At 46.9% G+C, this 129,490-nt stretch overlaps 2 protein-coding genes and 1 pseudogene across 3 annotated transcripts; all 3 read right to left on the bottom strand.

The window, feature by feature from the left end:
- Window positions 1-73,160: 73,160 nt before the first annotated feature.
- IRF1 (interferon regulatory factor 1) lies at window positions 73,161-80,138 on the bottom strand. 2 transcript variants are annotated; one of them, XM_068979621.1, is made up of 10 exons: window positions 79,919-80,138; window positions 78,808-78,899; window positions 77,418-77,517; window positions 76,446-76,622; window positions 76,273-76,322; window positions 76,033-76,165; window positions 75,720-75,842; window positions 75,350-75,399; window positions 74,360-74,495; window positions 73,161-74,055 (listed from the first exon to the last, which is right to left on the bottom strand). In XM_068979621.1, the coding sequence occupies exons 2-10, from the start codon at window positions 78,892-78,894 to the stop codon at window positions 73,943-73,945; spliced, it is 969 nt and encodes a 322-aa protein (XP_068835722.1). In that variant the 5' UTR covers window positions 78,895-78,899; window positions 79,919-80,138; the 3' UTR covers window positions 73,161-73,942. The 2 variants fall into 2 exon arrangements, with proteins under 2 accessions (XP_068835722.1, XP_068835723.1); XM_068979622.1 differs by lacking the exon at window positions 74,360-74,495.
- Window positions 80,139-94,216: 14,078 nt separating this feature from the next.
- LOC138086214 (zinc finger protein 706 pseudogene) lies at window positions 94,217-94,742 on the bottom strand (annotated as a pseudogene).
- A 32,247-nt stretch (window positions 94,743-126,989) lies between these two features.
- Window positions 126,990-129,233, bottom strand: IL5 (interleukin 5). Its single transcript, XM_068981409.1, has 4 exons — window positions 129,102-129,233; window positions 128,863-128,895; window positions 127,196-127,324; window positions 126,990-127,088 (listed from the first exon to the last, which is right to left on the bottom strand). Exons 1-4 carry the CDS (start codon window positions 129,231-129,233, stop codon window positions 126,990-126,992), a joined length of 393 nt encoding a protein of 130 aa, XP_068837510.1.
- Between the last annotated feature and the right edge of the window lie 257 nt (window positions 129,234-129,490).

Here is a 129,490-nt window from a genome sequence, read left to right as displayed (position 1 = left end):
ACAGCCTCCCAGGCTCCTCCGTCCATGGGATTTTCCAGGCAAGAGTACTGGAGTGGGGTGCCATTGCCTTCTCCATCATGGAAGTGCCTACAGAATTATTTTTCAGATGTCAGTGGCTGATGCTGGACAGAGCTGTAGAGACTTCTGTCAAACTTTGTAGCAGGGGCATAATTACAGGGGCTAATTGTCAGGCTCAGTGTGAGGTGCCCTCCAAAAAGACTGCATTGTCCCCCTCCCCCTCTGTTCTACGTCAAGATAACACGGTTCAAACTTTGAAAACGATCGCTTTTCAGCTGACCATTAGAGAATGTCTATCAAGCATCCAGAAAAACAACTTGATCGCTGCCCTCACAGAACCCACCTAGAGCCTAATAGAAAATACCAAGTATTTTCTCCCGTATATCATTTAATTCCCACAACCCTGAGGTAGGTATGGTTTTTATCCCCATCCTAGAGGAGAATAAACTAAGGCTAAAAGGAATAAATATTTTGCTCCAAATCACACAGCCAAAAAGTGCCAGAATCTGTGCTTGATCGAACCTGGAATCTCTAAACCCTCGGATACTGATGGGCACCACTTAGGCCAGGGGGTCCAAACCTTAAACTTGCAGTTTCAGTTTTCCTTATCAAACGAAGCGTCCCTCATTTCACAAACATCACTGACTTTTCGTTCTCCGCTGACCCAGGATGAGGAGCCTGGTACCTCACGGTCAGGACCTGACTCGCAGCCTTGCTGGTGCCCCCAGCTCGGCCGAGGGACCAGTGCGCATGTCTGGGCTGGGGAGCGCCGGACCCCTGGGGTCTGCGAGCGAAACCCGCCCGTTCCCTCAGCGCCTCCCACGGGGACCCCTCAGTGACGTGCTCCCGGCCACAGAGGCCGGCACCCTCCTGCTCAGGCCAGAAACCCACGAAGTGCAGTCAGGTTTGGGGTCCGCCTGCAGCCGCGAGGCCCCGGCGGGCTCTGAAAGGAAAGGCAGACGAGGGAAGCAGCGCCAGGGGACCGAGGCGCCGCGGGCCGCGTAGCCGGGCGAGGGCACGCTGCGCCGCCGCGACGAGCGCCTTGGGCTGGCTTATCGGCGTCTCGGGGACGCGGCTCCAGCCGGAGCGCCGCCGGGACCGCCGTGCGCAGACCCGAGGCCTGGGCCCCCGCTTCTGGCTGCCGGCCCGCGCTCCGCGTTCTCCGCGCACTCGGGCCCGCCTCTCGGCCGTTTTCGCTTTCGCTTTCTTGCCGAGAGCGTTGAGGAAAATGAAAGTGGCAGTGTCCAGAGCCTGCGCGGCAGCCGTCGGGCGAGGGGCGCACCGTGCGGGGCGGCCAGCCTGGAGCGGGCGAGCCGGAGCCTCAGCCCGCACCCGGCGAGGTAAGCGCGGCCCCTTTCGCGGTCGCCTCGCGGGCTCCTCCTTGCGGACCGCGCGGGCGGGACGCCAGGCGGCCGCTGGACGCTGGCGGGCCGGCTGGGGGTTCCTGCCGCGGGGTTGGGAGGGCTTGAGATGCGGCACCACTGGGGCTTTCGGGGCGCTGGTCCTCCAGGCCGGGCTGGAAGACTTGGGCGAGCCTCGGACTAACGTGCCAAGGATCTGGGAGCCTGAGGTCGAGGTGGGACGGGTGCAAGCCAGGCCACCCCTCCCAGCACACATTCTCTTTTTTGTAAAATGCCGCCCCAACCCTCCCCCGTCCCGCCCCACCCCCACTCCCACAGAGTTTCGATAAAAATCAAAGTGGGAGGATGTACATAAAATGCTGAGAAGAGTGTCTCACCTGAGCCCAGCAGGGAGGAATTCATAGTTTACCCCTTCTTACCTATCAAACTCCTCTGTTTCCGCACGCGGCCCCAAAACTCGCTTGTTTAGCCAAGTTTTTCAGACCTGGTGCGCTTGCACGCACTTGGGATGCCCTCCAAGCGTGCCCTGAACCAGGAAGCTTGCGACTAGTCTCTTTTCGTCCTAGGTATGGAGAGGAGCTAGGCCAGGATGCCACCCACTTCCCAAGGCTCTGTCCAGGTGAAAAGAGGGGCTGACTCTGCAGGAGCCCCTATCCATGGCTGGCAGAAACGGTCAGGGATAGGGGCTGATAAGAGTTCCTCAGTGCACCCCAGACAAGGACGCTTTCTGTGCAGAGTCCGCCAGCAGAAGGGTGAAAGATGAACGCCCAGATCTTGTATGCCCGCTCAGAATTGGGCTCCTCCTCAAGGCTGCTGGGACAGTCTCTGCTTTTGGGTGCCCCCCATTCCCTGGCAAGAAAAAAAAAATATATGCAAAACCAGTTGTGTAGATGAGGGAAGACACTGAATGTTAGGAGTAATCTGCAGGCACTTGATTTCATTTGAGTGAAGATGGTTTCTGTAGGCAATACCAAGAACACCACCCCCATTTTAGTCAACTTTTGTCTAATCACATGTATCTGATCATAACACTCATTACTGAAAGAAAACTTGAATAACCTTAACTTTGAAAACAGCCTTAACCAAAGATGTAGGTCCTTCCTAGTTTTTAAAACATGGAGTTCCTCTTTTATACTCTGCTTCAGGATGGTGGTGAGAATTCACCACCTTTTAGAAAATACCACCTCTATCATGAGCCAGAAAATCAGATTCTTTGATTTGTGCGATGTACTTTCAACAAGCTGTTTCTTTTCTTCGGAATTTCATAATGTCTCTCTCTCCTCTCCCTCTCCTGTTAACTAAATTTAAGCTGTAATGCATGGTTCTCTCCCTTTCCTCTTCTGTCTGTGTGTGGAGAGGCAGGGGGTTGTAGTAGACACCATCCGCAGCATTTTCACCATGCCGGGTTCTTTTGTTGTATCACCATCTTCCATGATGGTGAAAACTGAATGACTCCACTAAAGATCAGGCAAGCCTCTGTCTTCCCCACTGCCTTCTTTCCTCCTGGCTTTATTACTCATTGGTTTAGCACGTGATGAACTTCATTACGTTTTCCAGAAAAAAATAATGCGTGGGATTTTATTTTCCGTAGGATGTCAGGACTTCAGAACTAAATTGCTCATACTCTGAAGTTAATGGCACACTATAATCCTTGGTCTGTTTAGAGTCATCTTGTTTTATTTTATTTCCTCCTTTTATCTTCCATTTCTCAGCGCCCTCCCTCCCATGCTTGCATACTTGGGCAGGCATGGTGACATATTTGTTCTTACATCTTTCCTTATATCCTCTCAGAAAATGTGTGTCTTTGAAAGGTATGTCATGTTTTGCTTTTGTTGTACTTATCTGAATAAAAGCCATCATGCTATCAATCTCATACTGTTTCTCTCTTTTCTTTGGCCACATTGTGTAGCTTGTGGGATTTTACTTCCCAAGGATCAAACACGGACCCTTGGCAGGGAGAACGAGGAGTCCCAACCACTGGGCAGCTCTAATTGCCTCATACTGTTTCTTTTTTCCCTCAGCATCATGTTTTTAAGTCAAACCATCTTGATATATGTGAGTCTAATTCATTAGTCCTGGCTGTTGTGCACTTTTCTATCAAGAGTGTACACCACACGTTCTTAAGCAGTCTCCTGGGAACAGATATTAGGTGATCTTCATCTCCTTGCTTCTACAAACAGTGCTGCACCAGAAAGCCATGTGTTCTCCAGCAAGAACTTCTCTGAGATAGATAGATGGGTTCAGTTCAGTTCAGTCGCCTAGTCATGTCTGACTCTTTGCGATCCCATGAATTGCAGCATGCCAGGCCTCCCTGTCCATCACCAACTCCCAGAGTTCACCCAAACTCATATCCATCGAGTCAGTGATGCCATCCAGCCATCTTATCCTCTGTCAATAGATGGGTAGATAGATTGCTAATTTTGGAATATGTGTATGATGTCATTTACTAAAAACTGCTGCTTTGTGCTGCAGAATGGCTTCATCAGTTTTCTCCCATCAGGAGTGCATGAAGGGTCCCTTTCCCATCATCTGCCAGCACTTACTATTATCTAATTTACTAATTTTTTTGTCAAACTAGTAGGTTAAAGCAGAACTCCATTTCTGTTTTAGTTGAGCATCACATCATATTGTTCTGCCATTTGTGAACTGCCTGTTTGTCTCCTTTTCTCTTCCTTTAGGTTTCTGATATTTTTCTGTCTGGTTTTCATTTTGATTCTTATATATTGGTATGCTCACTAAACTGTTAATCCTTCATGCAATGGCAGTGTTATAAATCATCTCCTAGTCTGGTCACCCATCTGTTAACTTCATTTTTGGTCTTCATTTATTATTATTATTAGCACCTTTATTAAGATATAATTTACATACCATAAAATCCACCCATTGAAAGGATACAGTTCAGTGGTTTATAATATATTTGCAGAGGGTGTATCTCCATAATCTAATTTTAGAACATTTATATTATTTCATTAGCAACCACTCTCCAGCAGCCCTTAATATTCCCCTCTCCAGCCCTAGGCAAGCATTAATCTACTTTCTGCCTCTATATACTTGCCTTTTTCAGGCATTTTGTATAAATGAGATTGTACAATATGTGGTTTGTTGTAACTGGTTTCGTATACTTAGAGTAATCTTTTGGAGGTTTAGCCACATTATAGCATGGATCAGTAGTTTGTTCCTTTTTACTGCCCAGTATATTCCATCCTGTGGCTATACTGCATTTTGTTTATCCATTCATCAGTTGATGGACATTTAGATTGTTTTTGCTTTCTGGCTATTACGAATAATGCTTCCATGAACACCCACGTACAAATTTTTGTGTAAGCATATATTTTAATTTCTCTTGGGTATATACCTATTAATAAAAGTGGAATTGCTGGATCACATGGTATTTCTGTGTTTAAACTTCCAGTTCATGCATGCAAAGTCACTTCAGTCGTGTCTGACTCTCTGTGACCCTATGGCCTATAGCCTGATGGGCTCTTCTGTCCATGGGATTCTCCAGGCAAGAGTACTGGAGTGGGCTGCCATGCTGCCATACTTTTCCAAAATAGCTACAACATTTTACATTCTTACCAGCAGTGCATGAGTGTTTCAATTTGTCTGCATTCTCACCAACACTTGTGTATATTTTTTATTATAGCCATCCTAGGAGGTGTAAATTTCTAGCTCATTGTGGTTTTAATTTGCACTTCCTGGATGACTAATGATATTGAGCATCTTTTAATGTGCTTATTAACCATTTGTATATCTTCTTTGGAGTAATGTCTGTTCATATCTGTTTGGAAAATTTGATTGTATTTTGTTACTGAGTTGTGTTGTTTATATATCATTTCTTTTTTCTTATAACATCTGAAATCATCAAGGTGTCTTTGGCTCCATTCTTTCCTTCCTTCATTTCATTCAGTGACTTGGAATTCTGTATCCTATTAGGAGCCCTAAGCATAGGTAAACATTTTCCTACAAAAGCTAAAAATTAATTAGAATCTCCAATTTCATCCCAAACGTAAGAAACATTTTAGCATGTTTTTAATTCTCTTCTCCCACAGGCACATGCATATCTGTGTGTCTGCCTGAGAATTATTGAAATAATCTGGAAGCTTCTTATTGTAATTTACTCTTCATGCTTCAAAATACATTTTTATTTTTATATTTTAGAAGTCTTTTCTTAAGAATCACATTAATTTGTAACATATTTGCAATTGCCTATCATACCAAGATAGGAAGCCTTGAACATATATTTATTTTAGAGTTTTGATTGACATACTGAAAATTTTTAGTGACTTGTGTCTCAAGAGTAGTGCCTCTCTGGGTCTCTCTATTTCTTAAAAGTTTTATGTGAATCCATGTTATTCTGATCCTCATTTGACCTTTGCCAGAACAAAAGCATTCTAAAATATTTGCAAATGCTTAAGTCACTTCCTCATATTTTACTGAGTTTACTTTAGCTTGGTTAAACCAAATGCAATATCAGTTTTGCAATATCACTAGCTGAAGGTTTATATAATTGCCTTCCCCCCAGCGTCAGAAACTGGCCAGAGGAATATGAAAATAGCTTTGAAAATTCAGCTGCTGAATATCTTACACTACAAAGCTTACCATTTTTGTTTATGACAGTATTTGAGGGTGGAGTAAATCAGGCACTCTAATGGTAAAACTAACTTGGATGGAGTTTATCAAAACCTTCTTAAAGTGTCCATATGTTTTTATCCCAGTGATTCTACTTTCAGCATGTATCCTAAAACATGCTTGCCTTTGGGCTTTTTTCAGGTGGTACGGGGTAATTCTAGGTGGGGTATATTTGCAGCATCACAGAACACTGACTCCCATGGTGAGAAAGTTATTCCTCAACTCCTTTCCAATCTTCTGATCAAGGGAAGGAGAAAAATCTCAGCTTGGTACTAGTATGTCTTTAACACAGTGTTAAGCCTTCCTAATCTCCCACTTGATATGAAAGGATGAGCAAAGGGATAGCAATATCAACTATATTTTCATGACACCATTGTGTTTTCCATTGTATTTATTCTTATGACTGTCTTCATTTATGACATTTAATGCTGGCTTTCCATTTACGGCAGTAAATAAGGTTTGCTTTTAAAACATTTATTTAAGGGTAGAAATGAGTTGATTTAAAGGGAAATGTTAAGTACAGTATATATGACATTTAATTATGGGAAAATAAGAATAGTGATGTATGGATGGCTGAAAGGTGTGAAACACGACCCTAAGAAATAATCTGAGCTTCAGACACAGATTTTAAGTGAGGAGGTTTTCTTATAGAATGGGCTGTTCCTCCCAGTCTGACTTCTGTTATCATGAAGTTAGAAACCAGTTAGTTGTCCAGCAATTAGGGATTAATTAAGAGATTTTGATACCATGGAAAAATAGTGATAGAATAGTGCCAACTATTAAAAGTATATTTAATGACATGGAAAAATTATATACTATTAGATAAAACAAAGCTGGTTGCAAAAGAAAAATATGCACAGTATCCTAATATTGTTAGAAAGTGTATGTTTGTATGTATGTCTGTGTGTGAGAATCTCAAAAATTATTGGAAGAAACATTTACAAATAAGTTACCTCTGAACCATTGGGACTACAGGAAATGTTTGTTTTTTCCACTAATAAACATGTCACTTTTGTCAACAGAAAAAACAGTTTATACAATAACTGTTTTAAAATTAACCCATTTGAATGTTCCCAGGACTGCCTGGTATTTGCCATCTGCAGGCACTCCTGCGTCTTTGTGTGTCTGCTCCAAGCATCCAGCCAGGTCTCTGTGGTCTGCAGAGCCGCAGCAGGTTGGCAAGACTTTCTTGTCACCACTGAGTGCCCTCCAAGGTACTTCTTCTTAGTGTGTCTATATTTATGCTTTTGGTGTAAAATAGAATATATCTAAAATTCCCTCTTCTCAATAGCCCTATTAGGTTGGGCCAAATTAGAATCCCACTTTCTTAGCGGGTCTGAATCATTAGCTAGGAATGGAGGAGATGGTGAGAGAGGGTCTCCTAGTTTCTCCTTTATTCTCTTTCTGTAACTTCTGCATCATTCTACTGACCATGAAATTTCTACGTGTTAGGTAAAACCATGTTTGTGTTTCACCTGGGTTTAAGATATGTGTATTTAAATTTTAGATGCCTCCTTTCCAGGATTACAAAATCTCTCTTAGGAAGAAAAAAAGGTTCACAGCAAGGCCTCATGCTTGGCTGGAACACTTGCTACTTTTTTCCTGGTAGAAATTCCTAGGTTGTTACTTCTTAGAGCATATTCCTGGAAGTTCCTGGACTTCTTTGTGGGAAAGGGGTTGGCAGGTCCCTGTCAAGTAAGCACATGGTGTCTGTGTCTGGAGGTGGTCTTACCCCCCTGTGCAAACTTCCTGCTTCTACAGAGGGTGCTGCCTAGGGTGAGCTGGGCAGGTCCTGAGCCTAAAGAAAGCCCACTTCAGCATTCCAGTAGTCTGGAACTTGACTGGCCAGTACCTCCCCTCCTGGGGTCCTTCTGCTCCTCTTCACCTCTCTGCCACTGCTGTGGTTCAGGCTCTCACATCTCTTGTCTGGGGGACACAGTGACCTCCAGCTGGTCCCTGCCTCCACTTCCCCTTACTTATAATCTGTGTTTTACAGAAGCCATTGTGTAGTAGTGTATTGTTGCTATAACAAATGAACACAAAATTAGTAGCTTTTAACAATCCAAATTTATTATGTTACCGCTGCAGTTTTCAGAAGTGCTCTTTTCCTTCTGGAGCTCCTGGAGGAGAATCATTCTGTTGACTTTTCCAGCTTCTGGAGGCTTCCTGCATTCCTTGGCTCATAGACCCTTCCTCCACCTCTAAAACTAACAAGTGTCTCTCACGCTGCAACACTCTGACACTCATCTTCTGAATCTTACTTTGCCTCCCTCTTACAGGGACACTTGTGATTACATGGGTCCACCTGAATAATCTCCCCATCTCGAGATCCTTAATCGCATCTCCAGTGCTCCTTTTGTCATTGGAAGGCAATATAGTCACAGCTTCCAGGAATTTAGATATTGACTTCTTTGGCGGGACCATTATTCAGTCTACCACACAATGTAATCGTTTAAAAACACACACATCCAACCATGTTACTCCTCTCTAAGGCCCTGGTGTGGTGCTCTCCTCAGAGGATAAGGACCTCCTGTGGCTGGAAGTGCCGTGCAAGGGCCACACCCCTCCTCCCCTCCTTCTGCTTCCCATCTACCCACTCTGCCTCTGGCCTGCGAGCTGTGATCCAGCCTTTGCACATGGTCTGCTTTCTACAAAGGATGCTTCTCCTTCTCCCACTCCATCCCAGGTTCCTGAGCTCCCTAAGATGCTCTCACTGGGACCCGTGCCGTTCTGCTATCATACCTACTACAGGCTAACATCTTCGCTTTTACTTAGGTGATCGTATGCTTCTCCCATGTGAGTAAGTAGCCCTTACAGTCAGGGGTCATGTCTATCTTCGTTCCATCAGTGCATCTCAGTACGGAGTCTGCTTGTGGCGAATGGTTAGGAAGCACCTGGAAATGAATGAATAAGCGAATGAATATTAGCAGCATGGTCATCACCCTCTATCCCCTTTACCCTGCTTTTTTCTTCTGTACAACATTTATCACCTCCTCTCTTGTGGCTTCCCTCCACCAGAATGGAAGCTCTGTGAGAGCAGGGACTTGTCTTTTGCGTTCATGCCGTTGTTCCCAGGTCCTAGAACAGCGTCTGCTCTATAACGGGCATTTGATAAATATTCAGGGGATGGATAATCTGGGGATGGTCAGAATCTGTCCCAGAGTTTTCTTATTTGACCCTTCTTTGAAATCAGGTATTACCAAGTTTTTCATTTTAGTTATTCAGCCTAACTCATCTATCAGGCAAATTGGCAGAGACCTCCTAAAACATTCACCCAATTTTTATGACGATTAAATGAGCTAATAAATTCATGGCATTCAGAGCAGTGTCTGGCACATGGTGAGCCTCGTATAAGGGTTTGCTGATGTTGTTAAGATGTACTTGAGCCCTTGGTTGTTTAGAATTTTTGCCATGTCTCAACTCTGTGGTGGGATCCCAGACGCAGAACTGAGTGAGTTCTTCTGTTTCTTGCACCTGGGCAGGACCCAGGTGTTTCAGCCCAAACAGGAGCACTTCAGGTGGGTGATTTGAACCATAACCTGTGTTTTTTTCTGTTTTGCCTGCAGATGGCGGTAGGCCCTGGACTTCCCTGCACTGCAGGCAATGATGAGGCTGGGCAGCAGAGAAAGGAGAAAATGGATTCCCTCCTCCTGTAGATAAGAATGCCAGCTACCAGCCATGGGTGAGCTTCCAGCTTGACCAGAGTTTTTCTCTTATTTCTTCCACGTTATTTGTTGTTGGTGTTATACAGGATTGGTGTAGACGATACTTGTTTGATTTTGAGGTCATTTGTTGATTTTTCCTAGTTTGTTTATAAAAACAAAAAAGCAATAGCAGTGAAACCGGAAATATTACTGGAATGTTTCTGAGGGAATGGAGGGCCAGGTGGTCATCCTCTGCACTGGGAGTGTGGTATCCCTTCACTTATGCTCCTTGGGCCTGTCCCTTTTGCCATCCTAGGAGATGGTACCCACCCAGGTAGTCCCTTTAATTCAAGTGTGTGGTAAGTTGGAAATACGAGGTGTTCTTTGCATGGACTTTGTGGTCCTTCTTGCAGTTGCTCACTGGGCAGACTGTTCCTGTGCTGCTGGAGAGACACCCATGGCCAGCAAGGCCCAGGGTTTCTTTCTACTCACCCTGACCGTGTTGCCCCCACAGAGGGCTTCTTCTCCTGATCTACCCCCAGTCCCGCATTGGGTAATTTCACAGCTCAAGTTTATCTGTCCTAAAACCACCATTAGCGTTGTAATCTGAGCAGTTTGAGTAGAGATTGTTTCTGTTCTGTTTTAACTCCATTTGTGAGATTTGTGCTCAGCGGGCAGTAATTCTAAGTTTTCTATCTGGTAATAAGAATACTTTCTGTCCTTAATGCTAAGGACAACTACACCACTTCTTGGCATTCTGATGGGGTCTAGCAAAGGCCTTCCTTGCTTTTCAGCATCTGCTAGGTATGGTGGTGTCCTTCCCTTAGCTACGACCCCTTTAGGGCCCTGCCCAGCAAGAATTCTGGGAGATCTTCCCTCTCAGTGTCACAAGTCTTTGCGAGGAACTTGATGTTCCCTCGACCTTCACCCCAATCTGTGCCAGCTTTGCCTCAAGCCTCTATGTGTTAGGCACTATGCCCCACGGTTTACATCTTTTTCAGTCTCCTTGCAAACTTGGTCAAATAAGTGATACAATTCATTTGTTTCAAATACGGAAGCCAAGACTCAGAGATTAGATTACTTTCAGAGCTAAAATGTAGCAAGGCAGAGTGGCAGCCCAAGGTCTTTGAAGCTCTTGCCTGTTATCAGAAACTTAGGCTGCGCCTTCCCTGATAGCTCAGTGATAAAGAATTCGCCTGCCAATGAAGCAGATGTGGGTTCTATCCCTGATCTGGGACGAGCCCATATGCAGCAGAGCAACTCAGCCCATGCACCACACTCCTGAGCCTGTGTGCCGCAGCTGCTGAAGCCCACGTGCCCTGGAGAGTAGCCCCTGCTCGCTGCAACTAGAGAAGAGCCCACACAGCACCGAAGACCCAGGACAGACCCCCCCAAAATAAATAAAATTATTCTTTTCTAAAGTTAGACTGGCCGCCTACAGGTAGAAGATGAATTATATTTGCATACACGTGTCTGTAATACACTTCTGTTTTCATATTTTATTTGACCTGAACTGTTGGCACACACTGGTAAAATCTGCCTTTATTACTGTTGGCCTTACGTGCATCATTATGTGTGCCAGTTGATGCAGGGTAGTTCAGTAGTTTATCTGAAGAACCTTAACCTCCATAAATTGGAAAGGTTTGATTTCAAGAATCTGAAGTCTTCCTCTGCACCTGGGAGATTTTGTGACCTGTCTGAGGAGGAACAAACTGACAAACTCCAAGCGTAAATCTGTCTCAGCCTAGTTCTAGTAAAACTGACACAACCTCAGTCTGAATTGTTGTCAAGATCAGCTGTTTTATAAACCAGGTCACTAATAAGTACCTGCTGATATCTGAATGTTTTAAAATATTACAGTTAAAACTGTGGTCAGTGAAAGAAAAGCTGTCCTTTTTCCCGTGGGACTGCTTTAGGGCACTTATTCTCAGGCCACTCAGGACACCCTTGAGGGCACATGAATTCTGGATGTTTCAAACTGATAGACTTGTACAGGAGTCTCAGAAATCACGGGCACTAGCTTGAGGTTGTGGAGTACTTTTTCTGTGTCCTCTTTTTAAAAAAAATTTTACTGAAGTATAGTTGATTTAAAATGTTGTGTTAGTTTCTTCTGTACAGCAAAATGGGTTATACATAGATATATCCAGTTATACATATCTATATTATTTTTCATCTTCTTTTCCATTTATGGTTTATCATGGGATATTGAATATAGTTTCCTGTGCTATATGGTAGGCCCTTGTTATTTGTATATTCTGTGTATATTAATAATCATTTGCATCTGCTAATCCCAACTCCCAGTCCTTCCCTCACCCGTGCCCTGCCCCCTTGGCAGCCACAGTCTGTTCCCTATATCTGTGAGTCTTTCTGCTCCATAGATATGTTCATTTGTGTTGTATTTTAGAGTCCGCATGTAAGTGATACTGTATATTATTTGTCCTTCTCTTTCTGACTTATTTCACTTAGTAGGATAATCTCTACGTTTATCCATGTTGTTGCAAACAGCATTATTTTATTCTTTATGACTAATACTCCATTGTATATACATGGTACATCTTCTTTGTCCATCCTAATGTCAATGGACAGTTACGTCGTTTTCATGTCTTGGCTATTGTGAATAGTGCTGCTATGAACATAGGGGTGCGTGTATTGTTTTGAATTACACTTTTGTCTGGATATATGCCAAGGAAAGGAATTGCTGGATCATGTGACAATTCTATTTTTAGTTTTTAGAGGAACCCGCATACTATTTTCCATAGTGTTTGCACTAATTTACATTCCCACCAACAGATCGGAGGGTTCCCTTTTCTCTACACCCTCTCCAGCATTTGTTATTTGTAGATATTTTTAATGATGGCCATTCTGACCAGTGTGAGATGGTACCTCATTGTAGTTTTGATTTATATTTGTCTAATAATTAGTGACGATGAGTATGCTTTCTTTGGAGAAATATCTATTTAGGTCTTTTGCCCACTTTTCAGTTGGGTTGTTTGGGGTTTTTTTGTTATTGAGTTGTATGAGTTGTTTGTATATTTTGTAAATTAAGCTGTTGTTGGTCATGTCATTTGCAAATATTTTCTTCCAGTCCGTAGGTCACCTTTTTGTTTTGTCTGTTATTTCCTTTGCTGTGCAAAAGCTTATGTTTGATTAGGATTCATGTGTTTATTTTTGCTTATTTCCATTGCCTTGGGAGACCGACCCAAGAAAACATTGGTATGATTTATGTCAGACAGTGTTTTGCCTGTGTTCTTTTCGAGGAATTTTATGGTGTGATGTCTTTTTTATGGTGTTGTGTCTTCTTTTTAAGAAACAGCTTTATTGAAATATATTTCTCATACTGTGCAATTCACCCATTTAAAATGTACAGTTCAGTGGTTTTTAGGATGTTCATGGAATTGTGCATTCATCACCAAAGTCAACTTAAAACGTTTTTCATTACCCCTAAAAAAAACTCTGTACCCCTAATTATTGCCTCCCCAGTCTCCCCACTTCCCCCAGCCCCTGAAAACCACTAATCTACTTTCTGTCCCTATAGATTAGCCTATCCTGGATCATATGAATAAAACCATACAGTATGGGGTCTTTTGTGTCTGGCTTCTTGCACTTTAGCTTGATGTTTTCAAGGTTCATCCACATTGTAGCATATGTCAGTATTCCATTCCTGTTCGTTGCCAAATAATATTCCATTGTATGGGGATACCACATTTTATTTATTCATTCATCATTTGATGGATGTTAGGGTTACTTCTGTTTTGCAACTATTACAAATAATACTGCAGTGAGCATTTTTGTGTACAGGTTTTGTGTGGACCGTGTTTTGTGACTCTGTAAGCTGTAGTGACCAAGTCCTGTTTTTAAAAATATGATAAAGGAAAAGAACTAAGTTGACATTGTTTGAAATTTAAAGGGGCAGTTTCTTCATGTCGATGTAGGATTGCATTCAAAAAGATTATCTAATGCCAGATTAAAATCAAAAGATATTAGATCTAATTCTTCTCTTGATACTCTAATATATCTCTTGAGTTTTCTAAGTGGTATCTTTTAATCTTCTTTAAAAAAACACAAGAAAGAAATATGCATTGGTCCTTAGGTCTTACTTGAAACAATGTAGAATTAGTTTACTTGAGGGGTTATGCAAGTACTTTTTTCCAGATGTATTTAGTAGATGAGTGGGGGAAGCGGAGGCATGGGCCCCAGAGAGGAGCAAGGCAGGAGGGAAATCTCAGCTCCCCCAGGGCCCACCCCTGTGGCCACAGGCGCTGGCCAGTCATTCTTAGTGTGCCTATTGCTTGCTCTCTGGGTGTTGTGCTTCACAGCTGAGTGCTTCTGTGTCCAGTTTCACTCTGCTTCTGACTCACAAAGCTCTGGTGTTGAGCTGTTGGTTTTTAGTAAAAGCAGGTGTTAGAAAGAATATGCTGAAGGGTGAATCAGCCCCTAAGGGTCTTTGATAGACATGGTCCTAAAAAACACTTCCTGTCTGTTTGTTGTGCATGTTTTGGGTTTTTTTTTTTGAACACCAGTTAACTGTTTTCAGTTTAACTGTGTTTTCCTTCCTGAAATCTTGAAGTGAGACTAGTCCTTGTGATTTATTCAATGCATTGTTTTCAGGGAGTTCTTTTACTTGTCAAGTCTGGGTTGGAGGTAGAAGTGGTTTTTTATTTTTATTTTTCCCCTTCCCTTGGGTAATAGAGGTAGTATTGGGGAGCATTTTAACTGAATTCTAACTTCAGATGAGTCAGCAAGAATTTTTATGTATTATTTAATGCCTGGTAGGGAGGAGACATCATAAGAGAAGAGACAGTTGCCCTCAAGGATCCCACATTCTGGTTGGAGAGTCAAAACTTTGTTCCTATCTGTTAACATGCAATACTTACACCAGTGAGTGCCCAGAAAAGCCCATGTTGGGGAGACTTCGTGCTGCCTGCCCCTGGGCTTAGGTTGACTCTGGTAGGAGAGAAGAAAGTGGGTGGTAGCCCCAAGTGCACAGATATGAGAAGGAGCGGCAGTGTCAGAAGGAGTCAGAGGGACCATACCTGGTACACTGGGCTGACCAGATTTTGGTAATAGTGGGATTTGATGATCAAGCCAGGGAGTTTGACTTAATATCACAAAGGGTAGGAAGTAAAGACTTTTGAACAGGAAGACAAGTTTACTATATAAAAGGGGGACATTTATTTCCATTTTGCACCTGAGAAAAGCAGTGTTTTTCAAACGTTGTCTTCTCAAATGACTCTCCAGAATCACACGGCTGATGGAGGTTGGATCTGCCAGACCCCAGAGTTCACACACACACACACACACACACACACACACACACACACTTGCGTCCACATGGGCCTGCGTTATCTGCAGAGCGCAGGCTGGCCTCCAGTTCACGAAGGCTTCCCCCAACTCTGACCTCGTGTGACCCTCTGAATCTATACATGGCTGCGCTTGTTTGTGTCACGCCCTGGGCTGAACCGGTCTAGGGGAGAAAGGAGACTTTGGGCAACTCACTTGCCAGCCTGTCTGAGGCCCTGGGGAAACAGGGACAGGAACCTAGCCAGGCCTTCATGGTCTGCACAGCAACAGCCCAGGCAAGTTCCCAGAGCTGCAGAAACTGACAGGGGAATTTTGGAGGTGGAGGTCCCCAGGCATGTCTTGCCTCCACGGTGGGAGCCACAAGACTGATCAAGATCTGGGCAGGATGACAGCACAGCTGCAACCATAACACAAGCTGACTCTTGCTGCTACCTTAATCCTCCAGCGCAGGCCGGAGAATGTGAGGACGTGTGCTGAAGCTTTCCATTCATTCCTTTGTTTATTCCTTCATAAAGTATTCAGCAAATAACTAAGCACCTTAAAGGCGTCAGCCTCTGAGCTTACAGCAGTAAACAAAACAACCTGCCTTCGTGGTGCTTGCAGTCTGATTCTGGAGACAGGCAGTGTCCTTTTTTGTTGTGGTTGCTAATTTTATATATTTGTTGTTGGCTGTGCTGGGTGTTCACTGCTGTGCGGGCTTTTCTCTAGTTGCTCAGAGTGGAGGCTACACACTCATTGCGTTGCGAGGGTCTCTCATCGCGGTGGCTTCTCTCGTTGTGGAGCACCACTCTAGGTCACAGGGGCTCAGTGGTGATGGTTCATGGGCTCTAGAGCACAGGCTCAGTAGTTGTGGCGCTCAGGCTTAGTTGCTCCATGGCGTGTAGGGTCTTCCCAGACTAGGGATCAAACCTGTGTCTCCTGCACTGGCTGGTGAACCCTTTACCACTGAGCCACCAGGGAAGCTCCGACAGGCAGTGCCTTATGCAATGTTTGGAAGCAGTAGATGCTGTGGGGAAGAGTCAAGCAGGGAAAGGGTTTAGAGTGACAGGGTAGTCCAGGAACACTTCTTTAACGGGGTCTTCGAGCAGAAGTCTAGGTGAAGTCAGGGAGCAAGCGAAGTGAATGTCTGTGTTCCAGGCAGGGGGAACAGTAAATTCATAGCCCTGAGTCGGGATTGTTTGCGGAACAGGAAGTGGGCGAGTGCACCAGAGAGCCCTCTCCTCCTGCCAGGCAGGAGAGGCAGCAGCGGGAGGAGGGGCCTTGAGGGCACTGAGGGAGGGTAGGATCTTGCTCTCCTCCCAGCTCTAAGGTGTGGTTGAAGCACTGTTCCTGGTTGGTTGGCCTCCATCTCAGAATTCTGTTTAGACCCTTCCCTGGCAGTGTTAGCCACTATTATTAGTTCTGTTGTCTGCAACTATCAGCCCTGATACAGAGCTTTGCCAGGAGAGGGAAGACCAACTACGGTCTGAACTCAATATTGACCAGCTTTGTCGTGAAATAAAATTTGCTTTTAAGGTTAGAAAGGGTGTACTTGAATATTAGATTAAAATGTTTAAGTTTTGATTGGAGGGGCTCCACCTTAACACAAATGGGAATCCTGGTTCTGTCTTTCTCTTAATCTCCTGGCGGAGGGCCTAAGTTGGCTAACTTTGCTTAACCTTTCTGGTGTCATCCATAGAATTTGGCTCGTCTTGGGATTCTTGCCCACAGGGAAGCAAGGAGGGGAAAAAATAACTTATTGAGGGTCTTTCCCCTTCTTGGAGGTCTCTGATTCAGTGGACGCATTCTGCAAAATGTGCTTCAGGGGACTAGGGTTATACCTTAAGCGATGTCCAGGGAGTTGTGATTTTTATTTGTATTTTGAAGCCCCTCTTCCCTTTTTTTTCTTTTTGCTTTGAAATGATTTTACAGGTGTCCTTTATAAAGTAACTCTGAATGTCACAGTGGGGAACAGCGTGGAAAACACGCGACCCCGAGAGCCAGAGCCGCCCTTTCTGACTGTGTGGCTCTGGGCATGTCTCCTAACTTTCCTGTTCCTCCACAGCTTCCTGCGAACAGCAGGGAAAATATCAGCTTCCTCAGAGGAGCCTCGGAAGATGAATGTGATGATGCATCCAGCATGGGCCTGGCCCAGAGTAAGACCTCAGTGAACGTCAGCTATGATGACGGTTTAGGCCAGGGAGGTCTAGTGACTTGCTTAAGGTCATGTGGAGAGTTAGGAACAAAGCTGGAAACAGGCGCCATGGCTCATGGGGCCCCAGGCCAGTGCCTTCTCCCCAGGATTCACTTTGGTGTCCAAGAGAAAACGGTAATATCCAGGAACAGTTCTGAGTCTAATCCTCTGCAGCTGGTACTGGCTGTTGTAGGGGATTGAGGCACAAGGCCTTCTCAACACACGGGACCCTCAGCCTTGGGCGTCAGGAGCCCCTCATAGAAGGGCATCCGTGGTAACAGATGCTGGGAGCCTCCTTTGTTTTCTGAGGGCTGGGGACAGTGTGCTTCCAGTGTCCTCTTCCCCATTCCCCACCAGACCAGACCAGACCTGCACCACCCTTGCCCTCTCCCTGGGGCGACACAGACTAAACCTGGAGTGTGGAGGGGCCTGAGCAAACGTGCAGGGGGCAGGTGGGCACTCTAGAACTCTCTGTCCTGAGCAAAGCTGGGCCCTTACTCCTACAGCAGGACCCTGTTCCTCAGGCCTGCAAAGTGGGTGTGGGAGGAGTCTCCTAAGACCCTCTGGGAAAAGAAGCCTGACTTGCCCTATGGGGCAGGGATGGCAGAGGCCCTTTCCAGCCGCCCTGGTCACCCTGTGGCCCGAGGACTCCTACCACTGCTCTTAGATACACAGTTGTGGCCCTTGCTCCTAAAAAAGTAATTTTAACATCTACCCAAGTGGGTCTTCCCAGGATATGCACAGCTCTTGAAATTTTGCTTCAGCCAGTATAGCACAGTGGAGAAGCCCACAGTCGGTCAGGCCGGGCTTGAATCCCAGGTGTGCTTCTTTGCGTGTGTACACAGGTGAGTGGAGGTGTACTTGGGAAATTGTTCAGCTTCTTCACCTCTCACTTTCTACATCTGTAAAATGGGAACTAAGAATGCCTACCTCACAGATTTGCAGCTTGAATTAAATGAAATAGCCTGCATGAACTGTTAGCGTGTGCATGGCCCATGGTAGCTATTTTTATCATCCTTGTCAAGCAGGTTGGTAGGCTCCACCAGTCTGTGGGTGGAAACAGCTTTCATGTGTGGTTCAGTCTGTTGTAGGCTGTACATCAGGAGCCTGGAATGACTGAGCCAGCTGTGCTGTTATTTGTAGTCATTGCTGGTATCCAAGGCGGGTAATTCAGTTTCTGCTGGTGTGTAATGCCATGCCATTTAATTCCCTGTTTCTCTTCTGTTTAGTTCATTGTTCTTGAAAGAAAAAATAGTTCCATAGCTAAAATGTATTGAGGGTTTTATAACTAAAAGTTTCATGCATATTATCTTCTTTAATTCCCGTAACAACCGAATGAAGAACCAGGGGTTAAATGATGCCTAAGGCTACTCTGCTGTCATGCAGCAGAGCCAGGCCTCACAGGTCCAGTTTGAGAGTCCATGCTCAGCCCTGTACCGCCTCCCTAAACAGGGCAGTGATTGACCTTGGTGGCCTTGAGGAGTCAGGTAGTCTGGTCTGTCCCCTCCCTGTGTGTCACAGAGGGGAGAATGAGAGTCTGTCTTATTGTAGAAGCTTCCCTGAGAACACTGTGACGCTTCCTTTGGTAGCCATTTCAGGGTCTGCAGGGGCAGTGGCTTCTCTCTTAGGCCCCTTGCAGTGTCCTCTTGAGGCCAGTTGTCCATCCTTGAGGGTCGTTCTGTTGAGGGTGTGCTCTGTGGTCAGGTGGACACGCTGACAGTGAGGGTGGCGTTCCCCTGGCATGCTGAGGCTGGGACCTTCTGCCCCTCTGACCGTGGTGCTTGGCATCCAGTGCAAATGTGGCCACTCTTCATCCCTGTCTGCCCTCCAGCCAAGCTGCTTGACCACAGCTGATGCCTTCCTCACAGGTCTGTAGGACTTCTGGCTCTGAGAGCAGAGAAAGTGGCCTGTGGGCCCGCTGGATCTCTTGAGGAGATGAGAGGCCGTGATTAGCGTGGTCTGCAGTCCCTGGGTTGACCCAGGTCGTGGTGGATCTGCTCCAGCCACAGCAGCCCCTCCAGGGCTACCCAAGGTGCCTTGAGGCCTGAGAGCAAGCATCTACCCTGGGGGACTCTTGGTTCAGCAAGCAGTTATTGAGCACCTATTTTGTGCCTCCAGAGCCCACGTGAAAGAGACATCAGGTGTCAGTTGGTGTAGGGCTGTGTCCAGCCCAGTGGGCAGGGCCTCCGGTGGCCACCAGGGAGCACCACCGCTCTCAGAAGGACCCGAGGCTGGCAGAGGAGCCAGGTTGGCTGTGTTGCTGTTTATCTGAGCAGCTTCCATGACAACCAGAAGATAATTACCTGAGGTCAAGTAAATCCTGGAGCAAGATTAGGGTGTTTGGATAGGGTGGGGCCTGCACTGTGATTTGGAGACCCTTAAGTGACCAGAATCTTTTGGATGGTATATTCAATATGTTTAACTAGTTTGTTAATTAATTAATGCCCCACTGTATTCCAGAAAGGATTCAGAGTGACTTTCCATTCAGCAGGTTTCTTAGAGGGAAGAAGGTATCCTAAGCTTGCTCTGAGCTAAATGTTAGGGTTTAGACCTCCCAGGGGTCATTTACCAGCTTAGCTCCATGCTCCCAGGGCTGGCTCCCTGGAAAGCACAGCCTTTGCTGCCAAAACTGGTTTGCAGCATTTCTGTGCTCACCTCCTGGTTCCTCTGCAACAAGTGGCCCTGATGTCTTCCTGCCTTGAAGCAAACCACGTGACTTAAGAGAAGCAAATCTGACCTCAATTACCAGGTGCAAATATCAGTCACTGGGAGTAACCAGGAGGCCAGTGTCCCTGGTCGTTTTGGTCTCTGGCGTTAAACATTAAGAGTGCACTGTTCAGGGTGTGATAAAGGCTGTCTCTCACAGTTTATGGTTTCCAGTAAACCAAAGGAATTCAAGGAAGGGCCGGGGCAAGGGAGAGACTCAAGGCCTGGCCCACCGCTGAGCTGGCAGAGCAGTTTCTGCAGGAGCAGAGGGGCAGGAGGGAGGCCACAGCTTCTCAAGGCTGTTTCTGTGGCAGAGCCAGAGAGACATGCTGCCAAGCCACGTGAGGCAGGGCCAGCTGCTACACCCAGCCAGGCAGCTCCGTGCACTCTCAGGGTGGTGATATGGGAAAGGAAGATATCTGTTCTCGGTGTGCTGGACACTGCGCTTCCTTCCTGCTGGATGCCAGCCCAGCTGGGAGCCCTGAGCACGTTCCTCTGTCAGTCTGAGCAGTGAGCATCTGGAGCCACTCTCACAGAAACCTGGAGGAGCATTCTCAGCATCTGGAGCCTGCAGATACATGGGCCAAGATTCCTCAGCCTCTGGTCACAAGGATGCTGTAAGCAGGCAGCATGTCCCACCTTGGCCTAGGAAGTAACTGAAGTCCCCCTCCCGGCCTCCAGTGCCATAAAGGAGACTCGTCTCAGTTTCTCTGGCACACCTACTCCAACAGCTAAGAGAGAAGATATACATCAAATTAAATCAAAATACAGTAATAGTTGCATGCATTCATTTGACAGATATTTCATGAACACCCTGCTAAATGGCACGTACTTTGCCAGGTGCCAGGCATACAGTTATGAACAAGGTTCCTGCTCATATGGACCTTAGAGTCTAGTGGTGGAGATAGAAAATAATTAAAATAAACACATAAATAAAGTGTCAACACAGTAAATGCTATATAGCAAATTAAAATAACTGATGTGTAATCAAGTGACTGAGTGATTGCTTTGGATCAGGAGTCAGAGGCAGCCTCTGAGGAAGTGGCATTTACGAGATTCCTGAAAAAGAAGAAGACTGAGGAAGGAGCAGGTGAGCAGCCGTAAGGTCACCTGTCCTGCCTGCTGTTGGTGCAGGAGAGGCAGGGTGACAGGAGGATAGGAAGAATGCTCTGGAACATATAATGTGGTTGATTTGATGCCTTGGGATTTGTGACACTTCTATTTTCTGAATTATTTCTTAAACATTCTTTCATTCAGTATCCTTTGTGTGCCTGGCATTCTGCTGAGTGGTGATAAACCAATGTGAGTATGTCAAGGTCCCTCAAGAGGTTTTCAGTCTGTTGGGAGAGTTAGGCCAGGAAACAGGACAGTGTAGTATGTACTGTGAGGCGATCAAAGAGGGTTAGTGGGAGCAGACAGAGGGCTTCCCAGCCCCTTTGGGTGTTGAGAGGAGGAGAGATGTTCAATAAGGCTTCCTGAAGGCAGTGACATCTGGGAGGGTCTTAGAGGATGAGGTGAGATTAGTCAGGAGAAGACAGAGTGTATGTTCCAGGCAGAGAGGATGGCCTGTGCAAAGGCTTGGAGGGAGAGAAGGAGCAGATAGACAAGAAAATTCTGCTCTGTAGCCTATACCAGACATTCAAGAGTAGCTTGTAGAGTTAAGACAGATTCCTCGGGGGCCACGTCAGCAGCAGGAAAAGGCTTAAGGAAAGGATTCTGGGGTTCAAGAGCTCAGACCACTCTCTGGACCTCCCTGCCTACTGGGAGTCATCTCATGAGAGGACTAACTCACTCCAAGCAGACACTTCCCAAATCAGAATATAAGATTCCCTTAAACCAGGCACATAGATGCGAGCATGCATGAACATCCATGTGAACAAATTTGACTACTTCATTTTTGGAGGAAAGAGGGTACTGAAATAAAACCTATTAATCTATGGGTAAGAACAAGATTTGCATTTAGGGTAGGAATACCTCTTCACATCCTTAGAAGTCTCACTAGGCTTTCTGGAAAGGCTCACTAGGCTGTAAAATTGCAAAGGTGCTGTTGTTATGTCCCAGTATGTGCTTAATTTGATCATAAACTAAGATAATCCCATGTCCACTTCAGCCTGATAGGGAACATACAGCTTTCTCCCATCCTTTCCTCTTGCCTTTTCCCCTTATTTTGTTTCTCTCTCTCTTCCCCAGCCCCCAGAGCCCCTGGTTATCTTTGGTATGTACTTATTGCACCCTCAAAATCCTGTAAGAGTGATAACAGCAGTTTATTACTTGTAAGACACCTCAATCGTTCGTGACCTATTAAAATTCAGAAAGCAAGCAGTAAATTAAAAAGGCAGCCAGAAAGAGAGCAAGTGAGAGAGAGACAGAACCAAAGTTCAGGATGAATTAACATTTATTGAGGACTTATGGACTTACTATGTTCAAGGCCTTCTGCTAAGCTCATCACATTCTCTGTTTCATTTAATCTTTCCAAAAGCTCTTCCATTTGTGCCTCCAGATCTGTGCTCCACCATCTCCACCTGCTCTGTGCCGTGGAAGACTGACCTGTATGCACTGCATCACCGTCTGCCTTGCCTCTGACTTCTGGCCAGGTTTGGCTAATAGGGAGTACTGGCCAGAGACCGGTGGACACAGGAAAACTAGGCCAAGCATTTATTTCCCTGGTTTGCCATCGATTCACTGCAGGCCAGTTGGATCCTCCACTGAATCCTGCAGCTCCAGTCAGACACCTGTTCAGACAGCAGCCTTCCCTGGGCTCGTTTACCTCTTCCCTTCCTTCACATCTTCAGGCTGGAAGTAGTAGCAGCTCCCCATTGTCGCCAGCCCTAAAGTGCTTCACTAACCGTTGTTGATTTCCTTAAACCCTTCCAATGAGTGTGCCATCTGTTTCCTCCAGGACTCTGACGGTACGATAAACTTTTTGAGGGAAGCACAGTTCAGTTCAGGCTGCTCAGTCGTGTCCAACTCTTTCCGACCCCATGGACTGTAGCAGCCAGGCTTCCCAGTTCATCATCAGCTCCTACAGCTTACTCAAACTCATGTCCATCGAGTCGGTGATGCCATCCAGCCATCAAGTCAGTGATGTCATCCAGCCAAGAGGGAAGCACAGTATTATCCTGTTGTAAGATAAGGTACCTGAGGTTAAGAGAAATTTAATAACTTGTTCAAGAACACACAGCGGGCAAATGGTAGAAATAGCACCCAAATCCAGGTGTTCCTGCTACATGAGACTAAACACACATATGTTCAGTCATATGTCACGTTGCTTCCCAGGACTAAACACCACCTCCCCCAGTCTCCACTAAATATCAGTTTGCTCTTGTATTTTGTTTCCTAATCCACAGCCATTTAAAAAGAGTAGAAATTATAAGTCAGTGCTAAAAGCAGCCTTTCAGCTAAATAGTGAGAAGTGATGGTGACAGTTTGAGATGGAGAAAAGGCATAATTGCTATTAAAAATAGGCCTAAAAGCATAAGAAGCTTTCAGAGTCCGCAGTTGGCTGTGTCTTCTCCATGTTTTGCAGGATGGTAGTGCTGACACTATAGTCCACTGGAGCCCAAAGTAAAATTTCTCAATTGGCCAGAAGAGTTAAGCTGGGGTTGCCCAATTCTCTCTCACGCCATTCCTTATTATAGTAGCCAGTTTTCATGCTTGGTTTGTGACACTCCAAGCAAAGGGGCAGAGGTTCTTTTTAGTTCTGAAACTGCTGATTCAGTTTGCATGAGGATATTACTTTTTAAGGAACTTTCAAAAACACCTAAAATTTAATTGTAGCCATAGCTGAGTTAAAGAACCCCTGGGTGTACAATTTTCTCCACCTCTGGTGTTTATAGAATATGACATCATTTGGGTTTGGAGGGAGACTCTGGGGAGAAAGGCCAGGAGACACTCAGCAGGTGGAAGGGCCTTTACTTTGGGATTCTTATTGATGGGCAGTTGTATGGGAAGTTGTCATAAAGACTGTCAGCTCCTGAGTGTCCTCTTGATGGCTTGTCTGGCCAACAAGATCTTAGCATGAGGAGACTATAAGAAGGCTTCTTTACATTTATTTAAAGTAAAGTTGACCTTCTGAAAACACTTTACATTTGTATTTCTTTTGAGAATTATTTTTCTTCTTTTCAGCCATATCATGAGGCATGCGGGATTTTAGTTCTCTTCACCTGTATGTTAGAAATTGCTAGTTGTTTTCCAGTTTCAATCCCCTCCCCCTTTCTTAGTAACAAATCCAATTCTTTAGCTGAGCCCTTTGCCACATGACTGCAAGCCTGTGTTTCCTTGAAGCTTGGTATGGCCATGTGACTGAGCTCTGGCCAGTGAGATGCAATCATTGTGTGGGATTTCTAATAAGTCCCCTTGAAAGGAGAAGAGTGTACTGTTCTACCCACCCTCCCTTTCTCCATCCTACCTCCGTAAATGAGGGCATGTTGACTAGAGCTCTAGCAACCAGCATGGGCTGAGAGCCGCACCCTAAGGATGGGGCAGAATGAACAAGATGCCTGTCTCTAACGACTCCTGGAGTTACCATCCTAACCCTGAACTGACTGTGAACTTCTTTTTTTTTTTTAATGTAAGAGTGAAATAAACTTACATCTTGTTTAAGCCCCTATTGTTTTCTGTTATATGTAATTGGACAAAATTCTAATCGATACAAAATGCTTGTTTTTTTGTCTGAGCCATATTTTTATTAGCATTTTTTTTTAACATATGAATGATATTTCTTCTCTGTAAATGCTGTGAATATTCACCCTATTTTTGCTTGCCTTTTGATTTTGTTTGTGTTTTGTTTTTAAAGAATAGGTGTTTATTTTTAATATTGTAAAAAGTTAACAGACTTTTAAAATGCTGATTGCATTTGTGTTTAAAGTCCTTCTCCATTCAGATCGGATAACATTCACTGATATTTTTTCTAGTTGTTGTTTTTTAAACAGTTTCACTGTTTATATTTAGCATTTTAGTCCATTGGTAAGTGCTGCCGGTGAGTTGTGACTCTTCCATAGGTCATAAGTTTCTATCCCCAGCTACCCTCCTAGCTGTGGGACAGAAGCCAGCATCACTTCTCACTTACACCACCTGGCTTGGCCCAAGCCTCTGCACTCAGGCCAGCACACTCAGCACACATCCCCTCTCCATCTCCTTCCTCCACTCACTCCGCCTCTGCAGGTCATGTACTCACTACCCAGGACAGCACTCTGGGCTTCTTCTGGAACTTCTGTCTTTGCCACCCTGCATTCAGCTCTATTCCTGATCATCCCTAATTCCTGTTTACCTAGACCAGGCCATTGACATTGACAGACCTCCCCAATATCCCAGAAGCTTTTTGTTATATTTTCCTCTGGATAAGAAATATGAAGAATTTTTATATATATTTTCCAGGAGGACATGGAGCTTTTTAAATTGCAATTTTGTTTTAAGAGAGGTGATATGTGTTTATCACCTTAAAAACTGGAAAATACAGAAAAGCACCAAAATAAGTAAAAATAAAAGCCCGATTCTCTCTCTTTATAGTACTTTGTAAAAACATAAAGTAAAAAAGTGAAAGCCCTCCACCCTGAGGAATAACCTTTATCAGCAGCTGATGCATCTCCTTCCAGACCTACGTGTGTAAGCACATGTAGAAGATATGTATATGCACACTTCTGTTCTTGAAAACTGGATCACGCAGTATATTTGTTCAGCACCAGGCTTCTTGCAAATGGCAGTATAATGTAAACCTCGTTCTAAGACAGTACAGAGAGGCCTGCTACATTCTTTTTAAAGACTGCATAGTACATTATTTTATTGTGTGGATGTACCATTTTTTATCTTCCTTCCTACAGACGAACATGGAGTTTTCTAATGTCATGCTAATATATATAAGGCTACTGTAAACATCCTCATCATTATATTTTCATGCATTTGTCCTAGCATTTCTGTCAGATTTCTAAAGTTGGGATTGTTAAAGAGTATATACATAGTAAATTATACATGCTGCCAGTTTCTTCATGTCAAAGTCTTGTAGCAGTAAATGCACTGTCCTTTTAAATGGTCCTTTCACCACCATGTTCCCTCCGTACTGGTTCATTCCTCCCTCTGTTGCTAGGTAACATTTATAAAATTCATATTTGATCATGCTTCCCATATTTGAAAGACCTCAGTGGCTCCTCCTTGCCAACAAGTCAGAGTCCAGACACTGAGGATTCATCCAGGATCCATCTCAGTTTGGATCCTCTGGGTAGCCAAGATGGAATCCAAAGTGCAGGAGATTACACGGGGGCTGGAGGGTAATGCCTATGAAAGATAAAAGGAGGACTTCCCTGGTGGTCCATTGGTTAAGAGTCTGCCTGTCAGTGCAGGGTACATGGTTCCATGTCTGGTCCTGGAAGATTCCACATGCAACTAAGCCCACGTGCCGCAACTACTGAGCTAGTGCTCTCGAGCCTGTGCTCTGCGACAAGAGAAGCCACTGCACTGAGAAGCCCGCACACCGCAACTAGCAAATAGCCCCTGCCGACCGCAGCTAGAGAACACCCACAGCAGCACTGAAGACCCAGTGTGGCCAAAATAAATAAATTAATTGAATTCTTTTAAATAAATAAAGGGCAGGCAGCAGGAGTAGGCCAGGAGAAAGCAGCCTCCAGAGGGGAGCCCAGCAGCTGAGGCCGACCTCCTGGGGAGGGAGGGGGGAGGCAGCAGCGTTGGGCAGCAAGACCCTCTGGCTGTAACGCAGCTTTGCCAACCTCTCAGCTCACTGGGAAGCTCCAGCACAAAGATTGCCCGTTAGAGGAGTACCGCTAGGAGCAGAAATGGACAGGCCCTAACACCCCTGCCATAATCTGCTCCTGGCTGGGAACTTCCTAGGAGGCAGTGCGGCCTTGACTTGAATGGTTGGTATGGAAGATGCTGAAGCTGCAGGTGGTCACTCCACACAGCAGGTCCTCTGAATGGCACTTATCCACGGCTATCATAAACTGCAGCCTGCCTGTTATTTTCTCATTCCCTGCCCCCAGACCTCAGGCTCTGGCGCCGCTGGCCTAACTACATGATCTACCCCATGCAACCAACTGTCCATACCACTCCCTCCCCAAACCCTAAGCTTTGTTCTCTCAGTTCTTTCTGCTCGGAATGTCACTCCTTCCCAGCTATACCCATCAAAATCCTAGTATGTTTTCAAAGCCTAACTTAAATGTGACCTCTCTAGGTCACCTTCCGTGATCCCACCATGCAGAACTAGTTGCTCCTTGCGCCTGAGGGGTCATTTGTAGATCAGTGCCTCCCAGGTTGGATTATCCCTAGCTACTCTTTTCTCAGATTCTTGTCCCCTCAAACTTTAAAACCTAGCACAATGTAGGTGCACAATAAATGTTTACTGAACTGTTTTCCTGCTCCTCTCAAAATGCCCAGAGATTGCATAACTCCAGCTCCTAGAATGGTAGGACACAAAGTCAGTGGTCAATAAATGTTTGCAGAATTATCCGGGATCTCATGTGGGTGAGGCAAAGTGGGATGAAGGGTGCTGGGGAGAGGTTGTTTACTGTTGTTAAGGATCACTTGGTTTGGTACCAAGTCAGAGTTTTAAGACTAGAGCATGTCTTTGTCTGTTTATATTTTCCTCTGTGATTTGGAAAGACCCCAAAGGTTTTGTGTGTGTGTGTGTTTTTTTAAGTCATTATTTTATTGCCTCTGGTCAACAGATGGGAACTTTTGGGGGGCTTCCCTTTTTCAAACACATTTTTATGTGTTGGGATTTTGCATTTCTTCATCAGTCATTCTCTTTATGGATATAAGAAGAGCCATTAGGGTACCTGGCATGAGATCTCCAGTTATTTTCTAACTGAGTATATTTAGAGAGTGGAGGGAATTGGGAAGCATAGAAATATTTTTCCTCTTCCTCTTTCCCACACCCACCAGTTAAAGAACTTCCCTGGGAGGGGACCTGTGGGAAGTGGCGGAGGGTTTTCAGGGTGGACATAGTAGGGCTGACATTAAGGCTTGGTGTGGGGGTAAGGGTGAGTGGAGAGAGCAGAGAGGAAGAGCTGCTGACCCCGACTCTTCAGCCCCTTTTACATGTCCCTTGGCCACTGTCCCTCAGCTGAAGGAGGTTAGGGCTGGGGTGGCCACACTCTCCCTCCTCTCTTCAACCGCTCCAAGCTGTAGGGCCTGAGCAGAAACACGAGGGTTTTCTGTCAAGGTGGGATGGTCCTGTGCCTCTGCATTCTGTCCAGGGTGTTCAGTGCAAGTGGAGGTAGGGTCCTGGACTGAGGCCTCAGCTGCTGGTGCTTGCTTGGCAGTGGTTAGGAATGCTTAGAGGCTTTGTGTTATCAGAAAGCCACTCCAAGGCTGAGGTTCTTATCTCTAGGTTCACAGGCTCATCTTCATGGGCTGTGAACCCATTCTCTCCCCCTCAAGTGGTATTTTACTGTGTATTTGGTGGAGACATAGCTCTCATCAGATTCTTTTTTACTGGAAAAGTCTGTGATCCAAACAATATTCTAGCCCAAAGAAGAATGGCCTTTCTAATTTAAAACGACAACAAAAAAAGGAGATGTTTTTCTGTAAAGGCTGGATTCTAGTTGGATTGCCAACCGGGCGATCCCAGGGCGATTCTAGAAAGAAGCCCAGACTGTCACCTTCACCCTGTGAATGTCCCTCAGGAACTTTTCATTTCCCCTGTAATTAAAGTCTGTGGTTTAGGGACCAGGACCTTATGGGTTCTGTTGGTAGAGATCCAGAGAGCTGAACCCCTGAGAGTTGTGCCAAGTAGTCTGATGCCCACCTCCAGGGAGACCAACCCAGAAGCAGAGCAGACCCTGCAGGTGTGTGGAGGGGAACAAGGGAGCCATGTTGACTCTGGTGGGCACAGAATGTTTATGAGAATAGAGTGTTCCCAGGCTTTTAAACAAATTCCAGCATCACCATGCTAAAATCCCCTAAAAACCTGAATTCTGGGCAGATTCTGGTCTCCATATTAGGGAAACAGTTCTGATGCTGCAAAAGCACAGAGCTTTAATATGACAGCCTCTGCAATGTTGACAACCCCTCTACTTTAATTTTTTAAGTCCTGGCCACAATTATAAATAGGGAACCATATCTGTTGAGACTTCCCAGGAATTACATAAACAGTTTTTGGATGGTTATATTTTTACACGACAGTTTCTGAAAGCACTGGGAAAAAATCCCACTTATTTAACAGCATATGCCTGAGCCAGCCCTGGGAGTCCCTGAGAGGCCTTGCTGCAGAATCACTTCCTCCTGGCTGCAGCGGGGGGAGGGCCCTGGCGTGATCATGAAGCTCGCTGACCACGCGGACCACGCGAAAGGACTAGCAGGGCACGGTGGGAGGGGCGAGGAGGCCTCAGATTGCTCCTCCTCAGGACAGCTGCTGTGTCTTATCACCAGCAAAGAGTAGGGACCCAGGATGTAGCAGCCATAGCTTTTCTGAAGGCTTGGCCCTTTTGTGAAGGAGCATATGCTTCAGATGCGTTCCTCCCCCTTGAGGACTGCTGTGATCATAGAAACAGGGTTCCTGGGTCTCTAAGTCACAGTGAGAATCTTCCCTTCTTTCAAAGGCCTTAACAGCCTCAGTGGCCTTGGAGGTGTCTTGACCCTGAGGGACTGAGCTTCATCTGAGAAATTCCTATGTCTCTTTTGACAACGCCTGCCTCTCCAGTAGCAGCCTTCAAGAAGCCATCTAGACAGAAAAACCGATCTTCTGCACTGGTGGGAGCAGCTGAAAGGATAGCAGGAAGGCCTCTTGCCTCAGTGTCAATCTCTCCACCTCAGGTTTCAGCTGTACTTCAATTTTGCCCTTAGAAATACGCTTTCAGTTAAGCATTCTCCTTCCTGAGGTGTTGTTTTGAAAATGCAGTTAGCTAAAGACGCATATAAGTCATTAGTATAATTTAACTTTATACTGTAAACTAACTTCATCTTTAAATAGAGGGCTTGGTCCAGTGGGTCTCAGCATTTTTTAAGTCACACACCTCTTTCAGAACCTAAGGAAATAGATGGACCATTCCCTCAGGAAAACTCATGAACATCCAGGATTTTGTATACCACTTGTGGATTTCAAGGAGCCCTTTGACCTTACCCTGGAGTTGTGAGTTCTTATGAGAGGATGGTAAATGGGAGAAGGTAGTGGTGATGGGTAGGAACCAGAACAAACAAGGAAATTGGGTGCTGCTGCTGTGATCACTTTGCGGTTTTCCCCAAGACCTGTCGTGTGAATACGTCAGAAATGAAGTCTGTCACCTGGCTAGTGCTTCTGTGGGTAGTGATGCTGGGGACCTGTGCACCACATCTCTGAGCTCCCAAGACCATGTGTGTGTATCTCCATGAAGCTGCATAAGGAGAAAACTACCCTGGGGATGCTGGAGCTGCCTTTCTCCTGGAGGAGCCTTGTGTCCCTCTGGTGGGCCAAGGCCCTGTTGGTACCAGCCTGATACCTGATACCACCCTGATAGGGGCCACCAGCCTGCTACCACCACCCCCCAGCAGAAGAGGTGGTGGCTTGGTCATTCTGGACTACGTACTCATAACCTTGAGTCTGAGATCTCTTTTATTTTCTTTGGGGAAGTCAGCTTTATGAGGCAGTTTGTGATTCTCTGGGTATTGTTCTGTTCAAACTGGGGGAAACATGGGGGAAGTTTTTGGATCTAGACTTCATCTGAAAGCCTCGCAGGGGATTTTGGAAGTGATGCAGCATAGTGAAACAAGCATGCGATCATTTGTAGTCCCATGCTTGTGATGCGAAGCTCCTTCTGTTTGTGGTGACTCGAGGAGGGGAGAATTCCCCCACTGCGAGCCAGCTGGACAAGTGTCAACTCTGCTCTCTCTGCAGGTTCCAGCATGGAGGAGGAGGAGCAGGGCATGGACTAGGGGAAGCCGCCAGGGTTTGTGGGCTGGACCCAGTTTAACACACGTGAAAGGGGGTGGTCCTTCTCTTGAGCCAGTCAGCCAGGGTCCCCCTACCCCCACAGAGCCATTCTCAGACCTGGCACAGCACCCTCTCCAAACTGGACACCAACACCTGCTTGTTGAACTGATCAGAGACTCACCTCTCACCTACATCACATCCTAGAATGCACAGGCTTTGCATGTCACACTCAAGTGGGCACACCCTCATGGACAAATGCAGTCTTTCCCCTACTCAGTCAGACTTTGTCCTTTCAATTCTTTGTATTTTTAAACATTAGCTTTTTGTGATTATTTCTGTGTTTGCTGGATTTATTGACATTAAAATAAATATTTCTTTTTTTAAAGAATTTAGCTATTTTTATGTTTATTTTCTTTATTTATTTTTGACTGTGCTGGATCTTTGCTCCTCCATGGGCTTACTCTAGTTATGGTGAGTGGGGGCTACTCTCTATTGCATTGCCTGGACTTCTCATTGCCCTGGCTTCTCTTGTTATGGCTCCCAGGCTCTAGAGCACAGGCTTGGTGGTTGTGGCCCTTGACCTTACTTGCTCCTGGCATGTGGGATCCTCCTGGATCAGGGATCGAATCCACGTCTCCTGCCTTGACAGGTGGATTCTTTACTACTGAGCCACTGGGGAAGCCCCTAAAACAAAAGTTTATTAAACAGTGTACAAAAAGCAATAGTCATAGATGAAAAAATAGGTAAATTGAACGTTCATGGTCTTTGGTTCATCAGAAGAAACCATTAAAAGAATGAAAAGGCAAACCACAGGCTGATACTTTCAGTAACATACCTGACAGAGGACTTGCAGTCAGACTATATGAAGAACGCCTGTAGGTCAATAAGAAAAAGACAGGCAAAATCAGCAAAAGCCTTGAGCAAGAACATGTTTAAAGTGGATATCTAAATAGTATTTTGCAAGTTAGAACTTATAACACTGTATATCCACCCTAAAGGACCAAAACCTTAAAGACTGATAATACCAGATATTGGCAAATCCTCGTGTGTTGCTGGGCTTCCCTGGTGGCTCAGCCGGTAAAGAATCCTCCTGCAATGCGGGAGACCTGGGTTTGATCCCTGAGTTGGGAAGATCCCCTGGAGAAGGGAAAGGCTACCCACTCCAGTTCTGCTCTGGAGAATTCGTGGACTATACGATCCACGGGATCCCAAAGAGTCGGACACGACTGGGCGACTTTCACTTTCAGGTGTTGGTGATAGGAGTATAAATTTGAGCGTTTGGAAATTTGGAAAACTATTTAGCAGTATCTACCAAAGCTGAGATTACACTCATTCCATAAACTATCAGTTCCCCTCCTAAGTATGTACTCAATAGGAATGAGTGTGTATATCCTCCAGTGTTTATAGTGTTCTTATTCATCAACTGGAAACAGCCCAAGTGGCTGTCAGCAACAAAATGGATAAGTAAATTGTGTCATATGCATACAGTGGAATACACCACAGCAATTTGAAAAAGAACAAACTATGTTGGCACATAGCAATACAGATGAATCTCAGGCATGTTGAGTAAAAGAAGCCAGACACCGAAAAAGTACATATTGTACGATCCTGTGCTCCTGGAGGATAGAACCACACCTTTTATCTCTGAAAGTAAATATTTATTGACAGAGTGAGTAAAGGAAGACGTGGCTTTTACTCTCGGAGATGTTTTCAGAGTAACGTTTGTGTGTGTGTGTTAAGGTGAAATTAGTTTGGGATGCAGTTAACAAATGCTCAGTTTGCTGTAAAATGAAGCAGAAAACATGCTAAAAAAAAAAATGAAGAAGAAAAAGCAGAAATGAATCCATTTTACCTTAATGGGGAAGGGAATGACAAGGGGGCTGTGGGATTCAGAAAGAGGCATTCACCGGTGCTCAGGGGATGAGGAGGGCTTCCTGAAAGGAACAGTATTGAGCAGAACTTTGACAGGGATTGAGATGACAACAAGCAGAGAAGGCCTGAGAAGGACACCCCAGGCTTAGGGAATGGCACATCCAGGCAGTTCTCAGGCTTTAGCACATGTCAGAATCATCTGGAGGACTTTTGAAAACACAGGCAGCTGGGCCCCAGCCGGAGATCTTGGTTCAGTAGCTGAGAATTTGCATTTCCAACAATTTCCAGCTGATGCTGATGCTGCTGGTCAGGGAACCACACTTTGGGACCCACTGGCTGGTCCAGGGAGTTGCATCTCACATGAGTCACATTCACTTACTTAGGTAAGTGAAGTGCAAGATGGGAGGGTGTTTTTAGGCAGGTAAAGTGGGCCATAGCCTGGAGGCCTTTGGCTGCGTCTGAGCTTAGACCTAATCCTGTAGACTTAATTTAGAGCCATGTGGATAGATGCGTGTTGTATCTGATTTCCAGGGTGTCCCCAGACAGGATCTAGATTCCTTCAGCCTTAAGGCTTAAGTCTTAAGCTTAAGGCTGTACAGCTGTGCAAGTGATAAAATGCATACTGAGTTTGGCCTTGTAGAGACAAGCCCTGCACAAAGCACACCTTCAGAGGGCACACAGTTTACACTGATGGGCCAGCAAGGATTGAAGAAAGGCATTATTTTAAGTATGCGACATCAGGGTTATTTGTAGCCATGTAACACATGCACGCAGGGGCTTCCCAGGTGGCTCAGTGGTAAAAAAAAATCCACCTGCCAATGCAGGAGCTGCAAGAGACATGGGTTCAATCCCTGGGTCGGGAAGATCCCCTGAAGGAGAAAATGGCACCCTACGCCAGTGTTCTTGCCTGGAGAATCCCGTGGACAGAGAAGGCTGGTGGGCTACAGTCCGTGGAGTTGCAGAGAGCTGGACATGACTGAGCGCACAGAAGCGACAACACATACTGTGGGAATGGCAGGTGGAAACGAACCTGCTGACCTGACCGTTCAGGCAAAAGCAGCAGTGTTACTTGAAAGAAGAGATCATTGCTCTGCATGTTTCTTTCTCATGGCCCACAGCCCTCCCACATTCCCCGGGACAAGGACGTTACACCATACACCCAGTCCGTTTCTGTCACTGGAGAGACACCCAGAGTCAGGAGATTCCCCCCGGATGGTCTTTCTTTGGCTCGGGAAAGGAGAGTTAGTCGCTGGAGTGGGATTTGGGGAGGGAGGCACACACCCTGGATAGCCCAGCTGAAGAGTCCCTGCCCCTCTCTGGGGCCATCCTGGTCAGGACACTGGACTAGCAGAACCGCCCTTTCCGGGTTGACCCTGGCACAGAGAGCCAATGCCATCTGTCCTCCTTTATACTGGCTTCCAGTTATACCCCAGTAAGCTGCAATTCAGTTGCTATTACCGAATACCAAAGTATTCTACTGGGTGTGGTAGAGACACAGATGAATCAGCCACAGACCTGCCCTCCAGAAACGTACAGTTTAATCAAGGGGAGAGGAGACAGAGGTTGGTTTTGGTCGTTAAAAACCCTCCTGCCTGGTCCCTTGTTTCCTCCCTCCACATCCCTGGTTTAGGTCTAACTGCTCCCTCTCCCTTAGTCACCACTGTTGGAGGCTGGAGCCTCTCACTCATTCAGTAGGATCCTGAGGTCACGGAGATGAGTAAATCAAGATGTTTGTGGTCTGATAGGGAGCTCATCCTGCCCCACAGTTGAAGCCAGGCCATCCCTGAGCAGATACCCTGAAGCTGCCACCCCTGTTGCTGGGGCCAAGACTCCAGCTCTGGGCTGGAGAAACCTAAGTCCCCCTTGCTGGCTGGGTTCCACACTGATAGATGGTGCCTGGGATCCCCACCTTTGCATCAGCCTGTCCCAGGCCAGCTAAACCACAGGCCTCTGGGGGTTGCAGCTGTTGCATGCATGGTGATCCACAGGAAGATAAGAGGGGGCTCTGGTGACTGCTGGTGCCCTGACAACTCTCCAGCTCCCTGAAGACCCCACTCCTCTTGGAGTTCTGCTGGCCTTTTCCCTCGGGGGCCCTGGGAACTAGCTTGCTTCCTCCTTACCCCCCGCCCCACGCTATTTGTAAGAGAGTCACCTAAAAGTGAGCAGGGGCCCAGAAATCAGAACTAGGTTTAGATCTTGCTCTGCCACTCCCTGTCTGTGCAACTAGGGCAAGGCACCTAACCTTTCTCAGCCTCAGTTTCCTCATCTGTAGAATGGGAATACCAACCTTGCTTATTCCTTCATATTGTTGTTTAGAGACACAGAGGATACAGACAGAATTCTTGTCCTTAAACTGCCCTAAGCCTAAGGGGGTAGCTGGACAAGCACACACAGAGTAATGAGGACCACACCAGAGACACGTTTGGGACGCAGTGGTGAGCAGAGTAAAGGTAAACTGATTCTAACAGGTGAGCTGCAGAGCTTCACGTCAGCGCCGTGTGTAGAGCATGGTGGAAGCGCCTCTCCAGGGCTTTGGCTGCTAGTGTTTCTTGAATGCCTGACACTGTGTTAAGTATTTACCCATGTTTTATTTTTTAATTCACAACAAACCAGTGAGGTGTTATCACCCCATTTTACAGATGAACAAACTGAGGCTCCAAAAGGAGCATACATTAACCTGGCATAGAATTTATTAAGCACCTGCTACTGCTGCTGCTAAGTCGCTTCAGTCATGTCTGACTCTGTGTGACTCCATAGACGGCAGCCCACCAGGCTCCCCTCTCTCTGGGATTCTCCAGGCAAGAACACTGGAGTGGGTTGCCATTTCCTTCTCCAATGCACAAAAGTGAAAAGTGAAAGTAAAGTCGCCCAGTCGTGTCCAACTCCTAGCGACCCCATGGACTGCAGCCTACCAGGCTCCTCCATCCATGGGATTTTCCAGGCAAGAGTACTGGAGTGGGGTGCCATTGCCTTCTCTGATTGAGCACCTACTACATGATAAATTTTACAGTAAACAAGAGAGACCCAAGTCCCTCCCTCCTAGAGCTTACATTCTGCAGGTGAAGTCACTTGCTCAAGATGAGGCTGAAATGTGCCAGAGCGCAGATTCAAACCCAGGTCTGAGGACCCCCTGGGCTTGTGCTTTTCCCTCTCACTCCAGAACTCACTGTCTCTGAGGATATTCCTTTCATGGGAGGCACAAACTGTCCCTGCCAGCTCCTCTGAAGAATTCAGGGATTCGGGAGCAAGGCTGAATCAGAAGTAAGAGAGGAGCTCCTATTTCTGCAGAGCCCTCTCTTTCACAAGCACTCCCCAGCAGCCCTGCCCCAAAGAAAGACGGCCTGCCTGACCCCTCAGATATTTTCCCCAGGGAAGGGTGGACGGAAGAGCTTCCCAAAGGGGATTTCAAGGGAGGGGTAGTGCTGTCTGTGCTCAGGTCAGAGACAGACACCCCCTTCCTGGCTCCGGTGGGGAATCCCTTTGGATTTCACTTGGCCTGTGGGAGGGGCCTGTTATTTTCCTACTCCTCAGGTCCTCTAGGGAGGAAGTCAGGCCTGGGCTATGTCAGAGGATTAGATCAGGCTCTGGGGCTCTTGGGTGCAGGCCTCAGCCCTGCCCTTCCTCTGCCCTCAGCCTCAGGCTGCCTCTTGATGCCAAGAGATCTGTGGCACCCCCACTGGGCGGTGACATTTTCTCTTAATCCAAGGAAACAATGAGAAATTTGCAAGCCTCTTCCACTAAAGAAAAAAGATACGTATAGGATTACTCATTATAATATTTACTCATAGTAGCAGTCACCTGGAAACAATCTAAATGGCCAGCGTTTTGGAATTAAATAAAATATGATAAAAGTATACATTCAGTGAAATACTACGCAGCCATTAAGAATCATATGGAGAAGAAAATTATATGAGTGCTTATAATTTAGTCACAACTCATGACTTAAACAGTGTACACAAAACAGAATATACAACATGATCCTTTTTTAAATTTGTGTATATGTGCATAGAAAAATGTCTAGAAAGATGCACACCAAATGTGAACAGTAAAAATAAATAGTGTGAGCAATAACGATCTCTGGGTAGTAGAACTGAAACTTCTGTTTTCAGTATTTCCAAATCTTTCAGTGAAAGAAATGTGTGTATTTTCTAATTATGGAGAGAAGAATCCCCACAATATATATTAGAGAGAGATGAGACTGTCTCTTTTTGGACCTGTACTTAGCTGGTTCCAGTCCCTACCTAGCCTTGGGAGGTTTGAAAGCTCAAGAGTAGTGTGGGATTGGGGACAGCTCAATGAGAATGAGCTGCCCTCTATTCAGTTCAGTCGCTCAGTCATGTCTGACTCTTTGCAACCCCATGGACTGCAGCACGCCAGGCTTCCCTGGGTCTCATCTGAAATGTCGTCTGCCAGAAAGGCCTCCTGACCACACACCCAGGCTGAAGGGGACCCCTCCCACATTCCCTCTCCCTCCCTCACCCCATTTTATTGTCTTCATTGCACCTAACTGTGTCTGCAATGACCTGCTGCTCATCTGTTCTGGGTGGTTATTCATCCTCTCCACCAGAAGGCAGGCTTTGTGAGAGCAGGACCCCTGCCATCTTGCTCCTCTGACTTCCCATCAGAAGAAGAGACCTGAGCAAAATCTTGGTTTATAAGAAGCAGACCAGGGTGTTCAGCAGCCCTCTAAAGTTGTGGGCATTGATCCTAAGGCTCCAGGTGACCTGGAGAAAATGGGATTAACATCTTGGGAGTCTAGAGACAAGCTGATTACTCTCTCTGGGGACCAGAACTGGTTGAAGCTCAGCAACATGGAGAACCTGGTCCAGCTTGGTAACAGCAGCTGCCAAATTGTGACGTGTGTTGTGGAAGTGCCAGCTTTGTGCTTTACAGCTTGTGAATGAGTGAAGTGAAGCTAGAAGCAGTTTATCTGATCATCCCTTACCTCTTCGCTTCCAGAGCTCCTGAGGCCAGCCCCATCTGTCCTCTAGCTCACGACTTGGGCTCCTCTCTTTCGAACCTGTTCCACTCAGGTTCTCATCCCAACCATTCCGCTGGCTCTGCCCTTGACTGAGGTCGCCTATGCTTCCAAGACACTAAATCCAGTTATTAATTCTCTGTCCTCATATGACTTGGCCTATCACAGTGAATTGCTCTATCTCCTCGAAACCCTTTCTCCTGGTTTCCTTCCCATTGTACTTGCTACTCCTTCTCAGTCTCCTTTGCTGAGCAATTGAATGGAGCTTAGCTGACTTCCCTGGTGGTTCAGATGGTTAAGCGTCTGTCTACAACGTGGGAGACCCGGGTTCGATCCCTGGGTTGGGAAGATCCCCTGGAGAAGGAAATGGCAATCCACTCCAGTACTATTGTCTGGAAAATCCCATGGACAGAGGAGCCTGGTAGGCTACAGCCCATGGGGTCGCAAAGAGTCGGGCACGACTGAGTGACTTTACTTTTTTTACCTTTACCTTTTAGCCTCATGAGGGCTTCCCTGGTGGCTCAGATGGTGAAGAATCCACCTGTAATGCGGGAAACCTGGGTTCGATCCCTGGGTTGAGAAGATCCCCCTGGAGGAGGGCGTGGCAACCCACACCAGTATTCTGGAGAATCCCCATGGACAGAGGAGCCTGGCAGGCTACAGTCCATGGGGTCACAAAGAGCCAGACACAACTGAGCAACTACGTATACACGCAGTCCTCATGAACTGAAGGCAGCTTGTATATTTACAGTTACCACCCTTGGTGACCTCCTCCTGCACCATGTCTTCATAAGAACTATATGCTGAGCACTTGCAAATCTTCACTTCCAGTCCGGATCTCTCTCCCCTGAACTCCAGACACATATATCCACCTGCTTACTCACCTCTCCACTTGAGTGTCTAAAAGTCATCTCATGCTTAACAAAACTGAGTTCCTTATCTCCCTGCCAGACATGCTCCATCATCAGGCTTCTGCATGCAAATAATGACTATTCCTTCTTCTCATTTGCTCAAACCAAAATCTCAGAGTCCTCTTTGATTCCTTTATTTCATATTTCTCTTCTAAATCCATCAACATATCCTGTTGGCTCTACTTTCTAGTATCTGACTAGATCTCAATACCTGTCCCCCGCCCCATGCTACCTCTTCAGTCCAAGCCACCATTGCCTTTTCCAGGATTTCTGCAGTATCCTCCCAATTGGTTTGACCTGTGCTCCCCAGGTTACTCTCAACACAACATCCAGTGACCTTGTTAGAGTGTGAGACACATCGTGTCCCTTCTCTGTGTAAAACTTCCCAGCGGCCCCCGTTTTGAGTCAGCGCTCAAGGTCAGTGCTTGATGAACTTCAGTGCTCTGCACACCCTGGAGCCTCTCACTGCCTCTCTGCTCCCCTCCCTTACTTCCTCGTCACTCACTCTTCCGGGGCCACACTCCCCTCCTCTCTGATCTTTACCATCTCAGACAGGCTCTTCCCTTCAGGCCTTTTCACGTGCTGTTGACCCCACCTGGGAAGCTTATTCCCCTCTGATTCTCAGGGTGCATGTCCTCATTTTCTCAGGTCTTTGTTCACAAGTCATCTCAGATGTCTGGGCCTCCCTGGCTGCAATATTTACAGGTTTAGCACTCCTTTCCACCTTCTGCTCCAACATTTCCTTCTACCATCTTTTGCTTTGTTTTTCTCCAGAGCAGTTAACTTTTCTGATTACTGTTTAATTAATGTATTTGGTTGATTGGTCTTCAAGTCCCACAGGGGCAGGGTTTTCACCTGTTTTGTCTCGTGCTGTATTTCTAGAGCCCAAGGAGAGTGCCTGGCATATGGTAGGTGCTCAGTAAATACTCGATGAGTGGATATATGAATACAAATGTATGATGGGGACTTCTCTAGTGGTCCAGCGGTCAAGACTCCACACTTCCACTGCAGGGGGCATGGGCTTATTCCCACGTCAGGGAACTTAGATCCCATATACCATATGACATGCCCACCTCCACCCACCCCCCGCAAAAAAAAAAAAAGCATGACAAAACTACTTACTGTTTATATAAGGCCTTGAGACGAGGGGAAAGGGGTTTCTGCCAGCAAAAGAGTGTCAGTGAGCCGAATGAGAGAGAACTGCCCTGGGCAGGAGCATACCCCTGTGTGGATGTCAGGGGCCTGTTTCTGCCTTGGGCCAGCATGCAGCCAACTCAGAGCTGAGTTCCCAGAGATGAGCACTCATCACTCAACTTCCTTTCAGGTTCGCTTTGCCCCAAGGCTCCCCCGTAGCGCTCTCCCTTAATCACTTGCTTTCCTTTTTACCTACAGGTGCCAGTTTGCAGCCTGCTGAAGGAAAACAGCATCAAGGTAAAAGAACAATAAGACTTTGTGTCTGGTTTAAAACTTCTCAACTTAAAAGGCCCTGAAATGTGTTCAATGAAGACCCAGAGGGCTGAAAGTGTTGGCAGCCAAATAAAATGAAGGTGCGGGAACTCGTGTTGACTTCTTGGTTAGAGTGAGAGCTGGGGACAGTGAGAAACAGCTAAGTATTGAGGAATGGGTCAGCAGAGGTGACTCTCCAGTCTTCAGACCCAGAAAGACAGTGCTTCCCTTGGGAAAACCTGGCAGCCTCCCCCACGCCAGCCAGTCACGGGCCCACCGCCTGGTCCTCCTGCCCTGCTTTCCTCCCTCCAGGCCTCTCCTCTTCTTTGCTCTCTCCGGAGGTTCCACCCTGCCTGCTGAAGTCAGAGCAGGCCTTGGCAGAGTGTTTGGGCTTTTTGTTTTTTTTTTTAAAGCAAGAATGGTTTGGTTCTAAATCCAGAGGAATATATAGGATCCATCCAGCATAGAGGGGTCTCTGTTTCTGTGTTAAATCACAGTCCAGATTTTAAAAAGTGAAAATATTCAGTAAATAATGAATGTGGGGGGGACGTGCAACGACGTGTACTGCTGATGTGATTGGAAAAGGGGCCACTTTTAAAAATGTATCTAGCTTTTGTCCAAGCAGTTCTACCATCTGGAATTTATCCTCTGGAAATAAACACATTTTTGTAAAGGTGGATGAATAAAGATATTTATAACTGCATTGTTTATAATAGAAAAAAAAGGAAACATTGGAAAGCCTAACAAAAAGGAGTTGGTTGTTTAAAATCTGGCATATCTACACAAAGACCTGTCTTGCATGCAGCAGCATGACTAGGGGTATATATATATTAATGAGAACAATGTTTGCGTATACTGCTAGGTTTAAAAAAAAAAAGTGTATGGTCAGGCCACTCAGAAGAGCTCTTCTCTTTTTTTGTTTTGTTTTGTCTTTTAACTATAATTTTATTTATTTATTTTTGGCTTTGCTCGCTCTTCACTGCTGCTCAGGCTTTTCTCTAGTTGCAGAGAGTGGGGTCTCTTCTCCCATTTGTGATGCGAGGGCTCCTCATTGCAGTGACTTCTCTTGTGGAACACGAGTCCCAGGGCACACAGGCTTCAGTAGCCGCGGCACGTGGGCTCAGTAGTCGCGGTTCCCTGGCCCTAAAGCACAGGCTCAGTAGTTGTGTCACGCAGGCTTAGTAGCTCATCGGCATGTGGGATCTTCCCGGATCAGACATTGATCCCACGTCTCCTGCGTTGGCAGGTGGATTTTTCAGCACTGAGCCACCAGGGAAGCCCAGAATGGCTGGATCAGTGCCTGCGTCACCTCCACCCTGTTCACATGACTGGCCTTCCTATATATGCTTGCCGCAGGCCCCAGCTAGAGATTGTTCTTGTCCAAGAGGCAGTGAAGGGCATGCCCCTCTGCCAGTTTCCCTGGTAACCGCTGAGCCAACCTGCCATCTATTCCCCCGTAACAGGCAGTCTCCCCTCCCCAGGAGCGAAGGCTGCCTCCTTGTCTTGCTCACCATCACATGGTGAGGCATTGCTCCAGGACTTTGCTTTACACTTGTAAGATGAATCCTCCTATCCATTATATCACTGATGTCTCTGTCACTGACTCCAGGCTCTTTTTTCAGTCTTGAAACTGGGCAAGTACAGGCCTTAGAGGCCTGTGAAATGCAGCCCAACAGAGAGAAAAAGAAAAAATGGAAAAATCTTAACAAAACATGCAAGGAAAGTAGCTTTGTCCTCAGCCTAGTGGGTTTAAATCGAGATCAGTCTCTTAACTCACATGAGAACTCAGGCAAGTAATGTGATCTCCCTAAGCCTCTGTCTCCTCCTGTGAAATGGGCATAGTAAGGCCTGCCTCGCAGTTATGAGGATTTAGTGGGATTAACACCTCTAAAGGCCCAGCTCAGAGTCCAACATGTGGTGAGTGCTGGTGGTATTCAGATGACACATCATGAACCAGTTGTACCTTTCCTGGGTACCTGTGAGGAAGCCTTGAAACATTCTGCAAATTCATAGACAAATATTGATTTTATTTGGCTGGTTAGAATTATAGATGATTTTCAACATTAAAAAATTTTTCTGCAAGGAATACATGTTACTTATGTTGACTGAAAAAAAAATATGCAGCCTAAATGAGAATTGTGTTTTATTCCATGAATTTTATGAGGACTTCAAGCCTGGGAGTCAGCCTTTCAGATAGCTCTGAGGGACTGTTCTCAAAGAGGTAAGGTAAGGGAGGAGCCAGGATACAAAGGAGTTTTGCCAAAAAGAGCAAGTAATAAGAACATTCAAAATTAACGGTTAATTAAAGAAAACCAGACACCTCAAGTTAATGAATTTAGTGCTTTTCAGTGTATGGGAAGATGCAGGAGTCTGGGTTCATTGAAATCGTTCTTTTCATATGCACCTTAGCTGGCTAAGGCCAGGATTCTGGCCAGTATCTCAGGCTCACTGTTGGGAGTGGTGGTAATGACTGACGGCTTGATGGTCATAGCATCCCTTGTTTGCTGATATGGCAGGCAATATTTTTCATCCACACTTATATAGTGATGATGTAATTTTTAAAAAGGAAGTAACAGTTGAAAAGGTTTAAAAGAGAAAACAAACTTCAGGCAGGCCAACTGAGTGGTCTCCAAGGCAAAGCTCCTGAGGATTGAGGTAGAAGGTAGTGGAGAGGGGTAACAGGCAGCGGATGAAGGAAAAGGATGGTTAGGCTTGAGGGCTGGTGCCCACTTAGATGTACCTCAAAGGTAAGGCTCCAGACCTCACAAGCATGTTCCCCACTTTGCCACCCCACCACCACCACCCAGGGAGCCTCTGATAGGAGATATGGTGACCCATCAGATGATAATGGGTGTATATAGTCACCGTTGGCTGCTGAGGCAACCTGACTCGTGCACCTGCAAGGAGGGATCTGTGACTCCAGCCATGGGGTCAGCTCTTAGCCCACCCTCAGAATCCACGCTCCAGGGCAGGGTCTCCCAAGGAAATACCACCTGCTGGGAAAGGGATCTGGTGATGACTGCCCAAGGGCTGCTCTGCCATCCCCCATCCCCACCCCTACTCCCACCCACCAGCTGCTGGCCAGTGATGTCAGGAGACTTCTTCCACATGAATGAGCTACGTGCTACCCACACCAGTTTATTGAGCATTCTTAGGGCATGGCTTGCCCACCTGGGTGGATTTTCCAAATAATTAAATTTAATCCCATCATACTGCAATTTGTTTATTGGATTCATTTTTAATGAATTTTTATTTTATCAAATTTATCAAAATAATGCACACATATGGTTTAAAGAAAATAGAGGCTTATAATATTAATAAAAATCCTCTCGATGTTTTTCTGCCCCACTCTATTCAGAGGATAGAGTTAACCTTTTATTATTTTCTGTTTCTATTTATGATGTTATTTCTTGATTTACCAGTTTTAGACCTCTGTGGACTTCTTGTGGTAGCTGAGAATTGAGCTCACCTACAAAACCACCTCCAGTTCTTCTTCCTCCATCCTTCCAGTAAGACTAACAAGATTTTTGGTTAACTCAATAGATAGTGAATGTAGACATTCTTTACTGCCGTGCTGTCATGTGTGATGTATCTCTCCTTGAGTTCTGGGGGGGAAAAATTAATTCTTTGATAATTTTCTCCCCTCTGTTTTAGCTGTTGAACCTACTGGATCAATCATCTAATTTTCTTATGTTTTCTTTTTTATTTCCCCTCCGTTTGCCTTTTGGAAATACTTTCTAGATTTTTAAAACTTTTGGCCTTTATATTTTTAGTATACAAGTACCCATTCTTATTTCTGATTGCTTCTTTTTCATAATATTACAGTCTTGTTTTATGGATACACTATCTCCCATTTATTTCTCTGAAGGTATTAGTTTTCATTTGTCTGTTGGTTTTGTTTTTAATATTTTTCTATTCTCTAAATTGTCTTTGTTTCCAACTGGCTTCTTTTTGTTTTCTCTCTCTCTCTTCCATGTTGGAAGTTTTCCTCAAATATCAGAAATATCTATTGATATCTATGAATGAAGCAATAAAAAGCTGAATTAAACTGTATTGGGGGAAAACTTGACTGGGCATCACTCTAGGCAGCAAGCCAGTCTTTTCATTTACAAGCCTCTAAATGTCAGACTCGTTTCTCTAGAGCTGGCTTTCTCCACCCTGGCATGTTGACACTCGGGGCCAAATAATTCTTTATTGTAGGATGTTTAGTAGTATCACTGAACTCTGCTCACCAGGTGCCATTAGTAACCCCCCTCCAAGAATTGTGATAACCAAAAATATCGATAAACCCCACCAAATGTTCTCTGGGGAGCAAAATTACCTCCTTAAGAACCATTGCTCTAGAGCTGCACAGCCTGTCAAGAGAAGTATTCTAACTCCTGTTCCAATTACGGTTGCTGCCTAACAAACCACACTGATACTTAGAGCATAAACAGCAGCCACTTTGTTGTGCTGCAAGTCAGGAATTGGGAAAAAGCATGGCTCTTCTCTGCTCAACAGTGTCTGAGATGGCTGAAAGCTGGAGCCAGCTGCAGCTGAAGGATCCACTTCCAAGATGGTTCTTCACCTGGCAGGGAAAGCTGGAAGACTGGGTACAACAGGACTGGAGACCAGGCAGACGACACATGGCCTCCCCGGGGCAACAGCCTGGTAGCTGGACCTCTTGTATTGTAGCTCAGGATTCTAGAGTGAATGTTCCTGCCAGCAATATGAACGCTGCAGGGCCTTTTATGGCCTGGCTTTGGAAGTCACATAACATCCCTTCCCCTGTAATACAAGCCCACCCAGATTAAGGAAAGGAGAAGAGTCCTCCCTCTCAGAAACTTTTGCAGCCATGTTTTAAATTCACTGTACTTTGTTACAGGACGATACACGCCTGGGCAAGGTGGGGTCTGCAGACTTGCCGTCATTCCTCCATTTACATCCTTGTGTTCATCTGCCCTCTCTTCTGCCAGGGTCTCTCCCACTTAGTGTCTTCAGTCTCCTGCTATGTTGGACAGAGTATGATGTGGGATCTGAGAGGATTCCGAGCAATGGCCCTGGTTCCTTTCCCTACCCTCTTTGTGCTTGACCCCCACCATCATAATACCTGGGCTCCCCAAGGTCTGAGCTCCCCCACGGTTCTGAGACCGGAGTGGCTTGCCTCATGTCAGTCTCCCCCTCTGGGAGACCTTAAGAGACTAACTTTTTCCATATCAGCCCTCCCTCATTCTTTCATCTGCTTTCCAGTTTCCCAGCGTTTGCTGAGATCTCTCATCCGCTCATGTCTCTTTACCATTCTGTGTGCTCTTGAGCATATATACCATTTTACTTCTTGTTTGGCATTTTTAGTGACACTTCAGGAGAGAAAGGAGGTAGAGACATGTGAATAAGCAGATATGTTTAATGGTAGCTTGTTACACTTCTTTTGAATGGATGTGTGTGTGTGTGTGTGTGTGTTCAGTTGTGTCCAGCTCTTTGCAACCGTCTGCGAGGCTCCTCTGTCCGTGGGGTTTCCCAGGCAAGAATACTGGAGTGGGTTGCCATTTCCTTCTCCAGGGGATCTTCCCGACCCAGGGACTGAACCTGGGTCTGTTACATCTCCTTCACTGGCAGGTGGGTTCTTTACCACTCTGCCACCTGGGAATCCCCTTGAGTGGATATATGGTATCTCTAAATTGTGTTATAATCTTCCCTTCCCTGTTGGAGCTCTGTTAAGTAGTACAGTGACCACATTTAACGTGTTATTGACAATTTGGAATCTTCTTTATGAACACACATGTTTGCTTCGGAATTACTAAACTGAGTAAAGCTATCTGTCCCCTTTCATGCTGAGGATGCAGATCACTGTGCCAAAATTCCTTAAACCTTCTTTCATGGACATCTCTGCCTCTGACTGCCTCTTTTCCCATTTATATGTGGTGAGGGGGCCACATTACAGCACGTTAACTTCTAATTCACTCCTTTTAAATGGCTACTGCACTAGGTGACCATGCAGGATATGGACTTCCCTGGTGGATCAACAGAAAAGAATCTGCCTGCCAAGGCAGGAGACGCAAATTCGATCCTTGGATCGGGAATATCCCCTGGAGGAAGGCATGGTAATCCACTCCAGTATTCTTGCCTGAAAAATCCCATGGACAGAGGAGCCTGGTGGGCTACAGTCCATGGGGTCACAAAGAATCGGACACGACTGAAGTAAATGAGGACGCACACATGCAGGGTGTCCCCCACCAGCCTGCCCCTACACATTTTCTGCCCTTTCCCACACCTCCCAGGATTTGACCTTTGTGGATTGCACCAACCAGGCTCCATGCCCTGTGCTTCCAGTTGGGTTTGGCCAGATGAAGTCCCCTGCAGGAGATAAGAGAGTAATGCTGGGGTGTATTAGGGTACTTTATCCACCCCTCCCCGCCGCCAGCTCCCTCCCTTGCCAGGCCTCAGATCAAGTCTGTGTTCTTCTCCTTAAAGCCACTGCAACTCCCCAAAGCCGTTCCCTGCAGCTCTCTCAGGGTCCTAGGAACAGTCCCACCTCCTCCTCCCTCCAGGCCATGGTAACAGCTCCCCATTGTCACCGGCTCCAAGGTGTTTCTCCTTCCCTCGATGTTGCTCACCCCCTCGGAAACAGTCCTTCCTTAACTCTGCTCGTTACCTGTGCAGTGTGTGTGTGTTTCCTACCGGGACCCTGCCCAGACAGAAACTTCTTCTGATTTGCTCCTAAAACAAGAATGGTCCCTGCCTGAGCCCTGAAGCATCTGCTTTGAAATGTTCTGTGTGAGCTCCCTGACATCTCTGGGTTACTCAGGGGCTTTTGAAAATTCACTTCCTAGTTGTTAAGCAGAATAGATAGTAGAGGGTACGAGATTAGTGACGTCTTCATATGGGGAAATGTTACTGGAGTGTTTTGAAAAGGAAAATAAGCATGTAAATAGAAGGAAACCAGGAGAGAGAGTTTATGATGACTTTCAGAAATTATATGACAGGCTGGAAAATATCAGGGGTTTTAGAAAGGATTAAATCCCTTCCTGCATAACAGATCCTTGCTGGGTCTTAAGGTAAAGTGGGTATTTGGGGGACATCCAGAGCAATTCTGAGTGGGATTCCCCCAGTGTGACATTAGAAGTCCCTCAGTTCAGACCTGCCAGGCCTCTGTGCTTCCCGGTCAGTAGCTTCTCTGATGCTTCTGCTCTGGCAAGTGTCATGTGCTTGTCTGTCCACTAGAGCCCAGTGAGGCTCACGGCCCTGCAGCAGCATCAGGGCTCACACCCTACAGCAGCCGAGCTCTCCTGTGGCACCTCTGAGCTCAGCCCTCACGACTCACCTTCTGGAATGCTCTCTGGATTCTCTTACCTCCTCACCTACTGTCCAGTCAACCCTCGGTGAATTTATGCACCCTTTCAAGCAAGAACTCTTCCTGGCCACCCATTTGCTAAAGCAGAAAAAGGAAATGTATCATAAATGCTTCTCCAAGATGATGACAGGAAGGGGTAGTGTCACTCTGGCAGGCCAAGGTTGCCACTGTGGCAGTTCACAGACAGGCAGTGAGGTGGCACATGGGGGCTGATGTCCCAGCCAGGGGCAGCACAGGCACAGCCCTCAAGGCCCAACCTCCCTGCCCTATACCAGCAGGCTCCAGGACCCTCAGCCCTCCTGGGCAGGAGGCAAAGGCCTGGAGGCATTACCCTGTTTCACAGGAAGGAGCCCAAAGCCAGGAGAATCGAGAGTTGCAGCTTCAGTAGAGAGACATGCTTATACCCTGGCTTCCTTATTCATGATTCTCTTACCTCTAAAGAATTTTTTTTAATTAATAAATAAAATTATTTTATTAATAATTTGAGGAGTGGGGACTGGGCAGTTGGAGAAGGGTTTGTTGTTTTCAGTGTGCCTGCCCTCAAGTGATGTAGCCTTTTTCAGTTTACCTTATTCTCTTTCAACCTACACCACTCTGTGTCCTTCAGCCAAGTGAGCCCAACCAAGGCCCCCAGCGTCCCGCCCAACAGAGTTGCAAGAGGCCCCAGGCCCCATCCTGTTCATTCTTGCTCTGTAAACGTACCGCTGGGAGGCAGATACTTAGGAACAGGGCCAGAAGAGCCAGCCCCTGGCTGGAAAGTGGAGGACCCTGCAGGGCTGGGGGAGGTTTCTGGGGCCTCTCTGCACTCCTCCCATAGCCAAAGGTTCAAGGTCCATGTACTTCTGGGAGGGTGGATCGGCCCCAAGTGGACAGAACACTTGTGTAGTCTATAAGTCCATGTCCTGTCTTGTCCTTTCCAAACTGCCCATAGTTTGCTTCCGTTCAGTTCAGTTGTTCAGTCATGTCCAACTCTTTGTGACCCCTTGGATTGCAGCACACCAGACTTAACCTGTCCATCCCCAGCTCCTGGAACTTACTCAAACTCATGTCCATTGAGTCAGTGATGCCATCCAGCCACCTCATCCTCTGTCGTCCCCTTCTCCTCCACCTTCGATCTTTCCCAGCATCAGGGTCTTTTCCAATGAGTCAGTTCTTCTCATCAGGTAGAAAAGTACTGGAGTTTCAGCTTCAACATCAGTCCTTCCAATGAATATTCAGGATTGATTTCCTTTAGGATGGACTGGTTGGATCTCCTTGCAGTCCAAGGGACTCTCAAGGGTCTCCTCCAAAACCACAGTTCAAAAGCATTGATTCTTCGGTGCTCAGCTTTCTTTATAGTACAACTCTCACATCCATACATGACTACTGGAAAAACCATAGTTTTGATTAGACGGCCCTTTGTTGGCCAAGTAATTCTGCTTTTTAATATGATGTCTAGATTGGTCATAGCATTTCTTCCAAAGTTCAAGCATCTTTTAATTTCAAGGCTGTAGTCACCATCTGCAGTGATTTTGGAGCCCCCCAAAATAAAGTCTCTGTTTCCATTGTTTCCCCATCTATTTGCCATGATGTGATGGGACCAGATGCCATGATCTTAGTTTTCTGAATGTTCAGCTTTAGGCCAACTTTTTCGCTCTCATCTTTCACTTTCATCAAGAGGGTTTTTAGTTCTTCCTCGCTTTCTGCCATAAGGGGGGTGTCATCTGCATATCTGAGGTTATTGCTATTTCTCCCAGCAATCTTGATTCCAGCTTGTGCTTCATCCAGCCCAGCTTAGGGTGTGTCAGAATTCAGCCATTGCTTGGGCGACTGCCACTAACCACTTTGAACAGAAGGAAAATTCTGAACCCAGGCAAGTGCACCAAGCCTGATGTGGTCCTCAGCAAGATGTCGCAAGTTCCTAATCTGGATGCCGAGGCCAGAGAGTTTGCTCATCATCTAGAGCCCAGAGTGGGCTGTTACCCACAAACATAGACACATTGAATGGAACCTACACACCCCACCTTGCCTGAGGAGGGGCCAGGGCCCATTTGATTCCCATCATGCACCGCTGCGAACTGACGCACCCAGCTTTCAGCAGACCCTGCCAGGGAAGAAACGCATTGCAACAGCATACTGCGATACTTCCTCTGCCCAGGCAGGAGGCTTCATCGCATCAGCAAAGTTGGACTTCTCACACCAGCATCTCACTCCACCAAGCTGGGAGTGCCTTTTATCAAGACCGTTTACAGCCTCTTAGTAGATCTGCTTCTCCTAAGAAATTAAACCAATGGCTTTCAATCCTGGCTGCACATTACGGTTATCTAGAATATTGAAAGTACTGATGCCTCAGTACTTGAAAGTACTCATCCTCACCGCAAAGATACTGACTGAATTGATCTGGGCTTTTATAAAAAAAGAAAAAAATTAAGTCTTTATTGACAGATAATATATATGCAAAAAAATAAGAAGAAAAAAAAAAACATGAGTGTAAAGCGTGGTGAATTTTGACAAAGTGAATTTATCCTAAACTGCTTCCAGATAAAGAAACATCATGTGCATCCCCTGGTGCCCCAAAGCATAATCACCATTCTCATTTCTAATGATAGAAATATAGTTTTACCTGTTTTATGCTTTATATTATGTAAGTAGAATCAAATAGAATATATTCTTTTATATCTGGCTTCTTCTGCTCAACACTATATTTGTGAGGTTCATCAAAACTGTTTTACAATTGCTTGTAGTTGTTGTAGCTAGTTCGTTCTCATTGCTATAAGTTGTTCCACCATGTGGATATTCCTCTGCTTCTCTGTATTTGACTATCTGGGTTGTAGTTGGCCATTTGGGGTTATTATGACTACTGCTGCTGTGAGCCTTCATTGGTGTCTTCGAGCACATTTGCTTGCGTTTCTGTTGGGTCCATACTTGGACATGGAGTTTCTGGGCAAGTATGAAAATCCGTCTGTACAGCTTTAGTACCTTATGCCAAATAATTTCCAAAGTGACTGCACCAATTTATACTTTCTCCATGATGTATGAGAGTTCTGGTTGCTCTACATCTTTGCCAGTGATTGGTGTTTTCTAACTTTTTCAGGTTAGCCATTCTGGTGGGTGTGTGATGATATCATGATGAGTGTGGTTTTAATTTGCATTTCCCAAATCACTGCAGATGGTGATTGTAGCCATGAAATTAAAAGACGCTTACTCCTTGGAAGGAAAGTTATGACCAACCTAGATAGCATATTGAAAAGCAGAGACATTACTTTGCCAACAAAGGTCCGTCTAGTCAAGGCTATGGTTTTTCCAGTGGTCATGTATGGATGTGAGAGCTGGACTGTGAAGAAAGCTGAGCACCAAAGAATTAATGCTTTTGAACGTGGTGTTGAAGAAGACCCTTGAGAGTCCCTTGGACTGTGAGGAGATCCAACCAGTCCATTCTAAAGGAGATCAGTCCTGGGTATTCTTTGGAAGGACTGATGCTAAAGCTGAAACTCCAATATTTTGGCCACCTCATGCGAAGAGCTGACTTATTGGAAAAGACTCTGATGCTGGGAGGGATTGGGGACAGGAGAAGAAGGGGACGACAGAGGATGAGATGGCTGGGTGGCATCACTGACTTGATGGACATGAGTCTGAGTGAACTCCGGGAGTTAGTGACGGACAGGGAGGCCTGGCGTGCTGCGATTCATGGGGTCGCAAAGAGTCGGGCACGACTGAGCGACTGAACTGAAATGAATGACTAATGCAGCTGAGCACCTTTTCACATGTTAGCCATTAGGTCCTCTCTTTGCAGAGTGCCTGTTGAAGTCTTTGGACATGAGTACCTTTAAGAAGTTCCTTAGGTGGCTCTAGTGTGCAGCCAAGGTTAAAAACCATTGAGCTAAACCACAGCTTCATATCTGCTGTTCTGCTTCTCAGTGTTCTGCCTTTGAGCTTAGAGTATCTTGGATCTGAGGGACCTAGTGGACATGGAGAAAGATGCCTCTTACCTGCCATGCCACAATGAGCCTCCCAGGAAAAGCAAGAGATTGGAGCTAGAGTTCAGGCCACTGAAAGTCTTTGGGAATTTGGTCTCCTCTTCAGACGGGTTCAGGGAGGGGCTGTGGTGTCCACAGCTGCCACAGGCATTTCCTGACCACAAAAATCACCCCTTTCTGGTCCCCGTGGAGTTCTGGGCAGTCATGTGGAGGAAGTGGAGGGGCCCCGTGCCAGGTACTTCCCAGTTTCCAGGCCAGCATGAATGGGACACAGCTCGTGTGGCATTGTGGTCAGGCTGAGGGCAATGGAGCATGTGCTCCATGTGAAGCTGAAGGAGGCCTGCTGTCTGCGGCCTCTGTCCTGGGTCGAAAGGCAGCCTGTGGGGCTCTTCCACATGCGGCCAGGCTTGGCTCACTCTTGAGTTCTACAGGTTTGCATACAGGTCCCAGTTGCTTCCCTCACCTGTACTGGTCTTCTCTGTCCTCTGTGCCCCACCTTGGGGGCCCTGCTCCAGGACCTTCCTTGGCCTCCTTCCCCGTACTTGGTCCCTTCTCCTCTGAACTTCTGCAGCACTTAGAGTGAGAACACACCGCGTGGCTCCCAGTTACACCTTGCCTTTTCTTAAGTCTCCCTTGCATCACCTGTGCTCGTCTCCTCCCCTGCTGCAGACTCATCCAGGACTGCTGAGCACTTCTGTGTGCTCCCCCACAGTGGATTAAGTGGCAGTTGGCAACTCAGTGATAATGTCCTCCAAATTGGAAAGGAAGATCCGAAAAAATACAGATTACACACAAAGTCCTTCCCTCGGCCTGGAGCTCCGCAGGTTTCAAGCAGTGCTATCCCGTGAGGGCTCCGTGTTGGCACACGTGCCGCTCATCTGGTAGAGGGCTCAGATGCTGGTGCCTGACTGGGTGTGCATACCCTGATGGAGTTTACCACAGTGCCCAGAGCTGGCACCATGTGTCCTTGAAAAGAGCAGAGTCCACCTTTTGCTGACTGAAGTCCTGCCAGCTCTCTGATGTGAGATGAGGTCCATGGAGGCATGTGGGCAAAGCTGACAGTTTGGAGCCTGGTGAGCACGGAGCCAACTCTGGGCTCTTGGTTGCTCCATGTCCCCTGGATTCGGGCCCGTCTTAGAAAGTGCTCTGGACTTAAAGCATTCACGTCCAGTAGTCCAAGTGCAGATGCTACGGTGCCCTTGATTGGCCCAAATGGTAGCCTGAACCAGCCAGCAGCCAGAGTGCCGTCTGAGGCTTGGAAGCACTCTCCCGGCAGTGTGTGAGAGCTCCAGTTGCTTCACATCCTCGTCAGCAACTTGCATTTCCTGTGCTCTTCATATTGGCCATCCACAAAACATAAAGTGAGAGACCCTTCTCCTCCCATTGACCCTGCACTCCCATCTCTCCCTTTCACCCAGACCCCTGTCCAGCAGTCAAGCCCTTCAGCTCTCTCAAACCTGCTCTTCAAACTCTCCTTCTCCCCTGGCTCCTGGGGTGCAGTACTTGGCATGCTCCCGTCTCTATCATCCCTGTGATGTTTCCCTCCATCCCCTTCCCCATGGAGTACAGCCATGATGTCTGCCTCTAGTGGCCAAGATTCTGGAAGGAGACATCTCCTCTTCCCTCTTCCTTCTCCTCACCTGCTCATTTATTCAGCAAGTATTCATTTTATCCCTGTCTGTGCTGGGCAGAGCAGGTTCAACAATGAACAAGACTATGTGGCCCTGCTCTCATGTAGCTTATAATCAAGTAGGGAAGAGAAGCATAAATCATTACCAAGTGCTAATGGAGGGGCCGCCACAGCCCAACAGCACAGGCCAGTTCCTTTCTGCCCTCACACACCCGCAAACGTCTGCTCTTCTTTCGGGGCAGAGCTCACAAGCCACCTCATCCGTGCTGCCTTCTCCACAATGTACCTGAAGACAGTGTGGCCCACTGGGCCCACAGAAGCCTTGGGTATAACTACTCCCCACAGGGGTTGGAATCTGAGGGCAGAGACCAGACTACGCTCACTTTGGTGCCTCCTCCTACCCGGCACAGAGCCCAGCACGTCAGCAGTGCTCTAGATGAGTGCACGCCTCGGCCAAGGCTGAGCCAAAGTGTGTGAATATCTTCAGGGCCTGAGGGTCCACATATTCCTTCTTCCTTTTTTTTAATAGCCTTTCGGTTCTTTGAATCATTGTAAAATTTGGTCACAGCAGTGAATTTACTTAGCAATATTGAACTGTACATTTACAAATGGTTACGAATGTAAATTTTGTGTTATGTGTATTTTACCACCATTTAAAAAAAGCCATAGTGCAAAGATTAAGTCTTGTAAAAAATGAGGAAAAGGTCCATATTATTAAGACATAAAGGACAAATGATTTGATTCAGGCAAAATTGGATTAAAAATGAATAGTTTGGAGCTTCCCTGGTGGTCTAGTAGCTAAGACTCTGTGCTCCCAATGCAGGGGGCCCAGGCTCGATCCCTGGTCAAGGAACTAGATCCCTTATACCACAACTAAGAATCTTGATCTCCATGCTGAAACTAAGCACAGCCAAATAAATAAATATTTTTTTAAGTAATAATTAGTTTGGATTAGGGAAATGCAAATCAAAACCACAATGAGATACCACTTCAGACCCTTTAGAATGACAATTATTAAAAAACAGAAAGAAAGAAAATAACAAGTGTTGGTGAAGGTGTGGAGAAATTAGAACCCTTATGGAAGTACTGATGCTGAAGCTGAAGCTCCAATACTTTGGCAAAGAACTGACTCATTGGAAAAGACCCTGACGCTGGGAAAGACTAAAGGTAGGAGGAGACGGGGACGACAGAGGATGAGATGGATGGATGGCATCACCGACTCGATGGACATGAGTTTGAGCAAGCTCTGGGAGTTGGAGTTGGTGATGGACAGGGAAGCCTGGCATGCTTCAGTCTATGGGGTCACAAAGTCGGACACAACTGAGTGACTGAACTGAACTGAACTGATGCCCTGCCACTGTGGAAACGGTACAGCCAGTGTGGAAAATGGGATGCCAGTTCCTCAAAACATGAAAAATAAACTTACCATATAATTCAGCAATTCTACCTCTGGTAGAATCAAAAAGAACTAAAACCAGTCTCAAAGAGACGTTTGTATACCCATGTTCATATTGTGCAAACAGTTGACAAGCGTCCATTGACAGATGAATGGATAAACAAAATGTGGTATACACACACATGGAATATTATTCGGCCTTAAAAAGGAATGAAATTCTGTCACATGCATGAGTGAAATTCCTGAAATTCATGCCGCATGGATAAACCTTGAAAGCTGAAGCTGTTTCACTTTCTAAAGTAGGGAGTGAAATAAGCCAGACACAAAAGGGCAAACATTGTATGATTCGACTTAAATGAGGAGCCTAAAATAGTCAGATTCATAGAGATGGAAAGGGGAATGGGGGTTACTAACCACCGGCAGTAGGAGAGAGTGAGGAATTAGTTTGCTGGGTTTGGAGTCCATGTTGAGGATGATGAAAAAATTCTGGAGCTGGATGGTAGTGATGGCTGCACCACAATGTAAATGTATTTAATGTTATTGAATTGCACACTGAAAAATGGTTAAAACGGTAAATGTTATGTTATATATATATTTGCCATTATAAAGTAATTTGGGCACACTGTAGATGTTTTAGAAACTATTGATAAGCTCAAACGGAAAAAATTCAAGTCATTCATAATCTTACTAGCTAGAGAAAGCCTGCTGTTAAAATTTCAGTGTGTATCTTCCTTTCTCGCTCTTTAAAAAAAAAGCGAGTGTGTGTGTGTGTGTGTGTGTGTGTGTGTGTGTGTGTGTGTCTTTGGAGACCACACTGGACCTATAGAAAGCCTCATCACGGGTCCCTCAATTGTCTTAATTGTTCCTGTTGATGCTGCTTCCTCCTTTCCAGACATTCAAAACGAGGCTATCCCTGTTTTGTACAGCAATCCTTTGAACAATTTCTCACACCTGTTATAATTTCACTGCTTCTAGGGTTACTCTTCACTGAAAATGCCCATTTCTTCCATGGGTGTGAAATGTGGTACAGAGCGGGCCTGGTAATATGTCTGAAGGGGTTGGAGCGAACAGCGAGGGCCTCTCCCACTTTCTCAGACACTGCAGGTCTTAGTGCGTACTTCTGAGCACGTCAGCTTCCTTGGATGATGCAGTTGCTGTGGCTCCTGCAAAAGTCGCTGACAACTAAACGCCAAGCCTGTTGGTCCAGACTGCGCTTAGCCCAGGTCCATATCCACTGCCTTCGGGGTGGGGAGGCGGTCCTTGCTTCTTGGACCTGGTGCTGAGCCTCACATTATCGCTGCTGATTCTAGCTCCTAGATCCAGGTTCTGCAGCCAAGAGCCTGTAGCCCCAGGCTGCAGTGAGCAGATCCACCCTCTCCACTGTGAGGGAGTGCAGAGAGGAGTAGGGTCCCATAGACTCTACGCCTGCTGGGTCCTGGGAGAAGCAGCCACTTCCTCTCTTCCTCCCTTGACAAGTGGGCCTTCTTCTTCACACCAGGCACCACTCTGCCCTGCACAGCCCTGAGTCAGCAAGAATGAGCCCAGCTATCAGAGATAAGCGTGCCTTCCACCACATGGGCTCTGTGGGCTTTGGGGGCTGCCATCAGGCCTGGCCTCCAGAGCTGTGCCACAGCTGTCGCACCTTGGGGAAATGCTCCCAGACCCTCACATCTGGGCCCAGCTGCAACCTCCCTCCCCAGCTTTGCCACCTAGTCCAGGAGCCAGGACATAGCCAGCTTCACCGGCAGTGAGAGGTGAATCAAGAGGCCACATCACTCAGGTGACTAAAGTTCATGTCTGTGCCCAGCCTTCATTTGTTTCTAAATCCAGCCACAGACGTGAGACCCTTCTCTTGGCTTTGAGGCCTCCACAAAAGGGTTTATTTAAGGTTTCAACCAAAACCTTTATAGCCCAGTCCTGAGAAGACTATCTTTTTATTGCAACTTTGATTAATGATTGATCAAAAAGTGATACTAGAAACACTGAAGAACAAATTTGCCCTAGAGATTAGCAAAGGTCTACATCTGCCTGGCTTGGGGGCCTAACCACCTGCTTCCTCCAGGGTCAAACCAGGGCAAGGTACTTTGGAAGACCAACCCCACACACAGGTTTTCTCTCTTTCTCTCTGTTTCTGTCTCTGTCTGTCTCTCTCTCACACACACATAGGGGAAAATACAGATGTGTAAATGTTCTTAAACCCTTTCCGGAATTAGCAGGGACAGAACAAAAGGGCATGAGGGCTCTTAATAGAATTTTTCTTTCTTTTGTTTCTGTTAATGCCTATTTTAATGTCTATTACAAATTAGCATCTTAAAGGGAGATCTGGAGTGTGAGGAAGAAAGGAGGTTGTGTGAGGACCACAGCCTGGGCTTCCTCAGATCTCCCCCCGCAAAGAACTGACATCTGAAACATGTCCAATTCCAGGCAGGGAAGAGGCAGGGCTTGTGGAACAAAGCTTCACACGCAGTTGGGGAAGAGCCGTGGGGAGTGATTGGGCTCTGCTCAGCTGAGATCTGGCTGTTTTGATGGTCTCTGAGGCTGTGAGTCCTTGTAGGGTGCAGAGGCCACGTCAGAATCAGAAGGACCCAAATCTACTACCTCAGAGACAGGGGAGCCAGGGATCTGCATTTTAACAATCTCCCGTACCCAGGGTTAGCCCAGTCCCCACCTCTGTGAGCTCCATGGAGCAGGGTACTGACAGGAACACATTTTATTTTCTTCTGCCTCTCGGCCCCTCTGGTGCCCTGGGGCATAAGGAGTGGAGAGCTGGCAGAACAGCTTCTACATGGAAACTGAAAAATGAAACTGGAAATCACAGTCTCACAGGGCAAGGAAGTGGGGTTTCTTTTCCACAGGGAGAGTCCCTGAGGGTAAAAGATGCCGAGGAGCGAGGAGAAGCATGTTTAGTGAAGGCCGCAAGGTGTTTCTTAAGGAGCCTGCTGGGGGGCACACTGAGGCAGGGTTGCAGTGGCGCCCTGCAGGCCGGGCGGTGACGGCAAGGATGGCTCTGGGGGCTGGCTGGCTGGCTGCTGTCAGCCCTAGAGGGCTTCCTCTCCTGCAGAAGCTAATTTCAGGCTTTATGTTGAACAGCTAATTTCAGAGTTACTTTAGGAAGAGCCCTAGCTCTCAGTTAATCTGAAAATGTTTCTCAGAATTGAAAGTTTTGTACCAGCATTTCATCCCAGCAACTTCTTGCCCCGCCAGGCTCTCCCACACGCACACACAGTCCTTTGATGAGGATTGAAGAGGTTTGAGTTTAGCTGAGGATCAAAGATCAAGCACCCTCATCTGCCCGCCCCTCTGGTCTCCCACACCACACACACCTGAGTTTGTGCTCACCCAGGCGCAAACGCTGAAAGAGCTTTCACAAAGACACCGCTTGAGGCAGCCTTGAAGATACTTAGCAGAGCAGCCTTCCTGGAAACAGATTTCCTGAAGGGACTGGAATGCGGGGGAGAGGAGGCCAGTGGGATAGGGGCCAAGAACTGTCCCTACCCACTAACTCCACACCATCCTGGCTGCCCAGCCCCCCACCCCACACACTCCTTCTGTGATTAGGACCTTGAGGGCGAATCCTCTCAGAGGACACTGTGTTTTCCAGACATTTGTGTAATTATTTGCCTCATGTCTGTGTCCCTCATTGGAACTAAAGACTCCTCAAGGCCTGGAACATGGTCTGAATCCTTGGTCTTTTGGATAGTGTTTGGCACTTGGTAGGGACACACAAAAATATATGTTCCATGAGTGAGGGCCGCCTGAAATGCCCAGCAGAAGAACGGCGCTCTAGCGCACTGGCATATCTCAGTGTCCACACCCGCCCTGGCCCCTCAGAGCACCTTCAGCTGAGGAGGCGGTGGACAGATAGGTGCCCCAGCTTGGCTGTCCACAGTCCAGGCCCATAGACTGCCTTTACTGTCCCAGTGTGTACAGGAGAGGGCTTAGGGTGGGGTTCTTCTGTGGCTTATCCTCCATAGTTCTGGCTTTGCCTCCTTCACCCGACAGGTGGGCTCATATACCCTCTTCCCAGCAAGCCAGGGCCTGGGCTCTCTGGGCTACCCCAAAACACAAAGGCCACTTTATGATTATTTTTATTTTTGGCTGCAAGGCATGTGAGATCTTTCCTCAACCAGGAATCGAACTCGCATTCCCAGCAGTGGAAGAGTGGAATCTTACCCCCTCTACCTCCAGGGAAGTCCCAAGAAAGGCCGTGTTAGCATATAGGTCAGGAAGAGACAAGCTGGCGTTGGGTGTGGGGAGAGGGGGAAGTGTGACAGTGATTAAAAAAAATAAAAAAGAAGATGCCAGTGAGTGGTCCTCCAGGAGGAGCCGTGGACATGAAAGCAACTCTGATTTCAGGCCCCTTGTCTTTTATTCTTCTCAGCCTCACTTTCTCATCCAGAAATAGGATTTGTTCTTTTGAATGTGCCTCGAAGCCAGTATAACAGCAGGTAATAGGGCTTGCTTTGGAACTGGGCTGTCTGGGATAAAATGTCAGCTGTGCATTTACGGACTACGGGACCTTGAGCTGGCCACTGAATCTATCTTTGCCTCGTTTTTCTGTCAAATGGGAACAATCATAGTGGATTCTGTGCACTGATTCACATTCCTGACACTGGCTGAAGGCTCAGTCATTGTTAGCTGTTATTACCTTACCAGTGCTGGTGAGGATCCAACAAGATGACAGATGTGAGCATCGTTCCCAGACCCAAAGGTGCTGGGCATAGACGAGGAAAGAGGGGAATATGTTGGAAATACTGAAGGCACAGCTCCCCTCCCACATTTGTTCGGGGTGGGGCAACAGTTAGCTGATTTAATGTTAAGTTAGAAGATGCACCAAAGGAAGGTGACGAACTGAAACCGCCAACCGTTTGAGCTGTAGGCTGCACTGAAATGTGTGGCCGGTGCAGATGGTGAGGGCCTGGGCAGGCCCACTTCCTCCCTGCGTGCCACGGGTCTTCCTCATACCAGCCGCTTCCCAAGGCTACAGGAAGTGGGGCCAGGAACACTTCAGGGTGTGTGCGGGGAGGCTTGGGCTGGAGGTCGGCAGCTGCCGGGGTGAGAACAGAAGCCTTCCGGGTCCTTGGTGGGTCCCGGGGCCACCTGTGAAGTAGACCCTGCCCTTTCCCTGCCTGGGCCTGTCCAGAGCGGGTTTGTAGCAGACTCTCCACCCAGGCTCTTCTCTCTTGAGGTTGCAAGCCACTGTACACAAGACGTCCAGCCCAAGAGAGGCAGGCCAGAGAAGAGAGCTGAATCTTTTCTCAAAGGAAATGCAGTTGTGGTTTTAAGATGTTCACTTCACATCTGTGGTTGGCGTTTCCCAGGGTTCTCAGAGGTGATTGCAGGGTCAGCCTGATGTTGTCAAATAAGGTTCACCAGTGACCCTAGCAACAGGCTTCGCTGCCCATTGGCTGCCACTGCTGCTGCTAGCCAATGAGACTTCCTGCAGGCCAGCGCTGACGCTTCCTCTTGAGCAGGGATCCAGCTGCTACCTGTCAAATCACTGCCCTTTGAAGCAGCACAGATAGGTAGAGAGCTCGGGGCAAAGGTGCCAGGACGGTAGACCTTGCCTGGGTGCCCACATTTCAGAGTCCACTGGGCCAGCGTGCCACTGAGTCTCCACACAGCGTTGGTCTGCATCCTCAGCTTAATGGCCTGCTCCCAGCTCGCCAGCATGAGTTGTTCCCCCCCACTCCCACCATCTCCTAGCTTGGAACTCCATAGTTCCTATTTCATAGCTCTGTCCATTCCTCATTTGCACCAGGCACTCTGCTAAGCTCCTTCTACTCATTATCTCTTTCAGCTCTCTCAATAACCCTGTGAGTGAATTAGCCCCATTTTACAGATGAGGAAACTGAGGCTAACAGAGGTAACTGGCCTGGTGTTGCACCAGTAGGTAGGAAAGCCACAATTTAAACCCAATTTAAACAAATCCATACCCACGCTATTAACTGTCATACTGTATTGCTCAATGTCTGTGACTCAGTCTCTCCTTCTGTGGCATGGGATGCTAACAACTACCTCACAGGTTTGGGGTGAGGATTACGTGGCCTAACTTATGTGCCGGAATCTAGTGCAAAGTGGTGGCTTGTCCAGTGGCACACCTTGGCACCTGTGAGCTTGGAGCCTGAGAGGTGTGCAGCCTGCATGTTCCTCTCCCACGGAGGGTGCTGCTGAAACACTGAGGTTTGTGGGCTGGACTTCTCTGTGGCCCTCATATTTGGTTTCCACTTCCTCATTCTCAGCCTCCTCCCACCCTCACCCAACTGTATCACTGAAGTAGGGAGGCTGGAGAGGAGTCTGCTGTGAGAGGCCCTGGCCTATGGGTGCCAGAGGGGATAGGATGGCTGGGCTGAACAAGACAAGTTTGGAAGACAGGAGGTGGGCCGGTCAGATGCAAGGGCAGGAATCCTTCATTTCCTCTATGCCAGATAGAAACATTTTTAGAACTGAAAATACGTAAATGATCTGGTAACAATGAAAATACATGAACCCTATAACCCAGCAACCCCACTTCTCAGAATCTGCTCTAACCAGAGTCTCACCCATGTGCAGCACAATATTCACACAGCACCAGCAAGAGTCCAAATGCCCATCAGCACTAGAGAATGCGAATAAACTGTGCAATATTCCTGCAGTGAAAATGAATGAACCACAGTGACCCATGATACTGTAATATTGGATATTAATACCACAATAATACTGTGGCTCTCATCAGCATAATGTTTAAGTGAAACCGCAAAAGAATACACACAGTGTAATTCCTTTCATGGAAAGTTTAACAGCTGGCAAAACTGAATTGTATTGTTTGTTTAAGGATATGTGCAGGGAAGGTAAAACTATAAAAAGCACAGAAATTACCACAAAAGTCAATGTAGTCATGACCACAGGGGAGGGTTGAGGTTGTGATTTCAGGGTGCTGGCATTGTTTTATTTCTTGACCTGGTGGTGGTTGTACAGATATTTGCTTTATACGTTGTACTTATTAAACTGAACGTGTGCTTTGTGCATTTTTTTCTGCATAATTATCGTTTAGCAATTTAAAAAAAGGGTGTGTATGTCAGTTCTAGCACTGAACCATGCAGTGAATGGACAGGGCAGCAGAATGAGCTCTGCCCGACGTGAGCCTCTTTTTTTGAAACAGCATGCAGGAGTTCCACACTGTTTGCTGAAGCACAGCTGTTAACTGCAGATGAGGAGCCTTGGCAGGAATGGAAGATAAAGGCCATTGTGGAGTTTAGGACTGACAATGATGTGTTCAATGGATTGGACAATGATATGTCCTTGGACGTATCATTGCAGCCAGTGGTTGTGAAAACAGGGGCTGGATCACACCGTGGTCAAGACCTGGCTGAACTTGAGGGGATATGAATGGGCAGAAGGACACACGCAAAGACCATAGCCAGGACCCTGACTGCTTGGCCCCCACAGAGGGTTGATTCAGCCAGAGCTCCCATCCCTGGATCCCCTCTTTAGGGATGTGTGTATTTGTTGATTATCTGCTGTATGCCTAACCCCTTCAGGATCCAGGAAGAAAACAGCCCTCCTCGGTGGCTGAGAAGGGCCTTATAGGATGCACAGCAAAGAGTCGAAGGCTACAGGATGCCACTTCCCGACTGGACCTCTGGGGGTGCTGGCATTTCCAAGGTGGCAAACTTGCTTTATTTATCCTCATTTCCCTGCTGTGAAGTAGGCGATGAATGACTGTTAATAAACCTTTATATAGAATATATGCTGTAGAGAGTAAGGTCTCATCAGGCTCCAGAGGCACAGCCTGCCAGGCAGCCTGCTTCTCTGGCCCATCTCCAGCCATCCCAGCCAGCTACCACAGACTTCCTCAGGAGCTCCCAGGGCTCTGGCCCAGCAGCAGCCCATCAGGTATCAAAGGTAGCCCTCCATTGTTGTTGTTGTTTTTTTTCTTTCCAACCTAAATATCACCAGTTTCCACAATCATTAGTCTTATAGCCCTCAGTATTCTGGTTATCCAGTCTGGAGAGGCAATAAAGATATCCAGACATGGTCTGAACAGGCAGAAACATGCCTGCAGATGGCAGATTTAAGTTTGTGTGCTTTGACAGTCAGTGTATCAAATCTGTGATGGTGACAGCAGCTGGCATGGCCTTGGACATGGTTGGAAGGTTCATGGTTACTGCTGAGTGTCTTTCTTTCTTTGGTATTCTCATGGCCTTTGCATGACAACTTTTTGATGTAAAGCCCCAAGCTGTAACCCTTGTCACAGTGTCATATTTCTCCTCAATTCTCCTGGAGACTCCCTGATTGTTGGCTGAAGGTAGGCACTCCGTAGATATTAGCTCCTATTATTTACTTTACTATTTTCTTTATTTGAATGGACAGACATAACTTCAGTGTCATTTCCTGAGCATGCACTATACGTCAGGCACTGCTAGGTGCTGGAATATAACAGTGAACAGAGTAGGCCTGTCCGTGGCTCCCTGAGAGCTCCAGACACTCTGGGAAGACTTGTTGATTGAATGGTTGAATGCACTGTGATCCACACCACCACCGGTGACATTCAGACATTCCTTGGGTGCTCTCTGCGGGTTCAGTTCAGAATGCATCCTCCTTGCCCTCCAGTGCTGGACTGTGAGAGTTATTAAGGAAGGTACCACTGTGGGAGTGAAAAAACTCTGAAGCTGAACTGTCTAGAGATCAAGTCCTAGCTCTGCCACAGACCCACTGTTGACTTGACCTCTCTGAGCGTCAGTTATCTCCTCGGTGAAATGAAAATAACAATCCATCCCTCAGAGACGAAGATGATCAAATAGGGTCCCTGCACTGCACAACTCCAGGGGTGCCATTCCCGTTTTAGTCTCTGCAGCTGCTGGAGGCCTAGGGTTAAATGAGACCACTTTTGCTGTGTGACCTGAAGTTAATGGTCAATAAATGGTAGCTATTGTTATGTACAAGTTAGGAGGGGAGCAGGGTTCGCTGCAGGCTGGCAGGCTGCTTAGGATTCGACCAGGCTTTGTTCTTCAAGGAAGGGCAGGGCTCTGAGAAGCACAGACTGTGATGCAGGCAATTGCCAGGAGGCAGCGACTCCCAGGGCAGATCTGGGGGAAAGGAAGCTGTCGAGGGAAGTGGTAAGGAATTCTCTAGAAGCCCACTGGAAGTTGGGCATGGAGCAGAGACGGATGTGACTAAGATGACTGCTCTAATTATTGAGCTGCAGAGAATCCTAGAGCAGCTTGTCCAGCATCCAGTCTCACTGGGCCCGCAGAGACCAGGGAAGGAAAGCAGCTGAAATCTCTGAGGTTCTGCAGCGAGGACCAGAGTCAGGACTCCTGCCTTTGCAGCACCCAGCTCAGATGACTTCCAGTCCAGCATGTGGTTACACAAAAGGAAGTATCTGGCATTTTTCGTACATACATATATATATATAATTTATCTAACTGTTACAGTACTTACAGGTCATTGTTGAGCATTTTTAAGTTACAGCAATATAAAGAAGAAAATATACAGTCCTACCAACCAAAGATATCACCATTAGTATTCTGATGCATTTCTTCTAGTAGGTATCCCATGTGTAAAATTATACATTATATATTCATTAGATTGGAACTGTATTGTGTAGAGTTTCATGTTCCACCTTTTCCCTGTAAAATTGTGTTTCATGAGAAAGAAGGACCATTTTTTATGCAAAAGAAATTCTAGAAAACTACTTTGCTTAGGAGACAAAAAAAAAAAAAGTGCAAAGCCCCAGTCTGCAGTGGTGGGAGGACATCCGGAGGTGCAGGGTGGCTCCGTCTCACGTCCGGTCTGAGCTCTGAGGCAGCGGCACCAAGAAAGACGAGTCCTTCTCTCCTCCCCTGCCCAGGCTGCAGCCTCCTGCCTGCGGGCAGGCAGAGGTGGTGAGTCTGCACTCAGCCTTCCTTCCCTGACACAGCATGTGTCTGTCACGCACTCCATACAGAAGCCTGCGGGACCGCGATCGTTATTGTGGATGGCTACTGCTCGTGAATGACAGCAGCACCTCAGCCTGCGCAGCACAGCGTGTCCTCATGCGTTGTCTTTCCCGAGACTCACACACACACGGTCAGGCGGATGAGACAAAGGCTGTCTCACCCATTGTACAGAGGAAGAGGCAGCCTCCTAAGACGTTTAGTGCCTTATTTGAGGCCACACAGCCACTAAGTAGCAAAGCAGGGATTTTATGAAGATCTGGCTGACTTTAAGTCACTTTGGTGATTTTTTTTTCCCTCTCACCTTTTTTTCTCTCTAGTCCTAGCTTGTCCTCAGCTAAACAGAAAGAAAATCCCTTTAGTGAGGCCAAAGACTGTCAGACTGTGCACACTATGGGTGTGTGGAAAGGACACAGAATACCACCCTGGGAGTGTTAGCCCGAGTGCTGTCGGCTCTGGCTGGGTCTGCTGGGTGGCCTGACCGCAGGGCAGCTCTTCAGGACAACTCAGAGCCGGCACCATCGGAGGTTTGGGGAGTGGGTTTAGGGAGGCACCTGCTTCCTGTAGGCTAGTCCCACAGAGGCACCACTCTTTAGGCATCCTTCTTGACCCCCCCAGTCATGGGGCACATGCCCTGCCCCGGACTCCAGAATCACAGTGTCTCCCAGGACAGAGTCAGCTCCTTCCCAGAGAGGCTGTGGAACTCTGTGAGGCTAACTCTAACCGAGGGATTCTGAGCAGTTACATCCCTCAGGTGGTACTCCTTCTCTAACAAATTACCATAAACTAAGTGGCTTAAAACAACCCAAGTTTATTGTATTTCTGTAGGTCAGAAGTCCAAACCGGGTCTCACTGAATTAAACTCGAGGTGTCAGTAGGGCTGCCTTCCTTTCTGGGGAGCTCTAGTAGAGAGTGGGCTTCCTTGCCCATTCTGGCTTTTAGAGACCACTTGCATTCCTTGCCTTGTAGCGCCTTCTGCCATCTTCAAAGCTGGCAGTGGTTGGTCAAGTCTCTCACATAATGCTGTCTCCCTGATCCTGACTCTTCTGCCTCCTTCTTCATTTAAAGACGCTAGGACGCTTGCAATTACATCAGACCCATCCAGATAATCCAGAATAATCTCTTTATTTCAGAGTGAGCTAATTAGCAACCACAATTCCCCACTGCCATGTAACAGAACATATTCACAGATTGCATGCATTAAAATGTGGACATCTTGATTCCACCATGGACCATTATTCTGCCTACTCCTCTGGGTTCTCCAAAGACCCCATTCTGAGGCACAGAAAGCAGGCCAGACCAGACCACAGTCAGGATGTGCCCACCCTTATTAGGAGAGGTCATTTATGCTTAGGTCCTTCAGCTCAACCTGTCCTTGATTCCTCTTTTCCCATCCTCTGCTCCCAGTCTTAGGTAGAGAGGAGTTAGGTAGGCAGCACCAGGGAGGGTGGACATGGAGGAGGGGAGGTGCGAGGCTGGATGCACCAGGGCTGGAAGAAGCCCTGGGAGCTGCACCCCTCCCTTGCAAAGACCCTTGGGCTTCTAAGGACTGGAGCCTGAGCCTTGCCGCAGAGCACTCAGGCGCTGGGGTCTAAGGGTAGGTCCAGGCCTGGAGGGGCAGGCAGCCAAGTATTGAAGCCCCTCCACCTCAGCATCTCTGACTGCCCTTGACAGCCAGAGCTTACCTAGCCTCTTTCCCTACTGCTTGCCTGCCTTTACCCATTCCCTTTTACCACTCCTTCTCTGGGCCTCAGGCTGGCACTTTGTGGGGGCCTGAGGGAGCCATGGGCCCTGTGGAGCCTCTGTCCCTGGGCTGCTTGCTGAGGTCCCCAGGGATCTAAGACCCAGGAGGAGGGCTGCCCTCCAAGTAAGGTGACCAACTTACCCCAGTTGACCCAGGACTTTCTCAGTTTTAGCACTGAAAATTCCCACATCCCATGAAACTCATCTGTCCTGAGCACACTAGAACACTTAGTCATTCTGCCTCCAAGGCCCTTTGCCCCTACTAATCTACTCTAGATTACCTCAGCAGCCTGGATGGCTGGCCCTTTGGACTCTTTGATGCCAACCTCTGCTTGGTGTCTGGGAGCAGAGATCTGGGGGCTGATGACAGGCTCCAGTCGAGTGCTGGGGAAGCACAGATCCTGGCTTGCAGTGTTCCCAGCAGAGTCAGCACTCCTGGACCCATGCCACGTACCTACATGGGACAGAGCTCCTAAATATATGGACAGGGGAGTGGAAAACTGTGCTTCCTCCTGGTCTCTAAACATTTTTTAACAGTGCAATTAGTTTGGGGTGGTGGATTGCAGGTGGCTTTAATTAATGTTTCTGTTTACTCATCTGTATTTAACTCTGTACAATTAAACCATGTTCTTTTTCACTTGTGTACATTTTTTAATAAAAGAAACTAATTAATGACTCAGCCTTCCATCTCCAGCAGTCCCGCTGAGGGACACAGATGGGTTGTGCTGAGTGTCGTGGGACACAGGGGCCCTTGCTCTGGGGCCTCTGGCCTCTGGCTGGTCATGGCGCATTCTGCCCAAGGCTGCCCTGCAGGGTCTGAAGTAGTCACCACTCTGTGCCCTCCCTGTCTCTCTGCCTGCTCCCTGCTCCCCAGAGTCCAGCCGTGACTGTCCCCCAAGGAAGGACTCAGACAAGCCAGGTGCACTGTGGGTAGAGGAGGGGAGCAGACGCTAACTGCAGGGCTTTGCCGGCCCAGCATTTTGCAGAAATGTTCTCAAGCGCCAGTCCTGCCTGAACAGGATCTCCTCCTGTGAGAATATGGAGATGAGCTGCTTGCCTTGGTGGAGCTTCCAGTCTGCTCAGAGAGGTTGGGCATGTGGGGAAGTAGCAGACAGAAAGGGAAGAGGCACTGGCTGGTGAGGTTTTGCCTGTGTGAACAGTCAGATCTGCGAGGGCCCCAAGACTGCATTGCACGTGTCTCAGTCTGGCCAGAGACCAAAACTGGGGTCCTCCCGAGTGTCCTGAGGAAGGCCCCTCAGGTGGGTCTCCTAGGAGCAGAACTCAAGTGGCTTGCCAGTTGATGACAGAAGTGTGGCGACGAACTGTTTTCAGATGCTCTTCTGAGTCCTAGAAGTTTGAACATCCTTCAGGCCCTCTCTGCCACACCCCTCCGCCTGGCAAGCTCAGCAGGAGCGCTGGGAGGGGAACTCCCCATCAGAGGCAACCACGTTCCACCCCCCATAGGCAAGGGCAGCAGCCCCACCCCAGTTCACCATCGCCGTGGATTGGGCGACATGAAAGGACTTCTTGACTTCTCTCAGTTTTAGAGAAAGCGATTGCCCTTCTGGCATAATGACTCCCTCCCTCCCTGTTTACCCCAGATCCCTAAAGACCAGCTCCACACAACTGCACAACTTCCTCGTTCCATGAAGTCAGCTTTCTCAGAGAAGCCTGACACACAATTCCCTCCCCCCAATCCCCACCTGAGGACTCAGATGGCCTGGGCCGCTTACTTTGCTCCTGAACTCTGATCCCAAGCATACCCCTTCACCTGTCTGAGGAAAGGTGTGGCTGGAAATTTTTAACTGCTGTGCACCTGCCGATTTGGGATTGACAGTGTGAGGGAGAAGTTGCTAGTAGAACCAGATACCCCTCATCCCCCTGGCTGGTAAGGGAAAGGGGAGAGCAGAGACAGAGAAGGCCCGGGCCAGTTGAAGGTAGACACCCAGAAATGGAGATGAGTGGCGCCCAGGCTGTTCCTCAGCAGGGTCCGAAGGGCAGGAGAGGCCTTCCCTGAAGGAAGCTTGCCAGTGCCTCTGAGAGCCCACCTGATGTAGGGCTGCCAGAGGTGCTGGGTTTTCTCAGGGGTCACAAAGCCAGGATTAGACTCAAAACAGCCAGAGGGTGGCCCCAGCCTTGTGTCTGAGAGGTAAGATGCACCGTTGACAGGCTTGGCTCATACCCAGAGCCAGAGTCCAGATCTCTGAGGGCCCCAAGGACTTAGCAAAGGCTGTGATTTACAGCAGAACAAGAGAGACCCGGTTGCCTTGCTCAGACAGAAACACAGCTGAAAAAGTCCCCTTGGATCCCTAGGGCTGAGCCAAGGCCTAGCAGGCTGGAGTCCCCTGGAGCTGGGAGCTGGTTCACAGAGACTTGCAGGGCTGAGCCCTGCGCTGAGGCCAAGTTATAGGCCAGTCTGTGTTCCACCCTTGGGGGCCCCACCCACTGAACTGCAGGTGGCCTCCAGGGCATTTGCATCACTTCCCTTTAGGACCAAGTCAAGCCTCACTCACTGGGGCCCCCGGGGCCAGTGGCCCACAGCCTCGTTGCCTGGGGTGGGGGCAGGGACCTGAAGAACGGGGTCCCACACAGTGTCAGGGCAGCTGCAGTTTCTGCTGCCTTCCCTGTGTCTACAAATGATTTTTGTGCATGAGATACTAGCTGCCCCAGGCAAGCTATCCCAGACATCTTCCCGAGGTCTCAGTTTCCTCCTCTGTGGGCAGTCTGACACTGTGGAACCAGTCTGGGCTCTGGGCAGACAGACGTAGCTTGGAATCCAGGCCCCATGCTGATCAGCTGAATCATCCCTGACAAGCGCCTTGTGCCAGCTGAGCTTTGGTTTCCGTGTCTGTGAACAGGGGCTGCAGTGGGGTGCCAGAGCCATGGTGCGTACAGGGAGCTTTGGCAAGCACTGGGTGCAAAGTGAGCACTCAGGGCATGTTGTCATTACCTAGCCGGACTCGGAGGTCCTTTATCAGTTCTGCTCCTCTCTGAGCTTGTGGAGCTGGATGAGGGATGTTGCGGTGGGCAGATGTCTATCTCTCCCCTTGTACTCAGTCCCCATGTCCTGGCCTCCTTGCCTCCAGTATCTTCCCAATTTAAACTGCATAGACTCCCTCAGCCTGCCTCACCGTTGACCTTACAGAAGTAGGGAGTTCTTCTACAACTCCCCACCCCTAGGAAAGGGGCAGAAATGGGTCTCTTGGGAGCTGCCTAGAGCTGGGAAAACCATGTGGCCATGTGAACCCTCGTGCTGCCTTAGACTTGGCCTCCCAGATGAGCCCTGGCTGACAAAGGCAAGCCTCACTCTGCCCAGTACTTTGACTCCTGGAAAAAGAAGTCCATGAGCTCCTCATTCTCCCTGCAAGCCTCTGCCCCTTTGACTGGCACAAGTGGGAAAGGTGAGTGCAGAGTTCTGATGAATTTCAAATGTCATTGTGATGGGAGGGTTCAGTTCAGTTCAGTTCAGTCGCTCAGTCGTGTCCAACTCTTTGCAACCCCATGAATCGCAGCACGCCAAGCCTCTCTGTCCATCACCATCTCCCGGAGTTCACTTAGATTCACGTTCAACGAGTCAGCGATGCCATCCAGCCATCTCACCCTCTGTTGTCCCCTTCTCCTCCTGCCCCCAATCTCTCCCAGCATCAAAGTCTTTTCCAATGAGTCAACTCTTCGCATGAGGTGGCCAAAGTACTGGAGTTTCAGCTTTAGCATCATTCCTCCCAAAGAAATCCCAGGGCTGATCTCCTTCAGAATGGACTGGTTGGATCTCCTTGCAGTCCAAGGGACTCTCAAGAGTCTTCTCCAACACCACAGTTGGGATGGTTAGTTGCGCCCAAATTAAGAAAGGGCACTACATCTGACAGAAAAAAGCTTCCTGGGTGCTCCAGCAGGGCTGCTGAGGAATCCTGTACCTTGCTAACACAAGGATTTTTGGATGTGTGCAGACTGTAAAAGAAGACCAAATGTTCCCAGAGAATGACAGACAGCCTGGGTGTGACCCAGCCCCACCAGCCTGGGGGCATCACTTCCAGGGGAAAGGACTCCACCTCCAACTAGGCGCAGGACTTTTTCCAAGACTTAAGTTCTGTCTTTCGCAGTCCCCACCCAAGACTTCCAGAAAGATCTGAGAAAGCCCTTATCTTGCACACAGTGCACTGAGATATTGCACACTGATATGTCAAGAAGGGATGATTGGCATGTCTTCCCTAAAGGTCTTCTAGGAAGCTAGCATACTAGCCTCTAGCTTTCTTTCTGTTGCCAAGTGAGCTCAATGAGTAACAGCACAATTAAAGTGACACCTTCAGAGGAAGGTTAGGAAATTCCTCTCACTAACCAGAAATGCCCTGGAACATCTGTAGACTTGGCAGTTCTGCCTGGTGTGCCTGAATCCTACTTTGTTGGTTTATCCCATTGGAAGGTGGTCCTTCATGACGATGATGTTATCACAACCCCAGCAAAGCAGATCTTTCTATGAACTCCTAGTCCCTCAGCCAAGAGCTTCTACCGCCAGTGCTTCAGCTGAAGTTCTTGGGAGTAAGCCGCAAAAGCGTTGGCAGGTTCTTTGAATGAATTTAAATTATTATTCCCAAATCTGACACAGATTATACTGAGGTTGCTCCATTTCAGGCACTATTTGGCTAATGAGTTAGTGTCAGCTGCCATCATCCTTAGGTGAGCATTGGACTTTTCTTTTTCTCCTCAGGCGTGGTGGGGTGTGGTAAGATAGCTCACCATCTGGCTCCATCTCACACTACCCCTCCAGGTCTGGCCCCTGGGACCAAGCTCCTTTGTGATGGGGAGGAGGATATTTTTGGGGTCCCTCCTGGACATTCCAAGGAGCTGGTTCCAGTTGTCTCAGATGCCTAGGGTAAGAGTTGGAGACCAGGACTCTAGAAACTCCATCTTGGTTCTAGAGATTGGGAGCTCATTGCATTGATGGAATTCCTTTCCCATTTTGGAAACTTATAAGTGATGAACTTTGTGTACTAACACTTGAGAGATTTCCATATCTACCTGGACTTCAGCATATCCACTGCCTTCTTAGCTGTCAGGGATTAAGTCTGAGGTCCCAGCTGTTTGTTCTGGGTTGCATGCCTTCCCTGACATCCCTCCTAGGTCTGATCTACCTGGCTTCACACTACTTTCAGCCATCATTAGTTGGAAAAGCCACCCACTAGCCCTTGCCAAGCCCCTAGTTAGAAGCCACAGAAGGCTGGCCTCCCCAAATACTATTTTTCACAGTAAGGGCTGGGCCCTGGAAGAGCTGGGAAAGGCCTTATTTATTCCTCTCCTTCTGTCGCCAGGTGATGTCACTCTTGGAAAATCCAGGTGGACCTTCTGATGGGCAGGGCTTGAGATGAGTCTGTCTAGGCCTCCACAAGTAGAGTGCCCACCCAGCAGGAGGCCACCTGCCATTCAAGGAACAATACTTCCTAAGCTTTGCAGAGAACGGCTGACTGAACTTTTACCCATTTGCCAGTTTTTTATTTTCCCACTCAGCCTTCCCCCCACCCCACACTCTTTCCAGACAGCTCGGCCCAACAAGGGCTTTCTCGGACCAAGAATATGGAAGATCTGTCTACAGGGCTTGATTTTCCTGAGCAAGCCCTTCGCTGCCATGGCCTCATTCCCTAGAGGATACTAGTGATGCCTGCTGGCTTTCCTGGGCCAGCCTGCCTACTACTGGGTGCTGTTTAGCCCCAGGGCCAGCCTGCAGAGAGAAATGAGAAAAGCCCATTTCCAGACCTCTGACTCTTCACTCTGACTTGGTTCTTCATTGCCTTGTATCAGTGATTCCCACCCTGCAGTTTTCAGAAACATTGTCCTGATTCTTCACCCAGAGATTCTGTGTGTTAGCCTAGCCAGAACCCTGAAAAGATGTGGAATAAGGACGTCTGCATCATGTAAGTTCATCCAAGGTTTTCCTAACACATTTGTGCATGGAGCTGTTTCACAGTACACTGCAGGGTTGATTTTCAGCGCCAGTTATTATTGGCTGTCAAAACAGTAAAATACTTTTGAACAGTCAGGTGAATAGTCCCAAGCCCCAGTCCCCAGTGTCCTCCAGCCACCCCAGCCCCTCCCCCTCAAATCTGCTCCCAACCCAGTATCTACCTGTACTATTCAAATATGGTAGCCACTGGCCACGTGTGGCTTTCTGAATTTTAACTAATTAAATGAAACTTTAAAAACCCAAGGAAATCCCTGGCATCCAGTGATTAGGACTCCAAACTTCCACTGCAGGGGGCATGTGTTCTATCCTGGATCCAAGAACCAAGATCATGCATGTGAGCAGTTCAGTTCAGTTGCTCAGTTGTGTCCGACTCTGCGACCTCATGAATCGCAGCATGCCAGGCCTCCCTGTCCATCACCAATTCCCGGAGTTCACTCAGACTCACGTCCATCGAGTCAGCGATGCCATCCAGCCATCTCATCCTCGGTCGTCCCCTTCTCCTCCTGCCCCCAATCCCTCCCAGCATCACAGTCTTTTCCAATGAGTCAACTCTTCGCGTGAAGTGGCCAAAGTACTGGAGTTTCAGCTTTAGCATCATTCCTTTCAAAGAAATCCCAGGGCTGATCTTCAGAATGGACTGGTTGGATCTCCTTGTGCATGTGAGCAGCACAGCCAAAAAACATTTTTCTAATCCAGTTCCTCCATTGTACTGGCCACATTTCAAGTGTTTGGTTTAGCACATGTGACTACACCACTACCTATTGTAGTGGACAATGCAGACGAGAACATTCGCATCACTGCAGAAAACGGACAGCAAGTTATGCTCAGCATAGAAGGCCTCAGGGACCTTTATGGGGCTGGTATCTGTTCTGATGGTGACCACGCTGTGCCAACTGATAACTTTCTGAAGTAGCACCTGAGTACACTTGCATTTGAGTTTATAGCAAAACATTACAGTTTATGGCATATTCCTCAGAACTCAAAACCTAACACTCAGGTCAACTCATAGCTCTACCTGTATAGCCAAGGGCAATGACTGTATTTACGTGAACATATCCCTGTGCCACAACTGTCCTTTCTCCTGCCATCTTCTCCACGACCACAACTGAAAGGATTTCACAACAGGTGTGTTACCACTCATCCCAAAGTTAAGCTCAGGCAGGATGCCAACAATGAACCCATCAGAATGTATCTACAAAAAGTAAAATCGTCTATGATTTATCTCTAAATAAAAGACCACAACCCTTAGAAACAATACAATTTTTATAAAAAGACAAATGTACATATTTACATACATGTACATGTGTGGTCACACATGACTTAGTGGTCAGATGATATTTCCAATTTTAAATCACACCAAGGTGCTCACACTTGCCTCCCTGGGCCTGCTGGGGGCTGCCGGGGCCTGCCTGAGGGGGCACGTGGGTGCAGGGCAAGGCACAGTATAAATAAATGCAAAGGCCAAGAGCTTGGGAAAACGTTAGTGTACACCTCTGATCAGAAACGTGGCAAGGTCCACAAGAAAAAGTGCCAGGTTTTTTCACAAGCCCTTCAGCCTAGGCAGGGAGCAGGGTAGAGCTCCTCTGAGGCAGAGGGGGCACTGTCCCACAGGGACCCCATTCTTCCTTCACATTTCACTGGTGTTGGAACAGTCCTCAGGGCTCAGCTAGGAAGGGAAGTGGTTACTTTGGGAACAGGATTCACTTAGTGCAATTGTCTCTTAGTGCAGAGCCAGCCCTGGAGTTGGTGCCATGTTTTCTGAGGTCACTGGTCCGTTCTCTCGGGCCAGCTCAGGAATAGTAAAACCCTCTTCAGGCAGTGGGACTCAGAGGGGAAAGCTGGAGGCTGACTCCTGTCTGAGACTGCCACCTGACACACCAGTCTCAGAACCCCATCTTCCCAGGAGGCAGGGCTAGCTTTACCCGACAAGATGAGTCCAGACCCTGCCCTGCCGGACTGCAAGAGGCCACTGTCCCGAGGCGGTAAGACCCATCCTTGGTCAGCAGTGGGGTCATACTTCATCATATCAAGGGGCCACAGGATTCCTGCTTCTTTGCACCACGGCCACCATGATGCCAGGCCCTGTCGCCTAAAGGAGTCAAAGGGGGTCAGGGGCCCATCTATGGTGCACAAGGAATGGCCTGGATGGACGGCAGCCTGACTGGGGTGAGCAGGCTGTCCAACCAGCTGGGATCCATGTTCTTCATCTCTGAAGATACCAGGCCAATATACCCTAGAAGATATAAAGAAGGTTGTGTGAGGACTGGGGGGTGAGGAGGCAGGTGTTTTCCCCTACCCCACCAACCCTCCAGCCCATTCCTGGAAGGCACAGACACAGCAGCTCCTGTGTCGACCCCTCAGCAGCCTCATCTTAGGCAGACCCGAGGGCCTGGGAGCCACAGCCAGTCTGCACGCTGTCTGCACCCAGATGAATTTAAGAAGAACGCTTTGCCTCTGCTGCTGTCTCGTAAGCCTCCCCCACCACCTCCATGCGTTTCCCATCTTTGAGAAACCATATGGGTCCAGGGTCTTCTTACCCCCAGGGCTGTCAACTTCTGGCTCCTCCTTGCAACTGAACTCTCCATAGACAGAGGTGGGCTGGGCCCCGGGTTCATTAAGCAGGTACCCCTTCCCATCCACGCTTGTCTGCTGCCACCCTGTTTGCTCCAAGAGCTGGGGACAGATAAATAGGAAGCCATCAGCTCACTTCCAGTACAGACTCACCCTCTGGCCCTGCCCACAATGAGCCAAAGCTTCTCAGCCAGGATCAGGTCCTTGGCTATTTTCATATTCTCAGATGGATACATATGTGGAGTGCAGTTAGGATAGAGGCCCAGAGGTGAGGGTCTGCCCTGGGACCCTGGGGTAACATTCCCACATCTACCTTCTGGCATAGAATCTCCAAGACCTCCCTCTCTATAGGGTAAGGACATACCAACTGGGAGGGTGGCTTACAGCAATGGTTAACATGCTAAGAAAAGATGCCTTGAAATTTCAGCTAGAATTTGGGAATTATTCCCATATCTCCATTTTCTGTGCTGAAGGAACACAGCCTGGGTATAGCTACTACGAAAACTTTTTTGTATTTATTTTAAAACCTGAAGCAGAAAAAACCTAGAGAATAATTTGCTTAAAAAAAAAAAAAAAGCCATCATGTTATAGATCCCAAAGGGTGATTATTGAAACCTGATGTGCATTTCCCAAACTAATAGGACTGGGGCGTGTTGGGGCGGAGGACACGGGCCAGGGACCCAGCACTGATGGGAGCTGAGTCAGAGCTATCTGAGGCCTGCTTTAGGACAGCATGTCAGAAACCCAGCCTCCCTCCTCCCCTCATTCCCACAGTGTTTCTTTCCATCAGCCAAAAAGGTCAGTGGTCCCCAACCACATGGACATGACACTTGTTGGACTATGCAAGCCAACAGGTCGCAACAGTAGCAGCAGCTGCCTACCCTCCAGTTTGGAAGCCCTCACTGAGAAGTAGCCACTTCTAAAGGGCACCAAAGGAGGAAGGAAGGGGCTTTTACCTTCATGATGTCCTCAGTTAATTTCCCTTCCTCGTCCTCATCTGTTGCAGCTGTGGATGGGGAAGAGCAGAGAGGTTAGCTGAGGTTAGCACTCACCCTGAAGTGCTAGCCCACCCGGTCCCCCTGCCTCTTCCCACACGCACACACTGGCCTCCCAGCAGATGTCTGCCTGCCATGAAGATCACAGAGCAAAACGCTGTCCTGGTGACTCAGCCTCTTGAACCCTGAAGCTGCACCTCTTCCCACCTCTTCCCTCTCCTTTCCAGCCCACCAGTCAGCTCAGTGCCAAGTGGAGTTCTAAGCGTCTTTTCTCCCTCAGGAAACCCCTCCTTGGACCCCAACAGGAAGGCCAGGCCCCAGAAGCACGAACCTTCAGAGGTGGAGGGCATGGGGGACACCTGAAAGTTGTACAGGTCGCTGGTGCTGTCTGGCACAATTTCCACTGGAATGGGCCAGTTAGGGAGAGTGCTGCTGACGCCACACGGTGACAGCGCTTCAGGACAACAGAAACCGAGGGTCAGAGCTGGTGCTGCCTTAGTTTGCCAGGATACCCAGCACCCCCCGCCCCCACTCATAGCCTGCTCCAACAGGCCACCGTCCACAAGCTCAGTGCCTGCTAGATCCAAGAGTAAGAGCCTTCCCACCAGTCTACACAGTCCCCTGACAGACCCGGCCCTCCTCACCTGGAGTGAGAGTCCGTTCGATGTCCAGGTCCTGCCCTATGTAGCTGCGAACTGTGTAGTTGCTGTGGTCATCAGGCAGGGTGGAGCTACTGAGTCCATCAGAGAAGGTATCGGGGCTGTATTCCCCATACGGCTGTAGAAGGAGAAAGACGCTTAGGCCCAGGCTTGCTGTGGCACTCCTTTCACTACCCACCCTGACCCTCAGGAGACCAAAGGCTAACTGCTTAGGATCACACTCACCTTCTTCTTGGCCTTGCTCCTAGCATCTCGGCTGGACTTGGACTTTCTCTCTGTGGGGCAAACAGGCTGTCAGCCCAGCCCTGGTAGAGGCAAGCATGCCGGCCCCAGCTGCCCTTCCTCCTCCTTCCCTCTCTCCCTGAGGGCTTCCCCAGGACCCAGAGGCCTTTGGGTACCTTTCCTCTGACTCTTGGTGAGGGGTGGGAGCATCCGGTACACCCGCACAGCTGAACTGCCCTTGTTCCTGCTCTGGTCCTTCACCTCTTCAATATCTGGCAGCGAGTTCATGGCGCAGCGAAAGTTTGCCTTCCAGGTCTTGGGATCCGGCTCCTTTTCCCCTGCTTTGTATCGGCCTAGTTGGCAGGAAAGGGGGAGAGGCTCATCAGGGCTATCGGTGGGAATCCTCATTTGTGCCCTGGCTCAGAAGGACAAAGACAAGGGTATCCCTAAAGCCTGCATGCTGCCAGAGGTCCACAGTGATCAAACCAGCAGGTATTCCTGGCTGACACTGGTGCAGGCCCTGGGCTTCTCAAACGCCCAGACGTGGGCATCTGATACACCCAGCAAGCCTCTGGGAAAGCCCTACCCAGAAGCACTAGAGAGCCCAAGCCCAAAGTGCCACCTTTGTCCCAGATCAAGGCAGTCTCCCTTTGGCTATCAGCAGCCAGAAAGAAGGGGCTGGTGCTTATCTGATCGTTCCAAACATGGGAGAGGACACAGAGTAGGCAACAAAGAATATTTACTGATAGGGGGACTGAGTGGTCCGAGATGGGCCAAGAGCCCCATCCTTGAAGGATGAAAGGAGGCTGCCAACCAGATGGGCCCAGGACCATTAGTCAACATCAAGAAAAAGGAAGGCCTGGATCTTTTTCAGTGTCTATGCTTGCCTCTGCTTTTGCCAGGGAGAACTTTAATTCAGCCACAAACTCCATGAAGCCATACTTAAAGATTTTGGCTTTATAAATTCCTTTGTGAACTTGCTGAAATGATGAACTTCTCCCCCCAAAACACAGGCCTGCTCCCTGCCCACCCTGAATTATGTACATCTCAGAGAACTCAGAGACCCCAGTGAAGATCCTCTGTGTTAACAGAAGTGCCTCCCTTTCTCTCTTTCCAGCTCCTCTTAAGCTAGAGTCCAGCACACTCACCTGTGTGAATGGCCCAGCTCCGAAACAGACAGGCATCCTTGTTGATGTCCCAGCCATGTTTCGCAGCGTGCTTCCATGGGATCTGGAAGATCATCTCCTCCTATACAGCACACGTACACACAAAGCTGTGTCAGCTCAGAGACCACAGGTTTTTGGCCTTAGTCTGCCCAGCCCCCGAGGTCTGGGAAAAGACTGACTTCCCTTTTTCACCCTGACATCTGGCTGGGGTTGACCCATCCCAACAATGGCCTAAACAGACTGGTCCATCCCTCTGGATCTCTCAGAAGAGGCTCTGGGTTCTGATGAGCTATGGCATCATCAGGTCAGCAAAGACCTCCTTCTGCTCATTACAGATGTGCTAGGACCCATACAGAGGACCCCTGGATGCTTCTCTCTGGCTTGTCAGCACCAACATGGAAGTGAGAACTCGGTCCATTATATGGGGCTTCTCAGAACAACTGTGAACACTGGCTCCTACAAAGGGAGTTCTGGTCATATACCTGCAGGAGCCCAGGACCAGACTTGGATGGTGACTACTTGTGTGACCCTGGCATTGACACTGTACCTCTGTATCCCTCACTGGTTTCCATGACATGGGGGAAAAAAAACAATACCACAGTAACAAATATAAAAGCTAAGGTCCCACTGTTATCATTACTGCTGGTTAACAGTATGGATTTTTGAGTTGAGTTGCTCAGGTTCAAATCTTGGCTCCATCGCTTTTTGTGTGATCTCATTATCTACCTCTCAGTGCCTGTTTCCTCATCTGAAAATGGAGATATTAGTAAAATCTTCCTCACATGGCTACTTTGAGGATTAAATGACACAATGTAAGTAACATACTTAACATGGTGCCATGCTCACTCCTAGTAAGTGACCAGAGTAAGCATTAGCTATTATTAGTAGTACTACTAAGCCTTCAGGGTCTGTTCTTTTTGCAACAGCAAGAGGCCTCTTGGGTCTGGACAACTGGTGCAAGGTTAGTTTTTGGCTCACCTGCTGGGTCAGCCACCTCTTCCTGCCCGCAGTGCCCACTTCTCTGTCTCCTATCTGCCCAAGTGGAGCCCTCTAGAAGGCTGTGTGTGCCTGTAGAGGTCTCCCTCAGTACAGGCCAGAACTCTGGCTCTGCAGATGCTGGGAGAATCTTGCTGCTGGAAAACTGTTAAGTGGCCTCAGGTGGATGCCCCATGCATACCTCAAGAAGGGAGGTGGGCAGAAGGCAGCCAGTGGGGCCCTGCCTGGGCTGTGTCTTATACACTCCCTGCAGGATCCACTGGGAAATACATCTACCTACTCCTTATCACTTCGCTTTTTGAACTGCATCTGAAGCGTTGGACCCCCGAAGAACATAGGTTAAAACAGTGGCAGAAAAATCCAGAGTAACACTCACTTTATTAATCCAGATCAGCCCTGGGATTTGGTTGGAATTAATCTGCATCTCTAGCCAGGGTCTCATGCGCATCCGAGTGATAGGCATGTTGGCTGTGAAGAGAAGACAGAAGGCTCCTGTTAGGAGTCTGTTGAGCAGTCCCTCGCCACTACCCAGCCCCACCCCAAGTCATTCAGTTACCCTCCCCTGCCCTCATCTAGATACCAAGTACTACAATCATGCAGAAGGGGACTTTTCTCTCTAATAAAACCTCCCTCCAAATCTTTTCAGCATCTTGAGCAACACACTCCCTCCCTCAGCCCCTCCTAGACAGTCTTGGGAGAGGACAGACATGCCAAGTGATACTTTGAAGATTTATGTTAAGGAAAAGAGAGAAAACACACAGATATCTAAATACTAGAACTTTACTCCCCAAATTCACATTGTTTGGGAAGAGAGGGGCTTCTTTTGCTTGATGCCAAGAAATTTCCCTGTTTGAGTCGTTGTCACTAGCCGTGCACCTTCCCTAATGGACAGTCACCCTGCATCCTCGTCACCACCACCCCCCCCCCAATCTATCCCTTGCCTGCCTGACAGCCACAGTGCCAAGGCCGATACGTAACCCTTTGGGCCTGGTTGCCCTCCTTGGGCAAAGTGGCCCAAAGAACACCTGTGGCGCCTCTTCCCGCGGTTCCGGGAGGTCCTCCAACCACCCAGCGCAGCCGGCCCCAGCCTCCGCCACCTGCAGAGACAGCCCGAAACCTGGGGGCTGGGCCTGAGCTGGAACCGCCGAAAAGCGGGCGCAGGGAGCAAAGGGCGCCCATGCTTTGATATACAGTCGAATCCCACGCACAGCCCTTGGATGCGCGCAACCAACACAGAGGGCCACCCAGAGGCCGCCAGCGGCTCTGGCACGGACAACCTCGGCAGGGTGGGCGGTCCACGCCGCTGCCCGCCCTCCCCGCGCAGCTGCTTGCGGCTCCCCGGGCGCCCTCCGAGCCCGCGCGGGGGCCCCGGCAACGCCGCGCACCCGTCACTCTCCCGGCAAGGGTTTTAGTCCCCCACTTCCTGGTGCCCCGAGAGCGCCTTTGTCCGAAGCCACCGGTGCCCCCTGCGGCGAAGGCGAGCTCACCTCGACGGCAGGCGCTCCCCGACGGCAGCAACCGAGGAGGGTCCCGGCGAGGACTGCTTTTGCCGGCGCTAGGAGCGCGATTCCAGTGGGAACGGGGAGAAGGCAGAGGATGCCCGGGTCGCGGAGCCGCTGGGCACGGCTGGCCTTGACTTGGCACGGCTGGCCTTGACTTGGCACGGCTCTCGCTGGCCTCTGCTAGCCTGACTTGGGCGCACGTCCTGCCTCGACGAAGGAGTGGCGCGCTCTGCCTGAACCGCGGCGCCGCGGAGAATCTAAACACTTAGCGGGATTCCCCCAGCCCGGGCCGGGCCCCGCCTCCTAAAGAGCCGAGAGGACGTCCATTGGCCAGCGCCGCCTCATCATTTCGGGGAAATCAGGCTGTTGTAGAGCTAGCGGCGAAGGGGAAGTACAGGGCGGCTGCCCCTCCCCACCCCCTCCGGCCTGGCGCCGCCGCCCCGGGGCGACCGCGGGCCCGCCCCGCCGGCTCCCACTCCACCCCCATACCAGCGCACCAGCGCTCCTGGAAAGTCGAACGCCCCCGGCCCGCAGTTGCTCCCCTCACTCGGCGCTCACCCAGCCTGCTAGCTCCTGAGGCCGTCTCCTTGCTCTTCTTTCCAGGGGATGCCCCGGGATCTCTTGTCTTCCCAGCCCCGGTGAGGGGGTCACCCCGGCACCTGCCGTCCTCTTCAGAGTGGACGCGAGGATTGAGTCCTTGAAAACCAACCTGCTTCCTCAAGCCCGTTAATGGGTGTCAAGCAGGGAGCGTTTCGGCCTTCAAACCTTCGAGGGGTGGCCCACCTCCGGGGGGGTTCACCTTCCCCGGGGAAGTAAAGGAAATCCTACCCTGCGTGGGGCTGCCAAGACGAGAAGAAATCCCTGTTTGGCAGCTGTAGTTTCCTCAACTCCAAAACAATAGCCCTACTTTGCTGCTTTCCCGTGACAGAGAGATGATGTCTGAAACATCATGCCCTACTTGGGCAGCAGGTGATGCGTGGTTTTCGAGGCCCCTGCTAGAGTCTGTGACCAGGGACAGACCTCTTCCGCTTCTCCATCTACATTCTTGGGACTGCCCCGCTGCTGGCCTTAGGGAAAGAGAGAAGGGTTTCAGAGAAGCCAGGACTGCTGAGTTGGGGTGGGGGTGGGGTAGCCTTGGTTCCTCCTAGCACTCCTGCCTTAGGCCACCTCCACAGCCTCACTTGGTCCTTGCATGAGAGCCTTCCCTGGCAGCACTGGTTTAGTTTCTGGGGCCTCGGGGCTTGGTCCAGAGAGATTCTGGGCAAATGGGGTATTTGCTTACCTTGATCAAGGCCACGGGTCTAGCTAAAGGGTTGGGGAGCCCAGGTCCCAGGGGCTTTGGGAATGATAGCTATCGAACTCCTGTGCTTACAACTAGACCTTGCCCTGGTTGTACACCTAGAGGCCGGGCTGACTCTTCATTTTTCTCTCCAGAGCTCTGGCCAGCAGGCTTCTTTCTTCATCTCCCCAAAGCTGCTGACTCAGAGGTAAATCTCTCTTCCAGGTCGGGTTGGCTGTGTCATCCCAGCTCTCCCTCCATAGCAGCACCCTGTTGCAGTGTTGCAGGCTGGAAACAGACACATGGATGCACCATTCCACCTGTCAGTCATGCTATGGCTTTCCTCCCACAGAGGAAACGGATGTTCTGGTACACCAGACTCTGATGCTGTGACTAAGGCCACACTTGGTTCCCAGGAAACCAATAGGAATGGGTCAGAGCTGTCTCCCAGATACTGATGGGCGAGGGAGCTGAGAGGCAGAGAGGCAGGAGAAACTGTGAGGAATGAGACTACCTGGGTGTTAAGCAAATGGAAGGTGCTGAAACCCTGGAAGGGGGAGAAGGGTTGGGGTGCTTTAAATGACAGAAGGGAGTGGGAATGCACTACAGAAACCAAGACCTTTCGAGCAAGAAGAGAAGAAAACAAGTGGCTCCTGAGTTGCTAAGTCTGTTTTCTGTGCAGCAAATGAGTGCTTGTCCTACCCCTAGGAAACTGACACAGCTGCTGGAAAATGCAGAGTGAGATTAGGGAAGCGAAGTTTGCATTTCATGTGGTCTGAGAAATTGACCTTGGGAAGGCAACAGGAGAGAGTAAAGTGTGCTTTAAAATAACAATTTTAATTCATAGATAATCATCTGTAGGTATACATCTATAATGAGCGTCTTTCTGTGTCATGAAACGTACTTCTGCAACATCATTTGTAATGGGTATATATTATTCTTCCATAAGGATAAATAAAAATTTACCCAATTAATCCCCTACTGTAGGACATTTAGGTTATTTCCATTTTTTCATAATACAGACAGCACTGTGTAGCTAAATCTTTGCGCACACCAATCATTTTTTTGCTAAGGAGAAATTCCCCAGTGTTAGTATTTACCAGTGAAATTGTCATTTTGCATTTTTGAAGTGATCTTTGCCTTTTTTTTAACTTTTAACTTTGGGGATTCTTTCATACTCTTGATGCTTATTATGATTGGGGGTGCTATACTCCAATCAGTGAAATAAAAGCTGACCTCTGTTTAAGCATCTCACATTTTTATTGTAACTGTTCTTGATGAATCCCATTCTAAGATGTATCACGCATTCCTTGTGAAGCTAGACAGATGCATTTTGTCCTTTTTAGGTTTCTGTTAGTAATTCAGGGCTGGCCTTTCCACATTTCTGACTCAAAATACTCTTCTGCACTTCCAGCCATCCCCTTTGGGCAGGTGACCTCCAAAACCACACTGTGGCTGCCTTCTGACTGCTCCCCTACAAACATATCCGCAGATTCCACACACAGCAAACAGAACTCTTGGCCTCCCACTTCCTCACTGCCCCCAGCAGATTTCTTCCTAGTTCCAGCTCCCTCTCTGGTGAAGTCTTTCCCATCCTCCTCCCCTCTTGGCCTCATCTGGTCCTCTGGGTCTTTCTTCCCTACATCAAGTCCTGCTTTCACATTTGAGGATCAGACTGTTGTTGCCACAGCCTCCCCTTGGGACTGCCTCCCTTTCTGGCCTGCCCTCCAGGCACCTCTGCTCTAGGATTATTTCTGTAACTTTGATGATCTCCCTAACATTCAGGGTACACATGGGAGCTTTGTGAGTTCCCTTAGACTCCTTAGCCCCACATTCAATTCACTGCTGACTGTGGTCCCAAGCGTCCCATTCCAACCTTCTGTCCCACAACTCCCCTACCCTTGGACTATAGGGCCATGGAAAGAGAACACAGAATTTGAGTTGTGAAGCTGCATTCTTGTGCTTTTTGCCACTTTGCTGTGTGACCTCAGGCAAGTTATCGTCCTTCTCTGGGTCTCAGTTTTCTCATCTGTAAAATAGAAGTACTCTCTGCGCATCTGTCCTAATTTGTTACAAAGATGAAAGAAATTATGTAGACTATCAAACTCCTTTCTCAAGTGTAAGACATTAGTCAAATGACATGTATTCACAGTAATGCATGAGCTTTTCACTGTATTTCCATTCTCTGAACACACTTTGTATTTTCCCCCTGTCTTTGCTCTTTCCATTTGCTCCTCATCCCTGACTTCCTAGGATACTTAGTATCACTCACCTTACCTGCCGCTCCCCCACTCCCCCCACTTCAATTTCAGTCTCTGTTTTAAGGCCCAGAGCAAATGCCTGGTCTTCTATGAAGCAGCCAACCAGAAATCCTTCCCCTCCTCAAAACCCCCTAGACCTCAACTTTCATGTTGTCTTTTCTCTTCCACTTATCGCCTTCTGGGTGGTGACTTTCTGTAGAACAAAGTCTGCATTTGTTTTTGTTTTTGTTTTTTTTAACCAGCCGAACATTATGCAAGATCTTAGTTCCTAGGGATCAGACCCATGCCCCCTGCAGTGGAAGTGCAGAGTCTTAACCACTGGACCACCAGGGAAGTCCCAAAGCCTGTGGTTTTTCTGCAACAGACCCGAGGGTTTTCTGCAGAGTTCCTCACACTGCAGCTGGAGTTAGCTCACTCAAGGATACCTTCCATCTATACCGTCACTCAATAAGGGTACATTTATTGCAGTTGTTCTGTATTAGGGTCTGGAGTTTTCTGGGCTGGCAGATGGGGCTGGCAGATGAGGCTTACTGGCTGGCAGAACCACCTTTGAGATGGCCTCTGCAATCAGGCTGCTGAAGGCAAGATCACCTCTCTGGAAACCTTTTCCTTGATGGACCAAATCATGCCCCCAGCCCCCTTCCTCAGACTCTCCGAGGCTCTCAGTGTTCACCACCCAGAGTGGGTTCCAGTTAGTCCTGAAGTACAGAACCCAGCAAGGCTTTAACTAGGTTTTTGAGAGTAGTGCAGTCCTGCATCCCTGTAGGGCCTGCTACCCAGAGAAGAGGCCACAGTCCCCAAAGCAGATGAAACCCAGCAGGGGTTTCACCCCCCAGGTCCAGAGGGAGGGCTATCTTAGATGCTAAAAGTCCATCCCAGCCATCATCTATACAGCAACTTGGAAGCAGGGCAGTCCTAAACTATGAAGTGCAGAACACAAAGTCAGGCATAAAATAATCTAAAAGCAACCCAAAGCTTTAAGATAGAATCTAGGCATCATCATCCTAGCTGAAATGAGCCTAACTGGAGATGAAGAAAGTCGTTTCTTAATTCATTCAGCAAATATGAATGGCACTCCTGCTCTGGGTCAATTCCAGGTTTGGCCCTGGGGATGTGCTCAGGCACGAGACTAGCCCCTCCCGTCTCACAACTCAGGCAAAAATGGTGTATGACACAGCAGAATAAACGTTGTGCTGTTACAAAAATCCTAGACGCAGAGTGGGAGGCTGCAGCTGACTGCGAAAGCACTAGGGGTCTGGCGATACAAGAGTGGGCCGAGGATTGCTCCAGCGCTCCGGGACCGGAACCCCGGAGGGGGAGCTGGGTGTCAGTGTGGGCTGCCACTGATGCCCTCTGCAGTTTCATTTCTTATAAACACCGCGTTGGGAGGAAAAGCAGCCTCGGCTCTCCAACCACCCCAAGGGGCCCCGAGGCGGGGCTGAAGCTCTGTGGCCGCGACCCGGAGTGGGGCTGGATGGGACCAGCGCCCTCCTCCACCCTTCCTACTCCCACCCCACCCCCGCCAATGGGTCTTGCACCGCGGCCAGCGCCCCGGCAGGCTTCCTGGCCTTGCTAGGGGCAACAGCACCCCTACTTCGTCCTGGGTAATCGAGTCCCAGTCTGGAGCCCCTCGCCCTAGGTGACCCAAGTTCGCGCTTCCCGGGGTCTGAGATGGGTGTGTTTTTGGAGGGGAGGGGGCGCAAGCTCTTCCGGCCGACTTCCACATTCCTGCTCGGCCCAAGCTGGGGGTGAGTTGGGGTGAGCGGCCGGCTCTGGGCTGGCCGGCTTCCTGGAAAGGGAGGGAGGGAAGGAGAAAAGTAAAGCCTCCAGTCCTCGCGGCCCGGGTGGCGGCCTGGGGCCGCCCCTCCCCCTCCGCAGCTGGCTGCCCCGCCCGTGCCAGGCAGCTCACCTGCCGGCAGCCGGCCGGGGCACTTCCTCCTTCTTCGCTCAGCCTCCCGCTGCGGGCCACAGGTTTGCAGCCAGCTTCGCAGCTACAGGCTGTGTGAACTTGGGCAAGTTGCCAAACTGCTCCGTGCCCGCCGCCCCACCCCCCCCCCACGATGAAGGGGTGCAGAGTCTGGTACAGAGCTCTTTGTAAACGCCCCTGCCCTTCCTTCTTATCCCCCCTGCCCCCCTCCCCTGGTTTGGCGGACGCACAGTAGGCGCACACAAATGGCGCACACAAATGGCGCCCACCTCCACCTTGTTGCAGGGGAGGCTATGTGGCTTGCCACCCCTCGCTGGGCACTCCGCCATCGGATACAACCTAAATGATTGGGTTAGAATTGCAGCTTTCCCGCGGGCCATGCTGAGCCGCTGGGGAAGATACCCTCAGGGGGTGGGCGCCGAGCACAGCCCTGGCACTCAGAAGGGCCCCCCACCTCCGCCTCGGCCCCGTCGATCCGGGAGGGGCCGCTCCGGCCGCCCAGTTCTGACCCAGCCGCGGGCGCACGCCCCAGTTGCCAGCTCCCGGCGGGCGCGGGGGGCGGGGCCTGGGTTTCGGTTTCTTGCAAACGCGGCGGCGATAGGGAAATCGAGGAGTTTCCGGGAACCTCGCCGGGAGCGCAGAGGCTCGCTAGCTGCGGATGCGCGAGGAGGAGGGGGACGGGCGGGTGTCCAGTGTCGCGGGCCCGTGGCTCTCTGGAAGTTCCAGCGGGAGCCGGGGAAAACCGGCCTCGGAAAAGCCCCACCTGCATGCACCTGCCCCCAGCCTGCTTCCGGGTGGCGTTCGTTCCTAAGGGAGCGTGGTGCGGTGTGGATGCAAGGGCTATACTTGCGTGTGAGGACCGGACTGTATGCAGGCTGGAGGAGTCAGGAATGTGGAGGCCCCCCTCAAAGGGCCGAGGTCTCCAACTGTAACACTGGCTTGCTGTATTGTCTTCATAACTCTTATCATTGTCTTCATAGCACTTATCATTGCTGAAATTATCCTTTGTGTGTATGTGTTGGTGGATTCCTCCCACCTATCTTGAAGCCCCTTGAGGGTGTGGCCCTGCCTGCCTAGTCCAGCCTGCTGGGTCCTGAGAGCCTCCAATGGGCCTAACACAAGGAGGATGTCGGGTGACTGCTTATTGAATGGATGAAGAAATGGAATGAGTTAGAGGCATTTAGGGTGGGCCCTGTGGCCTTCTGAGCTGCTCCCAGGGGACCTCTGGGCCCCCAGCTGTTCTTGCCCCCTAACCTGGTCAGGTCAAGCTGATGCCCCCAGCTGAAGGAAGTCCCACTCTGTAAGAGAGGCCTTTACCTCCTTGGGAGGGAGTCCCCTGTGACTTCCAGAGAACTGCCTTCCAGATGGGGTGGCTGGGCAGTGAGCACACTGTCGTCATCACAGAGGAATGCTGGCTGTGGGGGTCGGCCACTTCCTTCCCTCCCCAGGGCTTGCAGCTCAGGCCAGGGATAACCGGGGATTGGGCCTGTATCTGAGCCAGGGAGGCTGGGAGTTTGGGATGGTGCGGGCCGAGTCTAGCACCCTACCCTGACCTCTTCAGACCAAAGTCATGCCTGCGGTTAAGGTGGGCTGCGCACACATATTTCCTAAATCCTTGCTTTGGAGCTCCTGCATAAAGATCTCCTTGCTTGTAGCCTTGAGAAAGACAAATCAAACAGATAGAGCTCCCTGTGTCCAGAGAAGCGGAGGGTGGAGCAGTGAGCAGCAGTGGCCGCTCTGAGGCACCCAGCTAGCCAGTGGAGGGGCAGACAGACCCTCAAGCATCCCTTGTCCAGTCCAGCACTGGTTTCCTCTGGCCCAGGCTCAGAAGCGGGGTGGCTGGCCTGGGAGAGGGCCAGGGAAACTCCAAACGCTGCAAGAGAGGATCTTGTGCTGTGAGCACAGTCCCTGGTGACCCTGGTGACTCAGCCTGGGAATCCCAACTCCAGGGGCTGCCATGGAAATACGGGTTAAGACATTGAGGGGGTGCCCCTAAGGGGTCCAGAGACCATGGCAGCAATTTAGTGAGGCTCCAGACCAAATAAGGCCTTGTCTCCTCCTTCTCTTGTGGCCCAAGTCTGGACCCCCTGTTGCCGGTCCTCTGCCTAGTCCAAACAGTCTCTTTGAGGCAGAGAACTCAACCCCGATCCCTGATCCTCTCCCATAAAGTGGACTTGGAGAAGAAACCTGGTCTTCGAGTGTCTACCTCGGACTTCATTTGCTGTCTCATTTTGGAAACAGTAGATGTAGCTTAAGCTAGAAAGTATCAACAAGAATATGTCTTTGTAGCTTGGATTCAGCAACTGCTAAGTTATAGGAATGTTCATAGAAGGAAAACAGGGCAAGAGACAGGAGAAAAGGGGCTTGGCCCAGCAGGTGCTCTGTCCTGTTCACTGCTGTAACCCCAGGATCCAGCCTTGCCTGAGCACAGCAGATACCCTATGAGCGAGGTGTGGCATGGATGGGGATAGATGGATGGATGATGGATTCGGATCAGTATGCCCCCAGTGGGAAGGAAGAAGGGAGGGACATGGCTTTCCTGAGCATCACTGTGGTCATTTCTGTGTGGTTCTGTCATTCCAAGAGGATCTTTGCTCCCTCTTCAGTTGTCTTCACACGTGTGTCCTCTCCCAATCATGCAGAGAGACTGGGTGTCCAGTGACATTGGCCAGCCAGCCACATAAAAGGGAAAGGGGCTCTTAACATCAGGTAGGGTTCCTCTTCCTCTCCTGGAAGGTAGGTCCACAAAGGCCTCAATTTAGATAGAACCTCAGCTAAGTGTGAGAGTTTCCAGTCCTTTCTCTGCATGAGTGAGTATCAAGAAAGTCTCTCTTGACTGACTGACTGACTGGCAGGAGGGATGAAAGGTCAGCAGAGAGCCACCTGCCTGGATAGTCCGGAGAAAGCATGACTGACTACCCTCCAGCTTGGCAAGTGAGAGACTACAATGATCATGTCACCAGGTCAGATAGCCATTGTGATAGCTAACTCCTAGATTGCTGCTCTGGGAGTATTTCAGAGGACTCGGTCCCCATTGGGAGTAAAATGGACCAGGGTTTGCTGGAAGAAGGCGCTCTTAGCCTGGAGGCCCCTGGTGACTCATCACTGCCAGGAAACAAAAATTAGTCTCCTTTCCTCAAGAACCCTCAAGAATGTTGGAGAAGACGTCTCACAGCCTCATGAGCTGGAGCACACATGTATTCTTTGTTGCTAGTTGAGTGGTGACTCTAGAAGGCTGAAGACATAGGGGCATCTGATGGGCATGCAATGTTTCTCAGCCCCATGCCTGTACCAGCCATGCAGAGGCACTTCGAAGTGAGTCGGCACGGTCCCCACCACTACCCTGGATATGAGCTCTCTGCAGACAAAAGATGGGGTTATTACCCTCAGAGCCCCCTCCTGGCACCCAGCTCACTCCTTACAAACAGCAGACAATTAGTAAGTGCACTTGATTGCAGAATGACAGATGTATATCCTACCTGTAGTATGAGGCGAAGGAGCAGAGATGCTGGGACATAGGGACAGAAGTGATTTATCTCTGCCAGAGTTCACAGGCAGCCACTCTGAGGAACTAGCATTCAAGGGCCTTGAAGGGTGATGAGTCAGCCGTGGGAGAGCGTGTTTAGATTGTAGGCACAGCCCAAGCAAAAGCCTGGAGGCTCCCAAGTGCAGGACAGATCCTGCTTGTGATGTGGCCTTGTGGCCTTGTATGGCTGCTCCAGGAACTAAGGCTGGACCAGCCCACAGGAGCCATACCGTGAAGAGGCTTTAGTGCTCCTCAGAAGTATGGACTTGATCCTGGCTGTGCAGGGTGAAACTGAGAGTCTGATCTGTGCTTCAGAAATCTCTCTGTGGAGGAGACGCTCACGCAACTGTGTTCCTGCTTGACCATGAGAGTGAGTGCCTCCCCTTGAATGTCATACCGCAGGCCCCTACTTGCATTGCCCTTGTCTGGGACCCTGGTGCAAACCGAGGCAGGGCAATGGACAGGAGGCAGCTCGGGTCGCTCCACGTGGGTTGGGGCTCTGGCCACAGGGGATGGAGAGAAGTGAGTTTAGTTGACAGCAGTATCCGTGGATGGCCCGGATGTGAGGTGGGTTGGAGTAGAACCCTTCCCAGGCCTTCCCAAGGTTCCCCATTCTGGGAGAAATGTAGGGAGATTCCCCACTTTGCCTAAGGGGCCATTGCTTTGATCTCAGGCTATGAGTCTGGGGAGCTGAGGGCATTGAGCTAAAGTGTAGGACAGGTGATCAAAATTCACACATTGTCCCAGGAATACCCAGGTCACTGGTGATCACAGCCAGAACCTGAAACAACATACCAGCCCTGTTTGGCCCTGCCCTTTGGACGCTGGGTGTGTGGGTACAACAGGCCAGGAAGGCTGGATAAGGGTGCCCCACTGCTGGATGCAGTGTTCTATAAATTCATCATCCCTCTGCTGTCTAGCAGGACCAGAGTCCACCCCCATGTCCACCTGTGTTCCCAGGGGATCCGAGTCCTACTCAGAAGCCCCAGCGCTCTGAAAGCTCTGACCCTGTGACCGCAGCGCCCCCTGCTGGATAGCACCCTTCTTGGAGTCTGCTGCTGCTGCTGTCGTTTCAGTCCTGTCCAACTCTGTGCAATCCCATAGACGGTAGCCCACCAGGCTCCCCCGTCCCTGGGATTCTCCAGGCAAGAACACTGGAGTGGGTTGCCATTTCCTTCTCCAATGCATGAAAGTAAAAAGTGAAAGTGAAGTCGCTCAGTCGTGTCCAACTCTTAGCGACCCCATGGACTGCAGCCCACCAGGCTCCTTCGTCCATAGGATTCTCCAGGCAAGAGTACTGGAGTGGGGTGCCACTGCCTTCTCCGTTCTTAGAGTCTAGGGAAGAAAAAAGGGTGCAGAGACAATGCTGGCTCAAAGGGTGTGAGCAGGAATTGAGGGTGGACTTTGGCTAAGGGAGATAGGCAGGAGCCACCTGGTAAACAGAGTACCTGTTTCCTGGTCAGTAGCCTTTAGCCGACTGCAAGAAAAGGAAGAGATGGGGTTTTCTATTTCTGCTTTATTGACTATGCCAAAGCCTTTGACTGTGTGGATCACAATAAACTGGAAAATTCTGAAAGAGATGGGAATACCAGACCACCTGACCTGCCTCTTGAGAAACCTGTATGCAGGTCAAGAAGTAACAGTTAGAACTGGACATGGAACAACAGACAGGTTCCAAATAGGAAAAGGAGTACATCAAGGCTGTATATTGTCACCCTGCTTATTTAATTTATACACAGAGTACATCATGAGAAACACTGGGCTAGATGAAGCACAAGCTGGAATCAAGATTACTGGGAGAAATATCAATAACCTCAGATATGCAGATGATACCACCCTTATGGCAGAAAGTTAAGAGGAACTAAAGAGCCTCTTGATGAAAGTGAAAGAGGAGAGTGAAAATGTTGACTTAAAGCTCAACATTCAGAAAATGAAGATTATAGCATCTGGTCCCATCACTTCATGGGAAGTAGATAGGGAAACAGTGGAAGCAGTGTCAGACTTTATTTTTTGGGGCTCTAAAATCACTGCAGATGGTGATTGCAGCCATGAAATTAAAAGACATGTAATCCTTGGAAGGAAAGTTATGACCAACCTAGATAACATATTCAAAAGCAGAGACGTTACTTTGCCAACAAAGGTCCGTCTAGTCAAGGCTATGGTTTTTCCAGTGGTCATGTATGGATGTGAGAGTTGGACTGTGAAGAAAGCTGAGCGCCAAAGAATTGATGCTTTTGAACTGTGGTGTTGGAGAAGACTCTTGAGAGTCCCTTGGACTGCAAGGAGATCCAACCAGTCCATCCTGAAGGAGATCAGTCCTGGGTGTTCTTTGGAAGGAATGATGCTAAAGCTGAAACTCCAATACTTTGGTCACCTCATGCAAAGAGTTGACTCATTGGAAAAGACCGATGCTGGGAGGGATTGGGGGCAGGAGGAGAAGGGGACGACAGAGGATGAGATGGCTGGATGGCATCACCGACTCGACTGACATGAGTCCGAGTGAACTCCGGGAGTTGGTGATGAACAGGGAGGCCTGGCGTGCTGCAATTCATGGGGTCACAAAGAGTAGGACACGACTGAGCGACTGAACTGAACTGAACTGAAGGTGACTTCTCGGGTGGCAAGAGAACGAGGACCCTGTCTTCTCCCCTGGGGTCATGGCCCAAGAAGGCCCGCATCCTAGGCTGAGCACACATCTCTTCAGGTGGGCCCAGGAACCCCATCAGGTTCTCCCATAGTAACCCCTCTGATCCCTAGAGTGATTTGTCTTGGGACTGAGGGCCAAGGGTTAGGCCTGGGAGGGGACAGACAGTGCCCTAGGCACTCTAAAAAGAGGAAGAGTCATCCCCAGACAGAATTCCTGCCCAACCATCCAATCCTGGCTGAGAATGGAGACAAGGGCCTGTCACAGAGTCCAAGAGCAGCTGCCTGGCTTCTCAGATTCAAACCTTATCTGGACTCACTTCCCTCCTGAGCCCCAGACCAGTGCCTGGGACACAGGGAACAATTTGGAGTGCAGTGAGATGCCTAGTGGACAGAGGAGTGGGAGGACCCCACAGGTGCCACTTCCGCCCCCCATCTCTGAGCCAGGAAGTCCACAATTAGGGCCATACCTTGGGCAGCCACTTCCTAGAAAGTGACTTTCCCCGATGAGTCGTGCCCTCCCGTGACCCTGGCATCTGGAGTGCGCACCTCCGATAAGGAGCTGCTGGGAGTTTGTTTACATTGTGACTCTCGGTTAGAGTGAAGGCCGAGGCCTCAGCTGGCTCCTTGGAGCCCAGGTGGCAGTCTTGACCCCCCAGGAAACTTGTTTCCCAGGCCAAGCTGGCGTGTCTGCTGCCCTCTCTGGGACTGGGCCCTAGAGAGGGCCTAGTGCTCAGGAGAGCAGCTCCTCTCCATGGCCCAGGCGTGGCCTTGGCAGCCATCCTGATTCAGTGGCTCGAGGTAAGCTCCTCACAGAGACTCTTCAGAGCACTCACCTACCAGGTTCTTGGGGAGAGATGAGGCCTAGAGGAGGGTCCTTGCAGAGAAGAGACTGACGCTGTGTGCTAAGGCTGCCTGTGCACACCAGGTGCCACCTCACCCAGCAGCTGTTCACTGTTGTCGTCCAGTCACTAAGTCGTGTCAGACTCCTTGCGACCCCATGGACTGCAGCACGCCAGGCTTCCCTATCCATCATTATCTTCCAGGATTCGCTCAGACTCATGTCCATTGAGTCGGTGATGCCATCCAACCATCTCATCTTCTGTCGTCCCCTTCTCCTCCTGCTCTTAGTCTTTCCCAGCATCGGGGTCTTTTCCAGTGAGTTAGCTCTTCACATCAGGTGGCCAAGGTATTGGAGCTAGAGCTTCAGCATCGGTCCTTCCAATGAATATTCAGGGATGATTTTCTTTAGGATTGACTGGTGTAATCTCCTTGCAGTCCAAGGGACTGTCAAGAGTCTTCTCCAGCCTCACAATTCAAAAGCATCAGTTCTTCAACGCTTAGCCCTCTTTATGGTCCAACTGCCACATTTGTACATGGCTACTGGCAAAACCATAGCTTTGACTAGATGGACCTTTATCAGCAAAGTAATGTCTCTGCTTTCTAATATGCTATCTAGGTCTGTCATAGCCTTTCTTCCAAGGAGCAAGCATTTTTTAATTCCGTGGCTCAGCCAGGCGCACTGGTGCCAAATGGCCTGAGAAAGAGTGGGGACGATGGGAGCAGTGAGCTATTACCCATTCGTGGGGGAGCTCACCCACCGTGCTGAGGGTTGCGGAGTGGGAAAATTACCGTGCAGACTCCAGGAAGTAGAGGAGCAGAGTGAACAGTGGATTAGGTCAAGAGGGTCTAATTTCCTTTGACAAGCACGCCCCGTGCAGGCCTTGGGGCTGTGCCTACAAACTGCACCATTATCTCGTGTGCATTATGTGCGGGCCTAATAGCACATTAGGCTCCCTTGGGTGGGAGCCCATACCAAAGCCAGTGATATGACAACTCTCTCATGAAACTCCCCACACACTTCTAGAGGAACTGATTTTCTCTCAAGCTTCTCTGCAATTTTTCTCTTGTCATTTTCCTAAATATGTGTCTTTTCTCTCCGTCTTCTAGTCTAGGGATGCTCTTTGATCACTGGTGCCATGGGAATGGATTACTTGACAAATTCAGACAGCAAACATTTGCTTTCTAGCCAGATGACAGGCACAGAGGTAGGTGCTCTGGGCACAGACATTCAACAAGAATTTATTGAGCTTGTACTATGTGCCAAGCATGGCTCTAGACACTAGGGATATTGAATTGAATGAGATCAAGTCCCTACTCCCATGAAACATATTCTAGTGAAGACGGGCAACAACAAGGAAAGTGTCACACTGTGGTAACTATTCTGCAGAGAAATAAAATAGCTTGAGGTCAAGACAGTGTGGAGGTAGCAACTTTAGATTTTGTGTTCAAAGAATATCTCTCTAAAGGGGTAATAGTTTAACTTTCTAAATGACAGAAGGGGCAGCAATGTGCAAAACAGGGTGAAGAGCACCCCAGGCAGAAGGAATAGCTGGTGCACAGGTCTTGGGAAGAGAACAAACTCAGTATGTTTAAGGAAAAACGTTCCTGTGACTCCAGCATGGTGGCCAAGGGCAGAATGATAGAAAAAGCATCCAGTAAAATAGGCAAGGGTCAGATAGCGTGGGGCATTTGGGGCTTTAGCATTATGCCAAGGCAAGAGAGAGCCTTTGTATGACGTCATGCACAGAGGAGAAACGATTCCGTGTGCAATTTTTTTTTTCTGTAGCCCCTTTATTTTGCTGATCAACAGTTTGTTAGAAAAGCAGCTGCAGGTTTGTTACCTAAGGTCTGAGACAGTAGAAGAATCAAAGGTGTCACGTATTCACCTGTAAACAACTTTATGCCTGAACATCAGCTAATTCTGGAGGAAGTGGAGTCTTAGGATGCTTGCTCTCAAAGTGCTGCTTGGAGGTCTTAGGGTCTGGCATTTGTGTCCTACAGACAGTGCAGGTAGATATTAAGGCAGCTTTGGCAGCAGCCTTCTTGTCATGTCCTTGTTTCTTCTTTTGTCCAGCTTGCTTTTTGGCATTTTTCTGCTGAGACTGAATCTTCTGCTGTCCACGAGCCACATCCGGGCCGGGACAGTCTTGCGTCGGAGAGACCGCTCAGCACGAGAGGGCTTGCGGGGGGAGGTGGCCGGAGGGAGAGGAAGGGGAGCGCGCCCAGCACCGCTTCGGCCTCCTCCACGCGCCAAGGAGGGGAAAGGCGAGAGCCGGCAGCACAACAGCCCGCGACTCGCACCCGCCGCCGCCGCCGCCCTCCGTGGGCATTTTTAAATGCTCAGTGACTGCTCAGTCCATTTGCAGATTGGACTATGGTCCAAGCCAAGTCTTTCTGCAAGTGTGAAGCAAGAAGACCATGGGGAGGCCAGAGCAGGAGGATGATCCAGGAGAGACGAACAAGGGTGGTGGTGGTATCAGTGGAAAGAACAAGGAGTGGATCCAGGCAGAGGATGGAGGGAAAGCCAAACAGAGCTAAACAAGACACACTGGCTGCAGAATGGGGGAACATATTTGCAACTCATGTCTGATAAAGCACTTATATGTAGAATATAAGTTTAAGCAAAGAATGTTTAAAACTCAATAATAAGAAGACAACACATTCTCTAAGGGTCAGACTTGAATGGCTGTTTTACATCTTCTTTGGTATAAGAAACATGCAAACTAGAACCATAATGAAATACTGCCACACATCTACTAGGGAGGCAAAATGAAAAAGATTATACCAAGTATGAGCAATGGTATGGAACAAATGGAATGCTCCTAAGCTACTGACAGGAATGTAAAATGATACAACTACTTTGGAAAATGTTTTGGCATTTTCCTAAAAAGTTAAATATGCACCTACCATATAACCTAAGCTTTCCATTCTTAGGTATGTAAGCAAAATAAATGAAAGGATGTGTCCATGCAGACTTGTACATGAATGCTTATTGCTGCTTACTTTGTAAAAGCCAGAAACTGGAAGCAACAAAAATGACCATTAATAAGAGAATTGATAAAAAAGATAGTAGGATATCTATACAGTGAAATACCACTTGGCAGAAAAAAGGAATGAACTAGGTAACATGGAGTAAACATTCTCCTCCCTGTCTCTCCCTGTAAATCAACATTAAAACCTGGACTGAATGTGTGAAAGACTTTCAAGAATAAATATCAGGGACATCCCTGGCAGTCCAGAGGTTAAGACTTCACCTTCCAGCGCAGGGGTTGTGGTTTGACCCCTGGTCCAGGAGCTGAGATCCCACATGCCTTGGGGCCAAAAAGCCAAAACACGACAAACAAACAGTATTGTAACAAAGTCAATAAAGACTTTAAAAATGGTCCACATTAAAAAAAAAATTCTTTTAAAAAGTTGTAAGAAAAAAGAGTAAATATCAATAGTGGGTGAACTGGGAAAGAAAACCAGAATTTGGAGTATCATTGACATGGGGATGAGTTTCTTGTTTTCCCTCCAATATTTCTTGGCTGGGCTCCCCGGGTGGTTCAGTGCTAAGGAATCTGCCAGCCAATGCAGGAGATGGCGGCTTGGATCCCTGGGTCAGGAAGATCCACTGGAGAAGGAAATGACAACTCACTCCAGTATTCTTGCCTGGAAGATCCCATGGACAGAGGAGCCTGGTGGGCTACAGTCCATGGGGTTGCAAAGAGTCAGACACGACTTAGTAACTAAACAGCAACATTCCCTGGCCAGACTCAAAGCAGCCTGGAACTTTCAGGTGAAAGTGGGCAACTGGGCCATAGACAGTGAAAACTCTAGGAGAACCCTTCTAGTTTGGGTTTGAAGAATGGGAAAGGAACTCCTAATGTTCAGAGTGAGTGAAGAAACACCGCTTTAAAACTTTTTCTCTGCTCCTCCTGCCCCAGCCACCTAATATTCCTGCTACAGTGATATCTGAGGCATTAAGGCACCAAAAATTCTTAAGGAAGAGACACTTTCATTCTGATTGCAGGTGTATCAAGAGATTGGGACAAATCTAACTGCTCTCCTCTTTCACTTGCTCTGTTTCTCTTTTCTCCATCCTTTTGCCACTTAGCCCTGGGTGAGGGCACAGCTGTAGGAAGTACACAACAAAGCAAAGCAACTAAAGAACCAAAAGGAGAATCAGAAAGAGGAGCCCCAGAGAGCCCCGAAGTACCAGGGAAATTGTGGAGAAGGCCCTTGGGAAATTAATTCCATAAAATTGTTTATGAACTGTGCTCTCACCCCCAAGATGAGCGTGCATGGATTCAATCCTCAGCAGCACATCCAAGACCGGAGGACTAAACTGAACCACCGCCTGTTCTCAGAATTACCACTAGAGGGTGCACGTACAGGACAAATCTAAACAGCACCAGAAAGGTTTTGAAAGTGGAATTTGCCTTGAAACCACAATCCACAGAAGGCTATTCAGGATTGGTGGCTCAAGCCCAGGAGCCAATTGCCTGCTAAAATATACATGTCAGCGTTCTCCATAGTATTCAAATAGGTCCCGGAATCTCATAAAATTCAAATGTCCAGGACTTAAAATTGTTTGGCATAAAAAGATCCAGGAAAACCTCGACTTGCATGGTAACATATGACCAAAAGGGGCCAACAGTGAGATATTAAAATTAAGTGACAAAGACTTTAAACTGCTATAATGAAAATGCTCCAAAAGGTAAAGGCTAACACTCCTGAAATGAATGAAAGTTTTTACAGATAAATAAAAGATAAATAGAGAAACTAAAATTTTAGAACTTAAAAATATGAGCCAAAATCAAATACTCACTAGATAAGCTCAAGAGCAGAACAGCAACGACAGAGAAGTCAGTAAGTAAACTTGAAGGTAGGCCAGTACAAAATTATCCAGTTTGGGTAACAGTGAGAAAAAGATTTTAGAGCCTCAAAGTCCTAGAAAGTCTATCACTGGAGATCCATAAAGAGAGGAGAAAGAGTGCAATGAAGGCAAAAATAATGGCTGAAAACTTGCAAAATATGACGAATGACATAAACCTCTGGGTTCAAACACCTCAGCAAGTCCCAAAAAGGGTAAACCAAAGAAATTCATGCCTGTATGTATCATAATGAAACTGTTGAAAACTTCAGACTACATAACATCACATAGATGTGTATGTGTGTATTTCACTATTGTTATTGTTCAGTTGTGTCCAATTCTTTGCGACCCCATGAACTGCAGCATGCCAGGCTTCCCTGTTCTCAAACTCATGTCCATTGAGTTGGTGATGCCATCCAAGGATCTCATCCTCTGTCGTCCCCTTCTCCTCCTGCCCTGAATCTTTCCCAGCATCAGGGTCTAAGTCGGCTCTTCACATCATATGGCTGAAGTGTTGGAGTTTCAGCTTCAGCATCAGTCCTTCCAATGAATATTTAGGATTGACTGGTTTGATCTCCTTGCAGTCCAAGGGACTCTCAAGAGTCTTCTCCAACACCACAGTTCAAAAGCATCAATTCTTTGGTGCTCAGCCTTCCTTATGGTCCAACTCTCACATCCATACATGGCTACTGGAAAAACCATAGCTTTGACTAGACAGACTTTTGTTGGCAAAGTAATGTCTCTGCTTTTTAATATGCTGTCTAAGTTTGTCATAACTTTTCTTCCAAGGAGCAAGCATCTTTTAATTTCATGGCTGCAGTCACTATCTGCAGTGTTATATGCTACATATTTGTGTGTAAATACTTTAAAATATGTATATATTTTGATATATGTATATGCATACACACATAGACACATATCTGCCAGAAGAAAACATCCCATTGTGGAAGCCCAAATGAAGAGGATCACATCTTCAAAGTACAAGAGCAAAAGAACCATCAACCAGAATTAGATACAGTTCTGTATCCAATAAAAGAGTGAAGGTGAAATTTTCAGATGAAGGAAATCTGAGAGAATTCCTTGACAGCAGACCTATTCTAAAATAATTTCCAGAATTTTTTCAGATAGACTGGAAATAGTACCAAAAGTATACTTGGAGTGAATGAAGGAAGACCAACAGAATGGTAAAATATGGGTTAATTTAACATTCTACTCTTTTGCTCTTGAGTTCTTTAAAAAAATTTATATTTAAAACAAAAATTGTGACATTTTCAGATGGTATGTTCAATGTATGTACATATAATATGTAAGAAAAATACAACAGAAAGAAGGGAGAATAAAGGAAGCTATACGGTGGTTAGTTTTTACATTCTAAAATGGTAAAAATATCTATCCTAAGCAAGCCTAAAAAGGAAATATGTATCTTGTAATCCCTAGAGTAACCACTAAAAAAAGAGAGAGGTAGTTAAAAACACAACAGATGCATTTAACTGGAATGCTTAGAGAGATGTTCAAACAAGCCAGACAAACTCGGGATAAAGGGAACAGAGGAGGGAAAACAGAAAATAAATAATAAAATCTCTAGATATAAATCCAACCATATCAATAATTACAGTAAGTGTAACCAGACTAGGAGAGATGTGGTGGAGCAGGGAGCGCCAAATGCTTATCTCTACACAAAAGCAGCAGATAAACTGGCAGACCTGTCAGAACTGGCTTTATTGGAACTCTGGATACTTACCAAGATTTTACAGCAACTAGAAAAACACTTGGGCTTCCCGATGGCTCAGTGGTAAAGAATCCACCTGCAATGCAGCAACCTCAGGAGACTTGGGTTAGATCCCTGGGTCAGGAAGATCCCCTGCAGAAGGAAATGGCGACCCCCTTCAGTATTTTTGCCTGGAGAATTCCACAGACAGAGAGCCTGGTGAGCCACAGTTCATGGAGTTGCAGAGTTGGACACAACTGAATGACTAAGCAAGCAAGCAAGAGGAATACTCCATCAAGAAAAACAAAACAAAAACAAAATGCTAAGTCTTGATAGGAGAATTTTGTGGTGTTTTAACTTACCAAGGTGAGTAAGCCTTGTGAATCCTTTCTCCTCAGCCTGGTGAAGGCCTTGAAGACAGCAGCCTGAATTCTCAGTTCAGTTCTTAGTACCAGAGGGAGCAGAATGGGCTGGGTTCTGAAGGAACTGCTGCATTGCAGGTGGATTCTTTACCACTGAGCCATCGGGAAGCCCAAGTGTTTTTCTAGTTGCTGTAAAATCTTGGTAAGTATCCAGAGTTCCAATAAAGCCAGTTCTGACAGGTTTTCCAGTTTATCTGCTGCTTTTGTGTAGAGATAAGCATTGGGCGCTCCCTGCTCCGCCACATCTCTCCTAGTCTGTTTACACTTTTGTTTGTTTTGATCTATATTTTCAGCTACACAGGGGACATTCTCAAGGGTAAATCATATGGTAAGACATAAAACCAGTCTTAGTGACTTTAAGATTAAAATTATACCAAGTGTCTTTTTCCTTCCCCCGCTGTGTCATGTGGCATGTGGGATCTTAGTTTCCTGACCCAACCGGGAATGGAATCTGTGTCCCCTGCAGTGGAATCGAGGAGTCTTAGCCACTAGACCAGCAGAGAAGTCCCATACCAAGTATCTTTTGGATCACTTGGTTTAGTTAAGTCACTCCGTTGTGTCTGACTCTTTGCAGCCCCATGAACCGCAGCACACCAGGCCTCCCTGTCCATCACCAACTTCCGGAGTTCACCCAAACCCATGTACACTGAGTCGGTGATGCCGTCCAATCATCTCATCCTCTGTCGTCAGCTTCTCCTCCTGCCCTCAATCTTTCCCAGCATCAGGGTCTTTTCCAATGAGTCAGCTCTTTGCATCAGGTGGCCAAAGTATTGGAGTTTCAGCTTCAACATCAGTCCTTCCAATGAACACCCAGGACTGATCTCCTTTAGGATGGACTGGCTGGATCTTCTTGCAGTCCAAGGGACTCTCAAGAGTCTTCTCCAACACCACAGTTCAAAAGCATCAATTCTTCAGTGCTCAGCTTTCTTCACCATCCAACTCTCCTATCTATACATGACCACTGGAAAAACCATAGCCTTGACTAGATGGACCTTTGTTGGCAAAGTAATGTCTCTGCTTTTCAATATGCTGTCTAGGTTGGTCATAACTTTCCTTCCAAGGAGTAAGTGTCTTTTAATTTCATGCCTTCAATCACCATCTGCAATGATTTTAGAGCCCCCCAAAATAAAGTCAGCCACTGTTTCCACTGTTTCGCCATCTATTTGCCATGAAGTGATGGGACCAGATGCCATGATCTTCATTTTCTGCATGTTCAACTTTAAGCCAACTTTTTCACTCTCCTCTTTCACTTTCATCAAGAGGCTCTTTAGTTCCTCTTCACTTTCTGCCATAAGGGTGGTGTCATCTGCATATCTGAGGTTCTTGATATTTCTCCCGGCAATCTTGATTCCAGCTTGTGCTTCTTCCAGCCCAGCATTTCTCATGATGTACTCTGCATATAAGTTAAATAAGCAGGGTGGCAATATACAGACTTGATGTACTCCTTTTCCTATTTGGAACCTGTCTGTTGTTCCATGTCCAGTTCTAACTGTTGCTTCCTGACCTGCATACAGGTCTCTCAAGAGGCAGGTCAGGTGGTCTGGTATTCCCAGCTCTTTCAGAATTTTCCACAGTTTATTGTGATCCACACAGTCAAAGGCTTTGGCATAGTCAATAAAGCAGAAATAGATATTTTTCTGGAACTCTCTTGCTTTTTCCATGATCCAGCGGATGTTGGCAATTTGATCTCTGGTTCCTCTGCCTTTTCTAAAATCAGCTTGAACATCTGGAAGTTCAACGTTCACATATTGCTGAAGCCTGGCTTGGAAAATTTTGAGCATTACTTTATAGCGTGTGAGATGAGTGCAATTGTGCAGTAGTTTGAGCATTCTTTGGCATTGCCTTACTTTGGGATTGGAATGAAAACTGACCTTTTCCAGTCCTGTGGCCACTGCTGAGTTTTCCAAATTTGCTGGCATACTGAGTGCAGCACTTTCACAGCATCATCTTTCAGGATTTGAAATAGCTCAACTGGAATTCCATCACCTCCACTAGCTTTGTTCATAGTGATGCTTCCTAAGGCCCACTTGACTTCATATTCCAGGATGTCTGGCTCTAGGTGAGTGATCACACCATCGTCATTATCTGGGTCGTGAAGATCTTTTTTGTACAGTACTTCTGTGTATTCTTGCCACCTCTTCTTAACATCTTCTGCTTGTTAGGTCCATACCATTTCTGTCCTTTATTGGGCACATCTTTGCATGAAATGTTCCCTTGGTATCTCTAATTTTTTTGAAGAGATCTCTAGTCTTTCCCATTTTGTTGTTTTCCTCTATTTCTTTGCACTGATCACTAAGGAAGTCATTCTTATCTCTCCTTGCTATTCTTTGGAACTCTGCATTCAGATGGGTATATCCTTCCTTTTCTCTTTTGCCTTTCACTTCTTTTCACAGCTATCTGTAAGGCCTCCTCAGACAGCCATTTTGCTTTTTTGCATTTCTTTTCCATGAGGATGGTCTTAATCCCTGTCTCCTGTACAATGTCACAAACCTCCATCCATAGTTCATCAGGCACTCTATCAGATCTAGTCCCTTAAATCTATTTGTCACTTCCACTGTATAATCATAAGGGATTTGATTTAGGTCATACCTGAATGATCTAGTGGTTTTCCCTACTTTCTTCAATGTAAATCTGAATTTGGCAATAAGGAGTTAATGATCTGAGCCACAGTCAGCTCCCGGTCTTGTTTTTGCTGACTGTATAGAGCTTCCCCATCTTTGGCTGCAAAGAATATAATCAATCTGATTTCGGTGTTGACCATCTGGTGATGTCCACGTGTAGAGTCTTCTCTTGTGTTGTTGGAAGAGGGTGTTTGCTATAACCATTGTGTTCTCTTGGTAAAACTCTATTAGCCTTTGCCCTGCTTCATTCTGTACTCCAAGGCCAAATTTGCCTGTTACTGCAAGTGTTTCCTGACTTCCTACTTTTGCATTCCAGTCCCCTATAATGAAAAGGACATCTTTTTTGAGTGTTAGTTCTAAAAGGTCTTGTAGGTCTTCACAGAACCATTCAACTTCAGCTTCTTCAGCATTACTGGTTGGGGCATAGGCTTGGATTACCGTGATATTGAATGGTTTGCCTTGGAAACAAACCGAGATCATTCTGTCATTTTTGAGATTGCATCCAAGTACTGCCTTTTGGACTCTTGTTGACCATGATGGCTACTCCATTTCTTCTAATGGATTCCTGCCCACAGTAGTAGATATAATGGTCATCTGAGTTAAATTCACCCATTCCAGTCCATTTTAGTTTGCTGATTCCTAGAATGTTGATGTTCACTCTTGCCATCTCTTGTTTGACCACGTCCAATTTGCCTTGATTCATGGACCTAACACTCCAGGTTCCTATGCAATATTGCTCTTTATAGCATCGGACCTTGCTTCTATTGCCAGTCCCATCCACAACGGGGTGTTGTTTTTGTTCTGGCTTCATCCCTTCATTCTTTCTGGAGTTGTTTCTCCATTGATCTCCAGTAGCATATTGGGCACCTACCGACCTGGGGAGTTCCCCTTTCAATATCCTATCTTTTTTGCCTTTTCATACTGTTCATGGGGCTCTCAAGGCAAGAATACTGAAGTGGTTTGCCACTGGACCACAGTGGTACAAAACTAGAAATCAACAACACAAGGAAAGCTGGAGACTACACACAGTGGAAACCAAACAGCACACCCCTGAACAACCGAGAAAATCAAAGGGGAAATCAAAGAATATCGCAGAACAGATGAAAACAAACACAATTCACCAAAACCTACGGGATTCTGCAACGCTGTTCTAAGAGGATTTTATGGTGATAAATGCAGTGTTAAGAAATTAGAGGGCCTTCCCTGGTAGTTCCGTCTTCCTTGGTGGCTCAGACGGTAAAGACTCTGCCTGCAATGTGGGAGACCCAGAAGTCCTTGGGTCGAGAAGATTCCCTGGAGAAGAGAATGGCAACCCTCTCCAGTACTCTTGCCTGGAGAATCCCATGGACAGAGGAGCCTGGTGGGCTACAGTCCATGGGGTCTCTGAGAGTCAGACACAACTGAGCAGCAAACTCTTAAGGATGCATCCCTGGTGGTCCAGTGGCTGAGACTCCCTATACCCAGTGCAGGAAGCCTGGGTTTGATCCCTGATCAGGGAACTATTAATAGACCGCACTTGCTGTAACTAAGGGTTCAAATGTTACAACTAAAGATCCTGCATGTTGCAACTAAGACCTGGCACAGCCAAGTAAGTAAATAAATAAAAAAGAAAGAGAAAAAGTGCTCATTCAAAAAAGAAAGAAAGAAAAGAAATTAGAAACATTGTAAATAAAAGCTTAGCTTTTACCTCAAGGAACTAGAAAAAGAAGAGCAAATTAAAGTTTAAAGTTAGCAGAAGGAAGAAAATAATAGATCATAGTAGAAAATAAATGAAAATAATAGAAATAAATGAAATAGAGATCAGAAAAACAATAGTAAAGATCAGTGAAACTAAGAGCTGCTTTATAAAAAGATAAGCAAAATTTGACAAATCTTTAGTGAGACTAGTAGGGAAAAAAAGAGGACTCAAATAAAATAAAAAATAAAAGACAAGAAATAATAGGTCACACTACAGAAACACATACAATCATAAGAGACTACTATGAATATACCAATAAGTTAGATAGCCTAGAAGAAAGGGATAATTTCCTAGAATCATACAACCTATCAAGACTGAACAAGGGAGAACTAGCAAGTCTGAACAGGCCAATAAAAGTAAGGAAGTTGAACCAGCAATCAAAAACCTCCCAATATAGAAATCTCAAGGGCAAGATGGCTTCACAGGATTATTCTACCAAACAACTAAAGAGGAACCCCAAGCCATCTCCAACTCTTCTCAAAAACGGAAGGAGAGGGAACACTCCCAAATTCATTTTACGAGGCCAGCATTACCCTGACACCAAAGCCACATAAGCACACCACAAGAAAAGAAAGTTATGGATGAAAATCCCTGGTGCATACAGAGGCAAACATTCTCAACAAAAATTAGCAAACTTAATTGAAGAACTCATTATAAAGGTTATATACCATGGCCAAGTGAGATTTATCCCTGGGATACAAGGATGGTTCAACAAATGCAAGTCAAAAAATGTGATAGCTCACATTAATAGAATGAAATAAAGCATATGATCATCTCAATAGATGCACAAAAGGCGTCTGACAAACTTCAACACCCCTTCATGATAAAAACCCTCAACTGGTTGGGTGTAGAAGGGACACACCTGCATGTCATAAAGGTCATATACAGCAAACCCACAGCTGGCATTATAATTGATAGAGAAAAACGGAAGGCTTTTCCGGTAAGGTAAGGACCAGGGTAAGGGTGCCCATTCTCACCACTCTTATTCAACACAGTACCCTAAGTTCTACCTAGAGCACTCAGGCAAAACAAAGAAAGAAAAGGCATACAAACTAGAAAGGACGAGGTAAAGTTATTGCTATTTTCTGGTTCTATGATCTTTTATACTGAAAACCCCAAAGACTCAACGTAAAATTTTCCTGGATTTAATCAATGAATTTTGTAAAGTTGCAGGATATGAAATCAATGCACAGAAATAAGCTGCTTTTCTATACACTAAAACGTCTGTAAAAGAAAGTGTCTCATTCACAATAGCATCAAAACAATAAAATAACTGCTATTATGGCAATTATGTTGTAATATAACTGTACCAAGTCAATACATTGCACACCTTAAATTTATACAGTATTGTGTTTCAAATATAACTCAATGAAAATAAAAATTTTAAAACCTTACTATAATGCTACTGTAATCAAAAAGAGTATGGTACTGACACAAAGATAGCACATATCTTATTCAAATTTATACACATATATATTTGGAACAGAATTGACAGTACTAAAACAAATTCTTACATTCATAGTCAATTTGTTTTTAGTAAAGGTGTCAGGTCAATTCAATTGTATTTACAACAAATGGTGCTAGGACAGTTGATTATCTACATTCATGAAGAAGTTATATAATTACCTCACATAAATATTCAAAATGGATCATAGACATAATTGTAAGAGCTAAAGCTATAAAGTGTTTAGAAGCAAACACAGGAGAATATCTTTAAGCAAAGAGCTCTGAGCTACACTACCAAAACCACAATCCATAAGTGAAAAATTGACAAATTAGACCTCAAAATATAAAACTTTTGCTTTTCAAAAGACATCATCAAGAAAATGAAAAGTTAAGCTTAAGATCTGAAAATATTTGAAATCCTATATTGGATAAAGGACACACCTAATGTATAAAGAACTCAGAAAGCAGAGGAAAGAAAACCAAGAAATGAGAGAACAGAAAACGACCAGAAAGAAATGGAAGATTGAAGCCACAATATATCAACAATTACATTAGATGCAGATATTTCAGCATCATTAGCTACTAGATAAATGCAAATTACAACTATGAGGAGGTACCACTACACATCTGTTGGGAGAAAATAAAAAATATTGGCAAGACCAAGTATTGGCAAGGAAATGGAGCAACTAGAATTCTCATACATTTCAGATGGAAGTACAAAATGACACAGCCACTCTGGAAAAGAATTTGACAGTTTCTTATAAAGTTAAACAACATTTATTCTGTGATCCAGCGATCCTCCTTCCAGGTACTTATCCTAGATAGATGAAGATGTATTACATGTTCACACAAACATCTGTGCCCAAATGTTTATAGCTGTTTTATTTATAGCTGTCAAATACTGGAAGCAACTCAGATATGCACCGAGTGAATGGATAAACAAACTCAGACACCCATGCAATGAAATACTACTCTTCAAAAAAAAGAAAGGGAGGGAGGGAAGAAAGAAAAGGAAAAGAGAAAGAAAGAAAAGAAAAAGTAGGAAGGAAAGAGAGAAATGAACCCACAATTTGGGTGAATTTCTTAGTTATCGTGCTGAGTAAAGGAAACTGATCTCAGAAGGCTACATGCTGTCTGATTCCACTAATATGACATTCTCGAAAAGAGGAAACTATGTTGATGGAGATCAGATCGTTAGTTCCCAGACATTCGGGGGGGAGATAGCATCAAGGAGTTTTCTGTTCTGTATTCTGATTCTGTGGTGTTGGTTACTCAAATCCATACCCATGTTAAAATTCATAGAGCTGTTCACCAAAAAGCTTTCCCCCCTCCCTGGGTGGGGGGGACTTTTTTGGTGGTCCAGTGGTTAGAAATCCATCTTGCAAAGCAGGAGACACGGGTTCGATCCCTGGTCATGGAACTAAGATCCCACATGTGGCGGAGGAACTAAGCTCTTACTGCTGCATCCAGAGAGTCCACACACCACAACAAAAGATCCCACATGACGGAGTAAGAATCCCGTGCGCCTCAGTGGGGGCCTGATGCAGCCAAATAAATAGATATTTTTATTTTAAAAGTTTTTTGTTTTACTGTAAGTTAACTTAAATATAAATCTAAATAAATAAAAATAAACAAAGAATAAACTAGCTGACCCTGAACCACGCTGGGTTAGGGATCCGATTCCGCCATATAGCCAAAACCTGAATATAACTTTTGACTGCCCCCACACATGACTACTAATATCCTACTGTTGCCTGGAAACCTCACAGATAACACAAACAGTTGATTCACACACACACACACACACACACACACACACACACACATATTTTTGTTTTTGTTTGCCAGCACCTGGAAGCTTGTGGGATCTTAGCTCCTCAATCAGGAATCAAGCTCTTCCCCCTGCAGTGGAAACACCTAGCCCGAACTACTAGACCTCCAAGGAATTTCCTAACACATATTTTCTATAAGCATTATGTACTGTATTCTTAGAATAAAGTAAGTTAGAGAAAAGTAATGTTACTAAGAAAATAGTAAGGAAGACAGAATACATTTACAGCACATAGGTGTATTTATTTTTTAAAATCTTCATTAAGTGGATTCATTGCCAAGTTCAAACCCAGGCTGTTCAAAAGCCAGCCGTACTGATGTATACAGTCAGTTCAGTCACTCAGTCCAACTCTTTGCGACACCATGGACTGCAGCATGCCAGGCTTCCCTGTCCAACATCAACTCCCGGAGCTTACTCAAACTCACGTCTATCAAGTCAGTGATGCCATCCAACCATCTCATCCTCTGTCATCCCCTTCTCCTCCCACCTTCAATCTTTCCCAGGATCATGGTCTTTTCCAATGAGTAGTTTTTCACATCAGGTGGCCAAAGTTGATGTATACAACAATATGATAAATCGCAAAGTAATTCTGCCAAGACAAAGGAGCCAGTCCTAGGATGATCCCATTTTTATAAAATTCTAGAAAATGCAAACTAATCTATAGTGACAGAAAGCAGATTCATGACTGCCTAGGGGAGGAAAGGCCCAAAAGAAAAAGTGGAGGAAAGGATTGCTAACTGGCACAATGAAACTTTTAGGGGTGATTGATCTGTTCAGTCTCTCGGTTATGGTGATGGTTTCACAGAAGCAAACATATTCCAAATTTATTAAATTGCCCAATTTAACTAAGTTCAGTTTCTCCTTTGTTAATGATACCTCAGTAAAGCTGTAGAATAAAATACAGTGGTTGCCCTCAAGGAGCACAGGTTCCGGTGACAAGGAAATGGACAGTTCTGTGACCCAGAGTTACAGGAATAGAAACTGTGGGAGCCAAAGCTGGAACACCCCCACCCACCCCAAGCCCCACCCAACTCAGACACCCTCCTGCAGCTGGTTACCGCTAACACTTTAACTTTGCATCCGCAGCCTGAGTGACAGATTGCTCTCCCAGCATGTATCTTTTGTCCTCATTCCATATCCCAACCATTCACAAGCTGTGTGACTTTGAGCTAGTTACTTGGCCCTCTCTAACCCTCACTTTCCTCACCTATGAAAGATGGGTAATTAAAGTCCCCACCTGGCAAAGTGAAAAAGACCAAGGCTATAAAGTAGGAACATATCCCCAGCTGACTGGAGGATACATTTGGGAAAATCTTGCTTTACACATCATGAATACACACACACACACACACACACACACACACACACATATTTACACCATGCATGTAACACTTCTGATCAGAGAAAAAGAAAGAACTGCAACTCTGGGTTAGGACAGCACAGTCCTAAGTAAGGTTGGGTACCTTCTCATCCCACTTACTTCCTAGGGCTGGGAGTGCCCCATTTTGGTTATAGTTGGGGACACAAGAGCCTCTGAGAGGTCACTGACAGCAGAGCTGGGAGTCCAGACACCGAGCTCAGTGTTCTAACAGCAAGGGTGGATCTTGGGGACCGAGGCCCGGTGAAGAACCAGAAAAATTGTCACTTGGGGGCTGGAGATGGGAAAGTAGGGGAGATGGTGAAGTGGGAAGCTATTTTAAGAGCCGCAGCACGCTGCATTGTAGAGGCAGGATGAGAAGGCAGGAGGGAACGAATGAGCCAGGCTCGTTACACACCTTCATTCCCTGCATCTGATCACTCTGCCCTCTGACGCGTGTGGATTGCCAGCACTGTGCTGGGATCTGAGGGGGGAGTCGGGCAGGCCCCTCCCCACCGCTGAGCTAGCCCTGACGCAAGCCTGAGGGTGAGAAGAGAAAAGGGACGCTTGGACACAATCTGAGTTCTGCCAGTGCATTTGGGGCAAGGCCATTGGCCATACTCACCCTTGTCCCCTGGATTTGTTCTCGCTGCCCACCGGGCCAATGTTTAGGGTGGAATCAAGAAGCTGTGAGATAGGGAGGGGTCAAGAGAAGGACTTGAGGTGGAAGACAGGTCATCTCTACTTCCCCTTGGCCTTTCAGGTTCAAGGTCCCACCTGACCTCTTCCCTTGACTGAACTCAGATAACTGCTGAGACTCAACTGGGTAGGCCCCCAGAAATATAATGGCCCCTTCGCAGAAGACAGGACTTGGTCCGAGGACTTCTCTGTCTCCATCTGGGGGTTGAGCCGATCGGCATAAGGTTAGGGAAGGTTTGGCGGTAAGAGGTGGGAACAGTGGGTTTTAGAATTAACACCTGTCAGCCACCAGAGGGCAGTGTTAGGGCATGTGAATACCCCAAGAAACTCTGTCCCTCAGCTGGGGGACAGTAGAGAGAGCTTGGTTTCCTTTAGCCCAGATTTCCGTGTCAGACCGTTTTCATTTGTTTCCTGATGTCTAAAGCACCTTAAACTCTTAGGACCACTATATGTGCAGAGGCTTCAATGGCAACCTTGCCGCCAGTCACCGTATCCGGTTTCAGTAGGAATTATTAGGGAAATACCCGAGTCAGCCAGTAGAGGGAGCCAAGAGGCTGAGATCGTGGGTCCCCCGGTGAAAAGAGCTGAGGTCCCCAAACCTCTAGGAAATCGCTCTGTATAACAAAGAACTGGAATTGGGTGAGTAGGGAAGGGGAGCTGGCAAGATGGTACGAGGTTGGAGACGAGGGTCTTGAAAAAGGAGATGGAGAAGCGGAAAATCCACTACATGACTTCAAAGACCAGGAACACTAGGGCTTCTGTCTTAGAGGTCCGGGTGGCTGATCAGCCTTGCTGTGTGAACAGGATTCAGTGGAAAGGGCTGCATGCTAGGAGCTGCACTCAGAGAGTATCTGGATAGACCACAAATTGCAGGAGCAGGGAGCCAGCGGCGGTCCTGCGAACACAAGCCCCTGGAACCTGCGGCTACCTTGGCAAAGACCGTGGGTGGGCAGATGGGAGCTGGCGCCTGCTCTTCCAGGTCTCAGGAGCCAGGCGAGACTAGCATTCACTCATCTCTGAGTTACAGGAGAGGGCTCCCGGGCCATGAAGCAGCAGGCGAGGAGATAGGGGGCAGGGACCTTAGGTCCACGCAAGAAGCCGCAGGGGTGGAAGAAGACAGAGATCAGGCTCCCACATGATGGGATTCTGCTCCCTCCAGCCCATCCCACACCATTCCCCTGTATCACACAGACCCAAATTCAAGCCACCGACGCTAGAGAATAGCCTCCTAACTGATTTCCTTGATTAAACAGTACCCTCATCTGTTTCTACACAGAACACTGGAGTGGGTAGCCAGTCCCTTCTGCAGGGAGTCTTCCCAACCCAGGAATCGAACCCAGGTCTCCCACATTACAGGCAGATTCTTTACCATCTGAGCCACGAGGGAAGCCTGGCACATAGAGGTGCTCAGTAAATAGTTTTTGAACAAATCAGTGTTCAGCCAACTCTATACAGTAAGTTTGATTATCACTGCCAATTTATAGAAAGGGAAACTGAGGCCTAGAAAGGTTAGTTAACTTGCCCAAAGAATGGGCAATAGAATTTGGACTCGGGCAGCCTGACTTTTGGCACTAGTGGTAAAGAATCTGCCTGCCAGTGCAGGAAGCATAAGAGGCACGGGTTCGATCCCTGGGTGGGGAAGATCCCCTGGAGGAGGGCATGGCAACCCACTCCAATATTCTTGCCTGGAGAATCCCATGGATAGGAGAACCTGGAGGGCTCCAGTCCGCAGGATCGCAAAGAGTCAGACATGACTGAAGCGACTTCGCACATAGCCTGACCTTCACACTTACACCTTGACCTGGTGGTTGTTTTCCTCCACCTTTGTCCAGCACTCACCACAGTTTACAGTTTTTCTGTCTGCCTGTTGTCTGGCCCCTCGGCTGGTGTAATGGTGCTCGAGCAGGCCAGGGTCCTGCTCCCTGCCGCGTCGCCAGTACCGAGAGCAATGTGGTGCATCACGCATGCTCGGTGAGTGTTTTCTGGCTGATGGAGAGTCAACCACATGACCAGGCAAGGGAGGGATGGATGTGGAGGAACTGAGGGTGCGGGAGGTGGCAGACGTCCTAGGCCCCAGCGGGAGGCCATTCCCAGAGCCCAGTGCCGTCACGATGCCACAAGGCTTCTCTGAGGGCAGGTGGCGGATGTGACCTTGTTGGCTTTTACGACAAACGCCATCAGTCTTCACACTGGGGCTCATTCCCCAGCGAGGAGCCTCCGCTTGGCCTCTGTTCCTGACCGCAGCTGGGAGTCCAGCCTGTCCAGCCCTGTCCAGCCGGATACCCAGGGTTCTGAGTGGATCTGTATAAAGAGCAGCCTGGCTTCCACTCATTACTTTATGTCAGCACCTTTCTCAACTTCTGAGAAACAGGAAGCACCATGATGTGTGGTGGGGTTTGAAAGGATGATAAGACACGTAATCATGTTTCTCTGGTTTGGGCATGGAGGGCTGGGGTTCCTGTTTCCTCTGACTCTAATGCATCACCCTCTCCCTTAAACCAGAATTCTGGAGGATGAGGACGGTGTGGAAAATATGCTTTGGGAGGAGGGGGAAGAGCAGGAGGGTAAAGAGCTTTAAAGTGATATTATGAATGTATCATACATATAAAATACAGTGCACGTGGACAGTTTAAAGTTTAACAAAATAAAAACCCATGCGCCCACCACCCCATCCCCATCGAATGTGTTTCTGCCACAGCGTCCCTTTCAGTCCCCACCAGAAGTAACCACTATCTTGATTTTCTGGTTAATTATTTCTTTGCTATTCTTTATAGTTTTATCACATATGTAAATAGCCTCAAATTATATATGATTATGTTTTGCTGGGTTTTGAACTTCTCATAAATGGAATTGGTATTTAAAACTGGCTTTTACTGCTCAACAAAATGTTTCCAAATTCATCCATGTTGACCCATATAACTGTACATTTATTTACTGTTTTGACTATAATCGGGTGAGTGGATCAACCATAATTTATTTACATTTCCCCTCAACGTTTATAATTAAAAAAATTTTTTTTTGGTTTATTTTTTGCTTATTTTTGGGTGCGTTGGGTCTTCATTGCTGCCTGACAGCTTTCTCTAGTTTCGGTGAGTTGGGGGGGCGGCGTTCTCTCTAGTTGCAGTGCCCAGGCTTCTCATGTTGAGGTGGCTTCTCTCGTTTCAGAGCACAGGCTCTTGGCCTGTGGGCTTCAGTATTTGTGATACACAGGCTTAGTTGCCCCCACAACTAAGATGTGGAATCTTCCCTCATCAGGGGTCAAACCCATGCCCCTTGAATTAGCAGGCAGATTTTTTACCACTGGACCACCAGGGAAGTCCCAAGTGTTCGCTATTAAAAACAATGATGCAAAAAGGATTAGATAAATAATAAGGAAATCTGAATAAGGTATAGACTTCAATTAATGATAATGTATCAGTATTGGCTCATCAATGTGACCAGTGTACGTTACTGAAGCTAAGTCGCTCAGTCGTGTCCTACTCTTGGCAGCCCCATGCACTGTAGCCTGCGAGGCTCCTCCTTCCGTGGGATTCTCCAGGCAAGAATACAGGAGTGGGTTGCAGTGCCCTCCTCCGGGGGATCTTCCCAACCGGGGGATCGAACGCAGGTCTGTTATGTCTCCTGCATTGGCAGGCAGATTCTTTACCACTAGCGCCACCTGGGAAGCACTGCATTACTCATAAGTGAGTAAGTAAGTGAAGTCGCTCAGTCGTGTCCGACTCTTTGCGACCCCATGGACTGTAGCCTACCAGGCTCCTCTGTCCAAGGGATTTTCCAGGCAATAGTCCTGGAGTGGATTGCCATTTCCTTCTCCAGCGAATCTTCCCCACCCAGGGATCGAACCCGGGTCTCCCACGTTGTAGACAGACGCTTTACCATCTGAGCCACCAGGGAAGTCCTGCATTACTTATATAAGAGGTTAATAATAAGAGAAATTCAGTGTGGGGTACTCTGTACTCTCCTCACAAAATTTTATAATTTTTTTGTAAATCTAAAACTATTCTAAAATAAAAATTTATTTTTAAAAAAGCCAGTGCTGCTATGAACAAACTCATAGTTTCTGGTGTCCACATGCAAGGACTTTTGTAGAATACACAGTAAATTGAATTTCTGGGTCCAAGAGTGCATCCGCCTTCCATTTTACTGGGTACTACATTTCAAAAGTACCAGTTTACACTGTTGCTTACACTTATACTTTGTAACATGTAAGAATTCCTTTTACTTCACACCCTGGGCAAGACTTGTAATATCTGACTTTTTCATTTTTGCCAATCTGGTGGGTGTGAAATGTTATCTCACTGCGGTGTAATTTTGCATTTCCCCGACTACTAACAAGGGTGAACATCTCTTGATATGTTTATTGGCCATCCGAGTTTCCTGTTCTGAGAAGTGCTTATTCATGTCATTTACCTTCTTTTTGTAGTGGGTTATTTATCTTTTTCTTATTGATTATGAGGACTTTGTTACATGGTCTAGAAATGAATCCTTTGTCTTTTATACATGATGCAAATATTTGTCCTAGATTGTAACTTGTGTTTTCACCCTCCTTATGGTACATTTGAGAAATGTTGACTGTATCCATCTTTCCTTTAATGATCTATACTTTAGGGATTTATTTGCAAAATCATTGTCTTGGTGCTGGAGAGCACCTGTGTGCCCCTTCAGATGCCCTCACAGCCCTTCTTTAGCCTGTGTCCTGGGAGGCACACTAGTGTGGACTCCGGAAATGATTTTTGCTCTAAGGCCCCCCATTGGGTTTGGCTGGGAGCTCAGTCAAGCTAGGATATGTGTCCTCCCAGCTCCCAACTTGCAAGGTTGCTGAGCACTGTGCTATGCAACAGCTGTGTCCCTTGGCTGAGGGTCCTGGCTCCTACCAGTGACCCTCTCCACACAGCTCTCTGGAGCTCAAAGTTTTACATACCATTCTCTCTCTTGTTGCAGCTCCTGTGATTAGTCTCAGGGGACTGCATTTTCCTTCCCAGGTTTCCTACACCCTGTTCTCACTTTTGGCTTCCCAGGTGGCTCAGTGGTATAGAATCCACCTGCCAATGCAGGAGACACAGGAGATGCAGGTTCGATCCCTGAGTCAGGAAGATCCCCTGGCGGAGGAAATGGCAACCCACTCCAATATTCTTGCCTGGGAAGTCCCCTGGAAAGAGGAGCCTGGTGAGCTCCAGTCCATGGGGTCGCAAAGAGTCAGACAAGACTTTAGTGACTAAACAGCATTAGTTCGATTTTTAGCTTTTTAAGAACCTTCCATACTGTTCTCCATAGAGGCTCCACCAATTTACATTCTCACCAACAGTGTGGCAGGCGTCCCTTTTCTCCAGACCCTCTCCAGCATTTGTTTTTTGCAGACTTTTTGAGGGTTTCCCTGATTGCTCCCCTGTAAAGCATCCGCCTGCAATGCAGGAGACCCCGCTTTGATTCCTGGGTCAGGAAGATCCGCTAGAGAAGGGAAAGGCTGCCCACTCCAGTGTTCTGGCCTGGAGAATTCCATGGACTGTATAGTGCATGCGGTTTTGATGATGGTCATTCTGACTGGTGTGAGGTGATACCTCATTGTAGTTTGGTTTGCATTTCTCTAGTAATTAGTGATGCTGAGCATCTTTTCATGGGCTTTCCTGCCATATGTATATCTTCTTTGGAGAAATGTCTATTTAGATCTGCCCATTTCTTGATTGTGGGTTTTGGTTTTTAAAAGACTGGTTTATTTTAAGACTGGTTTATTTCTGAGAGTATAAATCTTCAAGGGTCCCAGCTGAAAACGGCAGTATTTACAGGAACTGTTCCTACCTGGTGGGCACAGAAACCCCATTTTCTTTCCCCCTTACCCATGAGACTTCATAAAAGTCTGCTTTATCCACAGTCCCTCAGCCACAGCTCTTCTCTTAGCGTCTCTGTGGCTCAGCCCCTCAATTTCTAGACCAATGGTTTGTTGCTGTTCAGTTTCTGAGTCATGTGCCATTCTTTGCCACCTCATGAACTGCAGCACACTAGGCTCCTCTGTCCTTCACTCTCTCCATAGTTTGCTCAAATTCATGTCCATTGAGTGGATGATGCTATCTAACCATTTCATTCTCTGCTGCTCCCCTCTCCTTTTGCCTTCAATCTTTCCCAGCATCAGGGGCTTTTCTAATGAGTCAGCTCTTCCCATCAGGTGGCCAAAGTATTGGAGCTTCAGCTTTAGTATCAGTCTTTCCAATAAATATTCAGGGTTGATTTCCTTTAGGATTGACTGGTTGGATCTCCTTGCAGTCCAAGGGGCTTTCAAAAGTCTTCTCTTGCACCACAATTTGAAAGTATCAATTCTTTAGCACTCAGCCTTCTTTATGGTCCAGTTCTCACATCCATACATGACTACTGGAAAAACCATAGCTTTGACTATATGAAACTTTTTGGACAAAGTTATATCTCTGCTTTTTAACATGCTTTTTTGGAAACTTTCCCTTTAAGGAGCAAGTGTCTTTTAATTTCATGGCTGCAGGCACTGTCTACAGTGATTTTGGAGCCCAAGAAAATAAAATCGGTCTCTGCTTCCACTTTTTCCTCTTTTATTTGCCATGAAGTGATGGAACCAGATGCCTTGATCTTAGTTTTTTGAATGTTGAATTTTAAGCCAGCTTTTTCACTTTCCTCTTTCACCTTTGCCAAGAGGATCTTAAGTTCCTCTTCACTTTTTGCCATTAGAGTGGTATCATCTGCGTGTTTGAGTTGTTGATATTTCTCCTGGTAATCCTGATTCCAGCTTGTAAGTCATCCAGCCCAGCATTTCGTATAATGTACTCTGCACATAAGTTAAATAAGCAGGGTAACAGTATATAGCCTTGATGTACTCCTTTCCCAATTTGAAACCAGTCCATTTTTCCATGTCTGGTTCTAACTGTTGCTTCTTGACCTGCAAATAGGTTTCTCAGGAGACAAGTGAGGTGGTCTGATACTCCCATCTCTTTCAGAATTTTCCAGTTTGTTGTGATCCATACTAACAAAGGCTTTAGCAGAGTCAGTGAAGCAGAAGTAGATGTTTTTTTGGAACTCCTTTGCTTTCTCCATGATCCAACGAACGTAGGCAATTTGATCTCTTGTTCTGCTCCCTCCCAGGAGGCAGACAGAAAAGAATCTGCCTGCCAATGCAGGAGACATAAGAGACAGGGTTTCAATCCCTGGGTTGGGAAGATCCTTGGAGTAGGAAATGGCAACCCACGCCAGGATTCTTGCCTGGAGAATCTGTGGACAGAGGAGCTTGGTGGGCTATACTCCATAGGGTTGCAAAGAGTCAGACACAACTGAAGCGACTTAGCCCACACATATTCTCTGCCTCTTTGAAACCCAGCTTGTATATCTGGAAGCTCTCAGTTCATACACTGCTGAAGCCTAGCTTGAAGGATTTTGAGCATTACCTTGCTAGCATGTGAGATGAGCACAATTGTATGGTAGTTTGAGCATTCTTTGGCATTGTCTTCTTTTGGGATTGGAATGAAAACTGACCTTTGCCAGTCCTGTGGCCACTGCTGAATTTTCCAAATTTGCTGACATATTGAGTGCAGCACTTGAACAGCATCATCGTTTATGATTTTAAATAATTCAGCTGGAATTTCATCACCTCTGTTAGCTTGGTTTATAGTAATGCTTCCTAAGGCCCACTTGACTTCGCACTCCAGGATATCTGGCTCTAGGTGAGTAACTACACTATCATGGTCATCTAGGTCATTAAGACCCTTTTTTGTATAGTTTTCCTGTGTATTCTTGTGACTTCCTCTTAATCTCTTCTGCTTCTGGTAGTTCTTTACTGTTTCTGTCCTTTATTGTGCCCATCTTTGCATGAAATGTTCCTTTGATATCTCCAATTTTCTTGAAGATATCTCTAGTCTTTCCCACTCTATTATTTTCCTCTATTTACTTCCACTGTTCATTTAAGAAAGCCTTCTTATCTTTCCTTGCTATTCTCTGGAACTCTGCATTCAGCTGAGTATGACCAATGCTTATTAGTCAGTAAATGCCTCAAGTTAAAAGCTATGGCGTGTCTGGCTCACTTCTAAGTTTCCTTCTCTCTAGGCTTTGATATTTTAAGTCTTTATTGCCTTGTTGTGCTCTGATTTTTAAAATAGATTTTAAAAACTATGTAACCAACTTTCCTAATTGTTCTTAGGGTTTCCTGGGTAGGTAGTTCAAACAGTAAAGAATCTGCCTGCAATGCAGGAGATCTGAATTCCATCCCTGGGTTGGGAAAATCCTCTGGAAAAGGGAATGGCTGCCCACTCCAGAGTTCTTGCCTGAGAATCCCATGGACAGAGGAGCCTGGTGGGCTACACCCAAAGGGCTAGTTTGTGAAAGCTGGTCTGCTTAAGCCTGAGGGATGACTGTACGTTGAATGGCATTTGATTATCCACCTTTCTTGCTCTAGGAGCAACTCAATGTAATACCCATCACAATAAATCCCTGAGAGTCAAAGATCAGGGACCCTGACTGCCGCTATGGCCTTGCTGCCAGTTGTAGGATGATGTCCACCTTGCCTCTGATGATCATGTGCCCCCAAACTGGCTACTGCCACTCCAGGGATCCGATCACGCCCACTGATATCAGGAAACTCATGTCAATGGCGGCATCCTCCACCTTCCACCCAGCTTACAGAGAACGTCCACTACCAAGCTGTGTCATGATGCCTGTTTCTCCTCACTAGTGTTAATGAAGTTACTGTTGCTGTGTTAGTGAAGGAGCGTCCCCTGTGCTCTCTAGGCCCTAGAATTTAGGCAATATAGAGCTTCAACACTACAGAAAGGAAGTTCTGGCATCACTATTTCATAGGCCATCATCGAGGTCAGGTTTCAAAGCGCCATTCCAGCAAACTGTCAGGATTGGCTCCAAGAGTTCTTGCCAAAACATTAACTCCTGAGCCACAGTGAGTAGCCCGCATGTTAATGAACTCAGCCCTACTCAACTCTGTGTTCCTCTGGACTAATAGCCTCAGGTCCGCTGTGCTCTGGATTTGGACAGCGCATATTAGTGAGCTCCTGCAGGCCTGTTGCTTTCCTGCCAAGACTGAATGTCAGTTTTGAAGCTATTGCCTTTCAGCTCCACACCTGCCTTCTATACTCTTCTAGGACTGGGTTCTGCAAACCAACTTCTCCTTTCCCAGCTGTTTCTTTGTTAGAATCTGTCAATAGCGGGTGCTAGACGAGGAATTGGAGGAAGAAGGCACTCACTTCTTCCTGTTTGTTTCCTAGTCCTTATCTTTGTTTCCTACTCTCATCTTTGATATTCGTATTCCTAACCCTAAGGTTAACCCTGGCTGTAGCAGTTTGTTCTGAGAGCAGCAAGTGATTACACTTGGCAGGTTTTCCAGCATTCATAGAACCAAACTCGGCACAAACTTGTTTCCCTTTGGGATCCCAGCACCAGCCACCCGGCACCCTCTCAGAGGGCTGGATCCCAGACCCATTTTCTCCCCTGGCTCAGAAACACTACCGTCAGTAGGGCAGTGCCCCTCCTCCAGGGGCCTGAGTTTCAGGCCCTCCAAGATTCTAGGTTTTAATATTACTACTCCCTCCATTTGATTCCCAGCCATAGGGGTGAGAGCTGCTTCCAACAGTTGTTAGCTTCATGACATACCTTATTGTTCCCTTTTTGCGCTTCCTATTTTAAAATGCCTGCTTAACGGTTATTAATATTCAATTCTATTAAAGTAACCAGTATAGTTTCTGTCATCTAATTGGGCCCTAAATTATACAGGCTATCTGAGATCTGACTCTGATTACTGGCCTGGAGGCAGTGAGGGTTGTTGAGGGAGGGTTACAAGGAGAACAAATGTCATCATGTAAAGCTCACTTTTCAGGAAAAATGATTATTCTGTCTCCAAGCAAGGAGATGCTACTCTACTCTGGTAAGGGGGACAGGGCTGCTTATGCCAATTAAGGAAACCTCAGAAAAATTGGGATCTTCAAGTGTCTCAGGTTTTCTCACCCAAAATTTCCTATGCCAGTTCTCATGGTCTCACTCTTTCCCACATAAGAGCCCCAAGAAGAAGAATAAGAAGAAGCCCCTATGGAAGAATGCCAAAGGAACACAACTATTCTCCCTTGAAGCTCTACAAAGACCTGCAAGCAATCGGACCCTGAGCCTAATTTTCAGCTCAGTCTGCCCTGAGACGGTAGGGGATAAGGGCCTCCTTTAAAGTTGCCATAGAATATTCTAGCAATCGGAGCATATCTTAAAGTGGAATTGGGTTGTCCCAAGCCTGTCATTCATTCTCTTTTGGTAAGGTCAGGAGAGTACTCTGCAATCCTGGTAATTAGCAACAACATGGTTCCCATACGTTCCCAGCCACTTTAACTGCCATTGCCTTGTTCTCCATCTTCCCTTCACCGAAATTAGCCAGAGTTTAAAGCTTAAGACATTCCCAAGCTGCTACACATCAGAAGTTATTGCCAGTCCACTTATTCTCAGCAAAAAGGTTCCTATTATTTCACAGAGGTGAGTGATCCAACTCCGAAATTCCATCCCAAGGATTCATTACACCTGACACCGATTACCATAGCCCAGTTCTCCTCAGAAAGCAGAACGTGAGGCAAGGATTGGAGAGCTGACGCTTTGTTTGGCAGTTACAAGCCTAGGCTGGTGATACTGAGGAGAACGGGGATGTGAGGGAAGAAAGATGCGAAGGAAGATGACGTGATGTACTGGCCATGCAGTCTTTCCTAGAGACTAGGAAACCCTCATGATTCATATTCAAATGTCTGTGATGTAAACGGTGCTTCCTGCTGACTGTACAGTTCACATATACCTTCAGTGGTCCTGCAGGGTTTCTTGCATGGTCCACGCTTTCTAAGAAATACTTTTAGTCATCACCATTGAGTGTGGTATTTGCTGTAAGCTTATCAGCTGAAAGACACTCCTTTCTATTTCAACCCTGCTGAAAGTAGTTACAATAAATGGATTTTAAATTTCAGTAATTGTTTTATTTCATCAATATAATGCAGTTTATCTCTTTGGATAATGTGGTAAATTATATTAATGGATTTTTAATCTATTTAATCTTGAATTCTTGAAATAAATTCAACTTAGTTTATTACACAATATATTTTTATATGTACTGGACATGAATTGATAACACTTGTTTACAGTTTCCTGAGTTTAGGATCATAATTTTCTATTCTTATACAATCCCCCTTGGAATTTACTATAATATGTATTAGTTTCATAAAATGAACTGTAAAGTATTCCATTTTATTTTCCGTAAAAGTTTATGTATGTTTGGAATTACATGTTGACTTGGAAATTTGTGGAGACTTACCAATAGAACTCTCTGGCCTTTGTGTATTCTTTGTGGGAAGATTTTAGATGATTGATCAGATTTCTTTATTGGTTATAGAACCCTTCTGGGTTCCTTTGCCTTCTGGCATCAGTTTTGGGAATTCCTGTCTGGAATAGGACACATGTTTGTATGCCCTCTCTTGCAGGTGTAGATGGAATGTCACACTGTGAAATGAGGTCTGGGCTCTCATGTGGTTGCCGATGGCCAGATGATGTGACTTGAAAGTACAGGGAGGTAAGCTCTGGTGGAGTAAACCTTGATTCATGGGGTATGGGAGAGAAAAGGGAGCCCAGCATATCAGCTTCCCTCTCCTTTGCCCTTTCTCTGTACTAAGGTATTCTTTCTCCTTTCAATGCTTCTGCAGGATGTGATGGGCAGACATACTTGCTGAGACTTGCTGTGTGTCTTCCTGCTTCCATGTGTTGGTATGATTTTTAGAACTGAGGTGTAATTCTCCAAGGATAATGGAAAAAGCAATTGTTTTGTTTGTTTGTTTTTTGGTGAAACCATGCAACATGCAGGATCTTAGTTCCCTGAACAAAGATCAAACCCATGCCCCTTGCAGTGGTTAACCATTGGACAGCCAGCAGCTGTTGCTATGGCAGCACCCTGGGATGGAAGCATCTGGAACACTGAGCCCACCCGTGGAGGACAGCTGCTGTGCAGGGCTATCCGGTTGACACCCCCAGTGTGATTAAGAAAGAAACTCCCCTCGTGTCCCTCCTCTGGGATTCAGAGGTAATTTATTACTTTAGAATCCTCTAGATGATTCTGACTGATGCGCATTCAGAGTTGTATAAGATAGATCTGAAAGACTACAATATAAAAACAAGAGCTCTAAAACGGGAATTCTCTGGCAACCCAGGGGGTAAGACTGCACTTTCATTGCTGACAGCCCAGGTCCCATCGCTGGTCTGGGAGCCAAAATTCGACAAGCTGTTCTGTAGAGATGCAGCCAAAATAATAAAATAAAAATAAGGTCTCTGATAGAGGAATGCCCAAAGTAATGCAGGGCATCTAATACTGCTGGGCTAGGCAGAGAGAGAATCAACGATGTTAGTGTAACTAATTAGTGTAATTAGCTAGTATTGGAGCCTGGCTGTGAGAGCAGAGATGGAGGGATGGATGAAAACATCCAAAGGATCATTGCAGGTTCCCTGTGTGGGAAAAGACAGACATACTGAGACAGGGTGGGTAAAGGCACAGAGATGAAAAAATTCCTGGATATGCTGGGAAGAGCTTGCATTCCCTACAGAACTTCTTCCCAGTTTTCCACATAGAACATTTATTCATAGAACACATATGCCTTTCAAAATACAATACTAGCTATATGTCCCCCAACCCTGATGCATTTTTAAAGAGTGATGAGGCAGGGAGCTCAACAGAGAAAACCTTTAGGTTTATTCCCAATATAATTAGTAGCATATCGAGGGTCACAGAATACAACTGGAATGGCTCAGAATGTCAACTAAGTGGATATGTAGCACGTTATTAGGATAAAGAATCCATAATAATTGTTTCATGATCAGGAAGTACAGTTTTAAATATTTTACATTCTTATTTCACCACAATTTATTAAACAAACAAATACAGAAATATAAACCTTAAAATACTTTACAGCCTAATATGTCAGCTTGTTGGTTATACACAGGCATTTTACTGTGTTTTATGTTTTGGAAAATTGGTTGAGGATTTTGGATTAAGATGTAATGCACGAAACGTTTTCCCATTTAAAATGATGGTAGTGAGGCTCCTGTTTAGCATTTTCTTTCAAGCAATGTTTAATGAGAGATGCCTGTGTTTCTGAATGGTAGCACTTGGAGGGTTCAACGGTATGACCTGTAAAGAAAATGGACTTGAGAGCCAGAGGGTTTTGTTTGCAGCAGTGACATGTGGACATGAGTGTATTTTATCAACAGCCCTGACTTGGCAGGTGTGGGGAGAGCCTGAAGTAGGGAGCTGGTGATGGCTGAGTAGGTGACAGGTGAGGGCCTCACCTGAGACACTGATGGAGAGGGGGAATCAGAGAGACATTCCAGAGGCTGAATGGCTGATGGAAGGGCACAGAGGTTTAAAGTTAGGGAGTCTTCCAGAAGGGTGATAGGAAGGTTCAGTTCAGTTCAGTCACTCAGTCATATCCAACTCTTTGAGGCCCCATGGACTGCAGCACACCAGGCCTCCCTGTCCATCACCAACTCCTGGAGTTTACCCAAACTCATGTCCATTGAGTCGGTGATGCCATCCAGCCATCTCATCCTCTGTCATCCCCTTCTCCTCCTGCCCTCAATCCCTCCCAGCATCAGGGTCTTTTCCAATGAGTCAACACTTCCCATGAGGTGGCCAAAGTATTAGAGTTTCAGCTTTAGCATCAGTCCTTCCAAAGAAATCCCAGGGCTGATCTCCTTCAGAATGGACTGGTTGAATCTCCTTGCAGTCCAAGGGACTCTCAAGAGTCTTCTCCAACACCACAGTTCAAAAGCATCAATTCTTTGGCACTCAGCTTTCTTCACCATCCAACTCTCACATCTATACATGACCACTGGAAAAACCATAGCCTTGACTAGACAGACCTTTGTCACAAAGTAATGTCTCTGCTTTTTAATATGCTGTCTAGGTTGGTCTTAACTTTCCTTCCAAAGAGTAAGTGTCTTTAAAATCACTGCAGTCACCATCTGCAGTGATTTTGGAGCCCCCCCAAAAATAAAGTCGGACACTGTTTCCACTGTTTTGCCATCTATTTGCCATGAAGTGATGGGACCAGATGCCATGATCTTCGTTTTCTGAATGTTGAGCTTTAAGCCAACTTTTTCACTCTCCTCTTTCACTTTCATCAAGAAGCTTTTTAGTTCCTCTTCACTTTCTGCCATGAGGGTGATGTCATCTGCATATCTGAGGTTATTGATATTTCTCCCAGCAATCTTGATTCCAGCTTATGCTTCCTCCAGCCCAGCGTTTCTCATGATGTACTCTGCATGTAAGTTAAATAGGAAGGTAGTCATGATTATGTTAGCCAAGTAGGGAACCTCGAAGGAAGAGGACGAAGAAGGACAAGGAAGAGCAGCAGCAGCAGATTTGAGGGAAGGGGATGGATGACAGAGAGGGGGCTTTGGTTTTAAATGCATTGTGTTGAGGTGTTCTCTGGGAAGGTTTCTCTGTGTCCCTCCAAAACTTAGCCTGATATTTCACTCTGGCGCCTCCCAATGGACATTAACAGCAGCATCACTAAAGTGAAAGTGAAAGTGAAGTCACTCAGTTGTGCCCGACTCTTTGCAACCCCATGAACTGTAGCCTATCAGGCTCCTCCGTCCATGGGATTTTCCAGGCAAGAGTGCTGGAGTGGATTGCCATTTCCTTCTCCAGGGGATCTTCCCGACCCAGGAATAGAACCCAGGTCTCCCGCATTGCAGGCAGATGCTTTGCCCTCTGAGCCACCAGGGAAGACAGAGTGCAATAGATGCTCTTTTATTGGAATAAGCTTTTGAGAGGGAAAACAAGACTCGTGAAAGTCTTTCTGTAACCTGGAGCCTGCCAGGCCCTCTCCTCTGCTGTTCTAGCTTCTGGAGCCCTGCAGTAGTCAGGCCTAGGTGAGGAAGCAGTTCATATAACTTGTAGGAGCCCCCCTCTCCCTGACCAGGGGCCACCAGATTGGAATTGTTTTACAGACTCAGCTGGGGAATCATTGTTTCCACCTTAAAAATCCTTGGTAGGTGTAAGAAGTTCCATTTCTGTGAGTGTCATGCAACCCTGATAGCTTTTAGCTTCTTTGAGACTGGTAGGTTGGTAAGAGTTGATGAGTAGGACTTTAGATAGGATATTCCAGCCTTAAATCCACAATAACTATATTGGACCTTGATAAAGAAGTGGGAAAATGACAGTTTTTTCCTGCCAAATTAATTTTATTTTTATTTTAAAAATTGAGGTACAGTTGATTTACAATATCTAGTTTCAGGTCTACAACATAGTGATTCAAAATTTGTATAGATTATACTCCACTTATATGATTATAAAATATTTACTGTATTCCCTGTACTGCACAATATATCCTTGTAGCTTATTTGTTTTATACATAGTACTTTGTGCCTCTTAATCATTACCTCAATATTGCCTCCCCCCGGCTCCTCTCCACTGGTAACGTTTGTTCTCTATATCCATGAGTCTGTTTCTTTTTTGTTACATTCACCTGTTTAATTTTTAGATTCTGCATGTAAGTGATAATACCCAGTATTTGTCTTTCTTTGTCTGATTCAATTCACTAAGCATAATACCCTCCAGGTCCATCCATGTTACAAATGGCAAATTTTCATTCTTTTTATGGCTAAGTAGTATTCCATTAGATACATATATAGAGAGAGAGTTATATACATATATATATGTATATATAAACTGTATATATATAGTTTCCCTGGTGGCTCAGCAGTAAAGAATCTGCCTGTGATGCAGGAGACCCAGAAGATGCAGACTTGATCCCTGGGTCAGGAAGATCCCCTAGAGGAGGAAATGGCAGCGGACTCCAGTGTTCTTGCCTGGAGAATTCCACAGACAGAGAAACCTAATGGGTTACAGTCCATGGTACCGCAAAGCATAGGACATGACTGACTTCACAAAGATGCATACGTTTACAAGGGCAGGGAATTTTGTCCTTTTTATTCACTGATGAATCCTAGTTCCTAGAACAATCCTGGAACATATGGGAGCTCAATAAATACTTGCTGACTTGAGTTAAACTGACATTCAGTCTCTTCTCAAATTGAGCTTCCTGTTTCCTGTCAGTTTCGAGAGTACTCAGCGTGGTGCTGTGCTGGCATCTCTTAATCAGCTCAGCCCCAGCTCTTGGGGCTTCGCGGGTGCACAGATTGGGACCTAAGCCACAGCAGAGTGCTGACTACCTTGCCTGAGTTTGCACTGGAAGGCAAATGCATCTTTTTGCACCAAAGGACTTGCCTTCTCCCGCTAGGAGTCTGTATGTGATGGCCCTGGCCCCTCTCCCACTCCCAGAAACAGCAGGAGCAGTTTCTTCACACAAGCAGTGGAGCACAGCACGTGCAATCCATGCAGCTAATGCCAGGTGAAGGGCACCATCTGCAAGGCCTTCTAGCACATGTGCGCAGCGCTCTCCCAGCTCGCTGTACTGGACCTGTGACCAGTAAATGAAGGAAGGAATTAGTGGCATAGTAAATGTTGTTACTGGGCCTCTCCTTCAGGTCTCAGGGTTGTTTTTTTTTTTTTTTTTCTGGCTGTTCAGGCTTTTCTCCAGTTGCGATGAGCGGGGGCTGCTCTCTTGGTGTGGTTGGAGGGCTTCTCATTCCCATGACTTGTTGCAGAGCACGGGCTGCAGGGCATGTGGGCTTCAGTAACTGCGGCTCCCAGGCTCTAGATCACAGGCTCAGTAGCTGTGGCTCGTGGGCTTAGTTGTCCCGTGGCCTGTGGGATCTTCCCAGATCAGAGATCGAACCCCAGGTCTAAGTTTTAAAGTATATCTTTAAAACACATATTTTCTGAATCCTTCAGAAATTTCCTCAAGCAGAGGAGCTTTCAAATATGGTACCGATAGTGGCAAACAGGCTGATTGGGTTGTTGTTCTGCCTAATGCTATTCTTCCTTGGGAATACAGACAGTGGGCACCTCTAGAACAGAGTCTCCCCATTATAACTGCCTGCCAGTGCTTCTCTGCCCGTTGTTAGGCCACAGTGTCAGGTGAGGTGAAGAACTCCCCCAGGTCCACAGTGCCCCGGGCTCCACAAAGAGCATTTCCAGCCCCTTCCCCAGACTGGCAGTGTGACTGGTCTGCCACGTGCTTCTCATAGACTGGAAAGAGACCTAAACACAGATTCCTACAGTGCTCTCCTCTCCTAGCGAAGTGGTGAAACTCATTTGAATTCTCTGGCCAGCCCTCATAATCATTCATTCATTCACTCACTCATTCATTCCTCACCTGCCATTTAGCCTGCACCATCCTAGTCTCTGGGCATAGTGGAGCAGAAGCCAGGCTTCAGCCCCTGGCCGTGTCCCTGCTGCCTCCTTCCCCATTCAGTCCCACTCGGTCACATCCACCCGCGGTACACCTAGGAACCTGCCACGTCTGCCACCCGGAAGATGGGAAAGACCTCCAAACTCAGCATGGTCTCACACAGATTGTGCTCACTTCAGGAGTAAGATAAAGGCCAACAACAAACTGAACTAGAGTTGTCAAATTTTGTTTTATTGAAACATAGCTTAAGGTGAAATAAATATTAATTTTCTAAGTTCTCAATTATTTCATAAATAATATTAAATTAACAGACATTTTACAAAATGTTATGTTAAATAAGATATATAAAAGTATATATATATGTATCTGTTTTGCCTGGAGCAAACTGGTGGAAAATACTTCAGTGATTCTGACATCTGAAATACAACTCAAATTTTTTGTTTTTATGCACTTTCTGCCTGTGTGAGGTAAAACAGTTGTATGCCTAAAATATTTACTTTGCTTCTGAAGTTTAATTACACTGAATATGAAGACTCCACCATTGGCTGGCCCTCATCCTTGTTGCATTAAAACATCCTTCTCCTCCTCCAGAAACTTTCACTACAGTGAAAGAGGTAGATCTCAGCTTTCCATCGTCCACTCTGTGTTTATCACACCAAGGAAAACTTGCAGGTAGTCGAGGAATTGTTTCACTCTCCATCTTTCTCCTCCACACTTCCTCTGTGAAAAGAACAGACGATAAGCATTGTAGGAAACTGTCAATTCCTATAAATGTAGGCAGAGCCAGACAAATATACGTAAGTTTCCACTAAATGTTTTTAGCTTACTTTTTGGAGGTCTATGTATTGTTTTATAAAAGACAAGTTTTGGAATATTTTTTTCACAGCATCCCCTTGTGCAGTTTGATTCTTCAACGTGTCTATTCCCTGAAAGACTTCTTCAATGCATAGTTGGTGCTAAATGAGGAAGATTTAAAAACAGTAAATAATCAAGACAAGGTATAAAAATTTGGTCCCAGAAGTTTGTTGTGTTGTTTACATGTCCAAAAAATGTTTTACTTGTTCTTTTTCCAAGTAGCAGACCACTTCACAGTGAGATATAATTTCCAGAAGTAGATAAAATTTTTGTAATTACTGAGGAGTTTTACAAATGATATAAATTAACTCCTTAACCAAAGTTAAAACGTTGATGAAAATACAGTATTGTAAAGTAAAATAAAGTAAAAATAAAAATTTAAAAAAAGTAAAAGCAAAAAAAAAAAAACGTTGAGAAAGTATAATGTAACTACGATACTGATTGACCTCACATGAGTTTCCTTTTGTAGTTCTAGCTGGTAATTTTATTTTATTTAGACTAATAAAATCATATATTTTACATTTTAATACAACCATGAGTTACTTTAAATGTATGCAATTCCTTTATACAATCATAATAATTTAAATATGTAGAAATGACACACATATTAGTATAGGGCATTCATTGTATATTTTAATGTCTACTGATCATGATTCTAAAAGTATAACCCTAACTTGCTCAAGCTTCAGAAAGACATAAAAGTGAGGACAGTCATAGTTAGTTAGAGTTGAATGGAGACTAGGAGGCTCCTCTCACAGAATATGGGATTCTTGTAGGAAGAAGTTCTATTTACAATAGCCAATGTCCATTGACAGGTGAATGAATAAAGAAGATGTGGTGTATATACACACACACACAATGGACTACTGTTCAGGTGTCAAAGGAATGAAATAATGTCATTTGCAGCAACATGGATGGACTTAGAGACTACCATACTAAGTGAAGTAAGTCAGACAGAGAAAGACAAATATCATATATCACTTATATGTCAAATCTAAAAAAAATGATACAAAGGAACTTATTTACAAAACAGACTCACAGATGTAGGAAGCAAACTTATGGTTAGCAAAGGAGAAAGGGAGAGGGAAGGGATAGATTAGGAATTTGGGAGCAACATATACACACTACTCTATATAAAATAGATAAACAAGGACCTATTGAGTATCACCTATCACTCAGTATTTTGTAATAACATATATGGAAAGGAGGGAAAAGAATCTGAAAAACAATATATATAAAATAATATATATGTAAACACACACACATGTAACTGAATCTTTGCATGCCTGAAATTAACACAACATTGTAAATCATCTATACTTCAATTTTAAAAATAAATTAATTTTTAAAGTATAGCAAAAAAGACATTAAATACCTAAAAATAAAAAAGAATGCCTAACTCAAGCAAGGCTCTTTGAAATGTAGAACTGACATCACCAGAGGGCCTGATCCAGTTGTTTAATGGATTTTACTTGTTATAAAGTCATTCTTAATATTTTTAAGTACATACTTTTGTATTCACATATATAAAAACAAAATGGAGAAATGTAAATCATTCCGGTGATAACTTTGCTTTATAGCTTAAAATATGAAATTCACTTATTCACTCAATCATTTATCAAATCATGATTTAACTTACATTTGTATGCTGTGGAGTAGGAATCATCAAGTTCTGAAAAGGAAAGGAAATACATTCATTTTAAAAGCACTTTAACACTCGTAATTTTTAGTAAAAATGCTTGCTAATTGTATGGTTACCAATTATATTTGTATTAACTCTCTCATAATTTCATGACTAATGACAGATCTTTAAAAATTAGCCACCACAAATGATTAGCTATATATTTTAAAGGCTGTAGGAATCAAAAAGAAAATTACCCCATCACCTATCAGCAGAGTTTGATGCGTGGAGAGCAGTGTCAAGGTCTCTGCCACCAGTCTATTCATGGTATTGGCACAAACATAGGCAGCTCCAAGAGCTACCAAGGTCAAATGCAAATGCATTCTCATGACTCTGAAACGTTCAGCGTTTGCCTTGGCAAAGAAAGTGCATAGTACAAGATTGCATACCCAACCAATTTATTCTCTCTCTTTGAGGAAATGAATAATTTCTAACAATCAGATACAGAATGCCTAATAGTGGCATATCATGAAACTAAATATTTCCAATGCCTGTATCTTATAGTTTTATCTTTCAATAATAATCAAAAATCCCTATTTTTCCCCCCTCTAAAATCATTTCTTGTTACCAAAGAAAATCCTTAGAC

Source organism: Capricornis sumatraensis, chromosome 9 (assembly GCF_032405125.1).
Source record: "Capricornis sumatraensis isolate serow.1 chromosome 9, serow.2, whole genome shotgun sequence".
Taxonomy (NCBI): domain Eukaryota; kingdom Metazoa; phylum Chordata; class Mammalia; order Artiodactyla; family Bovidae; genus Capricornis; species Capricornis sumatraensis.
The sequence above is the reverse complement of the archived record's forward strand: the minus strand, read 5'-3'. Positions and strand labels throughout refer to the sequence as shown.

Bases quoted from the DNA above. Each gene is read 5' to 3' on its own strand.
- IL5 (XM_068981409.1), bottom strand. From the start codon at position 129,233: ATGAGAATGCATTTGCATTTGACCTTGGTAGCTCTTGGAGCTGCCTAT. The intron at 127,325-128,862 runs GTAAGTTAAATC...TTCCTCATTTAG, and splicing joins CTACTCCACAGCATACAAAT to CACCAACTATGCATTGAAGA. The intron at 127,089-127,195 runs GTAAGCTAAAAA...TTCTTTTCACAG, and splicing joins AATACATAGACCTCCAAAAA to AGGAAGTGTGGAGGAGAAAG.
- IRF1 (XM_068979621.1), bottom strand. From the start codon at position 78,894: ATGCCTATCACTCGGATGCGCATGAGACCCTGGCTAGAGATGCAGATT. The intron at 76,166-76,272 runs GTGAGTGTGATC...CTCCTTCTACAG, and splicing joins GGAGCAAGGCCAAGAAGAAG to CCGTATGGGGAATACAGCCC. The intron at 75,400-75,719 runs GTTCGTGCTTCT...CCCCATCCACAG, and splicing joins CATGCCCTCCACCTCTGAAG to CTGCAACAGATGAGGACGAG.